Genomic DNA, 144,179 nt, shown 5'->3' on the forward strand with positions numbered 1-144,179 from the left:
TGGGTCAGTGTCTTTATTCATACATGCCTACTTGTCACTTTGTCGAGGACAACGTACGGTAGAAAGTAGAATGATCCAAGCCTCTGTGGCCCAATACATTGCACTGAGATTTTAGTTGTGAGACTCAGTATTGGGAGATTTAAGATCAAATATCTATGGGAGAGTGCAAACTGAAGCAGTAAAACTCAGCATTGCCCAGCCCAGGGTGTGCAAAACCAGGGCCTCCTGGATGGTGGTGGTTAGTGCTTTTTGGGGTTGGGTCCAGACCCAGCTGGCAGGCTAGTGCAGGTGTGGCAATTAAGGACTAATGACTTTGCTCTTTTAGGTGGCTACAACTCACAATGTGAGGTCACAATTAAAATAAGCAAACCTCTTTTATTCCCCACTGATGTCCTGGAAGGAGCCCAGAAAGAAGGTATGCTGGGCTGCTTGCTGCATTTCTAAGGTTTGTTGTCCCTAGGTCACTAAGCTTTGTAGGATACCTGTACAAAGATCGCTGGCAGTTCTACCTACTTCTTACTTTCTAATTTTTTGAAAACATGAATTTTCCAGAAGTGGGGGGAAAAAAGGAAATTCACATAAATTTTTGTTTCCATTAAATATTCGTGTCAGGACTACGGGTTTGAAACTGAGATTATTAAACAAGTGGCTTCAATGACTTCAGCAATGCTGAGTATCCCAGCATCTTGTCCAGGATTCGTTTGGGGTTCCCCAGGCACTTCTGCACTGACATCAGTGTGGTTTTGGGGAGAAGTTTTAGTGCCTATACAAAGCAAACACTGTCTTGGGTGATAGTCTATAAATATCTAACGTGAGCAAGCAACTCTGTATTCTCCTCTGTGCTTAATACATGCGTTCTGCACCCTCAGGCAGCCGAATTTACATGCTTTTGTTGTCATATGTGTAATGTGCAATATGTATTTCGTTTTTATTAATCAGACCTGCCATCAGAAAAGAGATAGAGGGAGTCTGAAAGCACAACCGGGATAGATACTGTCATTTTGTAATCTTTTGTGCACAGGTGGAGATGCCTGTTTCCACTAGAATAGGTGGCAACATTCTGCTGCTTGCAGAAATCTTACAAATGAAAATGAGGTAAAGGAGCTACTGGCTATCCACGGGGTAATTCTCCTCTGGAAGTGTGCAGTCAATTCCCATTTAGGCTAATTACACTTAAGGAGCCCTTTCCTATAACTAATGAACAATAGGCATAACCTGTTATTACATAACCATAGGCACGCACATTAATACATTGTCGAATCGCACTACCCTGTTAAAATGCTTCCTTTACAAAATTCACTGGAGATTTTTAGAGACATTTGCTGTAATTACCGCTAGCATGGTTTCTAATTCATTTAATTTTCTTTTCTACCTAAACTGAGCATATAAGTGTGTTTTAAGAGATTGAATAAATAAATTTTTAATTATAAAATGATGCTATATCATACATTATTAATAATAACCAATAATGTGTAATACATGTTTAGGTATGAATCCATTAGGAAGATGAACTAAGATATATCAGTCCTAAAATAATGTCCTAATTTGTCCTGTGTTTATGAATGGGGAAATCCATGTTTAAAGCAATTAGAGGTTTATAAAAGCCTTGCATTGACAGTGGGTAAAGCATCGAGCACACTTGGCACTTAGGAATTCTGTTGTTGTCTATGGCAAAGGAGAAGACCCTTTTTTGCCCTTTATTGGTTTCAGCAGTTTGTGAAATCATACAACCAGAATGGTACACATATACGGACCTCCAGGGTGGGAGCAGCATGATGCACATAGTCCTGGTTGGCAAACACTCTGGTTATTATTGTTGTTATCTTAAAAAAAAAAAAAAATCCTTTGTACTCTGTCAGCTCATTTTCAGGCAGTTTTGAGGAATTTTGTCACTTAGTTTCCTATTAGCGATAGCAGACTTCGGAAATCTCCATGGCAAGTTCCAGGCATTCACCAGTCTCGTGGCAGGACTCAAAAAGGCTGCAATCAATGTCACAGTCACAGTTGCAGTCGTTGTTGGCATGGTCTTCGTTGGACGTCTGGTAGTATCTATTGGATGGACAACAGGTATCTGTCAGCCAATGTTCACAGGTATCAGGCAGCATTATAAGAAAGTCCCAAAATTGGCAGAACAAGCAGGCCAGGATAAGTGTTGCGCATTCATCTAAGAAAAAGGAAAAGCAGCGAGATATAAGAAAAAGGGTATGCTTGATTACCCAGGTTCAGGCTAGCGTGACTACACAGAGATGAGATGCAAGACAGCACACAGGGTAGGCTAAAAATACATTGATGATAACTACTTCCATAAAGTCAAATGAAAGGATTTATTTTATATGTTGTTTGTTCTGGAAAAACAACAGCAGCATGAAAATAAGTTGAATGAATATTCTGTGCCAGTGAAGTTCAGAGGAACAAGTACTCTGAACCAACTTTACGCTTGGACTTGATCTTAAAGGTCTTTTCCAACCTAAATGATTCTATGATTCGCTAGTCTTCAAGTGTGTGGGCTATAAATTTCAGCACAGGAGTGAACCTCAAGCAGCAGGGATGCTCTGCTGGGGGGTTTGCAGCCTTGCAGGAGTTTGGAAGTGCTGCTGCTTTGTGATGCTACATGTGCTACCTGACCAACACACCTGACACAGTTTATTTTCTTTTTCACAAGGGTTTGCAATTAAAGATAAAAATCATTAGGCTGCTCCTGCTATTTCTAGGAAGGAAAAAAAAAATCAACAAAAAATACCCTAAAAAACTTTCAGGGGCATTTTTGCCTGCATATGAAGGGTTTGGAACTGAATCCTTCTTATTTAAACAGTTCCTTTCTGGGATGTAAGTCTGTTACGGTCTGAATCAATTCTTGCTGGAAGTCAGTGCACAAACACCCAAAGCTTTTGTGGAGAGTGGATCAGGCCCTCAGACTCTCCACGTCTAGTTCTTGCTTTTCAATGTGATCAGTCTGGATGCATGGGATAGGGCATCCCTGGTTCATGAATTCGATATGGCATCTGGATAAGGACTGAGATGATCTTACGAACAAGACCAAATCCACACATACGGGGGAAAAAAAGAGTACAGATTCATCGTCTGCTTATAGTTTTCATTCTAAAAGTATTCTGTTTCAGTAAAAATGTTTAAGGATAGCTAGATTGCCTAACCAAAGACAGGGAGAAAAAACAACTGTGGGGAACATCATCTACAGAGGGCAGCGTGCTGATCGATTCTCAGCCCAGGGTCCTTCCCCTTCCCCACCGAAATGGGTTTCTCACCTTTTCATTCACAGACTTGTTCATTTTTGAAAGGAGACAAAAGTTTGGAAAGTAGTATCAGCTAGGATGCGTGCCTGGAGCCAGTAAATATACCTGAAAACTTGGTCACCGTGACAAAAACTTTGTGTTATATTTGTTCCCCTCAAAAATCAACTAATTAACTCCCCACCTTTCAAACTACAGCATCTGGGGAGGCTGCCTCCGGGTGCAGCAGGGCTCGGAGCAGGTGTGAGATTCTGACTGTGTGAATCCAGTTGGAGTGCAAAGACCCAGACCTTTCAATATTTTTTTTCCCTCCTTGTTTTTGGAAAGGAAAAATGCCTTCAACAATATGAATGCCTTTTCATTGGTTCTTTCAGGAAAGCATATGGTTATAACCACATTTCTTGCCCTAGGATGACTAACTGTGAACTCATTCAACTGCGTTGGTTCTGTTGTGGCATTTTCTCTCTCACGTAACATAAAGTTCCCTGCCAGGAAGTTTCCAGAATTAAGCTTTTTTTTTTTTTTTTTTTAAGAAAGCTTTCTTGATGAAAAACAAAATTAAAAAATCACTCTAGCTTCTTTAGGAAAAAAAAAAAGCAGTTAAAGCAGGTAGCAAGAATAAATAGCATGTGATTGAACTTCTTTCTGAGTAGCATATCATCACCAATGTTATCAATTTTAATACTTATTTAAATATGTCAAGATCTATTTAAGTTCAGACAAGCACAACTAACTTCTAAGTCAGTTCTGTAGAATAAGAATGACTAGATTTTGGTGATACTTAGTAAATTCATACTTATATTTTTTTCTAACTAAATGAACTGAAATAATTATAAAATTGAAACATTGTATAAGGTGACACCACTGCATTTAATTGTATGAAATTTACACTGTAGAAAATATAATCGTTTTATCCAGTAGTCCTTGATGTAATTAAGACTATTCTTTTTAGATATCTTATGTTTATGAAATTTCCTTCCTATACATAGGTGAGAGAGATTAAATTCAAAATTATGTACCAATTAAGGATCTTTCAATTTTTTTTTTTCCCTCTCCAAAGATCTGTTTTCTAATAACAGTTTTTTTCCTGAATGTGTTAACCATAGTGTTGCTTATGTAATCTGGAGAGAATAGATATGGGCTCCATCCAGGAAAAAGAGCACACGAAAAGAACAAGATTTTAATAATAAAGTAATGTTTCAGCACAGAGTCTGTGATGTGCAGTAAAGATGCTTTTAAATTCCCATCAGAGCACACACCATGAACTGTGATAATGGATGTAACACATTTCGAAAAATCTGCATGTGTGAGGCTTTTTTGTCCTGTTTTAAGTGGGGTAATGTATATAAATAATGGATATTAGCAATTAAACATCCATTCCTATGCATTCATTTATATATTTGAAAATAAATTAGCCACAAACTGCATAAAAGAAGATGCAATCTCCTGTTTTCTCGTCTGTTTTCCCTGCTGTTTGCGAAATGGCATTACTGCATTTATCTCAGTGAGAACAACGACCTCAGCTCCCAGTTTCTACATTAGTAGATTAATTAGCACACGAGAAGAACTTCTAATAATTTTGCTAGCCTGCCTCATCTCTAAATTTTCCTGCTCTTGTTTGGTGGCTGTCAGCTCACCCTCTGCTCACGCAGATGGTGCCCTGAACAAACCTGGTCCGAAGCTCGCCGAAGCCACGATGGTCACCCTTGGTGAGACCTATGAGCTTTGGATCTGCTCCTCTCTGAGTGTGGGGAACAAAATAATCACTGATTTCTCAGCTATTGCTCTGCCTTCAGAAGTTCTCCATACACCAGCGAACAGGATTTGGCCTTGTGTGTGTGGAATAAGCAGCAACTTGTCAGAGTAGAGTGAGCAGAGTATGCAGTAACAGTCACAAATCTGGCTTCCTTTGGTTTTCTTGGCTTCCATCCAGCCCTTAACATTATTAATTGAGCACAGATTGGGATTTTTTTGCTAATTTCCTTCACTTTTAGCTTTTCTAAGGAGTATGAAATCTGTTATTTGCATCACATGGTACACACCTGTGTGCAGTAATGGTTGAGGGGCCTGATCAGATAGTTAGCAAACTCAGAAAATAATGAGTGTCTGGACTAGAGGAGAAGTCCCCTAAATGACATCAATACTTCAGATCCTTCACTGAAATGAAATGTATTCTAACAGATGTATCGGAGACAACCCTTTTATTACAGGATCAGTGATACAATAGAGATGGTAATGGTTCCTGGCGAGCATGGCGGTTTATTGTGTTGATCTGTATTTAGAAATTCTTAGTTTAGGAATTGTTAAATGATATACATGATAGATCCCAACTCCATTGGATATAACACGCTAGTCCATTATTGCAAAAGGCACTCATAATAAACTTCAAAAATGCTTCTCAGAAGCCCTTGTTTTCACATCCATGGGAATAACCAGGAATAGCCAGTTCTCAGCATAATTCCACAAAAATCAGGGGTGTTATAATATTTAGATTAGCAGGAGTCATGCCCTTGGTCTGTAATGAGTGTTTACAGCCAATTCTACTCCTTAACTCTTGGTTATACTATTGCCTCTGAAATTCTTACAAAAAATAATGCAGGTATTCGGCTCTTTAACCTGTGCTTTTACACAACAAAAAGGATCAGATCCTTTTTGGAAAAGGTAAGACAGCTCTGATTGTTAGCCCCAGAGCAAGCTACGTTTTAACAATGCTCATTTATGAAAATGCACTCGAACTGTCGGGCTTCTGCTGAAATTTTGGTCTGTAACAACCTTTCATAGCGCTTTGTTTTCAAATATGCTTTTTCAAAACACGGAGCATACTGAACTAACCAGAAGCCCTATCCGCCTGGAGTATCCACCTGGGCCAGTCATCAGAGACAGTTCTCTGCAGAAGCAGGGCAGAGTATGAAGAGAGCTCCTCATCCTGACCCACGTGAGTTTTGCAGTGTGGTCAGCAGAGGGAGGATTTATTTGGTGATGGGTCAGCAGAATGGCAGGGTTGGAGGTAATGGTCCATACAAGAACTGCATATACAAGTCCATAGAAGTAATATGCTGACCACCAAACACAGCGCCTGTTCAGCAACCACAGCAGCTGCTGTGGTTCCAATGGCAAAAGTAACAGCCTCTGGTATTGGAGAGAAATGTGTTCATGTGAGATACTCTGTTTATCTGATACCGACACTAGTACCTCTGTGCAAACACTCATGACAAAAGTACAAATGCTCTGTTGCACAATAGGCTCTAAGCTCCTCTTCTATGGCTTTAATATCACTGACAATTTAAGATCTTCTTCTACAGATTCTCATCTATCACAAAAATGTCTGCAGGGCAACTTAATACTGCTTTTGGCTATGTTCTTGAACCTCCTGTTCAGCATGTAAGCATTTATTTCAAGTTAGATACACATAGTGCTCTTGCAATGGGCATTATTTAGAAACCAGGCTAAATGTTTTATCTGTTTTATAAAACATACCGTCACTGTCTCTCTGATGTACTGATGCATCATCTTCAATGTAAGTGAATTCTCTGCATTTCTCCAGGGAAGCAATGGATGATGTGCTTGCATCTGACAATTTCTTCTCCTTTTTGGTACCCTTTGATGAAGTGTCTGTGATGCTGAATTCTGCGACAGAACTCATAACAATACCTTTCATAGGCTTTTCATCTGTATGTTTTTCATTTGTAAGCTGGTTATCTGGTGGGATTAGGAAAAAAAAAAAAAGACTTGTTTGCGATACTAAGACAGAGATCTGAAAGAATAACATATGCAGAATTTCCAAGCCTACAGCTGTTTACTTCCAAGGCCTAACACTACTTACCTAATGATTTCAGTCTCATTGTGCAAGTAAAGTTTACTCATAGTATAAGTATTTGTGAACTTGCATTCTAAGGTTTTCTCTTAAACCCAGAGGACTTAGAGGCTAAACAATAATTGAGTTCCACTGAGTGGGATCAGGTTAGGAGAGAGATCAGAACTATTGCCACAGTCGACATCTATTTCGAGTGTGATATCCATCCTAACTTCAATTTGCAATATAAAAGAAGGCAAAACAATTATCTTGTTATTTTTCAACAGCAGCTCAGTTTCCCTAAATATAGAGCCAACAATGTGTGCGTAGGTGGTACCTAGATGCAGATGTGCCAGCTCGCCACGGCTCATACTCTTGTAGCAAAGAAAGACAGATGGTCTCTGTTTAACATCCAGATTCATCATTTCGTAACTTCATCCACACTTGTGTTGTTGGCCTGGAAGTCAACTAGAAGATGGGATACTTCACAAGCTGTCAGCGTGCCAGAAATGCAGCTCAAAAACCAGACGGAGAGCTTAATTTTAAGGCACAACTAGGGGAAAGGTTAAGAAGAGTTCTGAGCTCAATTTATTCTTGAAGAACTTCGCAGGCACAGATAAACATGGGTTGATATATAGTTTCACTTACTCTCCGAAGTGATCAAGAGGCCAAGAAACGCAGTCATTCTCTCTATGGCTGGGATGATAAAACCTCATCAATTCTTATCTACAGCTGATTAGCTCCTACACCTCACATCAAGCACAGCCTCACTTTTTATCTTACTTAAATCTTGTGATATGCTGGCTCTTGAGCTATATACAGAAAATCAATCTTTACAAACACCTCAGTTTTGCAAACATTACTTTCTGAGAGGAACAATAAGTGCTTTAAAGCAGTTAGTCTGCACTCTGCTGCAAGGAGCCAGAAGCGAGACCCTGCATATCTCTTGTTTTTCAGGTACCTTTGGCCCCTGACATATATTAAAGAAAAGGCAAGAGGTTGATACAGAGTGAAATCTGGATGAGACTGCAGTTGTGTCCTGTAGTACCCTTGCAGCCAAAAGGAAGAAATGTGGCTGGGATGGGTAGGTGAAAAACCACTGGCACCATCAGGCTCGAAGCTGGGGAAGCAAGGATTTGAAGCCTAACTGGTATCTGGAGCAAGTCCAGTGAAGGCCACCAAGGTGATGAGGGGTCTGGAGCATCTGATGTATGAGGAGAGGCTGAGGGAGGTAGGCTTGGTTGGCCTGGAGAAGAGAAGGCAAAAAGCGGTGCTGGATGCTGTCTTCTACTTCATAAGCAGGGTAATGGAGAAGCCAGACCCCAGCTCCTCCCAGCAGTGCACGGAGCTAAAAGGACAAGAGACCACTGTCACGAGCTGCAGCAAGAGCAATTGGGATTACATATGGGAACAAATTCTTCATCATGGGAGGTGTAAAGCATCGGGGCAGCCCCCGGTGAGGCCGGGGAAGTGTGAAGATCTCAGCTGGCCATGGACCCCAGCAACCTGCTCTTACTGCAGTTAGCCCTGGTTTGAGGCAAAGGCCAGATGAGGTGACTTCTGGAAGTTTCTTCCAAGCTTATTTTTCTATGATTTCTATGATTCTGTTTACTTACAAAATGAGTGAGCAATTCATTTAAATTTTTACTCATAGTCAGATCTCATGCTGGTTTAGATCATCATCATGGAGTGAAATATGTAGAAGCAGAAAAGCTGGGTAGAGGTTAGCAGGGTAAGACCTTGGGAGAGGATAAGAAGAAATACTAAGCTATCATTTTCACTTTAACTTTAAATCACGGCTTTAAAAATGTGTGTTAGCAGATGTTTTGGCTTGATTTTGAACTTGTAGTAATGACAAAGTCTACTATGAAGGAAATGTGGATTTTCCCTGCCGTGGAGAGTTTACAGGTTGGCCTTAGGCAGGGAGCGACCGGTGGGATAGACAGAAATGGAGGGAAGGGGACACTAAGACAGCAGTGACACAGTGAGGAGTCTCAGAAACGTATGACTGTCAGGTTTTGTGAGTGTTATGACAAAGGAAAGCCACAGGCGAAACTCAGTAAGGGCAGGAGAGGCAGTGGCTTCTCCGGGTGTGAAGCAGCAGTGCAAAGCACAGCACTGCTCGCCTGCAGGTTGTATACTTGGTCGTAGGAAACCAGCATCCTGAGCAAAGCACATCTGATTTTGCACATCTGTGATAATTTGTTGATGGTTTTCCCCCCAGAGTAAGGAAATGTAGCTTTTTTTCCCCTCTCTGACTTCTTGGCCAGCTGTTGAGTCCAAAATGTGAAAATCATGCATTTTGGATGTACTTACATGTACAGTAACCACTGTTTTCCAGTGTTTATAAATCAATGACATACCACAATTTTTCCTGCACTTTCATTCAGTAACATACTGTCTCCAGGAAAAGTTGTGCTAATTGAAGTAGCAGAGCTCTGGAGGAAGCAATGTCCCGCATATGCATTGGATTTATTTGATAATAATTGATCTGTGAGTCCAAAAGACACATGTCCCACCTGTTATTCAGGTGCCAATCTTACAAATGGATCTTGTTTGTCCAGGCTGAGAGTACCCACAGGCTGAGCAGTTGAATACAAGTGGATCAGATTGAAAGGCCTGGGCAAGAATGACGCTTTCTATCATTTTCCACTTTCAAAATTGGCCCCAAAGTCTAAACCGGGTATATTTTAAATCACAATATATCTGTTGAGTTCCCCATTTCTATAACAATACAATGGCCCACAGATTGCATTTAAGCATTCAGCAAACGAGACTGAAAAAAAATCAGACCCAAGTAATCAGTAAATGCCAGACTAACATTTACTGTATCCACCGACTTCTACTATTCATGCTTCGAGTCAATTTTTATTCTTCAAGTGCTGTTGAAGAGAAATCAAAACCAGAAATAGAAAGGCATAGACATAACCTGAATTTTTCAATACAGCACCATCAAACAAATGGGTAACAAAAGCTGTCATTCAAGGACTCTTCTGTTTGTTAAAGCATACTACATCTTTGAAAATACAGTACATTTTAGTGTCAGACTCTTAGTTTGAAAAGCTCCCTTTAAGTAATGTTATACTTGTCTTGTACAGCTAGATCAAGTCTTCATGCAATCACCGTAACAAGCAACTTGCTATGACAAGCGAGATCCTTGCTTCCAGAAAACAGTGCGATAGAGGCTAAAGCAGTGTACAATTATAGGTCTCCATTTCATTTTTATGCAATTACCTTCAGTTCAGCTGTGGGTCCATCTACATTATGTCTTTTATCAATTTAATGTTTGCACAAAGTGTCTAAAGAAATAAAGATTATGCTAGACCAGCATAAAAAAAAAGTGGTTAGCACTTTTTTTTTTTTCTTTTAGTTTGTTGCTGCATGGAACAGTAGTAGTAGGTTGAGAGCTTGGAACAAATAAGTGGAGCCAAATAGGCTTTAAAAATATATTACGTACAACTGATATTATTTATGATTACTTTTAAATGAGAATATAAAAAAAATTTAAATTACAATTAGAGATGGGCAGACTGTCAAACTTTGCTACTGTCTTTTAAAAGCCTGTGTTCAGCTTCAGATATCCACAAATGTTTGTGTTTTTAAAGTGTAGAAATCATCCACTGAAGTGAATTAAAAGGGAAAAATAAGTGTATCATGATGAAGAAAGCTCAGATTATTCAGTGTTAGACTGTTAGGCAGAGGCAGCTAGAGGTAAACCCCCACAATGTGCCATTTTTAAACAGTATCATGAAGTAGCAGCTTTCTTCCTCATATGGGGTAACTGGGACTTGCCTTGGCTATTGCAGTAGAAGACTGGGATTGTTCACCCATGTTTGTATTAAAGATAGAGATAGTCTCAATACTTACATGAAATTTCTATTTTTTTTTTTAAGTTGGGCAATTCAGGCGGCTGACTACAGTGTCTAAATTCATGAAAGCACAAAGTAAATCACTTAATTTCTACCGACGCCAGCCCGAGATCCCTCTGGTTAATAGCGAGGAGCAGCAATACCAGGGCTGGCATTTACAGTAAGTCCCTTGACCTCTATTTCTCTTCACTGGCTTAGGCACAAAACAGGGTCTTGCAGCGCTGGAGAATAGGAGGCTGGGGTTCCCTAGCACGCTTTTGAAATTAGCTTTTATATAGTGGCATATAAGGGCTCTAAGTCTGTTTTTGGCAAGAGGCAGGGGAGATAAGAGGTGCTATATTTTGCTGGTTGGGGACTGCAGCAATATGGGTAATGCCAAAGAGCTGTTTGGAGCAACTGGTTAGGGGGAGTTGCCACTGAAAGAGAAGGAGGAGAACAGATCTATCACCCTACATAGGGCTCATACGCATCTTAGAAGCAAAGGACAAGGGAGCCTGTGGCTCTACTTGCCGGTGGCATTTGTTCCCAATCCATCCTGGCAGTGGCCCTTTGCCTCACACCCCTGTGGCAAGGAGTCCCAAGGGTTAATGGTGAGCTGTGTGGAAAACTGTAGCAGTTTAGGACGTGTAACTTTTTAATTTCACTGTGAGGCATCTTCGTGTATCAGTGCAGCGAAAGAACCAAAGGAACGCCTGGCTGATCTCCCTGCCATTCGTTATCCCATGCACTGTTGTCGCTACCTGTCTATTTAATACATCACGTGCTCGTCACTGAAAGAGCTGTGTGCCATGTCCATTCAGTTCTGAGACGAAGCAGGCAGACCTACATCAGACCTGATGGATGATAACTTGTAGGTATAAAGGCTTGAACTGGAACTCACTTGGTTTGAAAAGACTCATACTAAAATGAACCCCAAACCTCGGGTTTCAATGGCCATGTTACAAAAAAGGAAAAGTAAAAAGAAAACCAAAATACTTCTTGCCAGTCTAAAGGACATAATTTGTCTGCCAGCAGCAATGGGAGGGGATGCCAGGGGTATCTCTGCACAGTGTGACACATGCAAGGGGCCAGCAGCTTACCTGGATGGTCCTCGCTGCTCGGCGTCACCCCGGGGAGCGCCGGGAGAGGCAGGGAGCTGGTGCAGCTGTCTTGGTGGAAGAACAAAACAACATTGCAGAGGGACACCGTAAATAAATAGTTTGGCACGTGTATCATCCCCAGCCACTTAGTGACAGTCATTGACTTCAGGAGTTGTTGTTTTGGGGGCAAATAGAAGCAAGTGTGCTTCCTTGCAGGGGGAGGTTACGTGGGATGGTGCACTGTTTCTGTTACCCTCTGTCTCATTTCTGGAAAGGAAGCCAAAAAGTAAACAAATTGCTAAGAGAGAACGTTTCATCTGAGAAGGGGGGAAGAGGATCACTGGCAGACACAGAAGTTCCTGTTTCAGGTAGGTACAGAAAATTTGAGGGCTGGGAGGTCCGTGACAAAATGTGGAGCATCATCCATGCTCAAACACCCCAGAAACCTTAGATGAGGTTCCCAAACCATCAGCAAAGGAGGAGAGATGAAACTGCAGCCCAAGCTCCAACCTCCATGGCTTAGCTGTCTTGGTAGACAAGATGCCCAAGGTCCTCGTGGTGGCAAGCCCAGGTCCCCACGTGGGTGCTGAGCTCCTCCACCTCTGCTGTGCTTGCCAGGCCATCCACTCCATACGTAGGGCTTGGAGGCTTAAATCTTCCTTCCTTCTCTCTCCCAGGGCCAGGGAGCCAAAGTAGGAGGGGGAGCGGGACTATCCCTACAGTGAGTGCAGCAGATAGAGCAAACTCCATGGGAGCTGCTCTCATCCATGTAGGAGAGGCCAGAGGGAGAGCGGGCGTCACAGACAACCTGAAGCAAGCTGCTCTAGACTAATATATCATGGGTGCTTTCAGAGTTTCGTGCCTATTACATTTTGCTGAGCTCAGGCATAAGGATACAGGGGATTTAGAGACTGTTTATTTTTGTCGTAAGGAAACAGGAAATAGTACACAAGGTTATAAATATATAGTGGGCTTCATGTGACATCATGAACTTGTGCAAGTGCTTCTCTTCTGATTTATGATGATGGACTGGTAATTCACAGAAGCTTTGGTTGACTTTATTTTGCTGTTGCAGTAACAAAGCTAATGGTGCAATCCCGGGAGGGGGTATTTTATCAATAGTGAATTTTTGACCTCATTGCATACATTTTAACTTCATGAATTAGTGACCCAGCTGACTGTAAAGCCTTCTACAGGCTTGTTGTAAATCTATCACAGGACTGGCAAAAAATTTTGGCCCAGATCCTAAACTCTGACAGGCATGTGTTGATGGACTGCATAGCAAGCACTTCCACTAATATTTCTCACTAATTATACCATATATTAAGAAAAATGAATGAAGCCAATGTTTATAAGCAGCTTTAACTGCTTTTGATATAAGAAAGCAACACAATCCCTAATAAATTTTCACCTTCAACATTTCTATTCATTATAATTTTTACCATGATGAATGAAGTTAGAGCTGGAGAGGGAGGGGGTTCATCTTGAAATCTGTTCGGTGAATGACTGAATTTACTTCCCTTCCCCAACTTGTGTTGAGGAAGGAGGGAACAGATGGACACAGGAAGAAGAGGGAGGCGAGTGCGGAACGAAGGAGATGGGTGAGGAACAGATGGAGTCGGGGGAAAGCAAAGAGGAGAGTCAGCAAGGATGGTAGGAAAGTTTTCCACTTGACCTTAAGTTGAAATGAAGATCTGCATACACCATGGGACAGCTACATTTTGGGATGCATCCTTTTTTCTCTCTGTGGCACTATACACCTCAAAGTCTCGTGGGCCATCCCAGCAGTCCAATCCATCCCAGGGGATCTGCAGAACCAGAACCTAGATTTTCTCCAGAGGACGGCTGCTGCAGACGGGCATCTGCACTGTGTTCAAGTCCCATAATGGTAATGGCAGGGGAGAAATGTGTGCAAACGCAGTACCCAAAATGGGTTGGGATGTGGTAAGTCTCCCAAAGCATCCCAGCCAATGCAGAAATTGGAGCTTCTGATTTTGAAGAGGTATCCTACGCCCTGTTTGTTACGATCCAATGGCCAAAATACTCAAAGTGATTTACGATTTACTGCTTAAAGACAGACATTCGAGATGGCCTGATTTTCAGAATATGCTGAGCATCTGTTGTTTGAGGTGTATTGGATTATATAGCCCAAATCATTAGGAAGTCCTGGAAAATCTTGATTATATTCTTAATTCTGTTAAATTGCCTACATACAGTCCATTGGTTCTGGCTTTGCTAGCTGAAGAATGGAAGAGGTGAAAGTTAAATATTGGCCATGTGTGTCATTCCCTTTGAAGAAAATGGGAGCCATGTGCACTCACCTAACAGCAAAGTTTGGCCCCAGCTATGATTTCACAGCTGGGCTCTAACTTCAGGAATGCCAAAGCACTAAATGACTCAATTGGAGTAATCTGATCAATGCTGTATTTTCGCTGTGGATTTAAATTGCACACACAGCAAGAGCAGAGTTAGTTTTCTTCTCTCTCAAAATCACTTTTCTCTGCAGATTTGATAAATCTGAAGTTTTGCTCTCATCACACAAATAAGTGAAATGGCAGAAAACGTATGTCAAATAAAATGCACAACATTATGTCCTTTTTACTTTTTGGGGGCTGTTTAAGAAAATGGCTTCATTAATTTTGACTGAATAAAAGGTTCCTTTAAGGGATTTCAATAGGTGACATGAAAAATGTTAATACGAATGATCAAGACAATGGAGGTTAAAACTGTTTTGAAAATATGTTTCTTTTATAGATCTCAGCTGTTGGAAGAGTTACAGAATAAATATACGGTAGTGCTGACATTCAGTGCTGTTTCATCTTAGCAAAAGAGTTTTTAATAAAGAAAATTCTTTTCAAGGAATGCTTTCTGCAGCCAGTCATCAAAAAGAGGTTTTCCCCCCTCCTAGTTTAATAAAATTAAAGTAATTTATGTCATATTGATATGTCGATATGTTTTTCAATAAACTTTTTCACAGAGATTTTTTTAAATTTCTCTTCACTTTAAAAATTATAATTATATGTCTTCCTCCCACTTTGAAAATGGCACAAGGTGCTCATTTGCAGAGCTCTACTGTTCAAATCTTCACTGAGAATAGAAATGTCATGACTCAGTTAACAATGCTTTATTATTCACATTGATCTTTTTTTATAGTGTTCTTTATCTCAAAAACATTGTAAATCAGATATCTTCCTCCCACTCTTTTGTTCATTTGCAAATTTTTATTATTCTAGTTTAAAAAAGCAATGGAGTGTCAAGAGTCAGTGTATATTGTTTATGTTCTTTTTTGCTTTAAAATTACTTTTAACTATAAAAAGTAAGACGTACAGCAGGGAAAAAAAAGCTGGATTTAAGGATGCTTAAAAAAGAATTGAAGGGATCAGTGTTAATTTTATGTTGTTCACTTATGCTTTAGAGTTGTAACGGACTTTGTAAGAAGGGGGACCAAACACTTTATGAAAAGGTTTTTATGTGCTAATTCAAAAGTCCCTATTGCATCAGACATCATCACCCGCGTTAGACACTGGACGTGATTCATGCTCTCAACGAACACAAGAGCAAAATTCACCACTGCTTTCGTAGCAGGCTCACTGGATGGTTTACAGGTGCCTGCCCAGAGACCTGCACTCTCCATCGCTCTGTGTCAGAGCTTGGCGCCAGGTTCTCAGGAGCCTTCGGCTGATAAGCACCAAGATAGATCACCAGATTTTCACAAGAACTTCACAGCTTTGATATCAAGTGTTAACTGCAGCAGAAATGTAACCTCAGCTGGTCAACAGGCAAGGCAGTCACTGAAACCCATGGGCCGGGGTGCGGGATCTGGCCGAGCATCCTCTGGGAGAGTGTGCCAGAGCCCCCAGGGTTTGATCTAGATTGGATCTTCCAAATTCTCCTTCAGCCACTGTTTTCTTTCCTACCAAGTTTTTTCTTTAGGTCTGTATTTATGTCCTGGTTGTTGTGACTGTATGAAATGACCTCCATGAAATAAATCCATTATAGTAATTGGGATTAGTCCAGAGAGCAGCAGGATCTCGTGGCATTTCATGTACTGCTTGCTGATAGGGATTTTTTTTTTCTTTTGCCTGTTTTGAATTAATTTCCTCCAGTTTATGATCAGGGCATCCTGGCACCCTGTTGTTACTACTGCAGCTCTTGAAAGAGATCATCCTCTCTGGGAGTCTCTGAGAAGGAGTGGCTATTTCTGAAGTTGAATTTAAGCCCCAGATTGGATTTTTGGATCTTGTAGGTAGTGTGGCAGCTCTATCACATGAAACAGCCCTAAAAAGCTTTTGTAAAGAAAAATAAAGTCTTCTTTCTATATTCTTTTGTTTCTTTCTTTCTGTTTCAAGGCTGCACTCTCCTGACATTTTGCTAAAAGGGATAATTAAACAAACTCAGAGCAAGTAAGTCTCAAACTGAACCCGAACTGAAAATGCACAGCCCTGTCCTTCCCCCTCCAAGTGGAGGGCTAAGCACCTATTTGTTTTTATGAATGTCAGTAGGTCACCCCAGCCACCATAGGGCCATGCCAGTCCCTGTCCCCTCCCCGGGCTGCAGGGATTTGGGATGCACAGCCTCACGGATCACCCCAGAGGCCACCCCGCTGCTGGGGCTGCATGGACACCCCGCACCGGGTGCTGAGGCAGGTCCATCCCAGCGCTCACGGGCAGCTGCTTGTTGTATTGCAGGGATAACTCAACACTCACAAATTCTCTTTATTCCTCACTGTGGAATCTGGAGATTTTGATGCATTATCTTATCCGAATTGATCGTTTTGTTTTCAAATCAAAGAAAAAACAAACACTATTATTATTATAGTCTTTGCCTTGGCAGCACTGCTGCATTAATTCAGTTTTCCTTCCTTCGTCTCGCAGTTAATTACCCACCCCATCCATGAGGTTAAGACTGTCTGCTCATATGATCAAGTTTCAGAAACAAAATCCTGACCGGAACGGAGTAGCCAGAAGTGGACAGGGCTTTATTTAATACGCTGGCACAGTAACTAAAGGTGGGTCTCACTCCTGGACATGCTTGTGTCATTGCTCACTCTGTTTTGTTTGGGAAATTTATAGGTCACGTAAAACAGAAAATACTGAGTTTATTACAAAAGAATTTTTTTCCACATAAAACTCTGTGTCATTAAATTTGGAAAGCACTTAAAATTCTCAGTTTTATTTTTGGTAAGCACTATCTATTGAAAAGTGAAAGTATCAGAGGAATCTCTAGGCAGAATTTGTGAACTTTCCAATGAAAAGACAGCACAACGTCTTCCCTTCATGTCCCAAGGTCTTTGGCAACTGTGCCACTTTCTGAATGACACTGAAGTTATGTGCCAAAAGTTTATTCCCAAAGCAGGTATGACACACGGTTATGGTCACAAAGATATCCTTGCCCAGCATTAATGCCAGAGGAGCTCTGAGGCTGTCAGCATTTTGATTTGGTGGGGGGAAACACCATCAAAACCACATGTATTCTTAAAATATATACAAACAGTTTGAATGCTGTCAAATAGAGCTGCAAATCAAGGAAGATGCAGCATTTCTCATAGAAGGTCCTTAAAGCTCTACTCGTGGTAAATTGGCATGTAATAATAGATGATTACAAAACCCCATGTCTTCTAATAAGTTATAAAAGCTTTTCTTTGATTCAAATCCAACTATGAGTGGCAATCTGTGAGAGTCTTATGTCTTCTAGAGACTTTCGTAGCAAACACTTCCATTTTTTTCTCTCTCCTCTGCATACCATACTGGAACACAAGTGGGAGCTGGACTTGTCCACTATAGCAAACATGATCAATCTTATTACTATCTGAGCACTTCCCTGGGTGCCGATGAGCAGCCTTTGCTGGACTGTGCTGGAAAGCCATTTATTTAGCTCCTCAAGGGCCTGATCCAGTATTAGCAGATGTCAATGGAAAGAATTCCAGGGACCTCAACAGATCAGGCTCCAAAACAACCTCCAGTATGGTAGTCTTCTCTGGGTTTCTTTGCTCTTTTCCTCAGAAAGAGTCACAGACAAAGCAATTAGCAATATCTGAAGCAGAAGATGTATCGTGCTATACATCTTTTCACAAAATGTTTTTTTCCTGGGGGACACCAAGGATGCAGAACACCTATTCTGGGGGCACACAGATGACATCCACTGTTTCTTAATTATGTAATAAGTACTTTTGGGACAGTATAGTCTTGCCAGCTCTGGCAAAGGCAAACATGGTAACTGTTCTGCTCGCAGCATTAAACACACTTCTCTCACCGTGCAGTGGAAGGATGTGTTTAAACTCGCAGTCTATCACTATTCCTGGATAGTGTAGGAGAGTCCAGGAACACTCAAGATGTCTTTTCCTGTGTATATTAACTTGTTCAGAACAAAATAGTGTTCTTAGAAAACATGAATCTTATGGCAGAAGAAAGTTTCCCTCATGACTGCGCTACGAAGGTTTCCAAACAGCTGCTTGTTCATTTGGGTGCATGAAATATTAGGTTCAGCCTGCTCACAAGAGCAAACGTGTAATTTCTTCTCACCGTGGCACCTTCACCGTGGTCATTTCTGCCTGGCTTTGTAACGTTGGCAAGTGCAGCACCAGCACAATGTCTTCATTGTACGAGCTTTCAGAGGAGAGCTGCAGAGTTCCTGCAGCCTCAGTGAAACACCAGCCTCTCCCCAGTGCCGGCCGTTTGTCCTGCTTTGCCAGGAACCGCGCTCCTAAGGAGTTTTGCGAGTGTCTGATGTGAGCCGTGAACACCAGAGGTTTCAGGTGTTGTTAGATGGTGGATCCGCGTGCTCCCACCCGTCTGTGGACCACGCAAGAGGATCAAAGGGTTGGTCGGGCGACCTTCAGTGCGCTGAGCTTGCCAAAGCCGCAGGAGCGGCACCCCTTGTCCGTCCCCTGCGGGGCTGCCCGGGCACGGGGGTGGGTGAGAGCTCAACCCTCTCCTCAACACTTCCTTGCATCAAAACTTTCACTGAAGCTTTTGCTCAAGGCTCAGGTGCACAACCCCTTCTAAGCAAGGAGGTCACAGCCCAGGCCCTGAGAGGAAAAAGTGGTTGTCAGTGAAATGGAAGAGGTGTCACTGTTTTAACACAGATTAGGCAAAATCTAACCCTCATTAATCCTTCAGAGCGGGGCCTCTGGTTTGTTCTTTTTTCAATCTATTCTGTATTCAAAGCAAGTACATTTTTTCTGTCACTATACCGCTATTGTTAACAACTATAAATGTATTAGAAACACAGGGGCATTTTAGTATGTGTATTGTGCATAAGAAATATTGTTACATGACAAGCTCCAATTGGCAAGTGAAAAGAGGTTTTATTGAAGGAAATAGCAGTAGCAAACAGTGAACTATGCAGAATAATGGTAATTGTTCCTTTAACATTGGCAGCGCGCGTTCACTTAATATGACTGCTCCTCTGTCTCTGCCTCATCCAGACCCAGAGGACCTGTTAGACAAGCAGGCAGCCACCTCTCTCTGGGATCAAGCTGTCAATGCAAACTTGCTTTCTTTCTATTTCTCGGAGCTAAGCTATACCCCCAGAGCTCCTGAAGCTTTTCCTGAGTGAAAGCTTTAAAAAAACTCCATTCGAAATTACATCACACGAGCTGTTCTCTTCAGACTGACAGAACAAAAGCAGGGGGGGAAATGCCAAAAGTACCATCTCAATGACTTCTGAGTTGCACAGAATGATTTACCTCCTCATGCTTTATCAGAGCAGACTAACGTTGTCTTGACCTTGCCTACCAAAGCCCCAGCAGTGTCCTCTAACTAGCAGAGAAAGTTTGCATCGTGTGTGCTTGCAATACAAATAAATGCAGGGCCGTTGGGTGCAGGCTTTTTGCACGCAACAACAGGGTCTTGGGTACCCCATTAAGAAAGGTCCTAATGGGGGCATGGTGCTTTCTAAACTTTTTTAGATGAAGTGGTCTCTAACACAACCAGCTCATCGTCACTGGAAGAGCCCAACCTGTGGGTGCTGCACAGCCTGGTGTGCTCACCCTCTAATCAGCAACACCCCAATTAACGGTCATGGTGAGAACTGCTGAGGGCCACTGCCAAAATCTGAGAGGTCTTTCAGGTGGGCTCCAGTTGGGACCCTCCAATTAAAGGTCATCATCAGAAGTAAAGGGAGCAGATAAGCATTACCCACTTCTGCTGTGGCTGAGTAGGAAGCAGATAAATTGGCATATCTCTCCCTTTTAAAGGCTTTCAGGTGGTGCAGATTGGTTTGAGAACCCTCACTCAGGAAAACTTCCTCGACTGGGAAGGGAGGGTGCTAGGGGCCTTTCTCCTTCTTCGGCAGATAAATAAAGGTAAGAGGAAGAGAGCAATGTCATGGCTGTTCTCCAGGTAAGGTCCAGAATCAGCAGCCTGTGTAAGGTGGCTAGGTGTCAGTTTGGGGTTTGCCTGACCCCAAACCGATCCACTGAGATCCTGCAAATTGAAACAAGCAGGTTTTGTGTGGCTCATAAGCTGACCCTTTTGGGGTTCTTACTCAATTTTCCTAAGAAAACGGTTGTGAGGTGAAGAGCTTATTATCCTCATACTCAAAAGCTTGTAGGCTTGGCCCACTGCACAGCACTTTGTTTGTTCTGCAGTTTTGAATAAACCTTAGAATGTTTCTTTAAGTCACTAATACAAATAATAGTCTCACTTTAAAGATGGGCTGAAGGCTGAAACAGATGATGAGTCAGTATTAAGGCAAAAAATATTGTTCACATTCCCCCAAGGAGTTAGAATAATTAAGCTCACTTTCTTGCATGAAAGGGGCCACTTCAGTAGTTGCAAAGATGTGGTGCCATGCCCTAGGTACTGTGGGGAGAAGGAGGTGAGAAGGTGGGGGACTTTTACCTGAATCTCCAAGGGGCTGTGGGATGGGGCTGTCCAGTTCTGGAAAACAAGAATGGGAGAGGAAGGCTTCACTAAGCAGGAAAAACTCCTCAGCTGTTGAGGTGGCTTTGTTATCCCACACAGGCACCAGAGTTTTGTAAATGCCTCAAAACCGTATTGTTAACAGAGGAAAAAGAAAAGTCAGGCTACTGGGGCTGGAGGCTTAGTCCCCTGATTGACTTCACAAGTATGGAAAAAACAGCTCGTGAGAGAAGCTGGGGGGTACCTCCTCCCTTTAAGGATCCAGTGTTCTCTGGCCTCTCACTGAGATGTTGGTTTGGGTTTGGTTTTTTTTTTCCCCAAGGGACACAGCCAGTTTTCATATGGTCAACACAACTTGTCTTGCCCAGAGGAGCAGAGACTGCCCGAGGATCCTGACTCACTACTGCAGTGTTCATCACTGAGTTTCTGAGTGAGTAAAGTTTACAATTTTTAGTATGTCTATTTGGTTGCTCATGTCTGAGTTGTCTTCATGCACCTGATCAGGGAAATGGCTCTGCTTTGATCCATAAGCGACCATCCTAATGCCCATTAAAGCTGATGGTAATGTTTGGCCTCAGGGCTTACTATATCAGGTGTCGTATCTGCTTCCTACACCAAATCGTGAAAATCTTAATTAGGCAAAATCTTCATTAAAATAATTGCAACCGAGGAAAACACTGGTAATGAACCTGAATACAGACCTCATCACTGTGTGCTTTGTCACATCCCTGTTCCTACCAATGGTACATTTGAAGATGCTGGACTTTCAGTTTTTGAAGCTAGCAGAATAAGCTATTAAACATAATGACTGTAATACATGCAGCCTAGTTTTCTGAACCATGGTTTTAGGATATGGTAGGGGCTCAAGTTTAGCTCACCCATCTTTATTTTTCTGTTTCAGCATGGCAATGCTTCCTATGCTTTTAGGTATATTAGGGCTTTGCAGTGTCTTTCACCACCATAGTGTCTGAGTATCTCAAAATCAATAATGATGGCAAAGCAGAAAACTTCATGGTGTTTGTGGAACTATGCATTTCCCCTCTGCTTGGAGGGGAAGACCTAGGTCTTATCTAAATGACTGAATACTTGGGTGGCATTGTGATCCCACTGGATGTGGGGTCACTCCAAATGTTCTGCAGTTTTTTTGGTAAATCTGCATCTGAATGTGAATTGTGAAAAATACTAGCCCACCTTGTAAATCTGAAGTTGTGCTTGTAACAGTGGCAACCAGAAGCTTGCTTGCTTATCAAATGAGGAAAATATGATCTGGAAATAACTTTGAGACAACAGACGGGGTGCTGTGGTCCTATTTGCCGGCTCTCGATTCAAGCATAGCTGGCCTTTCAGCAGGACAGCAGAGAAGCTCCTCGTGGCATGGGGACAAACGTGCTTGTAGGCGAAGGCTTGTGAGTCTCTGACACCACACCACAAGCAAGACCTGGAGTCCCTGGGGCACTGTGTGGCTGAGAAGAGATTAATTTGCTTATGCCACCATGCAGACCACACTACCCTCTGCTCCTACCCTGCAGTGATTCGCATCCTGTATCGCTCTGTCTGCTAGCTACATGCTTTGGGGACATATGTAGTGAATTACTTGCTCTCACCTGGACTGAATTCCAGAAAGTTTACTTAGAAATCTGTAGATAACTTTTCTCCCTTTTCTTCTACCAGTATGTGTAAGCCAAGCTTTATGGTCTCTTTGAGTTTTACTAAAAAGAGAACAGAAACGTATGCCTTTTTCCATGCATTTATTTCAAGCCATGATTCTTCTGGGAAGTGCTATTTGTTTACATCTTTCCATAACAAATGACAATGGTTAAGGTTGCATCTCTGCCAACCTCTTTCTAAGTGGTTTCAAGCAGTTTACTTAGAGGGATTATTTCATCTGCCACAGCATATGAGGCAGCTCTGAGGTAGTGTCTAGCTTGCATGGAACAAGACCACTGAACATTAGCTTAAGGCAGGAAATTTAAAGTCCAATAGACAGTAGGATCACAAGAGCATAGAGTGATAGTTTGCAAGTGTGCTGCACCTGAAGAAAAACGAAATTGTTTGACTCTTCCTTTCCTGATGGTACCAGAAAGACTGGGAAAGGCTAGCAACATCAACTGCCCATTGGAGGTGGTGACTGCTTAAATCCTGATCCCCCAATAAGTGCTTGCACTAATCATTTAATTCTTGTGTGCCTCAAATAATCCCCTACAAAGCAGGGACATGTATAGTTCCTAATCATGTATGACTGTTTGGGTGCTGAAGTATTATCTGTAAGTTAATATACGCTCTGCAAATGCAATTGTCAATGTCTTGCAGTTGCCTTGTTCATCTTCAGAAATAGTCTTATATTTTTATGCAGCAAACTTCAGCAGCTATTGCAGTTTATGGTCACTAGTTAGCTACAGCAGGAGGGTCAAACTTTGGAGACTGTAGTTTCTTTCCAGCCTGTAGGTTTCCTCCCCCTTCAAGTCTGTTTTCTACTCTTGCCAGAACCCTGCCTTCTGTTTAAAGGCATTAGTAATACCAAATAAAGCTAAAGATGCTCGTTATAACAACTAAGTTGTTTCCTTTTTAATCAGAGCACATGTTCATGCCAGGTTTGGCATGTAGAATCTGTGTATGTGTCTGGTTTAGGGCACAGTAAGCTGATCATTTGTTAGAAGACTAGTGCATTACATATAATTTTCGTTTTAGTTGTACAATTTACCAGGAGGTTGGTATGAGCATTGGTAATCTACTTTTTGCTTGGTTGGAGGTGGTGGAAATATAAAGAATGGGAAATGAGGCTATTGCCATGTGTGGTGAATTGTGGTTTGGTAGCAGCAGTTGTCTTGTAGTTAGGTGGCCATAGAAACCTTTCTTGGAGTGGGAATAAATAAAAAAAAAAAAAAATCTTCAGAAAATATATCAGTTTTCAAAGAGTAAAGAAAGATGCAGCAATTATTGTGACAGGTTTGCAGTCTGTTTCTGATTATCCTTTTGGCTGGAGAGTTGGGGTTTCTAATTGTAAGGTTAAGGAATCCTTTTTAGCTATCTCTTGCCTCCTAATCCTATGCTAGACAGTATTGTTTTCTGTGCCTTTTGTCTTCTGGGGAAGCAGACGATCTCTGGCTCATGCGAACATCTTGTTAAAGTCTGCTGAGGATTAGGGGGTGTGACAGTTTTCTTGCTGAGCCTTTTTATTGGGGATTTTTATGCCTGCTTTTCTGGGAGGTCTTTGAAATGTCTTTTATGTAGCAATCATTTCACTCTTTCTTTGTTGTCTCAAATGTTGAGGCTGTATTCTTCTCATCTGTTCCTGTTTATATTCTGCACTAGCTGGTCATAACAGTTTAGCTTGAAACTATCATCACGCCGTGTGCTTCTGAATCGCAGGAGTGCTGCTAACTGCTCTAGGACAATTGCAAATTTGACCTTTATTTTAGGGCATCTGAAGCTTTAGCATGGATGTTTAGTACGAAATACTGTTAAAGAGGTTCCAGATGAAAACCAATAATCTAGGAGCTGGACATTTCCAGTGTCCACAGCTAGGTATAGCCCATTAAAAATGCTCCTGCTATAATGAGATAGGTCCCCCTTAGGATGGTGTTCACCGAACCCGCTGTAGCTGGTATGATAGGTGTTCAGTCTGGCCTAAACTCCTACAATAATCAGTGGAAAAGACAAGCCCAGCATGCTGGCAAGTCATCCCATCTTGACAGAAGAGTTTAACCCGGGAAAAAATTGCTCTTAGGAAGACTTGTTTTGTCCCTGTTCTCCCCCTACCCCCTTAGAGTTGGCTGCAGACAAAATGTAGGTAGTTACCCAGACCAGAAACCAAACTTCTAGGTGACTAAAGTTAGATAATACAAAGACCAATCCTGGCCAAAGAAATGAAGGAACTTAGCTTTTCACGAGAAATTTGGAAAACTTTGGTAATTTCCCATTTCAGTTTGAGGAAGCTATGGGGTTGGTCAATGTACTTAAGTACAGGTAAAACACAAGATTTTGTTTCTTAAAATTTTTATTAATTCAATGCTTCTATGTCTTGAGTGGCTATCTTAAGACACATGGACTTCTTGTATCTTTTCTTCTTCTTTTTTTTTTTTTTTTTTTTTTTAAATGAGATGGTAAGCACATTATTGCTGATTTCCCACAGTGCTTATTTCTGACACTTTGTAAGCTCAGGTACCAGCTGGGGAGATCCCAGATTCAATGTTAAGCAAGGAGCCAGGGTTATGTAGTCTTGCTGATAATGAAGGTATCGGAGGCAGGTTTCTGAGATATTTGTATGGGAAAACTGGTTGCATCACCTTCCCCTTTGAGAAGATTGAAGTGAAAATTGTGTTTTCATTAAGTCATTACCAAAACGAGTGACTGATGTGCACAGGATGCTGTTTCAATTTTTTAATCTAGCTAAACTCTTATTTATTTCACTAAACAGCGTTTCCTATCTTTACAGAGGAAGAACCTACCTGCTTAGATGTTTCTTTTGCTCCTATAAATACCTTCCTAAAAGCTGTTTTTTCTCTCCCTATCAAGAATTTGCCTCATGTAACACAGCATTTCCACTTGCCTTTGCTTGCAGCCTCTCTAGCCTAATTTTTAGTGTCTAAAGCCATATATAATATCGTTCCATTTCACACTTAACCACAAAACCCACTCTTCCAGATATGACCTCAGTTTATTTTATATCGCACGTCTTTTTCTTAAAGTATTTTATACATAGCATAATATGCAATGATACGGCACTGATGTTTATCAAAATTGTTTCACACTGTACTTATTTCTATTCCTGTCCTTTGGATCAAGTACAATACAGCTGCAGATTAATTCCACCTTTTAAAATAGGTTTAATATGTTTATTTTCTTACCACATTCACTCCACTAACTTGTTATATGGATTATATTTAATGGGAATCTTGTGGGACTATCAAAGAGCATTTATTTTCTATTGAAATAACAATTAAGATAACACGCAAACTAATATAGTAATCAAATAAAACTGACAAATAACAAAAACTTTTTTAAAGCTGCAGAGGCATGCTAACAAATCTATTTGATCAATATATGGGATGTGAAAAAAGAGGAGACAAGATTGACTGATGAATAAAATGGAACTGACACAAATAGGCTGACAGCCAGTCGCAAGTCTCTTTAGGGCAAATGCAATTAACTTAGAATAATAGACTCAAATTTGATGGTTAGAAATGCATTTTTATTAACAATCACAGCCTGAATCATTATGCACTCTTATGAATAAAATTGTAGTTATACTGAAAGTCTGTGTATACATGTATGCATGTACATACAAAAAAGCCTTGTTGAAGGAGAGCTTTATTTTTGTGACAGAATAGCTGTATGAGATTTAAAATATAAAGCGTACACAAGTATAAATCTAAATATTCAAACTGATGATATAAAAATCACATATGTGGTACGCTAGTATTAATGATAAAGGCAATAAGCATTGGTCCCAGGACTGCTTGTTCTTTTGGGATGTGAAATTGCAATCAGGGATTTACAGATTTCATTCTGAGGCAGAGAAGTCATTACTAGAAACATAAGCTCATTCTCTTTACTTTAATAGCTATTTTAAATCATTCATTTAGAAAATACATTAACTATTTATTGTATAGGCAGTACATTTCTATTGGCGTTCCATTTTCATGCTTTTTTATAATCCTTTTTAACAAATTATTTTATTAAAAGAAGATTAGAATTAGCAAAAGGATCCTACCAGTTTTTGAAAATGCTACTCTTGAAGAAGGATATTTCCCATTATTAACAGGTATGCAGTATTAAAACTTTAAAGGGAGGGAAGATATTCAATTGCTAATGTGTCCTTTTTCTTTTGACCTTCATTGCAGAGGCTGATTGCTATTTGTAAATTACTTTTAAAATTATTAATCTCATTTAATTTCTGAATAAATATATAATCCTCTTTTTCTCCCCCAAAATCCTTGGGATTTAGATATGAAAAGAGCTGCCTATAGGATATGTTATGGTGCAGTTGTCTCTTATTTGTGAGAAAAGATTAAATACACCACTTAATGCAGAGAAACTCTACATGGTATTAGTGAAGTATAACACGAGTATGAAACCGTGATACCTGCAATGTGTGGTGCTTAAATATCTTGAAAAAAAGGTATAATGGTAGGAAGTAAAACTGCACTGGAAATGATTTAAATCCAGTGTTCTCCAGCTCTGTGTCCTTGGTGGACTACTGGCTGGCCAGGGACAGGATAGCAGCAAAACATGATGCTCTGTAGTTGCCTGTAGCATGAAGAAATCGGTGTAAAACTTCATCGTGGTTCTTAGGCAGTTTCTGGGGTTGCTGAGCTGGATCTGAGAAGCAACCACACTTGGTTTTCTCCGCTTCAAAGGTGGTTTTAACCCTCCCCAATTCTCAGAAGTAAGAAGTGCGCAGATGTACTGGGAAGGCAGACCGCCTAGTGTCTGGTCGGGGAGAGACCCGTGGAAACCACTGAGAACAGGGACAGTGTGTGGCTGGGGAACAGATTTTTCTGGTAAACCTGCTGCCTGGGGTATTTGTAGGCTGCCATTTTGGTCTTCTGCCTCTAATTAGCCTTAAATTCATTGCCATGAGGGAAAAACTTCTTGGGAACTCCAATGGCTGCTGGAGATTTTCCAGCCATTTTTTTTTCCTCCTCTCATTATCTATTCTAGATACTCACAGCAACCCACCACAACATTTCCTGAGCTGGCTTCTTGAATAGCTGGTATTGCCTATTGTTAGCGATAAGATGGATGGATCACATGTTGTTCTAGCACCACCAAACCTGGTGTGTGCCTAAAGAGGGAATAATACTGTTGGGTCCGGCATAGTTGTTTTACCTTGACACAGCAATTGTTGGAAAATGCTCAGATACTTGGACTGCTAAAGATTTCTTACAGAACTGCGTTTGGTGTAAAGGGAGTTTGAGTAGTCAAATTTACGTTATCTATTCAATTTCTCCTTACCATCTCTGTAGATGTGTCACTGGAGACCAATAGAAGAGAAGTTACTTCTTGAATGTGATGCCAGAAAAAGAATATGTGCTCTTTTATGACCACAGTTACTTAATATTTTAAATGAGGAACAGGTCTTAAAGTAACTTGCATGAAAGTTTTAGTAGGTAAACAGACTAAGGAAGAAAGACCAGAAGAACTGCTGATTTAAATGGGGACAGCTTCTTTGCAGTCAATGCACAGCTAGTATAGTGGATTGGGGCTGTGGGCTCAGTTCTTCCACCTCATTGGTTTTAGGCTAGTGAAATACTGGTGAACTCCATGCACTATTTCCTGATGTATGGTGATGTAAGAGAAAGGAGGTTCAGGCCCTGCATGATGATAGACTAATTCTCCACTGATGTAATTATCCAACCAGAACAAGAATGACTCATTCCATCCATAAATATCTTGGTGCCTGCTTCTGATCACATTTGAATTCGTTCACGCCAACCTCATCTCATTTGCTTGAATGGGCTTACTCCTGAGTTAGAATGATACATGTAAGAGAAAATCCAGGTCCTTAAAAATCAAATCACAATTAGTTTCTCTTAATAGCTGTTCTATTAAAAAAAAAAAGTTAGGTCTTCCAAAAAAATATTAGAAAGCAAAAGAAGATGCTTTTAAGTGCATTGGGTTTTTTTTGTAATCCAGCAGTGGTAGACTTGTTCGTGATGTATCACACTTACAATATGTTTCTATTGGCATTCAGGTTCCATATTTTTATATTCCCTTTTCAGAAGTTATCTCATTAAGAGAAGATTAGAACGAACAAAATGTAACTACCAGGTTTTGAAAATACTTATCCTGAAAAGGATATTTCTCCCCAGCGCCTGCCACTTTTGTTCCACTCCATCTTAAACCTGTTCAACTTCAGAACTCTGATTTCACCATTTCCTGCTCCCAAAATATTAAAAGATTCCATTCCCCATCGGTTTACACTTTCCTCAGTTTTTATCTTCTACAAATATGGCTTGGCCAAGATGTTCTCGATGAAACAAAAATACTTTCGCTTTACTTTCTGTTCACCTCATCCTCAAGCAGGTGCCAGGCAATCTGCGGTAGCTGTTCCGCTACCTGAGAAGCGTTCATATATAGAAACACCGGGCCAGACTCTGTTGTCACGGCATAGAAAGCCAAAAATAGATGGCATGAGAACATATTTCTTCCCATGAAGATTTCTGCAGCTATGTGAAGTCTTCAGATGAGCAGGTTTTAGTGTTAGAAGAGAAAAGAGTAGCATTGGAATGAAGAATCTAGACTGTATATTTATAATACATATTATAGAAACTATTTTTATATATGTTTGATTAGGTAAGGATAGACAGACATGTGAATATTCCTCCTTCCCCCAGTGACGAAGAGTTGTGCCAACAACTAGTCCCCCATGTCAGGTGTATGCTGTTTCCACCTATTAGCATGGTTGGAAAGCCACAAAAAAGTAAACTGCTTACAAAAGCTGTATTTGTAACTTATTTAATTGCACAGCACTGGTTTGCTCTGTGGTTCAGGACTATCCTGAAGGCTGAGTTGCACTAGACATCGTGCTGTGTTAGTGCCACTGGCATGGGGGAAGATGGTTGTATTGGTTTTGTGTGGCAAGGTTTTGGTAGCGGGGGGGGTTACAGGGGTGGCTTCTGTAAGAAGCTGCTGGAAGCTTCCCCTGTGTTCGACAGAGCCCATACCAGCCGGCTCTAAGACAGACCCGCCGCCGGCCAAGGCCGAGCCAATCAGCGATAGTGGTAACGCCTCTGTGATAACATTTTTAAGAAGGAAAAAAAGTTGGGACGGCGGTATTCGGCAGCCGGAGAGAGGAGTGAGAACATGTAAGAGAAACAACCCTGCGGACACCAAGGTCAGTGAAGAAGGAGGGGGAGGAGATGCTCCAGGCGCCGGAGCAGAGATTCCCCTGCAGCCCGTGGTGAAGACCATGGTGAGGCAGGCTGTCCCCCTGCAGTCCATGGAGGTCCACGGTGGAGCAGATATCCACCTGCAGCCCGTGGAGGACCCCACGCCGGAGCAGGTGGGTTCCCGAAGGAGGCTGTGACCCCGTGGGAACCCCGCGCTGGAGCAGGTTCCTGGCAGGACCTGCGGATCTGTGGAGAGAGGAGCCCACGGAGCAGGTTTTCTGGCAGGACTTGTGACCCCTTGGGGGGCTCACGCTGGAGCAGTCTGTGCCTGAAGGACTGCACACCGTGGAAAGGACCCATGCTGGAGCAGTTCGTGAAGAACTGCAGCCCGTGGGAAGGACCCACGTTGGAGAAGTTCGTGGAGGACTGTCTCCCGTGGGTGGGACCCCACGCTGGAGCAGGGGAAGAGTGTGATGAGTCCTCCCCCTGAGGGGGATGAAGCGGCAGAAAATAACGTGTGATGAACTGACCGTAAACCCCATCCCCGTCCCCCTGTGCCGCTGGGGGGGGGTGGTAGAGAATCTGGGAGTGAAGTTGTGCCCGGGAAGAAGGGAGGGGTGGAGGGAAGGTGTTCTGAGATTTGGTTTTATTTCTCATTACCCTACTCCGGTTGATTTGTAATAAATCAAGTTAATTTTTCCCCAAACTGAGTCTGTTTTGCCCGTGACGGTAATTGGTGAGTGATCTCTCCTATCCTTATCTCGACCCACAAGCTCTTTGTTATATTTTTCTCTCCCCTGTCCAGTTGAGAAGGAGGGGGAGTGATAGAACAGCTCTGGTGGGCACCTGGCATCCAGCCAGGGTTAACCCATCACAATGGTGTATTCTAAAGCCAAGGAATGGTGCCAAAAAGAATTACAGATGATGCGCCTGGAAAGGACCTCCTAGTTCAGCTAGTCCCAGCCTGCATGATATGAAAATCTCTGTAGGCTAATCCCTTGGGTGTTTTCCCTCTCGTTTCTTCTTAGACACCATCAAGTGACAGTGCCTGTAATGCTTCCTGAGGCAGAGCATTGCCTAATCGTCCTTGCTTGGAGAGGGTATTTCCCTACCATCCAAGCTGTGGTTTTGGGGTTTTTTTTTTTTGGTTTTTTTTTTTTGTTTTTTTTCTTTTCCCAAATAAGCATAAGGGCAGGTGTCCTGCTGTGGAAGCAGAAAGACTTGTAGTGGGGTAAGTCATTCCAAGTGGAGTAAAGCAGTCAGCACTGCAGGTTCTTCAACACTTGATTTTTCTGGAATAATTTGTTCGGTGGTGCTGCTTGTTTATGCTTTTCTTCACAGTAAAGGGCCACATTTTGTTCTCTCATGTGGGCTTTTTTAAACCAAATTGCTCTTAAAGACACCAAGGCAATTGCCATTTATATTAGGATCTAAAATTGCTAAGGTTTGATAGGTATTTTATTTACAATAGAGAGTGTCAGTGATGACAGAACAAGGGATTGATTCTGCTTTAGCTTTTATGACAGTGCTAATAATGTTCTCTGGCTCGCAGATAACATCTAACAGGCCCTATACTTCAGTGCAAAATTATGGTTAAGACTCAGCTGGTGGTTATTGTCCACTAAATGTTCAACATATTGTAGTAGTGCATTAGTAGAAAGTTAACTGTAGTGACTGGTGATTTCTGCCCTGGCCAGAAATCTGTCAAACTAGGTGCTCAGTACAGATACAGCTGAAACGTTGCAGTCCCTGAAAACTTGAGGTCTAAGTAGGTAGCTGAATCGTGATGATTTTACAGATGATAAGCTGCGTTGTGGACATGGATTTTTTTTTTTTTTTTTTTTCCTGAAGAACACAAAGGCAGCATAGGAATAGCCCAGTACGAAACTTTGTTCTTTTGAGTGTTAAATGGATAGTAAAAAGCATATTTTTCTCCAGTTTTAGTCTTAGTTATAACCTTTATCCTCTATATTTCTTAAAAAATCCTTGCTTCATTTTCTTCTGTAATCAGGGAGAGGACTACATTGATTCACTTTCTAGGTGGCTTTCCAGCTGTGTATAGTGTATCTTTTTAATTCCTTTAGCTTCAGTTTGAATTGTTCATAGAAGAACACTTACGTAATTTCAGTGAAACTTCTAATGTTCTCCCAAGAGAAGGTGAATTTGTGAGGGTTGCCATTATGCTTCTCTTCAAACAATCTCTCCAAAATATTAAGGAAGGAAAAACCACAAAATTGCATTAAAATAGCAAAACCCACCTATATAAAATGTTGCTTTCTTGTGAAACTAAGCAGAAGAACTGTAACTACCTTGGAATTCAGAGTAGTCTATAGAGTTTTGTGATTTTTGGGAACAGGCTAGTGCAGTACAATTATCCAGTCTGACTGGAGCTCGTAGAACCGTCCTCAGTAATATTTCTGAGGGATTTATTCTTTGCTGCATTAGTGAATGCAGTCAAACCCCACTGCATATCACCAGAGGCTCCCCCTCTTTAAAGGTAGGTGCTGCTCCCTGAAAGGCAAAGGGAGTATTGCCATCGACTTTGATGAGAGTAGGAACAAGCCCTTTATTTGCAACTTAAAGCAAGTAGGTTAGAATTATGAAGAATGATTATTTAAAATAGCAATGATGTAATATCAGTGTCAATTCCATTATTTTAACAGATGTAAATTTGCTCTGCTCTTGAACTCTGGTGAATTTTAATGGCAATATTAAAGAGATACTATTAAGACTACTTAAAAGAACTATTTGTAAAAAGTGTCTCCAGTTAGGGGAGGAAAAAGTTTAAATTGCTTTTTTATTCAGTCTGCACAATTATTTATTTGAATGGGTTTGTATATTACAAATTAATATGTATTAGAAGCTGAAAAGATCACACAATGATTCCAATAGTCATTGGATATGGGAGAGCTTGCACTATTTAGACAAAGCAAATAGACTTCTTATCCAGCTATACCTTAGGTAGTCTTCACCGTAGGGCAAATAAGGATTTTATGTATGTTATGGACAATGTAGATGAAGAAAAGTAGTCAAAAATCAGCTGTCTAAATAACTTCAGGGTAAATTTACATACTTTCCAAGGCAAGTTCCATGTCAATAACTCCAGTGTTGTACCTGGTTGATGATAACTACTGTCACTTTCCTGGCAGTCAAAGGGAATCGAGGAGGTACTTACAGGATCCAGTTCTAATTTTACACGCAACCTGTAGTTGTGGCCAGCCCTGGAAAGAGACCTCTTAAAACTTATGTACAAGGCTGTTAGCATCTGCTGTCTCAAAAGTGTTGTATTTTCTGGAGGGAAAGTTTATTGTTTTAAAACCAATTCTAGGGCCACGGTCCAGAGCTCATAAAATTAAATTAACAGGCTGGCATTGCACAAACAAGGTTATCACAGGCCAAAAAAGAAGATGCTGCCACTTGGTTTTTTTGGAAGAGAATTGGAAGAGTAATAAAACAAATACTAGAAAATGAGACTGAAAATCAGGGAAGATGAGATCCTAATAATTCAGTACTGGCATTTTTATTAAGGGCTCAGCCTTTCTGTCATTAAAACCAATGGCAGTCCTTTGTGATCTTTACCTCATCTACAGCTACTAATTTTGGGTGCTACAATTATTTCTGTTTATTTCTTGGAAACATGCAGAGCTCATCTTCATTAACAAGTGCTGGGCACTGGCAAATGCAGTCAAGGGTCTCAGCTACCCAGGAAGCTGGATATTCAGAATATCTAAGTATTACGTTATCTCTAATCTATATCTAATTTAGCACTGGGTATAAAAGTTGACTTTGTTACTGTCTCAATCTGTAGGATTCCTCAGTTCCTCAAGATAAGTGGTGGCATAGGGGAAGATGAAACAAGCCTGCAAAGTTGGGATCTGAACTGTTCTGAAGTTTAAAAAGGCTCTGGGCTGAGCTTTCACTTGGTTCGCTGTAGAGTATGTTCCTGTCCTGATGTCCAAATCTAGGAAAGAATTAATTTCACACTTCTAAGTAATTGCGTTGCCTCCAGTCCTATTAATCACCTTCCTGGAGCAAATAGGCTGTTTTAGTGGTTAATGGCCGAAAAGGATTTGAGACTTTCAAAAGAAACGTAAAAATTTGTCATAGTTTTTGTGGTTTGGTTTTTTTTTTACCCAATTAGGAAAAATAAATATAAAGTGCCCAAGCAGAGCTGGACATGGTGAATCATTTGACCTAGCAGTTGTTTGTTTTAAGTATTTAAGTGTACAGTCTGAGATTGCATTCTTGGAAGTATTCAGTTTTGATCCAAGAAGAAATGTCTCTTTCCATTAGTTTTTATTTCCTCCTCTTGCTGAAGACAAACCAGAATATTACAAAGGGCAAATCCATGAAACTTTCTCCAACTTTCCCTCCGGGGGGAAAGCAGGCTTTTTCATCTTAAAATGACAGTCTTTCAGTTGTATAAAAAATGCCTTTCATTTCTGTAAAAGCCACCACATTGAAAAATGTAGGCTGAACTATTGTGGCAGGAAAAGGTGAGGGTGTATCTGGCTGTAGCATGCTTGTGTAAACTCGCATACAGATAGATTTAGACATCACAGTGTATAAACACAATCTCCATTGGGCAGAGAGAGCTTTTTCTGTCAATGGAAGTACATAATGACTAACATTTTTTGCTGTTATCTCTGGATATAGAAATGTTTTCTATATTGTGCAACAAACCATAGTGGTCATCTGCTCAAAACACATCTCCTTGGCCACCAGGTCACCCTAGTTTTGACACGACTGTCCCAGAGCAGACTGCTCAGTGCAGCCTGTTTGTAGCACAGTTGACCAAAGTGACTATAGCTCAGCATAAAGTTTTAACGCAAAGCCAAATGCAGCCTAACAGGCAAGCTTGGAAGAGATCTCCTGCCAGAATTCAAACCCTGTTCTGCCAGTCTGCTTGTAACTTACCGGTACCATCTACACAGTGCTCTTGAGATTAATAAATATATAATTCCATATCCCACAGTCCATTACCACACAGTGTTTGAAACATTGCCCATTAACAAAACACAGTACATGCAGGTAAAAATATCAATGCATCTCATTAGAGGAGGGGGAAAAAAAATGGAAAATATGTATTGTATTAAAGCCAAGTTTTGGGCTCTTGTGCAAAGTTTGAGGGGAAAAATGTATTTCTCCAGGTGGTCTCTCAAGTGGAGGGAAGGATACAGTTTCTTGGCTACACTAGCAATTAGAAGTAGGGCAACGCTATACCCAAGATGTGGCCTCTAATCTAGGCAAGACATTCTCTTCTTCCTCTTCTATCAGAAGCAGATTCAGCAACATGCCCAAGTACAAGCCAAACTTCAAGCATATGAGTAATTCTAGAGACTTTACTCTTGAAATCTTGGTCAAAAGAATCATATCCGATCTTTGCCTTTTTGTCAGCGTTGCGTAGGTTGTTTCAGGTTGCACAGCAACCCATAGAGTCCTGTGCTCTGATTTTCTTCAGCAATAATAAAGAACTTGTGTGTGACAAAGAGATGAAGGTGGGGCTAAAGTATGGGGGGATTGAACCCTTGGGAAAAATAATACAGGAAAACTGTATGTGATGAATACATACATTGCAGACCCATGACATGGAAAGCAAACAGGCCAAACCACTCAAACCTTTGTGTGATAAAATCTTTTCTTACCATTTTATAGGAATGCTTGAGACTGAAATCAGTATTGCAAAATACTGTTGGTGGAACTGGAAGAGGAACGCTGGCATCGCTAATTGCAATGAGCAGCTTATGTTCTCTAGGTCTCAGCTGTTGACCCTCTGTCGAACCAGCTTATGCCTGAGCACAGAAAAGCAGATGTTCAGTTTGTGTCCCGGGTCTGGAAGGGAGCTTAGTAGTTGCTAGACACTCTGCCTGAAAGAGGGGATTCAAATGAACCAAAGTCCTTTTATTCTTGTGAGTAGATAACCGGCTCTTATCTACTCTTTCGCTCCTTGGGCTGAAATAATCAAACCTATAATTCAGTGGGAGGTTTTTTTAGGCAAGCAGCTCTATTTGGTGTAGATTTATTGAATTGTATATGCCAATTCTTGTACAAATGCAAGTATGTAGAGGATCCTAATAGGTTTCCTACTATGCTTTAGGATAACTTAGGGAAAACCTGGTGTATCTGTTTCTACCTGGGATCTTTCTACCTCACTGTTAATGTAGTGTTTCTGGAAAGTTCTTTAATCTATGGGAAAAAATAGCCAAAGAAATGAGAAGCTTGGAAGGGGAGGTCTGTTGGGTTTCTGCTCACATAAATTCCCTGGAAAACACACGTGGCCCTTAAAGGGCCGTGTTGGGGGAATAATTCCCCTGGCAGTGCAACACCACATGTTTCTGCTAGCCCATGCACTCTGTGCAGCTGCACAACATATCACATAACGCTGTCAACTGCAAGCACGCTAGCTTGCCATTCCAGTGGGGCCCCCAAAACTGTAAATAGCAATAGGTAAGAAAACTCCCTGAGACACAGTACTCGCTGTGGGAGCATGAATGCTTGAGCCAACTGCCCAAAGCTTGTACTTAATGCATGAGACTTGACGGGCGACAGTGCCTCGCCCAAGGCACTTAGTTTGTCCCAGGCTCTTGCCAGGGTTACGTACCCTGGTCTTGAGACCAGAGCCTGGATGTCTGCCAGCATGGTTAAGAAGTTGCTACGGGCTGAGGAAGCACTGTGTCCCGAAGACCTAAGGCCCAGACTCCTTGTAGGGTGCTGAGAACAATTGGGGCTCCCAAATTCTCTTGCTGACATTGCACTGAAAAATCTTTCTGTGGGCAGAAAGGGCACACAGTGTGTGTGCAGCTAAGATTTTACTGCTAGTCCAGTTTGTTTTAACAACTCAAATTCTTTAATTGAGAAAAGCCTTGATTATATAGTCAGAACTGTTGTACAGTCCATGCCCAACCTTCCCAGTACCTACCCTCTCACATGGTGGTGTGCTCACCCTTCCCACGTGTCGCGATATCCCATCCCACGTGACGTCCTGAAGCTCCTCCTCTGTTTCCACCTTGTCCATCTTACCCTGTCTCCAGGTAGCCCAGGTAATGCCTGCCCCCAGGGATCCAAAACAGATGAGGGTAATTCTATAGAGCCAGCAGGGCTACCTGACTGTGGGAGGCGTGACCTTGAGTAATGCGTCCGGAAAGTTCATCATGTTTTGCAGCAGGAGAGCACGAAGAAGCAATGTTGGATGCTGTGATGTGACAGTACAAGGGCAGGAATAAGGGCGTTTTCTCCTGTCAGTCTCTTTGCTCTTTGGCTCCATCCTTTCTCAAACTCAACCATTTCAGGAATTTGCATGTGAATGACTGCAATGTTGCCAGTAATAGCTGTCTCAAGCAGCCAGTGGTCAGCCCAAATCTTCCTTCTGAACCGTTGCTGGTGACTGCGAGGTGGGCAGTGCCATTCGGGATATTCAAAGACGAGGAATGGCAAATGGTAGTGACTTGGGCTGTGCAGCTTTGAAGAGGACTTGCCCTAGCGTTGCTGGGCAGCAGCAAGAAATACTGGGAAGAGGAAATCCTGTATATCCAACATCTGCCCTGCATACAATAGAGAGTACAGTTCTCTCTCTGGACGCTCTGTTCACATCCAAGTGGGCAGGAGGTGGGTGGAGGGCAGCTGAGAGCTGCCAGAGCCTTGGCTCTTCTGCCCTGAGCTTCTTGCAAGAGTAACCGGCCAGGTACGAGACAAAAGATAAATTAAATTACACTTTTCTAGCTCTATAGGAACATACCTTCTCTTGTGAAGCAAGAAGAGAGGAAGCGGTGCTGTGCTTGTCAGGGCTTCTGGTAGGCAGGATGGGAGCCAGGGGAGGTTAGGTTAGATGCTGGCCCAAAAGGCGCTACCTAGACACGTGCATGATTTGTCTTCCCAAAGCTGATGAGAATATATCATTATAGTTCAATCATTCATTGCTCGGTTATCTGACAAGTTCTTGTTTTATGAAAAAGTATGTTCACTGATTAAAAAAACCCAACTAAACAACTTGGGAAAACTGTGGTATTTTATATATAAAACTGTTTTATTTTGTGTGAAACTTTACATAAATCATTAATATAATTTCATTTAAGTGAAATATTGAGTTTTACTTTTCCTTTCTTTTTTAGCCCTGGTCTCACACAGGCATATTAATGATTATTTGTCAAAGTCACACTGTTTGCTTACAAGGTACGAAGGCTTTTTAGACACTATAATGACAGCTTTTGATTCACTTGATAATATTTACAATAAGCCATAAAAGCCAATCTCTGAACGAACAGACCACTTTTATTGGCTTTTAGTGCTATTACTGCTATCATAAGTGGTAAATTGGCCTAATGCAAGTAATACTGCTGTGTCATACTGTAAAAACCACTGCTTAGTTTTATATTTTATTTATTTTTCATGAAAAAATTTTAAGGCATGGAGACTGTACTATCCTTCCACAATCGTTGGTGATTCCCTCCAAGTAAGAGCCGGGGCAGCTTCCACTGCTGTTTGGACTTTCTTTGTTTAGTGATTACCATCTCTCATGGAAGAGGGCTGATCATAAAGTCAGGGACCAAGACTGTGAGTCAAGTGAATATCTACCTGATGATCTTGGGCTATTTATTTAAATTATAAATCAGAAAAAAAAATATTGCTTAGCTGAAATGGATATATTCCAAATACTTTATGCTAGAATTTATGTCTTGTTTTATAATAGCAATAGTATTTTTTAAAATAGTAAACTTTTAAAATATCTGAAGACAATACAATTGGTCACAACTTCACCTAACCAGAACGACTACCAGGTGCCATAATTGCTTTGTCCTATGATTTTTTTTGTACTTTCTTCTCCTGTCTCTCACTGTCTCTTCTATTGTTTTGCCTGCCCTTGGAATATAAGCATGGATTTCAGAGATTTAGAATTCCAGTAACATACAACTTCTCTTTTTCTTTTAATCAGGAAAAAAAAAGTTTATCATAGAATTTGATTTGGGTTTGTAATATTTATATACGAGGGAAATTGTTGAGAAGCAGCAAAGTGAAAGCAAAGAGGCTTAAATTGACTTCTGAGTTTCCGTTCTTTTATCTTCCCCTGTCTTCCCCTTTGCCCATGTACTATCATAGTGGACTCAGTCAGGAATACTGGCTGATTTATCAGCCATGATGTAAGTTTAGGACTAGCAGTCAACATAGGCAACAAAGATGATAAATGATTCTTCTTTGGGGGGAAAAGTGTAGTGTGTTTTTTAAATATAGTTAAAATTGGAATATTCCAAAGCCAAATATAACTTCATCGTGGTATACTATGTGGCCATTAAAAAAATTGGTCTAATGACAGAGATAAGTCTGAGTAATAATCACTAATTTAACTGAACGCATGCTTGAAATAATTATTTACTTTCAATATGCTGTGGGAACAGGAAGAGTCATATTCCAACTTTAATTTTGGCATCCAAGTATTTGTGGATATGTGAGCATTTTGTCACATGTGTTAGTTGCCATGGGGGTCTAAAAAAACCAGGCAATTTGGTGTTAAAAGGGTTTAACCCCCTTTTAAGACATTTATCTTTATGAAGATTGCACAGCAGAAAACTCTTCTCTGTAAATCTGATGTCTGATGAGTTTACTTCAGTAGGAAGATATTGATTTGACCTGTATTTTACTCTGAAGAACTCAAGTGATTTTATTTACCAAAATTCACATCTCTGCTTTTAAATTACAGGTGCAGTGGTATAGCTGAATAGTGTTCCTATACGCATCTGCGCTGCAATAGCGTTTTCTTTTTTCAAAACTGCATGTAGGCATATTTCATCAAGAAGAATATAATTTGTCAGTAATCAGTTCTCAGATGTCTCAACACTATCATGGCAATGTTTGTGTTTTTCTGTAGAGCACAACAGTGAGCAGTACATCTACTTCTCTATCTCTGGAGCCTACTGACATATTCAGGCAGAAGTTTTTCTTCCTGCACATATATCTGTACTGTGTATATTCATTTATGTGTGAGAGAAGAAAACATTATCATGTTTAACTGCTGCAATCATAAGCACATTAAGTAGACAGATAATAAACAATCCATCTGAATTTATGATTAAGTTAATTTTGTCTGTGTTTTTCTAATGTGTTTATTCAGATTAAAGACTGAAATTAGAATGAGACTATATAATCAGGAGACCCTAAGAGACTGTGTGACTCCTAAGAAATAAAAATTAATTTAGTTTAGGGGGATAGCAAAGATCTCTGTAACACTTCAATATTGCTCAGGTGGTAAAGAGGCCTTGTGCAATTATCTTCAAAGAGATGAATCGCAGTTGTAGTAAGAGCTATTAAGAAACTTGGCTGACACTGAGGGCTTCAGCACCTAATTTTTGCATATGCCCTTCTGCCCAGCGGACACCAGAGTCCCAGATTCAACCTTCTGTACAGCACATGCAGAAGATTGGGTAACTGGGAGTAATAAGCTGATGGGAGAGGTGAGGAAATGAGGAATTAAAGTAGGAAAACTCCTGGAAGGAATGGGGAGAAGGACCACCTCAATGTCCCTATGGCTGCTCCACTTGCATTGGGCACCTCTGCCAGCCACTGCTCCTGAGGCAGAGCAGGAGGAGATGCTCTAGTCCCTTCCCACCTACAGGAGTGAAATGCCTTCTGGTGAGAGCAGCTGGGGGATTGGGCATGGCCCAGGCTCAAATCCCCCTCTGCCTGCTCTCAGCTGGGCTGAGACCACCTGTCAAAGGTTTTCCACTTTTTACTGGGTAGCTGAATACTCTCCCTAGCAGGGACTAGAGCCCATCTCCTGCCCTTCATGCAGGTGTGCTACCTGCTGGGCTGTAGTGTCCTTTCCTTTCTCTCTGGAGCAATGAGCTTTAATTAGTCCATCCAGACGTAGACACTTGGGAATCTCCAAACCACGATATTACACAGAGTATCTGATAACTGGGGACGAGAGTATTCTTCTGGAAGATGTGAATTCGAGTCCTCTCATACAATCATGTGCTCTCAGCCCAGATATGAAGTCACAGAACTACTCTCTAATCACTAAGCTGTTCTAATAAGGGGTTTATGTCCAGTACTTTATTATTGGACATTTAGAGCAGTCACTCTTAACGTCTAAGTATCTTTCCATTTGGATTTAGTTCTAAATACTTATTTAAAAAATAGATGGAAAAATAATTCCTTTGAACATCAGCTAACAATGAATATTTAAACTAGTTCCACTTTTGGTCTTTCTCTCAACTTTTCCTGTAATATCTTTTATAAGCAATAGACAACCAGCAGGCCCAGGACTTAGCCCATGCACTGCATTCTGAGTACTTAGAAGCAGTTGTATTTTGGAGGATGATTGCAAATCTCCAATGAGATGAGGGGAGGCCTATTTTTTTTTTATAATCTAATTATCTTTAATCTAAATATTTCATTGAACCCCTCCAACAGCAAGGATTTTGTTACACCTCTATGTGACTGTCAGTCTGGCTCTACATATCGGTGTATAATCTTGCAGGCCTGTAAAACACCTGAAAACTGGTACTGAACTGCTTACATCCACGATTATTCTGCCTTCAAGCTCAGGGTGAAAGTAAATCAGGCCTGCATAGTGGTTGTTTTGATGGGATTTCTATCGAGGAATTAAGTTTTATAAATGAACTAAATGCTTATTAAGAGGTTTGAAATGTCTGTTTTTCATAGCTTTTAAATGTCTAATACCCGATTAGATTCAAAGGTCTTACTGTTTCCCTCCAGCAACAACTGATAATAACCCCAAGGACATTTGCATTACTACTCCAGATTAGAAGGAATACAAATAATAATTAATTCTTTTGAGCTTTCAGAAACATAGGGTAAAGTTGACTAAAGAATTTGACATTGGGCTCCACTTCCACCTTGAAGAGAAGCAAGCTACTCTGTGAAAGTGATACATGTATTGGAATCTAAGGCCAACAGCATCCCTAATAGGGAGCAGTTATACAATCAAATAGTAAAAAATTATGAAGCTTCTGAAATACTTATCGCTCTTATTAGTACTGAATTTTCTTTATCATCCAGGTTACTTCTGTTTAGTACAGGCATCTTTCTAGCTTGTATCAGCTTAGATCTAGGAGACTGATTTGGCATTTGACCCTTCCCTCTATGAATTGAATTGGTAAAAATGAGACATATTGCTTCATTCCTCCTGCCTCATTGATGCCTTAAGATTACAGGTATCTGTCTTAAACATACTGGGACAAATGAAATCTTTTGCAGGCCAGTGCAGCTCTGTTGCTTTAATGGAATTACTCATCACTTTGACACTGACCCTTAGGCTAAGATTTTCCATGCACCACAGTTTGCCATCTTAGGTAGCAAGCGCTGTGAAGATCCTTGGATATGTGGATTCTGCTCTAACATGTATGTTGCTGAGAAGATCAACAAATACTGAGTGTCTATATTGTTATTCTATGTTTTGCTCTACTGACACAACTGAGGGCAAAATTCTGACTATCTTGCCCAAGTACAGCAAAGAATAGAATTGGTCTGGAAAACTTTTAGGGGTGAATGAAACAATATCTTTAGGTCTTCCCCAGCACTGGCAGTTGAATGAAATAGACTTTTCTCTTCCTTTGTGGAACAAATTTACTTAAGGCAATCAAACCTAAATAAACCTTCACTTATATTTTCACAGTCAATATCCAGCACTAGAGTGTGACTTTCACCCTTTCACCCAGAGAAGTACCACTGTCTTTACCGTACATCCATTCCACTTTTGTGGCAATATTCAAAGTCTTACATCTCCAAGGACCCTCCAGTTCAAAGATCAAGGACCACTCAGTTTATAAAACTGTAATTAGGAGTGGTGAGCTGGGACCATTGCAGATTTCATATACTCCCTCTCCATTGGAAGAGAGTCTTTAAATCTGCTGTTTTACAACTTAAAGGAAGGGTTGTCTTGATTAATTCATTTGGTCATAGTCCTGAAGCTGACAAGGCATCTTCCAGGAACTTGAGCCCCCTGGGATCCTTGTCATCAGTTTTTAAATGTGCTTTTTTTGTGTGTGGTGTTCTTATCTGGAAACAGTTTGCTTGGATTACAGCATTCATCTTATAAGCATTTGGCATTTTCTGTTACATGAAACTGAGGGGTACTTCTTTGCTATCAGTCTTCTATAAAGCTTTTCAATCCAATGACTTAATTCAGGCTGGGAGAAGAGAGTGAAAAAAGCTTCTGGATCCAAGTCAGCAAAATTCAGGAAACAAGTGTCCAAGCGTGTATGTAAAATTGCATCCACTGACTTCTGAGTTTTTAGAAAGAAATTCTAAAAAAGTCATTTAGCTCCCTAAATGTGGGGATTTAAGTCAGATCAGAATGCTCTGCTGAGAATAATCTCGGCAAAAGTACAAGGCTTGTACTTATACTCCAGCCCCTGCAAACCAGGTAAAAAGCTGGAAGATTGTGAAAGAACTGGGAAATTCCCTGAGTGTCTCCAGGACAACTCTCCTTCTGCAAAACCAGGCTCATGGCATTATGTCCTTCCCACTTTATTACGTCTTATAAAAGTCTCTTAAAGCCCCTGGGTAACCAGTGAGAGGGATGTGCCGGGGAAAAGGCATTTCTGAGTGCTGCAATATAGGAAGGTTTTGGTATTACCCCAAGGAACATAACCCCAGGACCAGGCTGCAGGATGTTCTGGTGTGGGACAGTTAAGAATAGTCCGCTCCTGTATTGGATTTCTGGGATGTACCTCTCAAATGTGGCACAATCGAACCCAATGGGATTACTTCTGAAATAAGGTATTATTTGAATAATGTGAATAATGTCACTACAGCCAGGTCTATGATATGAGTAAATCTCCCTTTTCATATGAACTGTAGTCCTTGGAGGGGTGAAATATAATCCTGAACAGAGGCTCTATTTACCACTTAAGCCCTATTTTATGGTTTAAGTGCTGACCTTGTATTGACCCTCAGTACAGGGCTGAATTTCACCCTACAGCAAAAATCTGCTGGCTAGAGCAGCTGATTAAAAAAATTGGGGCTAGACTTTTTACTATTTGCAAGACAATGAAAACAGGCTTATTTTAGACAAAAATGTTTCTGATTTATGAGAATTTTAGTGCAGAAAGGGACTATTTTGGAGAAAGTCTTGAGATTAGAATTTCAGTTATATTTTTGGCAGGAGAGCAAGGAAGCCATTTCATTAACTTTTCACTGGAAGTTATATATGGAGGGCATTTGTGTACACAGCTGGGCAGCATAAAACAGGAGGGCTTTGTGCGAAAATATCCTGAAATGAAATTTCATTTCTGTGCAACTTGGATCTGCGTTCCTGGGCTGTCGTGGCCAGTTTTGGATGAAACCGTAGGAGGGCAGTATTAGGCCCTCGCACATTTTCCCTTGCATTTGCAACGGATGCAGAAATAGCGAGCAGACCACTGCTGGTCCCTGTGCAAAATCAGTGTCACCTTTCACAGCTTTATGTCAGTCAGATAGCTCCTGCCTGCTCCCATGTATCCATACGGCTGTAATCATCAAGTGATACCGAGAGATATGTTTGTAAGGAACTCCAAAAGCCACATGCTGGGGCTGGTGTGAATTTAGCTCTGCTTTGACCTCCCTTCCCACCAGACGGCTGCTAATCTGGCACTAAATCACCACTATGGTGGAAAGAGCTCCAAGTCCATGCGGCAGAGGCAGCTCTGTGGTCGTGGCTGCGCTGTGCAAGGTGGGAACATCCCTGAGTCAGGTCCTGGGAGTGTTACTCATCCCTGGGCACTGCGCTTCTAAAGGCATGTCTTGAGTAGCTTCCAGATTTCACAGGACCCTCTAATAACTGTGCTTGATTAGGAGGCCACAGAGATGTTTCTTGCTTGGGGTGTGATGGTCTGCTTGTTGCACGTCTTGTGGGTGCATGAAACAGGTGGGGACACAGGCCCATGCAGAGGATGTTTCTTTAGTATTACCTTCAAGTTACATTGGTGGTTCTTTACTTATAAATGCATATTCCTATTTTATACGCTTTGTCATTTATGTCATTTTGTGCATGTAAGGGCAAAATGTGAGTAAGTGGGGATAATGCGTGTGCTGAGGATTCCTGCTTTAGGTTTTCAGGGCAGAAATGCAGATAACTTTGCAAGTGCTTCTTTGCAAATGAACCCATGTTTCACTCTGTCCTCCTGTTTTGTAGGCGTTGGCATGGGGAACTCTGTCCATCCAAAACTGCCTCCCATCTTCAATGATGAGCTCTTCCCCATGGGAAGAAGCAAGCAGAGATAACTGCCTCTGTTCCTAGACAAAACAGGAGTCGTTGTCTGGCTCTACTCCTACATCCCAGGCTTTCCTTGAGTTGGTTCTCATCAGTGCTATGGTCAGACAAACAGAACTGCCTTTTCTCAGTGCTCATTCATCCCAATTCTGGTTGAGTTGCACCTGATGGTCTGATGCATGTCCCCCCCCAAACAGAGGTTTTCTCATCTGTTGTGTGATCTTTAGAAACAATAGTCCTGAGGAACACGCCATACTACCAGAAAAGATTGCTGGTATATATTCTTCCACCCTGAGATATCTTGGGACAGGACTGTGATCATTTCACCATCCTTATTTGTGCACTCAAACCAGGGAGTCTCTCATGTTGTCCACATTCAGACTTAAGCACTAAGTGCCTTAGGAGGTACAGAGCTGGTTTAGGACTTTCTTAAAGTCTAGCAAACCTAGAGCATGCATTTACCAGTCTGCTTCCCTGTTTAAATGTGTATTATTTCATTATAGTTCTACTATCTGCTAGGTGCTGTGGAGGACCTCAGGTCCTTCACCAAAAAAAGGCTTGTAGGATAAGCAGGAAATAAAAGGAGAGGGCAAATGTGTCATTGGCCATTTAAAAAAATACAGTCTAGGGCCATGATTATGTAGATGTTTCTCTCCAAGACTGTGCTGACTTGTGCAGCATTATTTTTTCCCCTGTGTCATCTTTAACTCCCATCAGTCTTCTGGTGCACCCACGGCAGGGGTGCGGGAGCGCAGCAGTGGGTGCAAATGACTTGCTGAGAAGTAGAGACATGAGTAGGACCATTTATGCTCTTCCTGCTGATATGGTAAGATACAATCCTATATGCACAACCTAATATTTTTCTATAATACTTCTCACAACGCTGGCTTGGTTTCTGTTTTGCTTTGTGGAAGAAATTTTCCCTGAGAATGAGGCTTCGATTTCCGCTTTTAGAGGCTTCAAGACAGAAGCAAAATATCTCCTTCCAAAAAAAGTAGAAGATAAATAACTGGCAGCCAGATTAACCCCCACCCCACCGCCTTGCACTGATTCAACAGCTTCAAATATTGAAAGCCAACAAAAAAGTAATAGGTACCTTATTTTGATGTTGACCCACTGCACTACCAGTCTGTGAGCTATTACTTTGCAAAGCATTAGGAAAAAAATGAAGTCTAGGAAAGATACAAAAGCCACAGCCTAGTCTATATTTTTTGTTTATTTCTGATACTATGTGGTTCATGATTGTTTCTTTTAGAAGGAACAAATAATCAATACAAAACCATGAATAAAAATAACTTTTCTTTAAATCTGGATTCTAAAAGAACGTATAGTCTTCTTACTGTGCCTGACAATTCTGTTCTCCACAATTCATTGTTTATTGGAATGCCTGAAATCTATACATGAGGTATTTTTAAAACATTTAAACATAGAAGTTAAGCTTCTGCTCCAGACAATTTGGTTCATCATATTCTAAAAACCCACCATGTACCACAGAAGTGCTTAAAGCAAAGAAACAATAACAAAATTTTTAAAAAGCAGACTTCAGTGTAAGAGAAAATGTCCACATTCTTATCTCAAGGAAAATATTCTTTCCTTATGAGAGACATTTCAGCTATTTACTGACTCTGCTGCTCTACAAGACCTTCAAGGCCCAAATCTGCTCTGTGGCACTTTAGAGAGAAGAAGTGCCAATAGACAATGTTTGGCTGTTTCTGAAAGAGATTATAGCTCCTCCAAATACAAAACAATGAAAACGTTATTAGTGATCTAGAAACTCTGGATGGTGTCTCTCCTTAGGAAGTGGAGAGAAAACATTGTGGATTAGCATTACCAAGTGAAATGAATTCAGGAACGTACAGGTGTGAGAGATGTCACCTGGCTACTGGAGTAGGTCTGGACCAGAGGATAAATAACTGTACGGGACTCTGAGGGCCCATGCCATTGGTCTTATCCTGCTCCGAGACATGGACCAGCTAAAGTCCTCTGTAGCTTTATACCCCTTTTGTAAAGTTGCAAATCTCTTGTGCTCTACTCTCTTCTGATGGAATAAATAATCAGTTCAGTTACATGTTTGCTGTTTACAAGCGAAAGTGCAAAGCTATCTTGTAGGATCAGACCCAGATCTCACTCAGTTGTATCACTGCCTGTGATGCTCAAACTGCAAATCTTCTGCTTGCAGAGTTTTGACTGAAGTTAGCTGATGCCTTGCAAGCAGAGGATTTTGGGTGTCCAGCCAAAGTCTGCATGTTGGCCAGTCTGCTCTGCTCGAGCACGATTTTTTTCATTCTGCGGAATTGCTGCATAAACAATGAAGACTGCAAGGCAGACACGTTAATTTAGGCCTACTTTATTGCAAACTCTCTTGCGTCTAGAAGATCTAACATACAATTAACTACATGAGCTTAAAATAGTGGTGCACGTTTTACAGGTGACATAATAGTGGCTATAAATGAGCCTTTTCCTCAATACCCCCCTAGATAATGTTTTCAAAATGCGAGGTGACTTGTTGAGTCTTCCCAAAATACTTTTGTTAGGATTAGAATATAACTGTTCTCATTAAAAACCATAATATGCACCTAACCATGGATATTTCATTTGTATCATGTGCATCTTGAAAGCCTCTGCTTTGAGACTCTATTTAATTCAAGTTCTTCTTGTGTGTATGAATACAATAAAGCGACCCTGCTATCGCCAGCAAATGTACATAAAGACGTAATAAGCTATGTACTAAACTGGCAAATCAATTTTTTCAGCAAGAAATATATCTTAAGAACCTTCTCTCTTTATGTGTACAGGGATATGCAATAAGACAACCTTTACAATCGTATGTCTTTTTCTTCTAAAATAGTTTAACAAATAGAATGTAGTATTTGAAATACTGGTATTTGATGCAGATGAGTTACTTAATACCTGTCATTTTTCAGCCTTTAAAACTGGGAAGGTGCCCATACTTGTTTTTTATAACTTCTCTACTTCTTAGAGTCTGTATTTGATAAACCGCTGACAACAGATGCTACTTTGTTCTAAGATAACACACAGCCAGAGCCAAAGATTCAGGGTTGATCTTCACTTGTGTTTGAGAAAACCAAACAAATATTAATCCAATTCAGTAATTGTTTAAGTTAATTAAAACTTTTTGTCGGAATTAAGAAGATGATCCATACTTCTTAGTGGCTTACAGTTCAGGTCAAATAAATCTTCCCCAGGAATGCAAGGATAATATCAAAATGAGTTTTCGGTTACTTTAAAATTTGGTAATTTAGGCCTTTCTGCACCGTAAGGAAATGCACATGCATGTTTCGTAGAAGTCAAGCTACGGAATTCCTGTGGTAGAAATCCCTGGCCATATTTAAGCCTATAAGGTATTCTTATGCCTTTTTCTTCAAAAAAGAATTTTTAATAAATGAGAAATATCTCTGAACACAAACGAGTAACTAATAACTCAGCAATGTAACTTACCTTTCTTCAGCCAAGAAATATTTTGCTTCTCATGTTCAAAACTATCTGCTGGTTTAATTTTTACCTTGTCTGTCTCGGCTTCTGACATCTGTGGGGGAGAGAAGAATTTTGAGATGTCAAGTTCTTTTAAAGAAAGTTTCTGACAAAGAAATATGTTCTCTGTTTAGGTTCTTGCTAAAATAAATTGTGCTTGCTTACACAGACACATTTTTTCCTGCAGATTATTGATACTATGTAATATCTGAGTAGTTAAATTTATGTTCTGTTCCTAAATGCTTTATCAATATTACATAGTTGCTGTTTGTAGATGGATTCTTTTGAAATGTAACTATAAATTACATTATGAAATGAATGAGTGATATGCTCATAGCATGCTGGTAATAGATGTACATATAACACATAGAATAGATACAGTCTGGCTAAAAAGGAGGCACCCAGTCTGCCTGTTTATTGTGGTTCAAAGTTGCTGTAAAGCCTGCTGTCAGATAGAGGTATAATTATGTAAATAATGATAAATATTTATAAAGGCAACTTGAACAAAGTGTATCCAAAAAAAAAAAAAATCTTTACTGCCACTTGCAACAATTTATTTGCTGTAATGCGAAGAATCACATGCAAGTTACAGTACCTGAGGGTATTATGTATACAGTAGCTATCAGCCCGTACACTGTGGTTTACTTCCATTGCCTGCTAGGAATAAGATTAGGCTGTCCGGGCTTCTTCTAACTGCTTTATATTTTCACTGAACCCAGTTAGCGAAAGCATTTCTCTATTTTTACCTGTATCTTCCAACCGGGGGTGAAAGCAGCAGGGTTCAGACACCGAGGAGGAGTGCTTTCGGCCGAATCCCTCTCTGTGTGTTGATGTCCAGCATTCCCATACACTGACAAAACCGAAAGGATGAGCAGTGCACTCTCTGCCTGCCTGCTGTGTGGTGCTAGATTTGTCTTGCTGCCAGAATCAGCCAACTTATTGCTGAGGTTTTTTTTTTTTTTCTTCCCCTTTTTGTTTGCATGCACTTCTAGAGCTGGGTAGGGTAGGGAAGGAGGGGGGTAATCGGCCTCCCCAGCACTACCGGAGTGATAAAAAAATCGAAAGCTTTGCAAAAAGAAAAATTGGTTTGGAAAGGTTATTATTGCAGTTCATAACCCAGTGAATCTGCAAGAGGAGGAAGAAAATAAAAAGGGAACCAGGAAATTAATAGCGACAAATCAGATAAATGTGTCAATGTCTTGGCTAAATGTAAGTTAAAATACTGAAGGATGTAGAAATTAGACCCTAAATGTCTATTTATAGCTGCCACTTTGGCAAAGAAATGGTCTAATCCTGTGGGGAGCTGAGTGCTGTGACCCCCCCGAGCTCAGAGGGGTGGAATCCCTCACCAGCCAGGAGGGCAGCTCTGTGGAGACGAATGGTCGTTAACTCCATTGCAACGAGGCTGACTGGTCTCTAGTGGGGACGGCCCTTGTGCTGGGTGGGCTTGACAGGCAGCAGCACAGAGGGCAGGGAGACAGCCTGGACTACCCCATACCTTGAAGGCACTAAAAATTTAAGGGGATTAGTTGGCTTTAAAAATTCTCATGCCGTAGTTACCAGCAATATTGCTCTAATGTTAGTGGGAGTAGGGTGAAGCCTAAAGAGAACAAGATTTTAGGGTGCTCAGATGTTGCATCTTACTTTTTCTGTAGGACAAAAAGAAAATGTCACTCTGCTTCCCAGAACTGACTTTTGAAAATGTTGGTTGCTGAGCACATTCAGAATTACTCAGTTATCTTACCTTTTAAGCAATATTTACAAAATTTCAAGCAGCATTTGTCACCAGATACTATAATCCAAGATCCCAGTGCTTAAGTGTGGCCAATAAATAATAACATATTCCCTTTGTTATGACAATTATCTTCCTCTACTCTCCCATCACATGTCATTCTTGCAAGAAAAAAAAATGTTTTCTTTCTTTTTTTTTTTTTTTTTTCTAAATCTCCTGTGCTAGCATGACTGAGATTCTTCTACCATCTTTAGCTAATTGTGAACTGCATGGTAAGTGCCTACTTACATCTCCAAATTGCAATGATTAGTCTTGCATGGTTTGAAAATCTATTTTAAGGAGGGTACTTTGGGAATAGTTGCAGCCACAGGGGGGAAACATCTAGGGGTAATATTTTAAGATCTTTGTTCCATTCCCCTTGGATGCAGCTTTGAGAATAATGTATTTTCAATTGCAGTTCCCCTCTTTCTCCCAGAAACACTTACCTATTTTTTCCATGTTGTTGCACCTGCAATGCTTTAAATTTAATCAGTAGTGCTGGTTCTTCAGCTGGATTTGTCAGGGCAGGCTATGGAGCTCCTGGTGGGTCCTAATAAAATCAGTTGGGCTCCACACAGATCAGCCTAGACCTATCTGATTGCAACTTGGACCTGATGCTACTGTGCATTTCAGAAGCATTGTTTAAAATGAAGATATGGGTTGTTTCCAAAACAAACTAGAGAGAAAATTCTTTCTCTCTAGTTCATTTGGCACCCCCTCCCTGTTTTCCTAGAGACTTTGTAAAAATCCTAATGTCTCCCAAAGAAAGTAAAACAGACCAGAAAAGCCCTTCCAAAACCACAGCCCCTGAAAGCTGCTGTTGCTTGAAATAACAGCCCCTGAAAGTCTTGTCTTTAAGGGTTTTTCTCACTTAAGCTCTCCTTAAAACCAGCAGGAGCTAGGACTGAGTCAAGGCTCAGCCTGCAGAAGTGTGAGAACCCAGCATAGCTGGCAGCCCATTGCTAAAGGTGTCCCCCAAACTATGACAAGACCAATTTGACAAAACCAAGCAAACACACACCTGACTTTACATCTGTTCTTCAACAAAGATAACGCAGACTACTGTTCTGAGATGGTCTCCTCATCTGGTGTCCTGAGCTGAGATGCCCTGTAGGACCCCTCTGTGTGTTGCTAGCATGCAAATCTGCAGAGGTTACCTAACCTGAACCTCAAGAAATAGCCCACCAGTGAGTTAAGAAAACATTAAATGGCTTTGTATTTGGAGTATTCTCCATTGCTGATGTTCAGTTAACGGTCCTAATGTTTTCAATCCAGGAACATTAAATGTAACCTTTCTTAATCTCGATCAACTCCAGTTTTCTACTGAGACAAGTTTCTGTGTGCTATTTTTTGCCTCATTTAATTAAGTTATTTTGGATAAATGCATCAATATTTCTGTTTCCTAATCAATCTTAAAGTAGTTAGAGGAAAGGCAGGCTTGCCGTGCATCCTTGGTAATGCCAGCCTTTGCAAAGGAGGAAAAAAACATTATGAGAGAAGGTCATTAAAATATTGAGTAAACTTGTTTCTATTAAAGCTGTAATTGAATTTTTAAAGCCATGGCCCATTTTAAACACCGAACTTTAGTTTATGGTTTGATAATTCATTTCACTTTTATTTTATAGGTTTTATTTTATAGCTATTAAATAGCTATGGGCCATCACTTGTTCCTTTTCCTTCCAGATTGTGAAATAGGGCATTTATATGGAGGATTGGAAAAAAAAAAAAATCATAATGCCAAAATAGATGTGATATCAATCAGTTGCCAGATAAATGTACTGTATCAAGTGCTTGTTGAGATTTGAGAGTATATTTTTCTGGTCTGCTCAACTGGGAGTGCATTCAAGTCTTTGCAGAGTTGGAGAATAGGAAACTTTAATAGGTTGTAATAACCACCAAAGCAGAGGAAAAAAACCTCATTGTTGGTCCTAGCAAGCATCAAAACTCAAGGTTTCCTTGTGTGCTTAATGTTAGATCAGGAGTCCAGAATCAGATCCTGTCCTGAGTCAAAGAGAGGATGTGTAGCTGTAGCCAGGAGAGGTTTTGGTTACATCCATGGGTACAGCATTTACAGCATTATATTTCACTACTTAAAGTAACTTTTTACTTGAGGATATGAACTGTGTGCCTAGAGGTTGAATTTTTCCAGCATGAATTTTCTGCAGCAGAGTATTAGAATGAGCAGTTATTTCTTTCTTGCACAATCCAGGCAAAAGTTAGCCACTTGTCCACTGGCAAGTGGCGCTCTGTAGCTTTGGAATACCCCACACTGCAGTAAATGTGGTTTAAAAAAAAAAAAAAGTATGATGGAACTATGCCTTTGCTCCCTTTTGCACCCTGGGGTGATCATTTCCAATAATAAAGTGAGTATAATGTGATGTGCCCTGTCAAAGTTAAGGAATCTCTTCTTGATCATGCATCTGTAGGTAGAATATTAAGTTGTGGGAACACGATATACAGCCAAATTATCCTGGTGATTACATGTAAAATGCATGGTTTTTTAGCCGAACCATCGTGTCCTGCGAGTGCTTCAAATGCAAAACAGCCTGTTTATAGAGACTACCTCAAACTGGCACTGACAAATGATCTATACACTGCAGAGGCTCTGAGCAGTACAGAGACAGTAGGATTTTACTCCCCATCACTCTGCCTAGATAATTTTTCAATATCTCTGTGTCTTGCAAGGGGAGACATGTGGCTTGATTTCACTTTTTCACTATGTGCCACTGTAGGTTGGTGAATGTCTGGGAATGTGCTTAGACTGGAGGATGGAATAAAAGCTTAAAAAGGGTTGCAAAGGCGGGTTTGCATAGAGGGCACTAATAATGTAGAAGAAGCACAAACCGGTAAGATTAAGAATGCTCCATATTTCCACTGAACAGTAAAGAAAAGAGAGACTGCATGTCTTCCATCTTCCAAGAGATCAGGAGGGAGATTACTTGGTGTCTATGCTAAAAAGTGATGATGGGGACAATGTTAGAAGAGTATGAAGGGCAAGTGTGAAATAAAGTTGAGAGGATGATAGTGTGGTGCTGGGATGGGCAAGGCAGAAAGACCCAGCCTCTAACCCTGGAGCCACAAGTGCCCTGTCCAAGCTGGGAAAGGTCTCTGAATGCAGCAGTACACTTTGGCCATCTTCCCTCCTACCAGCAGCAAACTCTTAGAGGCCCCAGTCAAAACTAAAGCCCAGGTTTTATAATGGTTTTATGGTAACATATGAATTATGTGTGCCTTTGTATATCCTGGTTTCAAGCAGAAAATCCTCCCGTGCTGTTTCATGTTTTGTCCATCATGAGCCAAGTTCTCCATTACCTCTGTGTGCCCTGTCTTTATAGATGCTTTTGCATTTCCCTGCTGGTTAGGTGGGTGCCTTTGGGTGGAAAGTACCTTAAACGCAAGAGCTTTTTAAAAAATTGATATATAGTATGTTATGCTACAATTTGCCCTTTTAAAGGCTCGGTTTGGTGTGTTTGGAAAGGCAGGTGAAACAGGTTCCTTGGGTGGATCCCACCAGCCCAAGGGACATCTGTTACAGGAGACCTTTCTGGACAAATATTGGAAAGCCTCTTGAGCATTACAGCAAAAATTGGGAAAGACTCGATATGATGATATGGAAAATAAGCTGAATAATTGCTGTGATATCTGGTATAATGGAGACGGGAACATGACCATCTCATGGAGAGGATCTATCCTTTGGCAGATGGGTGTAACCAACAGTAGTTACAAGACTTTTATGGGAGGGTTACAGGAGTTTGTGTAACAGGTGCAAAAGATGAGGGTTGTATCTTCATTGCAACAGTTCATTACTGCTGTCTAGAAAATGGCTATCCCGGATTATTGCAAGGCCCCTAGTTGAATATTTCTACAGGAATTTTAAAGAATCTCGGGAAACCATTTACTCCCTGTTTAGCTCAATGCAGGATCAACTTGTGTCTCCTTGCCCATACTCAGACAACCTGTTCTTGAAGTCCCATGAAGACATCCAGGTACATGCCCTTTCCAGGCAGTCTACTCCTGTGTTTCTCTATCCTGATAACAAATACAAAACCTTTTCTTGATGTCTAACCTAATTTTTCCTTTGCTGTAGAGTCAACCCATTACTTCTTGTTCTTTCCATTCTGCTTGCACAAAGCTGAGTTTCCTATCCCTTTGCGACAATCCTTTCAGCAGATAAAGGAATGTTATCACATGTTCCATCAGCTTTTTTCAACACTTACATTTAGATCACATTCACTAGCGTATGGTCAGTCTTATGACCTTTGCTGGAGCTTCACCTTTCTGGTAATGTGGTCTCCAAAAGTGGTCATGTTCCTCCTAAGACTTCGCCCATGTGGGATAGAGCAGTCAGGTTACTGGCATGTTTTACAAGCCTTCTTCCTGTTTATGCATCCCAGTTATGATGTTTGCCTTTTTCATGACAGCATGAAATTGCTGATTTATGTTTAGTTTATAACCCGTCCTGTTCCCCAGATTCTGTTCTGCAGCGTAGCAACATAACCAGTTGTGGTTTGGGGGTTTTTTTATGCAACTGATTATTCCTACCTAAGCATAGGATTGTGCAGCTGTGCTTCCTGAACTTCATCCCAATCTTCTCCATAGTATTTCCCTGGTTTGTGAAGATCGTTTTGAGCTCTCGTCCTGTCCTCTAACGTACTTATTAGCCCTGACCTGTTGTGGTTAGGCTGGTGGATGTTTGCAGAATTGCTGTGGAAATCACTTACCTCTTCAATATAGGCATTTGGAGCAGGTCAGAAATGAAGCTTTATGTTTCCCAAACTGCACTTTCATGGATGGCATGTGTGCCCCCACCTTTTATTCCCATACAGGAATCCATGAATACCTTTAACCTCTGGCTCTTCATGGTTTGATAAACTACAGAGGAAGCTTCCTGAGTATCAGTATGACACATCTGGGTGCGTAAGTACATATGTGGGGCCATAGAGAAAAATCCCTCATGTTTTCAGCAAGTGCAGAGTGCATAATAGGATTGCTGACAGCCACATCACAGTGTCTTTAACATTATTTGCAAGCCAGGTAGGCGCAATGGTGATTTGCTACCTGTTCGATCATATGTAAAAAGCAAGTGGCAAGTACTTTTTAAATGTAATCCGAGAATCTGAGCACTTGCAGTCTCCTTCGCTGACCGGCAAAGCTTGACAGCACCTCCCTAAACAGCACTATCCCAGATAAGATGTCAGTGAAAACACTGCTCTTAAACAGAGAGAAAACTGACTTAAGTGTTTTCCCTTCATGCTTTTAAGTAAGCTGCTTCCCAACAGTGGTTGAAATGTGGTCACCTTCTCAGACATGCTGAGTAGAGCTGAGAAGGAGGGGTTTTGTCTAAATTACTCTTATGAGGAAAAGACAAAATTAGGTCTCTACCTTATTCCAGGAAGATGTCAAGGAAACTTGCAGCTGCCTTGAACTCAGCACTGCTATTTCTCAGCTAACCACTACTGAAATGAGTGTCTTGTTCTTTTGCTCAGTTTGTTTAAATCCTTATCGGGCCAGAGAGAAGGCAGCAGTAGACAGAAAACCCTTAGGTAGGGTCTTCCTGGGGTTGTTATGGTAATTCACACCATCCGGGCATCTGGTATTATCCTGCAGTTTGAACCCTAGGTCTCCCACAGCAGAGTTTCAGGCCCCAGATTATCTAAAAAAATAATTTGAGTGGTACAGCAGTAGGAACAGCTCGAGCTGGGTGCCTCCAAAGAGGGACCCTGAACAAAGAAATCTCTGGGCATTTATACCCTTACAATCTATGCACCCACCCCTCACGTGCTCTTCACATGCCTTTTGGTCCAATGGTGATTTCTGGTCTGGGATCTTCTAAAACCATATTGGATTCCTTCTTTGTCTCTGGGCAGGCTGTTAACTGTTCTTATCTTGTCGAGTTGCAGCTTCTGCTGATGGTTGTAACCTTCTTATCTTCTGGTTTGCGCTGGCTGTGGAGGCCCCTCTTTTGATTAATTAGGTAAAAGTTCAGCCTATGTAGGTGAAAGTTCAGTTTGTGGCCTAAGGCTTCAGCAAATCTAGCTACTCCTGCTAAGTAATGCTAAACAAACAATATACCAAATTGCACAACATTATGCTGTAACCCCTGAGTCCTAGTGCTAAATGACTGACTCTGAGCGATTCATTCTATTTAAAACTTACTTATTTAAGCTAAATGACTAGTATTTCTTAACAGGGTACAAGAAACCTCAGGTCAAGCCCCTTCTGAATGATTATATTACCTTTTAGCTGGAGTGAAAAACAGGACTAACAGGAGAGATTAAGAACTCATCCTAAAGGAACCAATAGGTTGGTGGTTATGGGGGTTACTTGGGATCTTTCTTGCTAATGCTTCTATGAGATGCTTTGTAAAGGTCTGTGATTTGGACTAGTGAAATGAGAAAAATTGTGAAGTCTCAAAGTTTCATGGAAGAGGAAGTATGTTTCCCGCCTGAGCATACATGACTGCAGTTGAAGTCAACGTGAGCTCTGGGAGTTCAGCACCCTGAAAATAAGGCCTGATGTCTAAATGAAACTGAACTTCAAAAAGAAGAGTAGTTTTCTGGCCCTTTTGGAGCCAAAACAAAAAAAGTATTTATTCTATTTGATCAGCTATTCACAAATGATGCCTTTGTATCTTTCAAATAACTGCAAACCAAATTTAAAACTAGAAGCTCTCATCTTTGATGTTATCTACAGATAAGATAGAGCTTTGAAGCACTAACAGAGACTAATTGGAACAGAATACCAATACAACCGAAAATTAATGGAAAACACAAGAACTGTTTGGAGCGCCATCACTCTAAACTGGGACCATTCTTTTCAAATGCTATAGAATTTCAGGGAAAAAGTGCAGTTCTCTGGACTGTAGATGAAAGACGACAATTGTCTGATTCAATGTAGCATGATACTTCAAAAACAATCATAGGGTTTAAAGTTACTTGTATGTATTCATTGTATTTTTAAGTATCAAGTTCTTTCAAATATGTAAAAGGCTGGAGGAGGGTGGGGAAGGTGTGTCACAGGTGAAACAGTATCAAATTCATATTTTTATTTGAAACAGGCTCTTTTTTCCTGTTTTGTTTTGAAGACAGCATTTCTTTCCATCCTGAGCCTGAAAAGAATTTGTCAAAGTTGCTGGAAGGGAAGAAAAAAAAAAAAAAGTAGTGCTATATATAGAAAGCATGCAGATGAGAATAGAGCAAAATTATATCTGCAATCAACCCTAGACCTGAACGTAGATAATAAATTGTCATCAGTCCTAGCAGTATCCAAGTGATACAAAGGAGACTAAAATTTGCCCTGGAATTTCAACCCATCTCTCATAGGTCAAGCCCGCTCTGACGCTCTACGAAGTTCAGTTGGCTGATGGTGAGACAAACCAGGGAAGAGAGAGAGCGGAGTGGAAATGTGCTTTGGAGCTATTCTGGGGTTCAACTTGCCCTAGTGCGAGCTCAGGCAGCACTTTGGATGTGCTGCTTTGCACTGTGGGCAACCTCAGACCCTAAGCTGGGATGACCCTTTCCAAGTTTGCCAAGGCAGTGGAATTGAGATACGCATGTTTGTATCCATGCTCCTAGTAGCGCATGGAGGCAGTGTGCTCTCTAGATCTGTCCAAGAAACCCACTTGGTATTAAAAGCAAATTATTCCGGTTGCTTAGCCAAGTACTCTGATATTAAGCAATACCAGAACTGAGGTTGCTCAGGCAACATTACTTCTACTCCCTCATTCATTAACATTCTAGGTGTGCTGGTTTTGGCTGGGGTAGAGTTAATTTTCTTCATAGCAGCTAATATGGGGCTGTTCTGGATTTGTGCTGAAAACAGTGTTGATAATGCAGGGGTGTTTTTGTTACTGCTGAGCAGTGCTTACCCAAAGCCAAGGCCTTTTCTGCTTCTCCCACCATCCCACCAGCAAGTAGGCTGGGGGGGCACAAGAAGTTGGGAGGGGACACAGCCGGGACAGCTGACCCCAACTGACCCAAGGGATATTCCAGACCATATGTCACCATTCTCAGCAATAAACTAGGGGGAAGATTGGCTGGGGAGCTGCTGCCTGGGGACTGGCTGGGCACTGCTCAGTTGGTGGTGAGCAATTGTTTTCATTTGCATCACTTGTCTTTCTTGGGGTTTATTTCTCTCTTTGTTATTTTCCTTTTAATTACAATTTATTATTATTATTTTATTTTATTTCAATTATTAAACTGTTCTTATCTCAACCCAGGAGTTTTCTCACTTTTACCCTTCCAATTCTCTCCCACCCCCCCATCCTGCTGGGGCCAGGGAGTGAGCAACCAGCTGTGTGGTGCTTAGTTGCTGGCTGGGGTTAAACCATGACACTAGATGATCATATACCTGAAGCTACTAATTTTTAGTTCAGACCATATCTTGGGCTTAGACAAGGATTTGTGCAAGACAGCTTGTCCTACCATGGAAAGCCTGGGGAGAGGGTTTCAGAGAGTTTTTCAAATACTGCGCATGTTTTGCTGAAAATGTGAGGAGCAGGAGGTATGTGGGCATTCTGAAAAAAATCTGTCAAATGTGAGTGAAATCTCCTTTGAAGAGAACTCCTCATCTGTGAGGTCCCAGCATGGAGATTTTTCTCCCTTCTTGGGACGTCACTTCACCCTCTGCTGTCTCATCCTCGCACGGGTTACCCAGTCAGCCCAGCCTCTGTACCCATGGCCCCACTTACCTGTTTCTTTAGCTGTGGTTCTCACCTTGAGCAGCATCTCTCTGACCAGACAGATAGCCACTGACTTCTGGGGAGTGGTCAGCTCTTTATGTTGGTTTAGTTGTAAAGCACCATCTATCCTTGTCAAAAGTGCAGCTGAAGTCATTGCCTAAAATGTTTCAAACCACTCACCATAGCTCACTCACATATTTTTTCAACTGGTTTTCTACTAAATAGTCATTAGTTCTTAGCTAATCCAGCAGTGACTGTGTTTTCAGATATTACCTAGGTGGTAAAACATAGGATTTGTGTGTTTTTGCAAAGGTGTCCTTCTGCTGTGCAGTTTGGATGAAAAGTGTTCTAGTGCTCTTATTCAACTGTGCTTAGTTTTCTTCTTGAAAGCAAAAGATGTCTCTTTTATCTGTAACACCAAAAAGTAGTACAGTATCAGCAGTTCTTGTTTTAATGCCTATTGCTTTTTCTTCTTGAGAACCTGAAATTTTGCAATCCTGTTAAGTGCTTGTTTTCTCTGATAAATATTCTGCACTGTTGCTATATTTCAGTTGTTAGGTTTCTCAGGGGACAAAGGCAGTAAAGAAAGAAAATGAATAAATAAACAGCTCAAAGTCTTCAGTGTCCAAAAATATTGCAGCATCTTGATTTGAATAATCGAAAATTGAGACACTTTATTTGGGTACATTTCATCACATTGAAAGCTTTGCATGCAAATCTAAAGTCTACCATTGCCTCCAATTCCTTTGAACACTTTCATTGCTGATCTTTTTCTGTTTTGTCTGTTCCAACAAAAGAACAAGTCTACATGTTATTTACAAATAAAGTTAACAACTCTTGTATTTAATGTAAAAAAATGACCCACAGAATAGAATGGGGGGGGATTATCTTCCCACATTTTTGTAACGACTAAATAAGATCTCTTTATTTTCTTCCTTTGTTTTACTGCAGGAATATGAGACATGTCTACCTTTGATGTATATCCATTTTAGAATATTTTAGGCTGCACTTTTCTTAGTCTTAGCAGGAAATACTGAAAATAATTAATCTAATTAAAAACAGCAACAAGACCCCTGCTCCCGGTACTTTATTGGGAGGTTGGACTTGGAGGGGGCTTAATGCAGTCATCCCAAAAGAGAGCACTTTAGTGGTCTTCTGTTTCTAATTAAACTCCAAAACAGAGCCAAGGGTCAGGGAAGTCTGACTTCTCTCAACATCTGAGAATGCCAGAAGGGTTTGTTCAAATTACATCTTCAGTCCAGATCTGTTTCTTTCTGTGTCTGATTGCAAAACCAAAGAAAACATCATAGGCAAACTTGACGAATGAGGGGAAGAGCCTCATTCCTCCCATCCAGCCAGGCCTTGGTTCTTCATGCAAGCTTCTCTCCACAGCTTCCCTGTGCCTAATCCTTTATTTCACACCCCCATTTCCTTTAGTTTGTGCCATGATCTAAAACCCTGCTGACACAAAGTACACTGAAGAACCCAGGAACAATTCTGAACATCCTCAGATAGACTTGTATCACCAGGTCTGTCCCAAATACATGGAAAAGAAACCCAAACCTGCTGGTTGGGTAGGGAGGTGACATGCATGGAGGGAGCTGGCCAGGTCTGGGGCTGCGCCGTGCATCAGCAGGGAGCCTGACGCAGCCCTTGGAGATGATGATGAGTGACATGAGTACATTGCGATGGGGGCCTCCAAAGGCTCTCATTGCCTGGCCCAGCTTATTCGACAGCACTTAATTTTTAACATGTGGAAATTTCTGAAATATGCATCTTAGAATATCTGCTTAGCTTGCCTAGAAAGCTTTAATAATTAATGAAATTTCAGAGTTGAGGTATAGTAATGATTTATATGGGGAGCTGTCTTTACACAATCTGCTCTCAAAGCTTTCTAGAGTATTACTCTTAGTGTCTAATTAACTTCCGAAGAGTGATACCTCTCCTTTCACTACACTGATTGATCAAGGGCTTAACTGCAAGTCATATTTTCCAAGTGATTCCCCAGTGTCCTCTCAGCTCTTATGAGTTCTTGCTGAGGAACAGAACTGTCTTGGATATCAAGAACTACTTTCAAGTTTTCAGATATTGTATCTTAGACGTCAGGGTGTTCCTGTTGCTGTTTAGCCCACATAGCCACAGCACAGAAATTTCTAGTCTTCAGATGTGACTTTGTATGATGTGATCGAAATATTTTTCTTTTCCACAGCAGCAGCTCTTCCTGGTACATCTTTTGGAGCATGTTCCTTTCACTCTTTGGGATTCACAGTGACAAAGATACACTAATATACTAAAATACACTAAAAATTCAAGTAACTTATAATGATTTAGAGGTAAGATGTGGTATTGCAAGTACAAACTACCAGCTAAGGACTTTGAATATATAGGGTCATTTCTTTGTTCTGCCATTCGCATGGTGAGTAATCTGGGTAAATCATTGTATTTTCCCTGTCTGTAAGAGACAGTGATCATATGTTGTGATCTGGCTGGGGGTGGGGGGGGGGTGTGTGGAGAATCTATAGAGACCCTAGTACTATTATAATTAGTATCATATCTGTTTTCAGGCTGTTGGGCATTTTATTTGTTTAAATTAAAGCTGTGTGAGAGTGAAAACAAAAGATGACTGGACAGCGAACAGGAGCAGGGAAGGTCTCATGCACCTCAGGGTTTGTTCTTACCTCTCCACTAAATTTTGACTGTTGCAAGTAATACAAAGTCCTAGAGAGCCATGGACACAGCAAACACGAAGCGCAGCACAGCTCCTTCAGACTTACTCTCTTTTGAAGAACTCGTTAGTCCCTTCCCAGAATCTCTTTTAGGGTCACCAGAGGATGCTGGGCAAAAATGCCCATTTTCTCAGTATTTAATTCTCCATTTAAGGCCTGTTTGTCCCACCACTTCCCCATTCCTTGCTCATGATGTCAATGGATCTCTTATTTTTTGGCACCAGTTGCCTTGTTATAAGTAACCAATGCATTTTATAAATATTTGCTCACCCATATCTATGCTTACATTTGATGTTGGCAGCTCATCGTCAGCTGGTGAAGTAGACCTCGAAGAGAGTTGGTTCTTCACAAGCAGCCCAGTTCCTCTTGGGCCGCAGACAGGCTACCCTGACCCCAGGAGATCATACTACCACTGATACCTTTCTTCAAATATATCGGGTTCTAAAATCTGCTATTTTCTTAAGCAGTTTCCTCCCCATTTATGGTGGTGAAAGTCTTCTCCAGAGTAGGCTGCTCTTAGACCAGTACTGGGTGTGCCATATATTCCCAGGATATTTTTTTATCCTTTCCACAAAGACCGTGCCTTCGCCTTGCACCTGAGGGCATTGCAGTGATGGCACTGGCTTTGGAGACCATGTGTTCAGGCTTATCTATAACTGAGAGCTACCAGCTTGAGCGTATCTACTTCCTTAGGATCCAAATATTCCTCTGACAGGATTAATGGCCCCACCTTTTAAGAAATTAATTATATCTCCATTTCCTCCTTCCATCCAAACAGCATTTCTGATACTAATAACATCAGCCAGAGCAAGAGGAGATAAAAGCACTGGTGGCAGAGTTCCACGTGTAAAGGAAGGTGTCATAAAGTCTTGGAGGGCTCATCCAAAGTTTGTACCAAAATTAATATCTGGCTTTGTCATTTAAATCAACCTGAAACCCTAATGTATGTATTCCGAAACTTCATCAGGAAAAATCTAGTCTGAGAGTCGTACGTTGGAACTTCTTTAAGTATTTGATTTCTGTGGAGCTAGAATGAAGATACTTAGTGTATCTCCACAAGTTACAAGCGGAGGCTGATAACTGAATTCAGGCACTTTGGGTTTTTTTCTTTCTTTCACGTATGGAGTTATGTTGTTGAATGTTCAGCTCATTCTATTCAGTTATGAGTGAGTTTGGGGGCTGCTTTGACAAATGCCTCATGCTGGAGTTCCCCAAGGAGAGCTACGTAGGGATGGATGCACATGTTGGTCTAGCATTTCTTCCAAACTGAAGCATTAAGACTTGATGCAAATTACATTAGAGCTATCCTGTGATAGTGCTTCAACTGAATTCTTACCTACTTTACCAACAGGAGAGAATACATGGAAAGCATCTAAACAAGAAATAAGGATCTTCCCAAAGAATTGTCTTTATTAAAAAAAAAAAAAAATTGACATCTGGGTATCAATTAATGCTTCACCCTCCTATTTGCACCATTACTTTCAGAAACAAGCAGTTTGTCATGGTAAAAAATGTGCTGGGTACCAGTGGAACGCAAATATAATTCATTCCAGATAATAATGCTTTGTCCAAATATGAAAATGTAATGCTGGGATTGTCTAATGTTCTGTGTTGGCCTAGTACTGCTCCTATGGAAGGATAAAACTAGGGTTAGCTTTTCTGCAGGTTTTGTAAAGCTAATTTCTTGTGAAAATCTTACCCCAAATCAGTTACACAAATATTGCCATGTACTTAAAGAATTATAGGTATGTTTCTTATACGTAATCTCTTAACAGTATTGGTAGAAACCCTTTAAATGTCTGGATCCTAAACCAAAAATTTCTAAAATATGGCATGCAGGCCATACCAAATAGGCACGCAGTGTGCTATGTCCCTGTCACTGCTTCTGGTGCTGCCTCCAATTTCTGAGCTACTACTGATAAAAAAATTGTGAATCCCTGTGCAAAAATAAGTGTTTTCTGTCTAATAGTAAATATTAACTCATGTAAGAAAGTGATGTCTTGATACAGATAACTGTATCTCCTGGTACAGATATCTTGTTTATCAGCCTGCCTCCCTCCTTGTGGTATAGCATAGAACTGCCTTGGCTTAAAAACAAAAAAGGTGGGAGGAAAACCCTTACAAATCAAGGCATAACATTGTCTTAGTGCCCATGAATCATTCTGAAATCCTCACATTCCTATTACAGTAATTTTAATAACAAAATACATTGCCCATGCAGCATGATGTTAAATGGGTGCAGCTCTTTAGAGGAGAAGGGCTGCAGACAGCAACATTTAAATTGTGGGGCTTCTCCAGGGTGAAGCTACAGAAGAGCTGATCAGTAAAGCAAGAAATCACTGCTCTAGTGTGTGTAAGGGAAAGAGGTAATAGGGATGCTGCTACCTGAGGAAAAGGGCAAGTCCTCTTCCAGATAAGGGAAGAGAGAGCTGTAAGGGGAGAAAACCATGTAAGGAAAGATTAGAGTTTTTAAAAAAGTGGAAAATTATTTAACATTGAAGTTGTATCTCAAGCCAGTCCTGTCTATCCCAAGACCGCAGCACGTTTGTAACCTCAACTTCGCAGACCACACTGTTTCCCTTAGATAACAAGGATATGCAGATAGTAAGAGGCACAAAAATAAATTAGAAAAGGATTTCTTTAATGCTTCTAATAATGTATTTGGACATGATTATCATAATGAATCTTGTAAAAGGAATTCGCTGTTTCCCCTTTTATATGATGTATTTCTGACCTTAACCCACTTGATATGCGATTCCTATTCAGCAAAGGTGCCCATAATAGAGGGACAGGAAGGATGATCAGAGTTCAAACAATAGGGTAAGAAATGCAGAGTAGTGGGAAAAAGCTTCCATTTTCCCATAAGCTGGGGCACAGAAGATACTGCAGCCTCAGCTCTACAGTATCTTATGAACAAACAAATTATGCATGAGTTTGCTCAGGGGACTACTCAGCTACTCAACAATAATGGGTAATTGCCCTCACAAACTTATCCTCATATCACTCATACACACCAACACTTATACTGAAAAGAAAAGACGCGAAGAACAAATTTCAATATAAAACACATTATTATTATGAAAATGACACATTTCCATTTAACCCTTTTCTAACAAAAAGAACTCACTGCATTTCAAAGAAAATGGGGCTAGGAAATTTTAAACGTTAGTCTCAGTATTTTCCCTTGGAAGGCACACTCAAGATTGTTTTACTTGGCACATTCTGTACTCTTCATTGTAGCAAAGGCTTGCGGGTATCTAATGACACAATCACAGAATGCCATAGAAATTTGGAACAAAATCCCCATCTTCGATACAATTCAGCAGATTCACGCCATATGGAAATCCTGCTGTTTAATGTAACACCATTAAAAGCCACATATTGCTAAATTCATCTCTCAAAGATTTTTGCAAAAGTTGCAGGAACAATATTATTTCTGAGTTTTTAACCTTTATTCAGCCTCCAGCATTCTTAAGAGTCAAATGCATGTTTCATAACTGGAAATCCAACTACTTCATATGCTGGTGATATTTTGATTTCTCAAACATACGTAGTAATATAATGGTCTTGTCTTCTTCATAAAGAGCTAGTAAGTTACAACTTGATCAATAACTGGGAAAGAGATGAACCCTAGCTACATCTCAGTGTCCTAAAATATGATAGATTAATTTTGGTTTATTCTATACATTTTCACCCTAAGCGTCTTATTCATTCCTCTTGTGTTCCACAGACTTTGTTCTAAGTGCTAAGTTCCCTGGGCCTAAGATTGTGCGTTAACATTTTGAATTGCAGAGCCCTTTGGTATTTCTGGATTGTAAATGAACTCATTGATAAAGCTATTTGCTGCACAGCCACTCGTATGCATCTTCAGTCCATCCCTGTAGGAAAATCTTCTACTGAAGGCAGTCGTTAAGGATGTGCAATACGAGTAGACAGAAGGAAGTTCTGGCTGCTGTGTAGATGCTTTGCCAAAGCTTTACCCAACATTTTCAACCACACCTGCATAGATCTCAGCTCTCCTTACTGGACTGTTGCAGCTGCAAGGCTTTTCCAGCTTCATCTGCTTGCAAGGATTGCATCAGAAAGGCTACAGGAAATGATAAAAATCCAGCCCTTTGTTGCAGTGTGTTTCCCCCAAGTCCTGCTAAAATCTGGAGCAATGTTTCTACCCAGTGTGAGAATGTGGCTAATACCACCACAGAGAAACACCATGAAAACGGAGTGTGCATGCTCTTTGGCATGCTAAAAGGCAGTACCTTGTGCAAGATGTATGTACCAGGGAGCTTAGAGGCACCTGAGAAGAGTCCTACAGGAGCTGTAAGCTGCCTTTTCAATCTGAACTTATTTCAGATTTAGCAATTCTCTTTTCCATGTCTAAAGCCGGGGTAGGGGTTAGCCTGAGAGTTGAGGCCAGCATCTCCAGGTGTGGCAGTTATAGCTAGACTCCCACAGAGCCTACCTTTCCAGATGCTGAGCCCTCCTGAACACATGGTGATCACAGGTGTCTAAAGAAGGGCCAACACCTTTCGGAAAATATCATTCAGGAAGGATTCAAAATCTCTTCCAAGTCAGCAAGAATAATGGCAGGGGACTTGGAGCCTGAGAGGTTTTGCAGAGACTTCTGTTCTTTATGTAACTGTGTTAGGGAAGAGCAAGATGATGTGGGGCCAACACCTCCAGGAGATGATGGAAGAGTTTAGAGAGGAGGAGTGAATGGACCTGAACTAGGAAGGGAGAGGAAACACAGATAGCTGTCTGTCTTTTGTTTGCAAATTCATGGTTTATGAGACTATTGCCCCCAATCTAGGTGGCCAAACTTGTTCTGATAAATTTTTAGAAGCTGCTTTACACAGTTGTTGGCCGCCTTGTAAGTCCAGGGTTTCAACTCCAGAGTTCCAACAACATAATTACTCTCTCTCACTTTGCCAATAGGAGTAAAGTGGGCTTTACCTCTCTTAAGGGAAAACTAGCATAGCAGCAAACAGTCATAAAGGAAAGAATAGCTCTTTTAATAAGATCAACACACTCTGAGTAACAAATTACCTGGATGACAGAGGAGCACCAGTCCGAAAAACCTTCCCAGATTCTGGCTGGTGCACTTCTAGCAAGTCACAATGTGTCTCTGTAGCAGGAGCCAGTGAAGCTGCATTTGAGGGTTATGATGACATTTGTATGTCCCTAGTATATTTATAACTTAAGACAGAGTACCTGTGTGTACGTCTCGCATTTTTTTCCTAGTGGATATGCAGAGATTTAAGCAGGTGAAAATGTGTCCACAAAGGACCATAAAGAAGAAAAGGAGTTATAAGGTAATGCAGCAAGAGCACTGATGCATGGTTACTGAAAGTAAAAATGGTTAACATGTGGAAAGAGGTATATAAATGACTGCAAGCCAGCTTTTCAAATGTCTTTCCCTGTTGCTCTTAGCAATATCACTGAATATGATCAAATCGTTTTTCCGCTCCTTTGCCACAGTAACTTTTGCAAGTTAACAGCCATCTTAAGAAGAGGGCACGGGGTCCACAACAGATAATGCATGTTCTGTTGTGTGATTCTCAAACACTGTTAGGGCTCTTCATGTGGGAGTTTAAAACCACTCACAACTGGCTTGCCTTTGCTCCCGCTGGTGTCAGTGGTTAAGCGTCCTGGGGGCTGTGACCAGGCTCCCAGGTCTGCTTATGTGGAGGCTGCAGGATGAGGCCATTGGCTGCAGGTTTAGTAGCACCCAGTGTGTGTCAGTTCCCCATGTGTAAGCATTGGTATAGTTTTAATTTATTTTTAAGAACACAAAGATACATGATTTAAATATTGTGAAATCCTGTATATATTTTGGCTCAGTCAGTCATATGCCTGTTTACTCACAGATTCCCCAAAATCTGCATTTCCTCAGGCATTCATGTCTTTCAGATTCTTTACCATGCTGCCTGCTTTTCCTTAGACCCAGTGGAACATGACCTTTTTTGTTAGCTTTGGTTTTAGCATGCATGTTCAAGCAATCACTGCTTGACCCCCTGACCACAGGGCCAACAGCACTTACTGTCAAGGTGGGAAACACCTTTCTGCCCTCCACCTGCCTCCATCCCTCTCTGTGCAAAAAAAAAAAAAAAAAAAAAAAAAAAAAAAAAAGAAACCTAATTGTGAGCAACATCATAACCACAAGAAGAAGGGTAAATGAGCCCTGCTTGGTAGCTGGCTACAGCTGAGTGATGTAGGCTTGTGACCTCCCAAGCCAGGAGCAGGGTCAGAGCTTTGTAATTCCTGGACAAAAACTGTTTAGCTAAAAATGTGTTTAAATTTAAAAGGGGACTGTGAAACATTTCCCGCCTCGGTTCTTTGTGTAGGGCGTGTTTAGGCTGCTGGATACTGAAAGAGCTGTATTTTGGATTGCGTTTTGCTTGGAAATACCAGACCAGGGGCACAGGTAGGTTGATGAAGGGCTGGATTTCCCTTCTGGGGCACAGGTACCCACCTCTGTGCCTGGGTGTCAGCCTCTCTGTACCATGTTTTCCTCACTGCAAAATGGGCAAGCCACTTTCTTTCCTTTCTCTTCAAATGTGCCATTCTGGGGACAGGACCGTGTCCTGGGCTGCACCCCGAGTAATGGGATTCTGCTTTGGGTTGGAACACCTTGATGTTAATAAATATAAATAAATGAAAAAGTTGGACACTTTTGGTTCCTTGGGAAAGGTGGACTGCATGGAAAGAAAACAAACTTGCAGACTTCATAAATGTGGTCTTTCCTGTCATTGAGCAATGTCTGTCATTGAATTCCCCTTTCCCTCTCTTACCAGAAAGATTTTTTTTTTTTTTTTTTTTAATAAATAGCACAAGTTTAGGGTACTTGCATTATCAAAGAGTTTGCAATCCTGATTAGGAAATCTATTTAACCTGGTGTCAATTGGCCTCCTTGATGTGAAAATCCACCCAAATCCTGGGAGAGAGGGCAGGCAGTGCCCCAGTCAAGCTTTCTGCAGGAATAACTTGGTTTAGGAAGAAGCAGAGGAAAGCAAACAGTCAAAAAGTGAGGGGAATGTCTCAGCGGAGCATTGAAGGGAATAGATGCTCATGCCGGTGATGAGATTTTGTTTTAATCATAGAGATAAACCTTTTAATTTTGGTGCACAGCAACAGCAGCTTTAAAAATGAAATAAAGGGTTTGTGACTAGTGAGAGTCCTTGGTGTTGCTTCCAGAGCATTGCTTGGGCTGTTATTAAGGCCCTGCCAATGGTTTCAAGTGGAACAGCTAATGTTTCAAGTGTTCATAAATAATTGTTTAATGTTCCAAGCACTTTAGGAGCAGGTTTTAAAAACTAGCCTTGCACTGATTATTTCCACTGCTGTAAAAACATTCTTTCGACAGGAGCTTTGTCTGCTACTTAAAGGTTTCTGTGACAAGGGAAAAAGAACAACCATCATCCCCTGTGAGTTGATACAGCGGGATGCATCTAGCGTTGGACCTCTAAAAAAACCTTAAAACTGGCAGATTTCTCCTTGAAAATTGCCCAAAATTTGGAACGACTTTGTGGTATTGTGAGAGCAGGGCCATATCCATGGCTGGTATCTGCGAGGTGATGATGGCCCATCTCTGCTTCTGCGGGTGCTGGAGGGGGTGCGGTGGGATGGCACCAGGTCCTGGGGAGGTTATGGATTGCCTCGATTTACCCATCCCCACAGAAAACGCTTTAAAGCAGGGTTAGAGGTGAGGTCTTTTTGTTGTACCCAGGAAGCCCTTAGTGCCTTTAAGCAGAGCCAAGAACTGGGTTTGGTAGTCGAAAGAAAAAATGGTGTGGTAAATCCGAAGGGCCAGAAGCCTGGGCAGCGGAATGCTTGGGAAGAGATGGAGGTCGCTTGCCGAGGCTGTGCACAAACCAGGGCTGCTGGACGTGGAACGCATCCTGACCCTGCTCTGCTTCCCAGCTGGGGGGGGGTGACAGCCCCTTGCGGGGGGTGGGAAGGGGAGCAGGATCCGGCCTCGGAGAACACGCAGGTCCGGCAGCACCCCTGTTGTTGCTCCCGTGCTCTTCAGCAGGTGGAAATTGTGGTGGGGAGATAGTAGAGTGTGCAGCTTAAAGCAATTGTTTTGCTGAAAGTTTGCACTCTTAATTAGTGATTTTCGTTGCTCAAACCAAGCTGCTTTTTTTTTTTTTCTTTTTTTTAAGCTGCATGTGGGGGAGTAAGAAACTTTTATAAGCAATCATCCCATTAAAGTAAAATAGGTCGGAAGGTGTGCTGACTATTCCTAACTATGCTGAACATTCACAGTAGTTCAGAGAGAGCCTTGCAATTTGATGCCTGTAACTTTCTAGGTTTTGTCTGAATGCTTTTCCCCTAAGATGATGCTTTAGTGTTATCTTGCTGTTGTGCATATCACATTCATTTCTGATGGCTGAAATCCTATTTTAAAAAGTAATTTTTTTCCTTAAAAAGATCTATGCGAATATATATAAGCACACATAAATTTTAAGGAATTAGAAATTTCTATCAGTAAGTAGGATTAAGAAATTTTGTATGTATATATATATTTTTATGTTTGTGTTTATAAATATCTATAGAAACATGTGTAACCTTATGAAGGATAGTCATAGACAGTCAATCTTCATGTGGATGAGTGTTCAAGATTGAGCCCTAGCTCTTAGCCCTCCTGTGAGGATTTAACTAGCAGTTCTTCCACTGCAAAAATACATTCCCCTTTGTTTGCTGTTATAATTTGGAGATAAAAAGCACGACTTTATTTCTGCCGTTTGTTGGAACTAGATCATGCAGTAAGACTGGAAGCTTGTGCAAACACCAGTTACCACTCCGTTTGTCGCCTTTTCTAGGTTTTTTTTTTTCTTTCTTTTTTCTTTTTTCCCTCCTGTAGACATGTCTCTTGACTATCTCATCTGTTATCTGGGCAATGCAGTGCCTCCTATTCAGGTGTAGAGAGCTGGTTAAGTAAGCAATGAGCTGGCTTACCAAGGATACGTTTGTCAGGAAGGAGGGAGGGGGGGGGCAAAAGAAAAAAAAAAAGAAAAAAAAGAAAAAAAAGCTTTTTGAGGCCAATTGTTTGATCTGACAAATATCTGCAGCCAGCATCTCTGCTCGGCCGGGATTATTCTTGCTTGGCTGCCCTCTGCCGGCATCCCCGAACGGTGCAGGACCGGCTGGGCACCCGAGCCGGATCCGGCCCCGGCCGCGCGCAGGGCTCCGCGCCCCTCCGCGCAGGGTGGGGGGGATGGCTGATTTAATTAAGCATGAAAAATAGCCGGCATTTGTATGGATCAAAGAAAACAATTATGCATAATGGTTGAACAGAAAACAATTGACTATTATTGAATGAGAGGATTGCTCTAATTAATCCAAAAGATATACCCACTGCTAAATGAGGTGAAGAAAAAGCTCAAGAATAGATTTAACTCTGGAGCATAATATAGCTGAGGCAAGGGGGCAGTTTATGACTCAACACAGTAGAATTTCTGCTTGTAAATGTGATTGCTAACATTTTTTTTTCAGTCACAATTTTCCTAACTTGCAAATGAATCTGAAATATGTAGAAATAATAGTGTCTGTCGTGTAAAATGAATGCGTGTTTTTCTTCTTTAAGGTTTTATTTTTAACTGTCTCTAGTAAAAGTACGTTAGTCATATTTACCTCACTCATGAAAGAGCCTCTTTCTGTAACTCGCTTCGGATTTAACCCCTTTAAGGTTATCTACAGTGTCAGCACGATGTCTGCTTTAGGATGTCAGTGTCTGTCCCTAACTATGGATGTTTTATTGACATTTGGAAGGCCATACTATGTTAAGGAATAAATGTAAATTCAACAAGAAACAGCAGAACGGCACCACTGTCCTGTTTGTGGTCAAGCAATTTTACCAACGCATAGGGAAAATTAAGGCTGAGGAAAGCAGTGGTGAGGAGGGGGTGCTGCCTCCTTCCTTCTTCCTCCAGCGTTTCCTTTCCCCTCCTCACCATTTCCATTTCTTCTTATATTTCCCCGTTTAAAAGATAGGTGATCAGTACATGTGACCCTTAAATATCTTATTCTCTGTTACATTTACACAGAGAAGATTATTAAATCTGCAGATAGAATTAGAGGCCAAACTAAATTCTTTTGTATTGATATAATCATGGGAGTTATTTTAAACATGATGGATGTAACCTGAGAGCAGAGTATGTCCAGGATGCCTAAAAGGCAGACACTGTATGAGTATTTATGAAAAAATCTGTGTGCTCTTAAGATGTCACGCATAATCTGCACTGTGTGTCTCTTCAGTGTCACAAGAACATTTACATAGATGGTCATGAATTTCAAATTGCACCTCAAATCAATGCCAGAGTAAAATTACCTTCGAGCACAAATCAGCCTTCCTTTAAGAGTTAATCATACAGGTCTCGCTCTGTTTGGAGGTAGAGCTAGCCCTCCCGTGACACTCGCGGCTCGCTGCTCACTGAGTGCCAACGTCAGGTGCCCCGACAAGTCTGTAGCACCTGTGTGGGACCGAATGCCACCAACGTCTGGTGCCACCTCACACCCTTTGCAGAACACGAAGCGTGAAAACAATGCGTTACGAATGCACTATCTCCTTAACTGGTGCGAGTGGTGTCTCCGAAGGGTACCGTGTACATGCTTAGGGCTCTGTTTTGACAAACCATTTGTAAACATCCCTTGGGGACTTTGCTCCAACAGGTACAAGAGCTCTGAAGCAAGCATTTTCCCGATGCTGTAATATTGTTGCCGTCATCTAATTGCATGTGCCTCAGTTGTGGGGAAAGATGCCTTAAGAGTGCTATTCTCTGGTTCAGTCTAACCATAAAAGGCTAAACACGGCCTTGCTCCAACTTTATTGGTCGCACGCATCCAAACTGGATTAAGGCTCAGTCAGCAAGACCTTTTGGTTGTAGGGAGACAAAAGGAGCCGGAGATTTTACAAGAACCTGCTTGGGGTGACACCACGGCACCTGGTAGGAGCAGCTGGGTCGTCTGATCCCAGGCTTCTTGCCATGTCCCGGAGCACACTGCATCTCTCCAGAGGGTAAATGCTTCCACTATGCCCAGAAACAGCATTTAGCTAGTGTAATGCATTTATTTCTGGAGAAAGACCATACGGCTGAAGCAGTTTCTTGAGGCAGATTACCAGTTACAAGTGCTGTAAATCATGGTGTGTCTGATATTTTTGCCATGGGTCTCCCGTGGTCTCTCCACCAATTCTTCTCTGCAAATCTCTGTCTCCAGAAACAGGCTTCCAACAAACATGGTCGTTCAAGCCCGAGGCTTGAATTACCACATGAACTGGGGGCACGACAATCCTCGGGTGCTGCCGCTGCTTCGGTAACCGATGGGAAGGAAAGGAGTGTTTGGGCCGATGGCATTGCAGTGATGAGAGACATGTAAATGCCAGCAATGCTATTTAGCATTTCTCGAGCAAGAGAATGGGCCAGCAGATACGTCATGGATCCTCGCCAAGCATGTAGGGGGACATGTTGTTAACTTGCTGGTGGCTGCTGTAGCCAAGAAACCGAGTAGCCATGTAGGGACTGTGGCGGGCGGGAGAGAGAGAGAGCGCATGTAGAAATAAGGCTTCTCACTCAACAAATTCTGCTCTTTGCATGCAGAAAAAGAGGTATTTTTGCAAGCGGGGACTTAAGAACAAGATGAAATCTTTCCACTTTTATCAGCAAGGCAGTTAGTGACAAGCACATGGTGAAAGGCTCAAATTCTGGTGCAAATTATCATGAAAATAACTGAACACACAGAGAAAATTTGGAATTGCAAATATCAGGAAGCCATGGCTTTGTGGACTGACAAGATGGAAAAGACATTCATTCTAAGTGTTCTGTGGTGTAATTTAGCCCTCTGGGCATTATCCTCACTTCACGGATTTGCTGCAGGTTGAGGCATCTCCACTAAGAGAGACAACTGGTATTTTATGTACATAGAAAACATCATAATCCCAGGCACTTGGGACATCTAGCTGAGTATGGAAGCTCTGACCAGGACTGGGGCGTGCTGTCCTGTGAGTGTTCTCCTGGAGATCAGCCCTCTGTGTACTTAGCTGCTCACCTGAAACTATGGAGAATTTCTTTTTCCTTTCCAAACACATTTTAAAAGATGCAGAGAGCTGAAAGCGAGTGTTTTGTTCCACCCCTAAGGTAGCCGCAGTTTGGTGGTAGGTGAAGTAATGACTATATATAGTCACTAAAGTGCCTTCGGATAGTTCTGGAGAACAACTGCTGTATAAATTTAAGGTATTATTATTATTAAGGTATTATTATCGTAAGTTTGCCACAAGTTGCAACGAGACTGTAAGAATTACCTTGGAGCACCTAATACTGGCACAGTTGCAGAGTTGAAAGTTCTGTTTCTGTCAATATTGTGTTAATTTTATCTGGTTCTTTTGATTAAACAAACTAATCTGGAACAATTTCAGCAGCTGATTTACTAAATAGAAAAGGCACTAGTAAGTGAACATCAGGTTGCACCCCTCCGGCATCCACAGAAAGGAAAATCCTTTACGAACAAATCAGATGTGGTCACACTGAGTCCTAAACACTGCTCAGCTACCATCATGCTGATTTAATCAATCCTCACGAGGTAAAAAAGGTAGAAAGTGAAGAATAATATGCCTGATGATGAGATATTTTAATGAAATGCGTTGGGATAATTTAGTGGGGAATAAAAATACTATGCATAAAAGTGAGTCAGAAAGCATGAAAAACACCAAACGTATCGGAACATGTGTGTAATATCAGACAAGGGTTGAACATCCTTCATCTGTGCTTCACAGGTAAAGGGATGAATTAGAGGTGATTCGGCTGTGAATCAGTAGGGTCAGGGAGGAAGTGGTGCGAGAGTTAAATGATGGCCGTAGTTTGGGAATCGATGGGAATGGGTCTTTTGGGGTTCTGTGGTTGCTGTGTCTCACTGGTTCGTTAGAAAGCTTGCAGGGAGAGCTCCCGGAGTGGGGAGGCACGCGGAGCTGGTGTCTTCTAAGTGCGAGCCCGTACACTGATTGTGCTGCTGGCTGTGGAGGCTGAAATAGGGTCCTTGGTATCCTAATAAGAACCATTAACTGAGCTAAAATAAATGGCTTTGCACATTGAGGGTAAAGCAGGTATATTGGCCTCTGTGGACCTGCAGTGCCCTGGATAAATCATGTTTCTTCACGTATGATATTATTAGTGTGAGGAAGGCAGAAGGGTGTTGCAAGCTCCTGCAGAAGGGCAGAGGGAGTTAGGTGGTCGTGTTTTACGGCTTGGACCACAATCTGAAGGTAAAGAGAAGCTGACTGCAATTTGTACTTTAACCTTTTGTCAATAAGACTGATCTGAGATAGGCATTTGGGACATGAAGGCACAGCCGAGATGCCTGTTCAAGTAATAAGATCTCAAGCAGAATGTAGGTAAAATCCCTGTAGCTATGTGAGTCTGAGTGCTTTGGGCGCTGGAAGGCACCAAGAGATACTCCTTACACTGGCATGTAATGCTGAATGTGTATGAACAAGGTGTGGACCTCTGCTGTAATCGTCCCATCCTGCCGTGTACTACCAGATGTGTCGTTGACAGTTGCACAACAGGAACTTGTAAAAAGAAAAAAAAATAACCACCAACAACAACAAAAGACAAAACGACAGGTTAGAGAAAGTTTAAAACAAGTGCATCTATATGTGCATTATTTATGTGGGCCTAAAAAATTATGAAGCAAGAAAACCTCAGGACAGGTCTTGAACTGATGTTGAATTCCCATACCTTGATTAACCAGCTGGAGATTAGGTCCATAGTTTTTCTGAAGCAGCTTTTTTTTTTTCCTCAGAATGCACACAGGGAGCAGATCTTTTGAGTAGGAAGGTGCCATTTTTACACAGTCACTGTTCAGACCATAGCCACACTTGAAGCCAAAAATAGAAAATATATTTTAGAACTTGTTAATTTAAAAAAAAAAAAAAAAGAAAAAAAAGACAGAGAGAGGAAAGAAAAACCTCCAGCAGAACTTTGCATTCTCTGACTTTTCAGACTTTCAGGTCTGCTCTCCTGATTACACATTTTCTAGCTGATGACATGCCATCAGCTAAAGATGGATTTTAAACACAAGTCATGTCAAAAGTTTCATTTAACCTCTTCAATATAACAAGCTGCTGATGGTTTACATTTCTGACAGTAGAGGTAAATTAATCCGTGATGGATGTTTGGAAGGGAAGGAGAAGATTTGCAAAGAGAGGAAGAAGTAAAATGGTAACTGGTGAAGGCACTGGACATCTTCTGGAGTGTAGTGAGTGGTGGGTGGGATGTGGGTGTGGTGATATTTCTAGATCTGCATCTCTAAGTATAGATGTATCACACTTGCTATGTGTATGTATGTGTGGTTTTTAAATAAAAGTAGTTTTCCATTATACTGTGCAAGTCTGACATTTGATGAGGTAGAATATTTCCAGATGGGTTGGATTTTGGAGAATAGGGAGTAGGTTATGATTTGTCTAATGAAATGTTAATTTTTTTGGCAGTCAGAGGGGTTTAGGGTAAATCAGTTAAACCCAAAGATGATTAAAAAGGGATTTGTGAAACTTTGGAGTAGTAATTAGTATTAATTGAGGCCATCATTATTTTATATGATAAAGGTAGTATGCCTGTGTAGTTGGACAACAAAAAAATGCTAGGCTCATCTTTCTTCTTTCTGGGGGTTGTAAAAGTTTGGGAGGGAGCTCTTGTTAGTAAGTAATCCCAAGAGACATAACACAGTAAAACCTTGACACAAGAAAATTCAGCCAGGAGACAGTTGATTTCTCAGCTGGGAGATACTTTGGGAAGAGATGGCATCTTGCCGTCTCCACCAGGACTTGGTAATAATTCTCACTATTCATGAACAGATGTCTTTGGTTAGATTCCCTAGGTGCATTTGAATTCATTAAAGGATCTAGGGAATCAAGATATTAATTCTAAATTATTACATATTATAGACTTTATTTTCTGGAAGAATGGGAACATGGCAAAAAAGAGGTTGTAGTAAAAGTGGTAAATGATGTCAAGATAGCATAATCGCAGAATACTATTATGCCACTCCAGGCTATATTGTACCTTTTTTTTCCTTTAACACTGGGTACCTAACATAGTTTGGTGAAAGAGAGAGTTTTAAATTGTGTGTGCTGTGAGACCCAAATTCTGTAGTTGGAGATATTCATAAGTGATATTTGTCCTGATATTCAACTGGAATAAAGTATTAGTGCTCTGCCGAAATCAGTACGATACCAATTTACAGCAGATGAGGATCTGACCAGCTAACCTAAAGCACTCTGTAATTGCAGGCTGAGCTATTTCATATCTGACTAGTAAGGACTGCATTAAGGGACCACTAGGCTTAGGCTATCATATGCGAGTTATTCTCAGTGATCACTACTTTGATATTTTACTGGGACACCGGAGGATTGATACAAAATCCCTGCAGATGGAACTTGTACTTTTTAAGAGCAGCCTGCAAGCCTTCCTTTCCCAGGTCAGCTACTTTAGGGAACTTTGGAGACAATATTTTGAAACTGAACATCCAAAAGTTTTTCAAATCTTTGTGACTAAACTTTATTCCAGTACTTGGTTGCATTAACAGATGTGATTTTTGTCAATGGGAACTTGGCAGAAGAACAAATTTCATCAGCTAATATTTGTAAACTGCTTTGAGATCCACTGATGGAAGGAAACCTGGACTGAGAATAAAAAATGCCAACTATTGAAGTTTGTTTGCTGAATTTTCCATCTTTGAATCTATATTTATAGGATTTTTTTCACATCTCTCTAATTATCGCCTTCCAATTTTATTCCTCTATCTTTCTTCCCCATTTTCTGTGTACAGATGGTGCTTTAGTCATTTTTCTGTTCACCCAAGGTTTTGCTAACACAAAGAAGGGCCAGGTCATTTCAATCGGTCTTACGTGTATGCTCAGTTTGAGTTTACTACCTCCTCTACCTCTTACTAAAGACAATTTAACCCATTATAGCAAATACCCAGGATCTTTATCCTGCTTGATATTAAAATATTGATATTAAAATACCAAGCAGGGTCTCATTTCAGTCTGCCTCAAAGGGTGGGTTTTTTCCAGCTGGTTTATAATTTCTCTGCTTTGACTGGTTGGGGTTTTTTTTCTTGTTCTCCTCTCTCCCCATTTTGCAATGGAATTGAATGAAGAGAATCCTCTGCAAATGGCATTGCCAGTGAGATAGCCTGAGAACGATGCAGGCGATGGGCAGGCCAAGACAGCTCATCTGCAGCAGTAATGCTTGTTCAAGTTGCAGCACATCTTGCAAGGACCATTTGATCATCCTCTTTTGATGCATTCATCAGCATGGTCATGGCTATCATAATCAGAAAAAACATGCAAGCGTGCATTTCTTCTACTTGCACTTGAAAAATTCCTAACCAGGCACTTTCTTACAGTTGTAAAAATAGTTAATGCAGTATAAGTTTTAGTTGGGCTTGGTTTGTTTGTTTGTTTGGGGGGGGGGGGGGGGGGCGGATAATTTCTTTGCACAGGCTCCAGAATTGCAGAATTTTTTAACATATAAAAATTTGCCTCGACAGACATCTCTTCTGAAGTTGGTGTACACTTTATTTTCCCCCAGCACTAATGCAACATATGTTTCAAGCCAGTCCTGATAATGTTTTTCAGTGGTATTCATCTGTGATATTTGTAGTGAGTTTCTTGGTGTAATTGTAATTCAGAAGTTGTCTGTAGCCCTGTGATATGTGCATAATTGTCCTTGTCCACTGTAACCACCAGCACCTCTTGTCAACAGGATTGATGGTAATGTTTTGGTTCCTTTTTTAATAATTAATTGCTGTTCCTTCCAACAACAGGGGATTCAAGTGGAGCTTTTGTTGCTCTAAATTCGAAATCTTAAGTCTGTGGAGATGTTTCCAGGAGGTATTTTCTCCAGTTCAACATACACTCTAACCACAGGTGTTGTATCATCAAAGAAAGAACCCATATGCTAATATAAAAATAACAGGCCTGTTTATTGTTGCAGTGCATCATCATCAAAGAAAACAACAACAACCACCTGTCTTTAGCTGTATAATTAAACTGATGGGTCTTTATTCTGTGCTAAATGATATGGTAATATATGGATATGGTGAATAAGAGAAATCATCCTCTTAAACTTTTGAGATATTTGCAGCACTGTTGAAAACTGCTTTTTAAAATGAGGGTTGCTTTAAAAAAAAAATCTGTTACTAATAAGATGCTTTTCCTGTCTAGTTATGCTTCCTTTAGCACTTTTTACCATGCTGGAAATTCATCTTCCCATAGCTTTGCATGGCCACCTGTTCTGGTATCTTTTTCTGTGTGGTCTTCAGTGATTCATTCCGTTTCATTTTTTATCACCTTTTTCTTTATTGCTCTCAAAGGCCCATTTTTGTTGTCTTTCCCCAAGCTCCTCCAAGCAAAGACAAGCTCAACACCAAAGCTGGTCTGTATTGTGACCAGATACAAGGCATATACTTCTTGTCTTCCTTTCTGTCCCACCACAGAGATCCGACCAGCCCAGCTCCTCTTGCAGGCAGTGGTGGTCCCGTTCTGCACGCAACAAAAATCTGCTGCTGCTTTTAAAACTGGCATGACACGGATGTTTCTCCCTGCTAAGCGCTAGCAAATACCTCAGGCTTTGAATGTTGACTCCTTGGTAAAGGAATCAGTCATTGAATATGTACGTATGTAAGTTTGGCTTGGACTATTTGCACACACATACTAGCTCTGGAATGGCTCGGTCAGACCTCCACAGCCGAATCTTCTGCTAGTTGACCATGTTTCCTACCAAAACCCAACTCTTAGAGAACATGCCGACTCCTACAGTTACTTTAATTGGAGAACAAATTATAATGTTGTTTTCACAGATCACTCTTTCTCCAGAATCTCTTTTGACACAGAAACTTGCATAACTAGTACTCTTAGATGAGTAATCTGAATCGTGTTTTCTTTTAAAAGGCCAATCCTAAATCCCTTTTGCTATCCACTAGACCTGTTAGCGCAGGCAGAAGATTGTGCTGGCTTGCAGGGATGTGTCATATTGAACTTGTCATACAGGCCATGGCTCACAGAGAATTTGGGGCATTAGGCATTTAAAGTCTTTGACAAACCGGTAATTTTCATTATGAATTATATATTTTTCTCAAGAATTAGTGTGTCCTACTTTTTTTTTATGATGCCTTTTTGCTATGGCCTTATTTAAATATTTCACTCTGATTAAAAAGGAAATGCATGCCAGGTCAGCTGGGGGGCTCTGCACCTTTCCCTGCTCTTGCAGGGATGGACGAGAGGAACGCCCACCTCTCTGAAATCCTTTCTTCCAGAATTCAGCCTTATCTTTTTAGGATTGTTACCACTTAACGCACCTTCCTCTTGTCTCAGACTCTTAAGACAAGAAAAACGTGCCTGTCCACAGAGTGCGCCTTCTCAGTAGAAATACTGCCATGAGGTAGTGGGTTGGTATCTTCACCTTGGCCGTTGTGGGTTTATTATTCCAAGGGCAGTGGTTTGTTCTTGAGCTGAGTTGCTGAAGCAGATGTTCTTTGCTGCAAGCTAGTAGAAAGGTGCATTTTCTTGAATGGGCTGATGTGAATGAGTTCGTGCCAGGCAGGAGTGTTTCTTTTGTGTATGTTTTGTGGCAGAGGTTTAAAGATTTGTTTATGAAGTTGGCAGTGTGAATTTTGGGTCTGTTGTATCTTATTAGTTCAGGTGCTATAACTGGACAATAAAAGTGTGTTGTTTTGTGGAAAGGAACCAATATATGTTCAATCCCTTCTACACAGGCAGGAGAGGTGGTCTGCAGAAGCCACAGTAGTCACTACTCTTGTTTAATGAGCATTACAGTAAACCTGACAGTCTTTTCCACTTGAATGTCCAAGCCGCAAATTAGCTCCACTAGCCTGCTTAGGTTTCCTTGATCATTGGTCTGAAACTGGTTTGCACTGTTATCTCAAATGCTGCCCTGCAAAGTGCTTAATTTTGCAGTGCAGGTCCCCCTCCAGATTACGGTCTACACCTGATTGCACTGGCAAATCTCTCTTGTACTTTTCTGTAGGACTCTGTTCTGTAGACTTATTTCTAATCATCCATAAATAGACTCATCTGTGTTAGGTCTATATGTCTGAGTAAGGGAAGCCACATGACAGCACGCCTCACTTGTTGGAGCAACAGCAGATCTGGGGAGGAAACTTGGCTTCATGGGAGTGGATGGAAAACTCTCATTGAATTAAACACATCCAAAATCTCTGACAGCTTCTTCTCCAGACTCAGATTCCTTGTGTGGGATGGGGTGAGCTGCACAGGCTTGGTTTATCCTTCAAAAATATGGCTAGTAATACTCAGTTCTGTAACAGGTCTGGATCCTGGGAGAATAAGAAGCTGAAAAAAAGTATTTCATTTATTTTTTTCTGTTAACATGTGCGGTGCAGTTTGTTTTGCCTTTTCTGCATAGTGGCTTTAGCCATTTTATTTTATCAAATATGCATGTTATAGGAAGTATAGGAATAAGGCATTATGACCAGTTAATTGAGGTTATTATGGACTTAGGCATGTGTTGAAGGGTTTACAGGATGAGTACATACATTTCACTGTAGAGCTGGGCTAAAAAGTAATTTGACAGTTTCAGCTTGTTTTTCTATTTTATGACTTTAGTGAATGAAGTATGTAACTGGCATTTATTGAAGATGATTGAGGGAAATATAAAATTAAAAAAAAAGTATTTTCCCAATTATATTTGGTCATTGAAATAATCTCTTTTCCTGATGCTTTTCCTTTTAGGAAAAATAATAATGAAAATATTCCCACTAGCAACTGGAATCTTTCACAATTGATTCTTTATAGCTTTGAGAAATCCCAAGGATTTCATCAGAGCACAACTGATGATACAAAAACCTAAACCAGTGAAAACTAAAATCATGGCTGTGAAACAATTAATAGACCATTACAAGTAAAAGTGTACGTAATTTTTTTCCAAGAGGGCTACAATTTTGACTACCTTTTTTAGTAGTTTTAAAATGTTATTTAAAATATCTTTGCAGATTGTGAGCATGCATAGATATGATTCATATTGTGTTGCCTATTTCCCCAGGCTGCAGGACAGGTATCGGTCCCAATGGGCCATCTTCCCCATCTCTCCACCTTAAGGCAAGACCACCTGTACCTGTCATATCTGACGGACACTTGTCTAATCTATTCTTTAAGACTTCCAATGACAGAGACTCTCCATCCTCCCCAAGCAATCTATTCTAGTGCTTCGCTAGCCTCATTTTTCAGTAATTTTCCCTAATGTTTAACCTTAATCTTTCTTGCTGCAATTTAATCCCATTACTGCTTCTCCTATCTGCCATGGGCATGGAAAATAGATTCCTCCCTCCTTCTTTGCAGCAGCTTTTTATGTGTTTGAAGGCTGCTCTCCCATGCCCTGTCTGACTTCTTAAAGCTAAGCCACCCCAGTTTGTTCATTTCCTCAGAGGTCTTTGTGGTCTCTAGCCCTGCAATGAATCTTCAGATTGCATACGGGTGGTTGCATCTTTCTCCAAATACATTTCTCAAGTTTCCGTGCTGTATTTTACATAGCTGAGGAAGCCTTGATGCCATGAAGTCTTGCAGAGTGGGAGAGTATTAAAGTCAGTGGGATGAGTAGGTAAAAAGCTACACCCTTGCGCATGCCTGTGGACAGGTTCCCCCATCACCGGAGATGTCACACACTGTTCACTCAGGCCAGTTGCTCCTTGCGTTGAGCAGAAAGGGTATGTTTTGCATTTTGCTCCTTTGCAAAATAGGTTTTAGCTCACGCGGTCTTCTGCAGCAGCTGTCACAGGGCAGCCAGAGATGGTCTGCACCTCCCTGCTCTCACCGCTCCGCACACGTACCTGCCTCATGCCATGCTGCAGCACTATTTTCTGCCCTCTTTTACAGCCTGGGCATATGGACCTGAAGTAGAAACTTACGGCTATATGCAAATGTTTTAATGATGTCATTTGCATATCTGGAAGTGATTTACAAAACGCTGCACATGGAGCTGCTTAAAACTTGGCACCAATAGTTCGTAGAGGATCATGGCTCAACACAACAGAAACTGAATATTCAGCTGTTTTTTGCCAGCTCTTACAGAGAAGCAGTGCAGTTTTGGCGACTGCTGAAGCAAGTCTCTCAATGAAGGAAGACGCTTGAGTCCTTACAGGAGTTTCAGCCCTGCCCAAGGGGAAAACACCCCATGATGTGCTGCCTTTCTCTGCTTTCTTGCCACTTTAGGAAGAGCAGCCAACTGCAGTTGGTCCTGGCAGTGGGAAATGCTCTCCTGCAAACCCTCAGGAGTGCAGGCAGGCAGGGGGGGTCTTGGGGGTCGGAGCAGCCCAGGGAGTGTTTTATGCTGAAATCGCCACTGTTATTACAGATTTTATTTATTTATTTTCCCCTCCTGGGATATGCATTTATAAGACTTGGAGATGCACTAAATTTAAATATCTGAGTTTGGATTCTTTTCAGAAACAGGCAGCATTTTACATTGATCTGTATAACTTGGGTTTAGGTGGACCCTCTTTTCAGAGCCCCTGTGTTAGGAACCAAATTCACCTTTCCCATACCTAATTGTAAGAGCAGATAGTGTCAAAACTGTGACACATGCACTCCCTATGGAAACGAGTGAGGTGGGGAGCTGTGCTGGCACAAATGAGCAGAGGCACCTAAATCCTGCAGCATTGCTTACTTATTTCTTTTAAAAATTCATTAGCATAAAACAATCTCAAAAGGAAAGGCGAGGAGGCCAGATTGCACTTATTCGTGTTTACCTTTAGATTTGCCAGCTCTGTTTCCTCTATTTTATTTTGGCTTGAAGTTAGCACTAATAAGAGTGAGGGCATTGGTACTTCTGGAGAGTCCATAGAAAATATATTGCTGTAGTCAAAAGAAAATCTGCTCTCAAACCCCTGAATGCAAGTACATGATAAACGAATATCAAATTAATTTAGCAGGAGCTGAGTTCAAGCACATAAAAAATTGTAGGTTTTGTATATGAGAAGTTCCTTGCAGAACACCACCTTTAATGCTAAGGGTTTCCATGAGTCCAGGCAGAGACTGGACAAGTTCTTGGGAGAGGAATCCACAGGGTGCTATTAAACAGAAAGAAATCACACATGACTCGGAAAAAAAGAGACCTAAGAAGTATTTAAGGGAGGAAGTTTTATATAAGCTTGACCTGTCATTACACTCCTGCCCAGGCATCTGCTTGTGTCTGGTGGTGGAGGCAAAGCCTAGGGTGAGAAGGACCTTTGCCCAGTACAGCCATGCTTACGATTATTGGATTTTCTTGCCGTCAGACGGAAAGTTTTGTGCCATCTTACAGGGAAAGGAAGCAGAAATACAACATCCTTCTGAATAGCATGTTTAGGCACTCAGAGGGTAAAGTGAGCCCTGTATGCCCATGATGAAAATATCCCTTTCCCAAATGCCCTTTGTTGTGTGAGTGCAAGGGCGTAGCTGAAGGGCCCTGCATACTAAATCACAGGTTTCTCGCCTACTTATGTCAAGAAACAAGTGGTTACAGCAGATGAGGGAAGTGCAAGGAAACAGCAAGACAGGGTATCTTGCAGTGCACCAGCTTCTGAGCCACTGCCAAGCATTTTCTCAGCTTTGTAAGGAAAAAAAAAAAAAAATTAAAAGGGATTTTAAAGAGAGAGAACCCAATTCAGGGCTGGATTCTTCCAGCTGCTCAAGGCTGCTCTTCACAGAGATATTTACCTTTGTCACCCTATTTACAGGGTTCAATGTACTGCTTGCAATTCTGTGTCTGTGAGATGTGGTGATATGGTGGGATACTGAAGGCAGAATATTTTCTCTAAAAGGAAACAAGAATGTCCTGTTGCAAAAGACAAAATCATTCCCTAGATTGTCCCCACTCCAGACAATGCATAGCTAACATACCACTTGCAGCACGTTTTGTTGCCGTTCTGCTGACATTGCACGCACTTGATATTTTCTTTGCAATCGTATAAATAGCATATAGGAAGAGGGAGACTATTTAGGGAAAATACTAATTAAAATGAACAATAGAAAATAGGAGATCTTATGTTTCTAAAATTAGAGGCTGGTTATTCAGTAATAAATAGCCCTGTCATTATTAGTTTGCAGTCCCTCCTTTCTCTTGCCTGACACACACAATATCACTGTTATCCATGGTTTGCCTGTCTAAACATGGTTTCTTTCCAACACTCTATATTGTTTGCTAGCCCTTGTTACAAAAGCTCCCCAGTTCTGGGCTTATCTGGCAAAAGAAAATAAGGAGAAATATTCTTTCTAAACAAAATGAATTTGATGAAGGAATAAAAAGACTGTTAACAAAGGTACTTTCATGTGCTTCCTGCTAGATATTGCTTATTGGCCTCTGGTAATTTCAGAAACCTGGGAGCGTGGACCATGATTTTATTTCCTAATAATTAGTAAGTGTTTTGATGGGTTTGATGGCTTTGTTATGAGTGTGCTTGCTTAACTTAAAGGGAAAGTTGGATTTGCATCTTGTAGTACAGTGAGTAATTGCTACGTGCGGGCATGGCTGTGGTTGGGGCTGCGCTTGTGAGAAAGGCAACAAGATTTGTGCCTGCATGAGTAAGGACCTCGATTTTGTGTGGTTCTAGCAAGTCCCCATGCCAGGCTAATGAGCAGCTTCAAGACTTTTACATCCCCAGCAAAGGCGTGGAGATGGGTTAAATTTATGGTCCCTTAGTGTACGTAATGGATAATAATTTTTGGCTGATAGTGGGACCATGTTGTATCCCTATCAACAAGGGCTGACAGCAGAAATGTCTGACTGTGGGTGCAGTTAGTGTGGTTATAAATTGCCTGAGATTCTCCCTTTGTGGAAGATGAACTCTTCCCGGAGGACCCACCATCACGTGGTCCCCAAACTTGCCCTCCTGCTGGGCTTTTAAATACTCAAGGATGAGTCCTACCCATACCAGACCATTCTTTTCTTGTTACCTAGTGCTGACATTGTGTTGCTCCTCACCAAATTGCGTTTTGGATCCGTTTGAAAGACACTGGACTAAATGAAGTCACCTTGTGCTGTCATTACTTCATTTCTATTGTTGTCTGGAACAAAAAACAACCTCTATGAAAGGTGAAAAGGCGATGTAGAAGGTGTAGGAATCTGTGTTGGCTCAAGGGACAGTAATAGGGGAAACAGAGAAAGGAAGAGAACAAAATTCCCAGGGAAAAAAATGAATACAAAGGAGGAGCAGGAAAGAAAAAGACATGAACAGCCATAAAAATCCAGTGCTGTCAGCTGAAAATTGGGGCGATCCTGTCATATTAATGACAGGAAACCATACCTCTATTGGCTTTCACTGACAGAGCTGCGAGCAGCTGCTGTGGAAGGAAGGTGACTCGAGCATGAGTGAAAATACCTAAGACATTGTGCAGTTATTTTGTAGAGAGAGAATTTAGTGAGGATTCGTCTGTCATTATCATATCCTCTGTTGAACGTGTTGCCCTTGGCAATGGGTACTCAGTAACTAATTTAGCTTTTTTGTTGTTCAGTAGCAAGATTTTCATGCTTAGTTCACCTAGTAGCTGTGATTTTCAAACGCAAAGTAAAGAACAAACAAATCCCTGAATTATAAAATAAAATTTATGGAACCTATATCTTGATTCCTGATGCATCCCATCTCCTGGCATTTAATATATCAGTTGCAAGTAGACTGCTTGCTAATTGCTTTACTGGATCTCCTGTTTTCAGTCATAACTACATATTAAGGGAAGGTGGTGATGGTAGTCAGAGCTTTTTTGTTTTACTAAATGAGTTGAAACTGAGTCAAACTTCTACAAACCCAAAGTATACAGGTAGGGAAATATCAGTAGATGCTGGTGCCCACTTGATTCTCAGCACGGGGCCAGGCTTTTGACTGCTGTATGTCAAGGTGCCAAGTGGAGGTGTGTAGTAGACCAGATAAAGGGAAACCCACAACTTTCTGCAAAATAACATATGGCTGTGACACTTGAAGCAAGAACAAGAAAATAATTTTTTTCCTTACAAAAAAGAAAAAAAGTGGTAGGAGATTTGACTGTCTGCAGAAGTTCTTTCTAAAGACGTTTGTGAAAGACCCCACGTAGTAGTTTGTGGGGTTTTATTTATTTAAGTTGAGGGAGAAGAGCTGGCTTGACCCTGCTGAGACTCAATCCTGTGGCTCCTGGCAGCCTAGGCAGTCCCAACCTAGTGCTTCGGTCATTCGGCCATTCCTTGCTTTGCATTTATCATTTCACCAGTGCAATATTGTATAACAAAATGGACAAGTTAAGATACTGTGCACAGCAGACATCAGCCTATACTGAAAGCCCTAAGTGAATGAGCAGTAAAATCTTCTGGGAGTGTAAAGCCCAGACAGCTTTCACTAAACCTGTCTGTGGTGACACAAAGGGTGAGCTTGAAACAAGCGGTGCGTGGTGTGATACTGAACCTTTCGTGATCATGTGCTAAGTTGTGTAGACTTTAAAAACTCCACAGCACTTTAGAAAAGAGGCACCGGTCTGAGATAAGAGTCTCTGGGAATGGACTCATCTCCCTTCACAGCACTGATTTCCAAATCTGTGCTGATCAGAAGCTGTTGCGTTAGGGGGAAAATTCTGACTTTGCATGAGTCTAGCTTAATTCTGTCTTGGTACAAGTGTAGATCTTTGACTTACTATAGTGCACTGACCCAGAAGACTTGACCTTTTGCCTTCACTGGGGCTCTAGGGTGACCCCTTTCATAGTTTGTCCATTCGGATTATAGAGTCCTCGGGACAATGGCTGTTTCACATCAATGTCTGGGGCCCCCTTCTGCTAGACGTTGTACAGATCTCAGGGGAAACCTTCTTTCGGGGCTTACGCTGGGGTGCTGAGCAATTCTGACCTCAACAGTATTAGCTGAATGAGTGGGCAGACGGAAATAGTTGCTCCGTCCCGTTTTGGCAGGAACGGTGGCATATCTCTGGTAGCAGACAGCCCTGTAGAGAGAGGCGGGGCAGAGGACAAGCTCTGATGTTTTGGAGGACTTTTTCTTCACCACCTCTGCAACTTGCCTTAGTCGCTGCATTAAGTCCTTCCAAGGCTTTTTCTGCCTTTCCCTCCTCTTCCCGCTCATTCTTCGTTCACTTTGGCTTCATTCCTCCTCGCTTACCAACTAATTTTAAAAAATAGAGGACATAAAAGTTATTTGGGAGGTGTGGTGGTTTTCAGAGTTAAACAACACTGAAAAAAAAGTACTTTACTTTCATTTAGTATTTTTAAAGAAGTAATAAGCAACACGGCAGGATACGATTGTAATAATATGAAAAACTCTTCGGTATCTGAAGCTTTATTCCTTTGCCTCCTGCCTCTCCTGATGACTGTAAGTCATGCATGAGCTATTACTTTTACTGTACATAATTTCTAGTATCCTTTGAGATCCAATCACTCCTCTGATAAAGTGATTTTCTGACTATTTCAGCCATGCTTACATAGCTGTTTGTGTATGTGTGGATGTAATTTATCTGTTTATTATAATTCTAATAATGAAAAGAAAGTGAAATGCTATTATAAAGCTCAGCATGGTAATCAGTTTGTTGTTATTGCTGGTCATGACAATCATTTTAAAGTCTCCATTTTGCTAATGGCACACCTTAAATTTTTCCAAGTTGGACAGGAATTTAGCCATGACTTTAATGAAGATATGTGGTGGTAGAACAGGAAAACTAGGCCACAGTTCAACAAAGCACTTGAGTGTGTGAATAACTTCACTCGTGTGAGTAGACCTACAAACTTTAAGTTGACAATTCCCACTTACCAATTTAAGCACGCTAGTTTTTATGCTGGGGATTGGCACCTTTATGCTGCCTTATAAAACCTAAGACTTGTGGGATCTATGTAAATAAGCTGATTGTAACTTGTGTCAATGAGAAATAATCTTACATGTAGAGTAGCTTTCAAAAGATAGAAAAGATGTTTTATTTTTAAATCATCCATCCATACCAAAGCAAATTAAACAGAGCAATATATAGTCAAAAGATAATGGATATGTAGCTGTTTGTAGCAAATAATTCCAAGAGGACCATCATAAAATTAGTTTTGTAACTTGCATGGTAAAAGCAGTGGGAACAATTCCTCGGTCAGTGGGCAAACAGGTTTTCTAATATTGATGGATACAAGCTAGGAAAAGTATTGAATTTTTTTCTAATTAGCCTTTTTTTCCTATGAAATTGCCTCTTAATAATTTCCCTTCATGTCCAGTGCATAAAGGTATCTGTGTATATGAATTTAATTTATATGCCAATGATGTTTTATACATTGTCTTGTCTGCATCTCATTACTGTCATTAATAAGCACTCCAATACATCTCGTTACAAGGTTAATTGGGACAAATCTAAAATACGTCCCCTTTTATATTGTAAATATGATATCTCCTGGCAGCACATTCCTGGTGGATGGACACAAAAGTTATGGTGTCTTATTAAAGGTTTCTATATGGTATCATAGCTGCATTCAGTGACCACATTATGCTGTAAATACAGCTGTATGGAAAATTGGCTGCCTACAACATAATCTAGATGAAACATGCATTTTCCTAGGACTGGACAAAATACAATTGTGTACAGCAACTCTGTTTTTTTTGTTTGGGTTTTTTTAGCCATACTTGTGGGCCAGAGTCATTTATAGTATATGTGCCGGTCTTTTTGCTAACAGCTAATTTCTGATTTTGAGTGCATATGTTTTAAAAAGTCTGTTCCTTCACAAGGCCCAGCTGTACCCTGTTATCGCCAATAAAAAGAAGCATTTTGCAAGTAAAAGGCATTTTCTCTAGGCAACAGGTAAGAGCCTTGTTGCTTTCATATCAAAATGAATCTCATGTCAACATCTGTCAGTCATCTAAGATAACACACTATAACAACTATGTGGGCCACATATAAGCCTTTACTCCGCAGGACCAAGGGTTAAAACTCAGGGAAAGTGGGACTTCCACTGAAATGTGCTCTCCTGTGTAGATGTGGCTTACACTGCCAGACCCTCCTGTCGCACAGAGCAAAAGTGCAGATAAAGTCTTTGCAGCATGGTTGGCGAACAGGGGCTGTAGATAAGAAGGATCTCCAGGCACTGCATTCCTAGCCACTTATTTTTTTTTCCTGGGGAGATTGCAGAGTCTCTGTGATGCCTCTCTGAACTTGGAAGGTGTGTGAAGCCTCCCAGGCCTTGGTGGCTTTACCTGAAGTCTCAGTTCTGTAACACACAGGCATGAAGAGGATGCACTGCTGCATAGACCAGTCTGATAAATGCAGAGTAGTTTGCGTTTGCTTGCTACCTGAGAGGTATGCTTTAGGGCAGGATGCACTGGAATTTTACCTGGAGAGACATAGGACTGGTAGTGTCCAGATCTGTTAGCTGTTATTTTCCAAATCCTGTATTCACCTATCTGGGCTGGGAATTCTACCACGGAGATCCGACTTCCCCCGTGCCATGGGCTTTCTGGACACTTCAAATGAGAAGCACAATTTGCCTTACAAGTTTTGGGACTTGAGTTTGCCCATTAACAATGTTGAGTGTGAAGGGTTAAGAGCTTCCATAGCATCTCTGAGTTGTGTTTGTGATGATTCTTACAGAGAGATTTATGTCCTGTACTAGGGATGGAAATAATTCCTCTCCAAAGATCTGTGCCAAGACTAATACACCGACTAAGTCCTTCCAAAAGAGGGCTGTACTGGCCTTTGTTTTCTCTTTGCAGTGTTGCATTTCAGTCTTTCTGTATCCCTTAGTCAGGAGATGACCCTGCAACAAATTCTTGATTATAAGCAGCACCAAACTGGAGACAGGATCAGGAATCCTAATGCAAGGGCTTTAGGCAATGGCCTGCAACTCTGCAGCTCCAGCCTTTCCTGTGAGTTTGATGCCTGGATGTTGGAAAACTGTGACTTAAGCTTATCTCAAGTTCAGTCAAAATTTTATATACTCCACAAGCTACTTGGGGGGGGAAAAAAAAAAAGAAAGAAAGAGAAGAAATAGACTCCCATAATGCTGTTGCTATGGGAGGCACAGAAATACTATTCATGTTCCCAGTTGAAGAAGGATTCAACAGTACAAAACAGCGGACAAGAGAGTGAGTGTGTTTTACAGAAAATAGTAAATTCCAGCTACTCATTAGCACAGTAAGTCCAACCATTTTCCCTTGGCATAGACTGTGAAGTCTCACATCCCCAAGCATCAGCTAAGTAGCTTAGGAAGGCTGTGTAACTTAGCCCCAGTTTAATTGATAGAGTATTGTTACTTCAAACGAGCCATATTAGTGGCATGTTATCTCTACTGTTGTGTTTGTTCCAGACCCTAGGCAACAATTAAATTCGTCTTGCTGACAAATATCTCATTTGATTTCTAATGTACCATTGCCATAACAACTTGGATAAATATATCCTAATAAAATCCGTAGATTAGGGGTTTTTTTAAAGGCAGCTAGTTAATGGGAATTTGGAAAAACAAACAAACAAAAAACCCACAACACCCCCCCTAAACTCCCCCAAAACAAAAAAAACAACCCCAAACCCACAACCCCACCACCCTGTATTCTGAGTCTGCTCCATGGATCCATATATGTCATGACTGGAAAGACAGTAACACAGAAACCAGTAGGTCAATGTCAGTGAATGCTGCACTGTTTGTGGATGGTTTCAGCAACCAGTTTTTCCAATGCAAAGCTGCACGGTGCAACCAAGACCCAAGCACATGAAGTGTTGAAGGGGCCTTCATGTGTCAGAACCTGCTCCGGTACTGGTGTAGGCTGAACCTAAACACAGTGTTCTGCATTAGTGATACTGGCTGATGTGTAGAGGACCAGCTGAATAACTTTCTTAATTATATTTGTTTGTCTAAAGAGCCAAATGAAACTTACATAATTCTTATAGGAAACAGCATAGGCTTTCATGTTAGAAATAGCCTGCAAGTAGCAGTCTGTATTGCTAAAGTTAAGTAAATGTTTTAACAGAGTAAACTCTAACAATTGTTATCATGCTTGAAACCTCTCTAGCTTGGCAAGAGCAAAACAAATAATGGCTATCAGAGATCTCATCCTGTGGAAAGTATGCCTCAAACCAAACCCCCAAACATGTGCTTTTATCTCTTGAAATCATCCAATGTACACATGCATCTGTCAGCTCTGTCCGGTGGTTAGACACTCCATAACGTATTGAGAATAGCTTACTTATTGTTTAAATTTACACTTGCTCTGCAAGTGTCTGGAAAAATAAAGTTTGACTTTACTAATGTCCTGTATGAGTACTGATGAAACAACATCCATATCAGCCACTTCACAAACACATTTCAACTAATAGTTTTATGTACTACAAAGTCATTTGTTCCTATTACTCGAAGAAAAAACATTTTCTATGCATTAAAAATCCACCATCATACGCATATGTTCAAAGTCTTATAACTGGTTTTTGGCATACTAAATTCTTCAGGATCTGTTATAGATACTAACATACTTGTAGTTCTGTCTCCCAAAACCTTACATCTTTTTTTTTTTTTTTTTTCTAAATGGCCAGAATTTCCAAGAGAGTCAATACAAGCATCAAATAGCCACTGTGACACACAAACATTTAAAAAGGGCTTGGAAAAATCACCTGTAGTCCATGTGTCTGTGTACTGATGCTTTCATTGAATTTTCAGGAAGAAAAGACTGGGGGGGGAAGTGAATGCCAAACTACCTTCCCTGTATTTTGAAATCCCTTAAGATCAGACCAGGCTGTTGGGTTCACGGTTGGGTGCACTGTGATTCTGACCCAGGAGATACACGTGTTCCTGTGCCCTGTAGAGGTTATGTGTGCCACTGGCAGCAGTGATGGAAATGCCACTTTCGCTCCCACCCCACTGTGTGTGACACGTTGGTGGTCCCCGAGGAGGGAGGTCCCTTATTTCTACCTCTTCCCTCCCTCCGTACAGCCGAGCTAGTGCCAATGCAACAAGTGAAGCACTGAAACAGTTTTCCTAAGAATCTCTGTAGTGGCCCAAGGTGTACGCGTGCATTTCCATCCTCTGTTGCTGGCTCAAGAGCACTGCAGATACTCCTTAAATCTCAAGAAAAGTTGCAAGATGCCAGTTCAGTCCTTAATAATAGAGCTTTTAAATGTCTCCTGAGCCAGAAGGGCAAGGATGCATCCATTTGCTCTTTCTGTCCTTCCATACCCCAAACAGGTTGGGTAAGAGACAGAGCACAAACATCTCCAGAAGGTATCTTAACATGTTAAAGGATTTATTTTCTGGGTCTTCTGTACAGTTTCATTCACCGTCTTTGGACAGTAGTTCTCTTCTGGTTTGATGTACGTGCAGCAAGTCCAAGGTTGCTCCCTGGACAAGTTTTGAAAAACAAAGAGAAATTTTGTTGTTGTCTTTCATGTCTGCAATGGTTGGTTTGGGGAAAATACAGGAATATTCATCTTCCTGAGGAGCAGAGATATTGTTAGTACTTACCCAGTGAAAGCAGCAATCAAAGTGTCATCTAACTTTAGGGCTTTTCAGACATTAAAACGAGGAATCATCTCCATAAGAATAATTCATAAAGCTTCTACCATGTGCGAAGATAACAAAGCGTATTTTAATAACCCTAACACACTTGCTGCAAAGCCCATAAGTCTGTCTTTCATATAGTTATGAATTCCTTCCTAAAATTCCTGTTACCCTAAAATATATCAGAAGACACGGAGATAACTTAGCAAGCATGGCTCTGTCCTAGCACTCCTCTTTGCTATAAATTGAACCATTCAAATGTGCTTCAAAAGCTGAAACAAAATGAAAAGGAAGCTAGATTTGTCTCAGAGGCACCCACTTCTAATAGCTGAAGTGTTTGAAGTCCAAAGGGTTTCCAATGAATATGAACCAAGGAGCTCAGCTGCGTTCTCCGAGCACCTGTTCCCCAGGCGGATGCAACATCCTTCATATGAACGAAGGATTCTTCTCTCATCAAAGTGAAACTTTGAGATGAATTGTTGGATGTTTCTAAATTCTCCTTGTTTGCTCACCTATAGCCAATGACATGGCCACTTCTGTGTTTTATAAAGTAGCTTTAGGGCATTTCAGTCTCTCTTCAGACAAGTGAAGGTTACTTCACCACAAAGAGCTGCGTAACAGGCGGCCGCGACGCAGTTGGCTCTATTTCATTCTTTATTGCACTAAGGGCACCAGTCTTCATTAGCACAGGGGAAATCTGTGGGCTAGAGCACATGGGACCTTTCTAGTAAAATGATAAAATTTATTAAACTCAACCTGTTGCTTTTATAAGTCTTGCTGTTGGAAAGGAGCAGCATACTTTTTACCTGGGGCGAGGTAGGGTGTACTTTCCCTTTGTCACCAGATAGCATCTCATTCCACCTCTAGATTGCTACCCAAACAAAAACAAGCCTTGAATGCCTAATCAGTGATGGTGTTTTGATTTTTCTCCTAGCCGTAAGTACCACCAGGCAATCAGCAAGGGAAAAAAAAAAAAGGAGAAAAGCATGTTCTCTCAGTCTATTTTTAAATATAAGTAGTTGGCATTTTCCCTTCTGCTAACATAAGTTCCAGGTAAGCACAGCTCAAACTGACCTCATCACAGAACACTCCAGGGAGGAGAGGAGGAAAAAAAAAAGGGCCAAGCAGCTGTGATTTGTACCTGTGAACTAGGATAAAGTAGAGCTTGGCATCCTACCTGCCCTGGCGCGTATTGGCAATGCCTCAGCCCTGCTGCCACCTCAAATCCTTCGTCCGATCTGGCCTGCCCGGTGAGAGCGGCCGGGCCACGCTTCAGCAGAGGGACCAGGTACACCTCCTGGCTGTGAGCCACCGGGCAAAACATCCCTCAGCAGCTCATTACCTGTAAAGAAACCCCCTTTACTGCTATTCTGCAGGCTGCCAAAGCTCCAGGCTGCCTTGTTTACTTTGGTGGCAGATGTTTGATGCTCCACCTGAGTCCCCAAGACACTGCCCGTGGTAGGAGAGGTGAAAATACCCCTGGAGATGTGGGGTCTAGGAAGTGAGACAGTAGTTTGCTAGCAACTCTTTAGAAAACAAGTTCTTGAAAAAGCTGGAGGGTGGGAGAGAAGAAAACAGAAGCGGTGCAGGCTCTTTCCACTGAAGGTTTGATTTCCATCTTGGTCCCATTGCCTCACGCTCGCTCAAAGTGGAGGGATTTGTTATATGTATTTAAAATCAGCAGAGCAGCATTTTGCTGTTAGGATGTGCATGTTGCTTTTGAAGCCAAAGGCAATCACATGCACTGCAGAGCAGGTGAGAAGAGATTTTATCCAATCAAATAAATTCTACATTTTTCTTTAGGAAATAACTCAAGTGGGTTCATTTTGCTCTAGTAAAAAGAAAACTTTATTATTGATGTTTCTGCCAAATTCTTCAAACTGATGACCTTATTTAGATACTGGGAGGCTGACCCTAATCCTCCCAGTTTCCAATGCAAACTGGAAGCAGCTCCTAAACTGCTGTAGCACTGCTGGAAGTGGGAATGCAGTCAGACTGCTGCGAAAGTAGGAGGTTTTTCTTGTCATTCTCAGATGTACATTTCTGTTACTGAGGTTTCTTATCAGAAAAAGCACAATAGAACTAGACTGTATGAAAACGAGAGCTCACACCAAATGTCAAAGTCACTGCTGATAACATGAGTTCAGCAGTAAAAACAAGATATTATGGCTTGTTTATCTTCTCGTTGCATTGTAACTGTCCCTTCTGAAACACAGAGATCGAAGAGCTTGAATAAGATGGGCTCTGCTAGCAGCCACCCTGTAAAACACACGAGTAGGTGGGTATGTGTTTAAGGGAAATGTGCGTATCAAGAAGAGCAGGAGAGGCGGCAGTGGCCCAGCCGGGAGAAATCCGAGATAACGTATCATCTGTTGGTCTTTCCAAACACAAGCGTCTTTATCTGGGGCAATCTGTTCTCTGCCTCTTTGATGGGGCCAAATGAATATTTTGTACCTAGTTGCATCATAAGGCAGTTTCTACTTTGGGTATTTTGAAACCAATTTTTTTAAACCTGTTTGCAAAAGCAACCTTCATCCAAAGGCTGGGTTGGAGGGAGCTGTGCTGTTTGCCTTTGATGCATGGCCAGAGGTGGGAAAAGTACCATATTTGGGGTAATCTGCAAGTTGTATCCAGTAACGGAGTCGAGTACTTACATGCAAAGGAAACAGGAGTTTAAAGCATTATAACCCTGAAAATCCTACTCACCTTCTGCCTAATGCAGGAGGCATAGAAAGCTGGTGGCTCTGAAGAGCGAGTTTTGCTTCTGCAGATGCCAAGAGCTGACCTAGCCTTGACGGTGCTAACCATTTCCATGTGTGCTTCCAGGGTGAATGCCACAAGGACAGTGGTCAGGGACTGTTGATGACAGAGTTAGAAAAGTCTCTCCTTGCTAGCTATAGTTTGGAATTGCATTTGATTTATTATCATACCTGTAAGCATTTGTTTGCAAATCATTTTATGGAGTCACTGCTTCAGTCTGCAGGAGAGCGGAGCAGTGAGTCATGCCACAAGCTGGCACTGGCAAAACCCCTCTCTGCTAATGAGCTACACCCAGGAAACATCTCCTTCGCCTGGGGGAACTGCACCCCAGTCATGATCCCCTGAAAGCTTGTCAGATCCTTGGTGTGGTGGCTGGTGAGTGTTGAGGGAAGCGGGACACATGGGACAGGTCACACTTGGGCAGAGCAGGGACGTACTTCCCGGCCATCATCTCCAGCGCAGGGAGGCAACACCAGCATCTCTTCACCTCGTCTCGCGTTTTTAGGGAAAAAAACACATGCTGCTCCCTCCTCAGGAGGAACTGGTGTACCTCCGAGTGAAGGTCCAGAGGTTCCCTACGTGAGGTGCTTGGTCTCTGTTCCCGGAGCAGTTTTGGGGGGTTGGCAGTGATAAGCAGCAGCTCTGGTGGTTGCCCCCTCCCTGGAGGCTCATCCCATTGTCATGTGCATATGAACAACAGAAAGTGTTACTGGTTCTTTGCTCCCTTCTTGTGCTCATTTTGCAGGTTGGCTTATAATGCTCTTAAAACACGGTAAGGCTCGTAATGCTCTTTAAAAATCACTTTTCCAGGAAACAAACGTGCTTTCCTGTGAACTGACTGAACGTGGGTATGTAGCAGATACGTTAATTTGAGGGGCATCTTTTCACCACCCAGTGAATTACAATACTAAGATAAGTGACATTATCTTTTAAGGCAAATGTTTTTGTGTACTAATATCTTATCAGACATTATACAAGCAAGAAAAAAATGTTCCTTTTTTGAGGCTGGTAATATAAAGCCTTATACACGTGTCTGTCTAGAGTGTTGCTTAAGAACAGTGAAACAATGAAGGCATTTGAAGACTATTAGCACAAAATGAGCTCAGCCGTTGATTTTATTTCACTTAGTGTTTTAAAATAGGTTCTATGTTTTCTCCCCCCCCCTCAATGTTCATGAAACAAGTTTGCAAGTGGTTTGGTTTGAATCCTAAGAAAACAAATACACTCAGGATGCCATTCTGTGACAGTTGTGCTATTTCCCTAACTGATCAAGCTGGGTTTGATGAGGGCGGGTTCCTAATGTTAACTGAAACAGCACTTCAGCTACATCAGTGAGCAAAATCCCGCACTTGTCACTCAGAGAAGCAGCCTGGAAAATGCAGGATATTTTCTCTTACACCAGTTTTAGCAACACCCACTCGCAAGTGGAAGTTGTATATAGGCAAAGTGTTTGGGGACTCATGGGCTGAGTGGGTACTACGGTATGAAAATGTAGATCTACTGTGTTTTAATTGGAAAAACAATAATTAGCCTTAGACTTATACAAGTATCTGCCAGCTTAGGTTATGCTTACGTTGACATTTTTATAAAACGCTTTAGAGGCATGTTTCTATGAGTACTGATAATGTTTTTTCTACGTGTGCATTAGGCATATGGGTTAATACCATTATCACAAAGTACTTGTGAAAATCTATAGTAAGGAAACTGAACTGAATATGGGCAAGCAATATTGCTAATAGCATTTAAATTTATGTGGTAAATTTACTAACATGATGTTAAAAAAAAATACATTGTCTAATTAGAGAAGAAAATCCTTCACTTCACATGCATTTTATTTTATACAGCAAGGACAGTCATTCCTCCTGTGAAGTTTATGTTGGTTGAAAGCATAAATTTTACTGATATATATACAGGTTTCTGTTCCCAGTGGTGAACACTGTTACATTTAGAAAATTGACAAAATCAATGGCAATAAACCAAAGCTCAATTTAAATTTCACATTTAGCTACTTGTTTTAGAGTCTCTCTGAAATTTACAGTCAGTAACATGTTTTATGTTTAGAAGGAATAGATGAATACAGCTGCTGTCCATTTCTAGCAATTGTTTCCTAAATTTGTGAACTGAAGGTATGTGTGTATATAAATACATATATAAAATTACACATATGATATATGTAACACTGCTGTTCTGCCATACCATTCTCTGCTCTCTGCAGCTTGCTTTCTTATCTGTTGAATGTATTAGAGAATGGTCACTAATAAGTGTTATAAAAGTAATGAAGAGTAATAGTTTTAGATACACAAGCTTTCTAAGTTGCTAATTTACTATCCCATTCCACAATAGCTGTCACTATAAAATCAGGTCACTATAGAGGTAAGAATCTATAAATATAGTGCCTATGTCATATCCCATCATCTCCAAAAGGATCATGCTCTCTGTCTGTTTAAAGAGGTTTACATATTCCTTATAATACATGTATGATAAATTAAGCACGCTTTTCTAGGCCCCTTTAAATGGAAGGAATTGAAAACACAATAATGATATAATTAATTACAGTCTTATTCTTGTAGAAAAATTACACCTTTTTCGATTAGTGTGAAATATAAGTGTCAAATCAGTAATAAAATCCTGATCAATAAAACAATAATAACTATGTTGTTAAAAGCGGACCTAGAAAGGTGTTCATGGCAACGTATTTTAGGGGTTAGAAACCCTTTTAAAATAAACGGATTTCATCTTTACACTATGTCATCTAAATCATTACAATGTTTGTGTATACAATTATCATCAGACGATAAATTGCAGCTATTGAATGGATTAAGTTTGAACTTTTTGACCTCATAAATCTGAGTTTGTCATAGCTTTAGCAAATGCTTGTGTAACAATCAGTTGATTACATGGCAGAGCAGATGTATGTATGTTAACTGGAAAATATGAAAGGACCAGGGTAATTCAAAGTTCATTGGAAGAAGTTTATAAATGTCTGACAATATCATGGTAACACATTCTCAATATACCTTCCTAGTTAGAAGGTGGTATCAGTTTCTATTCTATTTTTCCTCCTATTTTAGTGTGAGATTTAAATTTAATAGGTAAAAAGATAAAATTAAAAAGTAAAATCTTGAATTGATTGTCAGAGAATTTAATGGAATGAGGGGAGTGAAATATTTTGGTAGGATCTAGTGAGCCATGCTCTCAAGAAATCATTAAAAATGAACAAAATAGGAACCACAAGCAAATAGCATCTTGGAAAAAGCAGAAACACATACTTGAAGTAGAAAGATGGCAGGAAAAAGCATGGGCCATCTGAGAAAAGAGGAGTTATAGATTTCTGCAGGATTTTTTTAATCTAAGGGTCAGATCCCACAGACGGGGTTTACTGATCTGTGTGACATTATTCATCTGAAATAGGTGTGGGCAGAAAATGAGCAAAGACCAGGACTGTATCTCCAAAATTTTCCCTTCGTGTTGGGAAGGCCAGTCTTTTTTTTTTCAGTAGGTACAGATAACCAAGAGAAGGCAATAGATAAAGATAATAAATATTACACACTAGCACTTGTAGTTATGGGTAACAATTTTGTTATTGGACCAATTTTTCCAAAAATTTTGAATGCTTGTACGCAGTTTCCCCATGCACACACTATCTGTGTCTCTGCCTCTCTCTTCTCATAAGAAAAGAAACGAAACAACCACATCTTTGAATACTTGTTATGTATAAAATCAAGCTCACATTATTTAGTTTGATCAAACATTTTGTAGACTTTCAATCATTTGTGAAATTGGTTCAAAGATTATGGTAACATCCGGTTGATCGTCAGAATCCCACCAGTGCTAAAGTCAGGTTGGACTGATTTTGGCCAAAATATTCAGCTGTATCACAACAATTAAATCTCTGTACACATGTGGGTCAAAATTGATGAGTGATTTTTGACCATTTTAATAATAGCTTAGGTTTAGATATACAAAAAATATTTATTTAGTATTTTTTAAAAAATCTTACATAGTTTTTCAAGGCCAAATTTAGCTTACTTTCATTTTAATTTTTTTTAAGAAACTCCTGTCAAAATCGAAACTTCCTATGGTAGAATATTTAATTAAATCCAAAATAAATTTCTTTTCATGTTTTCATTTAAGCATTAAATTATTTAGTTTTCGCTCCCACATGAAAATGATTTTTTTTTCCTTTATTTCTTAGCTGACTAATGTAATGTAAAAAAAAAAACCAGCTCTTTGAATAAGAAGAGACATGTTCACAGAGTGCACACCCACCAAAAGGTATGTGTAGTGTAAGTGCATTCTGTGCTATCCATGTCTCTTCCTATTTTTGTTCAGAATGCCTTTGGAAAAAGATTTTCCTCTTTGTGAGAAATACCGTGCTTAACAAGTGTCACTTGAAATTACTATTTTTGTATGCTCCTGTGAGAAATATTTGCAAGTAGTGCAATCGTGCAGCTCTTTTTGAAGAGGTCTGCTATGCCCAGACTTCAGAACAGGGACTTGAAGGTTGGTGAGGGTACAGCCTTTATGGCATAACGTGCCTTTTATTGTGAAAACCTTCAAAATCTAGCCAGGTTATACACTGACAGAAATTGCAGTTTGCACTTGAACGACAAAGACTTTGATATTTAGCAGCGAAAATTTCCATATGTTCTGTCACTGTGGAGTAAAGTCAAGCCTCTCTGCAGAGCAGCTGCCCCCTCGCCGAGCAGCCAAACGCATCCTTCCCTCCAGCAGCTCCCACCGCCAATGGCACTGGGGCAACTGCACCCCCAGATTAAATCCCAATATATTCCCATAGTTGTTCTGAAACTGATTTAATTTATTATTGAAATCTCAATAATAATTAAGAAAATAATAATAGTGTAATGTTAATAATCACAATGTTAATATTGCAGTAGGAATTTTCCTTTGTTGTTTCGGTTCAAGGTAGGCACCTTGGATTACAGTGTTCCTACGTAGCTGTCTTTCTTCTTAGTTCAAAATTTATCTGCCTTTAAATAGTGAAGGCAGATTCTCAGTTTGAGGCAGATCCTCAGCATGTAAATTGTCATTACTCCAAGGAAGTCAGTTAAGTGGCAATTTTCACCATGGAGGATACTGCTCTTAAAGAACACTGTGCTAAGTGTAATATGGAACCACTCTATATGGGAAATCTCCCTGTCATTGGTGTAGGTGTCTGTCTGAAGTCCCTTGCAAAAGTACCTGGGATTAGATAGTTTGTTTGCTTAATTTTTCTTTTCACCTCCAAACATGTGGCTGTGGAAGGGTTAATTTGGAAGGCATTACAAAGTCATTTGTCTAGCTGTTGAAGTGGAAGTCTGCCTGAATTTGTGCCATTCCTTCACATTTAAAAATAAATAAAAAAAAATAAACTGTCATAGAGATAATGTTGTGGTATCACTTGATTTGCAAGTGAACAATAGTCTATATCATAAGAAAAAAATATACATATTTTGCCACAAGCCTCTGATCAGTAGACACTCTGCACAGAATGAGCATAGCAACTACATTATCTTTCACCCTGAGGTTAAGGTCATTGTCAAGGATTTGAGGACAAGCTTGTATTGCAGCTGCCTGCATTTAGAGCTGTCAAAGCTTAGAAAAACCTGCCTGATGGACATGTTCTTGTTTCGTATCTTTTTTTAAAAAAAAAAAAAAAAAAAAGCTCTGCAATCCTATGGGAGATTTAATTAAGACCAGTGCAGAAATCTCTAAGAAAAGAATAGCACCTTTAAGTACCTGTAGCTGTTTTTCATTCTGATCCTGTGAACTCCTACAAGGGAATTTAGTGTAAGAGAAAACAAATGACTAATGAACAGTACCTACTCTCCAGACTAGCTCCCCACCCTTTGCTGATGCCGTGGCTGAAAGGCAAGACTCGCTAAACTTCCAGCTTTGGAGGGGCTTGTTTCACGGATATTCAGATCTCAACAAAACAGCTTGCTGAAGCCCTTAACTGTATTACAATTGGCCTCTTAATGAACAGATGAACTTTTCTTTTCACCGTTTCAAGTCTGTTATCCAAGACTAAAGGGTAGCATGGCTATTTCATTTCTGACCTGCCTAACATATAATTAGAAGGTTCCTGGAGGTACTTATAATTGAATTATGGGGTGTTTCATGAGCATTCTTGCTAGTAGGTAGAGATGTAAAAAGCAAAGCTCATCTGGAATGCATGCAGGGAAAGCGGATGATTTAGTAGGTCTGTATATTGCCTGAAATATTAGATTACAAGTATGAGTCAAAAATCTACTGGTTAAAATTTATTTTTATTAGGAAAATTATCCTAAGTCTATAGCACCAATTTCTGTGACAGCATAACTGGATACTGCTCGATTGATTTTAGTGAAGCTCTACTCATTTATACCTAACTCAGGTTAGAGAAGGGTCCAGTGAATTAGTCCCAGTCACATATTTATCAGACATGAAACATTCAGCTAATCTCTTGGAGCCCTGTAATTGGCTAACATAAAACATTACCAGATGATTAAAATTACAGCTGACTTTCAGATTTGTTGTCAAATAGATTTGAAATGTGGGGAAATAACTTAAAGGGTCCAATTTTGCGTGCTCTCACCAATGTTTATGGATTGATTGTCAGATGCACAGTCCTTGTAGGCTAGCAACTCACAATTGCTCTCAGCGATACACGTCCTTCACCTCCTGTTGAAACTCCTGCTCTCGGTGCGTGGACAGGATTATTTAACTAAATGTCAGTTTGGAAAATACAGGAGTATTACTAGAGGGGAAGGACAGCACCTTTCAGATATGACCAGTGTTGTCCTCTGCATCATTGTGGTTTTGGTTTTGATGGAGGTCCCAGCTCCTCTCTTTCAAAATGCTGCAAAGCGAAAAAAAATCTTACTAATCTGTACTTTGACTATAGATAGCTAAATAACAGGCTATTTCATCCTGTCAAGGATGCTTTTGGAACAGGAACAGTTACTGTTCAGACATCAAGAATACCTGCCAGATAGCCTTGGTTTGTTTAAAACACCACCACCCCCAAAAAACTGCGTTTTTATCAAAATATGAATTTGCCTTATCTAATCCAACTCCCTTTTAATATATATGCTAGTTTGCCCAAAAGATAAATTGGGGAAAAGACTCAACAAAACACGGAAATCAGACTGTTCCCCCTTCTGTGCCAATCTCTGCAGAAATGTGGAGAAGAAATGAGAGGAGAGTTGAGAAGTAAAAACATTGACCTTTCCAGCTGCAGAAGAGGCAAAATTAAGGTCTCAGGCCACAATGTGCCACGTGATGGAATAAGGGTCAGGGAGCCATCTACCCCATATAGCATTACCTATGGGCTGGGTGTCATCGTGATGGATATTTGCAGTCTTTCATTTAGAAACAGACTAGTCTTAGTCTTCAATTTAGAATGTCATATTTCATGAATTTGTAAATGATAGCAAGAAAGCCTTTTTATAATCTGTGTTAAACCACCTGATAAGGGGGGAAAAAAAAAATATCTGTTTTTATGAAGCTGATAACCCTTTCAGCTACCTTCAAGTAGAATTGCAGAGGAAGAACTGGAGAGTATTGTTTTTACTATATCTATGGCACATTCTTCACAGAAAGCTTTGTCCCACCTTACCTTTTAAACTAAGGGCATATTGATAAACTTGGCACTCCTAGTTTACTATACCTTAGATAAAGAGTATTTAAAAAATATCTATCATCTTCAAGTGTAATGACCTGTGAACATTTGCTAAGGATCTTCAAATAGTTTCTGATCTGCTTCCTAACAAAGCACTGAATAACATCAATACCTGCGCTGTGCTGTACTCCAGCAGAATTAGATTAATAAGTTATATTGATTGGTTAGCAATGCAAATAGAATCTGATACCCCTTTTCTGGCATCAAAAACCATAAATCTGTTTGTATTGTTCCCTTCTGGAGTTCTCATTTGCTGAACGATCTTCTTGTTGACATTGACAGTTCCTCTTTCTTTGGTATAATCAATACTTTAAATGTGAAACCAAATGTAAACTGGGAGTTTTAGACTTTTATAACTTTGTCACCATTTTTTTGTAATGATTGGGTGTTATTCATTTCAGTTTGAAGGCTCTTTGACTGGTAAAAGTATAATCTTAGGTAACCAATACCCGAGTATCAGTATAGTTGTCAAGTGTGGTAACGGCAGATATGCTTAATTTAAGGTTAAAAATCATTGTATTTCTGAAAGATGTTTAGTAACAAATTGCGTCTGCCTTGTGCCTGTACAGTCTCTGACTGCAAAAAATAGGTAGCAGGCTCTGGGGATGACAAGCTTTCCTTTACCAAGTGGCTACCTGTCAACATGACTGGAAGCTGCTGTTGAAGCTCTTGCCATTCAAACGAACCACCACAGTGCTGCCTAAAGCATGAGTGGATTTTTAATTTGTAGCATAGTGTCTCTATGCATTTTTATAACTATGAGTGATTTCAATCTTGTTCTTTGTAACTTTTCCTTCATGCAGAGCAGGTCACTATGCAAACGATTTCTTCCTCCCTCTCCTCTTCCTCCCCCGCTGGCCCGTAATCCAGTTTGCCTCATCCATATTATGTAAGACTAGAAATCATGTTCACCCCTCTCTATTTTAATGTATATATTACACTAGCAACCCAGGAGCAAGTCTTCAGCAATATTTTCCATAAAGTATGCAAAAGATGTGGAGGAAAAAGCACCAGTGCAGAGTAGAAAATGAGGAATATGAAATATTAGAAGAGAAGTGGTCTTGCCCCATTTGCAGTGTCAAGACCACTAACAGGGCAATACATCCTGTTCTGGGATCCATACTTCAAAGTGGATAGGGAATATCTGTGAGATTCCAAGCAGAGACACAAGAAGTGATGCAACCTTTTTTAGCCCATGTTTTTGGCCACATTTGTATGTCTACAGGGCTTTCAAACTAGAAGTGGTCTTCATCAGCACAGCAAAAAGCAGATACGCAAGCATAATTCTCCTTGACACATAAATGTGTCTGATCTCTCTCCTATTTATTGGCATATTTGTGGTAACTCCAATGGAGAGAGACTGGTTTTTAGTCATTCATCTTCAGTACTTGTGTCTGTGTTACCAATATTTAGGACACATTTGGAGGGCCATGCCGTCAAGAGTACACTGCTGCTTTGCTCATGTTCTCTCCCTCAAATTCTACCGATACTGAAAAGTCTTCCTTTGGCATCTGAGCAAATCCACAAAATGACAATTTTAGGTTCTTACAAAAATTAGTTGTCTTCTCACTATTTTTCTTTCCTTTAAATCACTGTTAAGGAATGGATTGTTGTTTTGCCACTTCCTGTTCTCAGTAGAGCCTTTGTCATAAGAATAAAATATCAGAACCTTAGTGGCTGAGGAATACTCAGTAAGAGGTCTGTGTCCAAACCTCTTTGCAAAAGCGGACTGAGGAGGCTTTGGTTTTGTTTTTAAAAATGTTTTGTTCTTTTTTGAAAGGCAAAACACTAATTCATTCGTACAGCAATCACATTAAAAAGATGAAATATTGCCAAGAAACTATTTTCTTATAAACATTGCAATTCGTGTCTCCTCATTCCCTCTTCAGTTCCCCTTCTTGCTGCAAACATCTAGACATTTCCAGTCAGAACATGCAAGTCTTTGCTTATGCCTTATTTCTTCAAATGATTCAAAATGTGCACTCATTAAAATATTGAGGTCCTCTATTGGGTATTTTCTGTTTTTTTATAGCTGCCTAGTATCTTGGCAGTTTTCAAAATATATACTTCTGTTAGTTCTTGTGAAACATCACCTTTTCCCACATGAATAACCACTAGAACACCTGATTCCCCTGGCTCCAGCATTGCTGTAGAGAGCCACTGACCACCCAAAATCTCCTTGTTGGGTGAGCGCGTCCCATGCAACAAAGAGGAAACCACAAGTTCCCATACAAGGCTTTCATCATCAATATTGTACCTTGGTTTCATCTGAGTGAAGATGTAAAATACACAGAGAGAGTTTTGGAAATCAAGGTTGTGTTGTGGTATGCTGCTTCTGATATTTTTAGGTATTAGTGATATTTCCACTCTACCAATCTATGAAATACTTAATTGTTACCTGTTTCTAAGACAAGGCATAAAAAAGTAATAACTTTTCCAAAAGCAGACATTCCTGAAAATTTCCCCACTGTCAATTTTTTTTCTAAATTAAGGGTAACATTTGTGGAGTTCGGTCTATTGCATTTGCCGTATTTAATAGAGAGTAGGTTTTAGAATTATTATTTCATCACATTTCTGAAAGCATTATCATGGGATGCTCATCTAAGACTCTGAAGTCCTTATTAGGTAATTGTTATCCTTGAGTAGTACCAATAAACTTTGTGTGACCAAATATTTAAAGATGCTTGTAATGCAGAAGGCCCTAATGACTGCTTGAAGGTTTAATTCAATGCACTGTTATTTGAGTGTTCGGTATATGAGTGACTGTGAACACATGTGCAAAAGGCGATGTTTTTATAAGGTGCAGGGGGACACCTCATTGCTCAAAAGTGTGCTTCTCAAAAGAGTTTTGAAGATGGTGTTGAGGAATTGCTCATCAAAGGGTAGTTTATCGCAGCTGCACACACTGAGAAAAGTGACATCTTTTTACTTGGCAAAGAAATTGGTCACCCATAATTGCAAGTTTTTAATATCTTGGCTTTGATATTTGCAGTGACCTAAGCTGATGCCAGTATCATTTCACTGACTGTAGCAGCCATACAAAGCAATGAAGTTGCTTCATTTGTTTTACTACTACTTTTAATTTCTGTGTAAGCTCTTTTTGGCCTTGTAGACTTCGGACATGCCATTCAGTCATGCTGTATGGTTTCACTGGTTCTTAATTAAGCTGATAGTCTTTTAGTATAGTCTTTTCAGTCTTTGTGATATTCGTTTATTGTTACAGTTAGTCCAGTAAGCAAACTGCATTTCCCTCTTTCTAACTGGGAATGTTTGCTATTCTGTGTTTTTTCAGTGTTCCCATCCCTAGCTTACATTTCTCTCTACTTCTTGTTTCTTTATTTAAGAAATTACTATCCTTTCCGTTTTCCACTCACTGCCTTTCTCCTTATTATTTCTTTCTGGCTCAGTGCATTTACCTGCCAGCTGCTTCCCTTTGAATTTTTTCAGCTTCCTTTGTATTCTTTCTCCACCCATCTACCAGTATAATAATATATCCTGTTGCAGCAAATGTGTCTGATCCCATGCACAGTAGTTAATCCATGAATTTCCTTAAGGTTTTTTCATGTACGATTTGCTCTGCACATGCCACTGTAAAATTATATTTTAATTTGCTAAAACCTCTGATAGTTATTAATATTTATATCAAATCAAGTTAAATGAATATGTTTTTCAAATCAAAGCCTGTGTATAGAAGGAGATTGTAAAGACTATCCTTGCGTCTTATTGAAGGCTCACAGAAAGTTTTTCAGCCATCTCAATGAAAGCATCGGTATTCATTTTCAACGCTGAGCCTTATGAATCCTTATGTTTATAACACTCCTCAACTGGAATAAATCTTCCAGCTGATTATCACAGCATTTGGCACAGTGCCACAAGCAGTTCTGGGAACAGTATTCAATCAATGTGTAAACTAGTGAAATGCCAGGAACTTTTGAAAGACCATGAAGGATGATTAGTTAGTAAAGAATAAACAACGTTCAAATGTTGAGTATAGCTACTAGCTAACGCAGGGCTGAAAAGAATTTTTCCGTTATTTAAAATGAATATATAACTTATAATTTAGGCAGGTATTTATATTTTGTTATCTCACACTCCAACATTTATTTAATTGAAGCCAGGTATACAGGGTAAGACTTTAAAAGAAATAAACACTTTGATTATACTGTAACGTGTTTGTATTATCAACCATTAGCTCACCCTTTATTTATAGTTAAATAGGAAACTAATGGAGTATAAAAAATGAAAGATGAACAAAAATATTTAAAAAAAAAATCTTTAAGCATTAACATTATAAAAAATCCCTTTTAATTTTACTGGAATAGTCATGCCTTAGATTGTTGCCATTTATACTACATTTTGGTGCTTGATTTTATTCTTATAGTGAGAATGCATCCTTTCTAAGTTAATATCACTTGTATTGTTGGGGAAAAGGATTTTTTCTGTCTATGTATGTTGGAGAGAATCTAGTTTTCAAGCAGTAATAGACTTCTGCATTTCCCTTAGAATTTAGTGCTCTTCTGAAGTGCTCACCTAAATCCTAAACACCAAAATAATCCTTGCTTCTCAGCGAACAGAGTTAGTCCTACATACTTATATGCTAAAGTTCTGATTTCCACAGCTTCCAGCTTATATACAGTGATGCCTTTCATTTAGGCATGCCCATTCCAGTGTTGATGGGATCCATGGGGGTTAATTAAGGGTAGTTTATAATCTTTAGGAGATCTTAAATTTTCCCTTAAATATAATAACCGGTCTTGTATGCAGAGCTCAACAGCTGCGATATGTAACCGCTATCTCCTGGAGCAGCATTTCTATAAATAAGCTATTTTTCAAATGATGCACCAAACTTTGGTTCCCTGTTTACTAGCCAGGCATATCAAGAGCTAGGTGAAAAAATCAAAGCCCAATGTGGGTTTATATTATTTGAAAGAGCTATGTTAAGTAGGCAAAGTATGTGCTGACAGCCTCTCAGACACACTGTGGTAGCACAGAGTCAGTCTGTTGCTGCATCCTGCCTACTGTTTGGTGCATAAAAATAATATCTTGCGTGTGACAAGAAGGTGTCAGGATATTCTCTTCGTGAGGCTGGAGACCGAAGATGTCTATATGCTTCATGCTATAGTGTTACATTTATAGACAACTGTAAATATAATACATCTGAACTCTGCCACGCTACAGGAAAAAATATGTAGGCTTGCATTCCTCTCACAATAGCATTTAGTTCTTTAAGTCCAAAAACTGCACGGGGTCATGCACTGGGTTTATTAGATCTCATAGTTTTATACTTCTACACCCCAAAAGTTCAGGTCAGCTGTGTGGCTTTTCCCATGATCTCATTATGTGTGTCAGCAATTGCCATGCATACAAAAGCGAAATCTTTGAAAAATATTTGGATAATAGAAGAGTTCAAGTTTTCTATTCTCAGACAGAATTTGTAGTCATCTTTTGAGCAGTGCTTTACAGTAGTTACACTATATTCCAAGTGGGAATAAATACATGTTTTCTAAGGACAAGAGTAATATTATGACAGAAAACATAATAAAACACTGAATTGGCAAGATGCAGCAAAACAGGGGTAAAAAGAGGACTGTTCAGTCTGGTTTGAAATCTCTAATTTAATATACGGCTGTGTAGATATGTTACAAAAATAAGAAACTAATGTAAATTACAAGCGTACAATGTACACAAAACCGATGCCCTCCAACAAATAAGATGTTTTGCCATGTATATCCCTCTTTGAAACATCTGCGTTTATTATTTATACACAGAAGTGCTGTATCTCACTTTTTTCTTTAAACTAAGTCTTCGTGCATCAAGGATTTGTGCTGTAATACATTATTGAGATGTTACAATGAGATGAGAGAGTGGGGAACAGAAAAGCGATGGGATGTGTGTACAGGGGCAAGGGAGATTTGGCAGTAGGCAAAACAGACTTAGAAACAACAACAACAACAAATGTATTTTAAGATACTTTAGTGTATACCTTTAACGCTAGATTTTCTTTCTAATGGATTCGAATTTTTTAATCTACGAAGAAGGTTAAAAGTGGTATCTTTGTTGAATAGCTACTGTATATCTAATTCTTGGAGGTTTTTTCCCTCATGAAGTGGAAATGGTTTCAATCCCTTTTAATATTCATTTAATGTCAGTGCAATATATATTGCCACCTTACTTACTGCATTAGTAAAAAATGTGCTTATGTGTTATGATTCTCTTATGATAGAAACATAAAATCTCAGAAGGATCAAAGTCCACCAACATTCACCCTCCTGCAACAGCAGGAAATTGATCATGCGAGAGATGCTCACCTAATGCTAACATATTATTATTATTTATTATAGCACTAACAGTGTGCTAGGTGCATTAGACGCCAGTATGAAGATGAGGTCCTTGTCCTGGAGTGGCTTCAATCTCCGGGGTGATCTTGCAAACACTTAACTATGTGACTAACTATATACGCATGAAATCTTTCCAGCTTACATATTTAAGTGATTTTTTTTTTTCTTACATACAAGACATTCCTGCAGGGTCCGCAGCACTAATTAAACTTAACATTTCTCCTCTGCATCAGAGAGTGTATGCATACACAAAGGGGAACGGATCAAACTCTTCCAGTCCCTTATGATTATATAGAAGTTTTATTAAAAAAACGCCGCCCCTTTTCAATATGTGCCTCTTATTTCCCTACCCTGTATTTCCCACTTAATACTTTACAGCCAGTAAAAGCTATATTTTGTTATGCAGTTTTATTAAAACAAAGATCTTACTGACCACAGTGAAATTCCCGAAAGGCACTGCTGTTGGACCATAGTCTGCAGAGGCAGTTATGTAAACCGGCTCAGAAAAAGGACATATATTATACTCTGTCATGTATATGTTAGGGTTATTCAAATGGCAAATTCTGGTCTAAATCCAAACTAAAATAAGTTTTGCCCAGACCTCCCTAAGACCTCACTCTTTTAACCCTTCTGTGTTCGTGTGCTTGCCTCCAATGTAGCAAGGAGGTCTTGCAGAGCATCACCAGCATTTCTGGCTGTGATGCTGAGGTCTAGCTGGGCAGGAGCTGGCATCTTGTTATCTGCAGTAAAATTATCAAAAGATATCAGCAGATAACTTCACTGCTCAGTAAAATTATTCAGCAGATTTCAATACAAGTGTGACAGTTCTGTTAATTTGCATTGCCTAAAAACGTATGGGTTTGTTGCATGTTGTTGGATGTCATAATAGCTTTCATTTGTGAAACATCTTTTTTCAGAAGTCCCAAAGATGCTAGCAAATGTGAATATCTTAAATCTCTCAGTTTTGGACATATGAAGCTTAGAGATTGCCAATCCCTTTTCAGATGCTAACGAGAGAGGGATGTAAATCACTCTTTTTCATTAATTTTTGGTTTAGCTTTGGACACAACTCTTGCTGGGTTTTTGCTCTGCTAGATATAATGCAGTCCAGATAGATAGATGCAGTGGGACTAATGGACCCACGCTGTCTTTCTTGACTCCCCCAGTTAACGTCCCAGCCACCAGCCACTGATCTGTTTCTCACTTATCTGATTGAGACTTTTTGTCCTGATGACAGTCATGGACTACTGAGTTCTGGCTGAGGACATCAGGGCTCTGAAATGGACTTCTACTTCCCACGTGATCCGCAATCAAAACCTCTTGTCACCCAAGTTACGTTTCCTGTATTTAAAACAAAAAAATAGGAAAACAAAACAAACTAACAACATTCAAAATATATTGATAATGAGAACTAGTTTATAATTACTAAATGCAGAGGGAGATATCAAATCTGTGTTCTTCAAACAGGATATTATTTTGTAATTAAAAAGAACTTCAAAAGAAAAAAGCTAAAGACGTGATCATTACAATGTGCATTAAGTGCAGTTGAAACACCATTTTTTGTAAAATAACGCTTGGTAGCAGGGAGGAGAATTTAGAGGGAAGGAAAAATTAGAACAATTCAGTGCTAAGAAGCAGGTCCCATTATATTTGGAGAGTTATATTTTCTTAATATCAGTGCTATAAAATTATTCTCTGCATTATTTATTCTACAAATCTTAATTGATAAATATTAGATGACTGATTCTTGCATAAGAACAAGCACATGGCGGAACATATTCTGAGCTGGTTTGGTTTGTACTTATCATAAAAATGAAAACTACTGGAGCATAAAGAACTTACAAAAAGGAAGCATTACTGTGGATTTAGTACAGTTGGTGTTTGATACACTGAGTTGTATTCATCGCATATACTGTGTCAAGACATTGCTTAAAATGCATCGGATCATATTACAGGCCATAAGCAAGCATGATATTTAAATTGAATGATGCATTTGGTATCATTCTGAGTTAATTCTTAAATAATAAAGTATAAAAAAAGGAAGTAGCATCCATTTCCACATAATCTCTCTTTAAACTTATCTATGTTTAACTGTATTTTTCTCGTCAGCTTACAAAAAGCAAGTATAACTGAGAAGCCACCAAATTTAAAAAGGGTATTACAAAGACATCTAGTGTGGACGTGCTATTTATTGGCTTTTTGATGGCTATAATGTTTAAGCACATCACAAACACAAATGGGCTTATTTCACATCTTCCTGAGACCAGGAAGCTTTAGTAATATTCCCATTTACAGTAACCAAAGAAATACAGTGCGATTCAGTGACATGCCTGTACTGTGCCGGGAATCTGTGGTGGGGCTGAAAACAGAACCAGATTTCTTTTACTGTTTGAACTGCAACTCTTAAAATTTTTAACTGGTTTTGGTCCCCTGCTAAGGGGCGCCTCTTTCCCTGTTAAACCTATCTATCCATCTAGACACTGCAGTTGTGAGTGCCGATATACAAATCCAGCCTCCTCTTCAGTATTTAAAAACGCCAAGGGAAACGTAACTGCCGGCGGAGCCCTGGGATTAGCAGAGTTGTGGTGTGCCTGTTGGAGGGTTCCCCAGTCCCGTTACACACCACAGGAGCTTTGTTGCTCTTCATGAGGACCATCGCTTTACCCTTCTTGTGCGTGACGTAGCTCACCTTCATGGGGTCACCCAACCAGCGCGCAGGCGGAGGTTACTTGAAACACGTTCCGTACTTGCCCTGAACAGGGAAAGAAAGTACATTTTGATTTATTCTGCAGGATGAGTAGTTCCCAGAAAAACCTTTTTATTAAAAGTTCCATAAGTAAAATAAGAATCCATGTATAGTTTAAGCTGTTGGTCACCAGCCCCCTACAGGTATATACTACTTCTTCTTGAAAGAATGACCTAAAACATATATCTTTTTTTTTCAAAGTTTTGTCAGTATGTATTCTCATTAAAGGGTTCTTTTGTCAAGAATTCTGATTTTTTTTCCATGCCTTTATGTAGATGATATTCTCCTAAATCACCAATGTGGACTTCAGTAACTTGCTAGGGGTCGAGGTATGGAAAGAATGATTGAAGGAGATTGAATTAAATACGTTAGAAATTTTGGCCGAAGTTAACTTTTTTTTCCCCCTGCTTCAAAACACTGACAGGCTGTCCTTGGTTTTGGAGCTTCTAGTTTTCAAGGCTCTCACCTTGAAAATCTCTATGTATGTGCTTTACTTCTCAAGTGTATACACACCACAGTCGAAGCATGGGCATATGTGTGCGTAGGACTAGGATGTCGTCTGGCAGATGGTGTCATGGTACCTAGATTTCTTCAGAAGTCAGCTGAAGCCTTCCATAATTTCATGGAGATAAATAGGAAAGCAATTTCTGAATGCATTATAAAGTCTTATTCACTCAGAATTGCTTAGAGGGAATAACCAACATAGCATATAGAAAACTGTGGCTAACCTACACGCTCCGTTGCTATGTATGTGAAAGTTGAATGCCAGAGTTTGTCTCTTTATTTAACATTTTGCATGCAAAAGAACAAGGTATTATACCATCAAAACAAATATTTTCCATAAAAGGAAAACACATACATCAAAATCAAGGAGAATAGCCCTGAGTCTTGAATCTTAATATAACTGTTAGCTCATTAACATGAAACTTGGCGGGTTTTGTATGTCCCAAAATGTCCTTATCTCTGCAGAGCTCTGTGCTGATTGCTGAAGGTGATTTTGAGACAAAACACTTGCATAACGGTATGCTACAATTTGTCTTTGTGTCAGAGGGAACTGTTTAAATGACTTGAGGTAAGTCAGCAGAATAGTATAAGCACATGTTTGCCCATAGTCTTACCTGAAGATATAGTTGAGCTTGTATTACAAAGAATTCAGCTGTATAAATACCTCGTGCCATCTGTGTATGGCAGGGGAATTGAGCCAGTAGAAGCTCAAGACCTGTGTCAGTGTTCTCACAGAAGGACTGTTTATGAACAGATGTTATGTGGTGTTTTTCACAGAAAATGGGCTCTGGAGAGAGAAAATGTCTATCAATTACTGAGGTATTATGTATAACAGCAATTTTTAACCTTGAGAATGATACTTAAAAGTTCTCTGTGAAATATTCAGTGCCACAACCACTTCCTTTGTGCAAAGTAACATACGCCCTTGCATATTGCACAAATACTTTTTAATATTGCGTTTTAAGTTCTTTTGGAAAAAATATATTAGATGTTGTAGAACTCATTATTCCCCCGAAAAAAAAAAAAAAAGCGTCCTGACTGGAAAACTTTTTCTATTTGATGTACTCAAAATCAAGCTGGGTTTTCAAGATTGGGTGCTTGTATATTACGTTTTGTGTTTCCCAGACCTATCTAATAAATACATGGATTCAAAAACTGTAATTTACTAAGCAAATTATAAACATTAAATGAATGGAAAAAATATGTATTTGGGGCTAGCCTCTGTCCAAACCTTGGTAATTAACACTGATTTCAGTTGGGTGTTTGGAAGAATGAGGTCTTAATCTTAGTGAATAAAGATGAATTTGCTTGAAATTTACAGAATATTGCCTGATTTTACAAAAGTAGTCATTATTATAAAAATATATTTATTTAATAGATTGGCAATGTTAGTTCTGTTAGACTAGGCATATCTTACTCTCCATTTTTATCCCTTCTGTAAAACTCTTGACTTCAGAGGACCTTTGAACTCAAGCTTTCTACTGTACAATGTTAAAAATGGAGCTCCCAGTTACTGCGAACAATTACAGCTATCAGTGTTGTACTGCATTTTACCAATCTGCTCTTGCTTCAGGAGACTAACTATATCTTGCAAAAATGCACTGTTATTAAATATTCTCACATGGGATGTCTATGTATCAGAAGACCCTTATGTGACCTGTGGACAGACACCGTGTTTTGTATAATATATATACTTTCATTTTCCTCTAGCTTTCTTATTATTTATTCAATAAATCCTTTTTTCTTGCTGACAGCAGTTGTATTTATAAAGCTAAATCCAACACAGCAAAATGTTCATCACTTTATAAACTAAATGCTAATGTTTTATTTATGTGCAATGAACAGAGAAAAAAGAACTGAATTGATGTTTACCTAACAAGCTGCAAAAAAGTGCAGTAACATAATAGTGAAGTTCATAAGCATTCTGGCTTGTAATTTTTGGTGTCAACATTTGAATTGCAGAAAGAGCTTATGCAGACATAGCACGTATACAAGTGCAGTTTAGATCTACATCTATAAAAATAACATCTGTTTAAGCATACATTACATTTAAAAATAACTGTACAGTGATCAGCTGGTTAAGTACAGTTAACCAGATGCCGTTTTAAAGTGCCAGATGGAACAATGAAACTAAGATTGAAAATTAAAAAATACTGTGAAAGGTCAAATCAATTAAGCAACCTGTTTTGTTGGCATGTAACAGTTAAAAGTAAGTTTAAACTACTTAAGGAGTGAGCAATGTGAAGATGAAGCAGTTAATTTTTAACTTGCTATTTAGAAGAGGGAAAGATAAAATGCCTGCTGTAGTTCCAGGGTCCCTCGGTAAGTCTAGGGGGATACCGGGAAAATAGACACGGTTAAGTAATGTTTGCTTTGTTTTGCTTTCAGTTTAAAATAAATAATATCTTTCAGGCTTTTAAGTAACATTTTTTATGGCAGTCTAAGATCATGCAACACATACGCAAACATCCCGTTCTCCTCCCCTATGACCAGTGGGGGATTCCTCGGCCGAATGAGCTCCCTGAGCTTGCCCTTTAGCCGTGGGGATGGTGCCCAGAGGGGACAGGGATGGGCTTGGGCACCCACCGAGGCCAGGGGATGCCGTGGGAAGCAGCCATCCCTTGCGCCTGGGCTCTCTAAGCCCTGATTATTTCTGGGAACTAAACCCACCTGCATTAGGAATGACATCTGATAAGACGTGTAACGTGCAGTTTTGGAAACAGGCGTGCCGCTGTGGTTCTGTGAATAAATGACAAACATTTGTTAAAATTGCACCCAATAATCAGCCATTGAAAGACAGATATGGCGAAAAGAGATCTCGTCATCCTAACCTGTTTTAAGCACAAGGGGAAGAATAACATCTTTGAAATACCAGTGAGCCAATGCATTTTTTTGTCAGTCCTAACCAGCGTAAAATTCACAATCTAAATTTAAATTTTGGGCGGTGGGACAGTGGTATACTTGCTTTAATCAGAAAGGTGTAATGATACCTGCAGGTTTGCTGGCAGGCAAGGCAGCACTTATGGCCAATGAGAGAGAAGGTGTTGATTTTCCCATGGAGATGACTGCTGCTACTTTTTGTTAATTTTTTTTTTTTCCCCCCGGCAGTAACTGCTTCTCAAATTGCCACAACTCAGAATCCCTCTAACACAACTATATTGCTGGATAATCCTCCAGCAACAGTGCAGAAACCACTGACATCAGGAATTGTTTTGGAAAGAGGGTTTAGGGACCAAATCTGGGAGAGCTGCGGGGTCGGAGGGAGATGCTCAGCCTCCCGGGGGAAGAAAAGCCCCCGCAGCAACAGCACTGCCATCCATCAACAATTCGAGCTCGGCCACTGACTGGAAAGGGAATTTTTCCTGAATGAGTGTAGAGCTATTTTCAACCTAGGAACTTGATGTTGTTCCTTTGTTTTAGTAACTTTGTTTATATCTGTTTGGCGGAGGCGAGGGGAGGAGGGCAGAGCGCCGGGGTGCATTGCTCCTTCCTGACACCTCCTCTCTTGCTCCCACAGTTCCCAGTAAAAGAGCAGCTGTACCTCTCTCGCATGCGCAGCCAACTGTTTAGACCAAGAACACAATGAAAAGATTCTGCGGCTGTTAAAATAAATAGCTTCCCGGTAGGGGGTGGAATAGTATGGCCGTGCCTAGGAACTTTGTGTACCCTGCTTTCAGAAAGTACCGGGATAGGACACGCTATGGGGAGAGAGGAAACAAGCCTGGCTTCTGCACTTGGCTCACTTTTCCTCCTCACACTGAGAATAGTTACCCTACAGATCGCTGGTCCTGTTGGATTCCCTTTCATGGAAATATTTTGCGTTCCTGCTGGTTCAGTGGCTGATGTTCAATTATTTTTATTATTTTTTTTTTTCCAAACAGTTTCTCTTCGTTGACAGCATAAAGCAAACATTTAGGCTTGCCGTAAATAGAGAACATACCAGACCAGCGGCAGGTAGCTTGAAATTTTTAAGTGGGTTGCCAACCGAAGTTTGTAAATCTGGGAAATCGAATCATTATATTTAACAGACAAATGTGTATAATATAAAATCAGTGAAAAGATAACATAATAAGTACTTTGACTATTATCTGGGGGCCTAATTAGACTGGTGGAATCACTGTAGTCAGTGAAATTAGAGTTACACAACTGGGGGGAGGGGAAATGCAGCCCTTTAGCTGAATGAACGTTAATGGAGCCCCGTTGACATTTGCTGTCCCAGGTATTCAGCAGCTGTTCCTTTCCTTTGCAGAAAACAGAGCTTCGCTCTTGCCAGACCATATTTTCCTTAATTTAACCCCCTGGCAGAGGAAGTCGTGGAGAGACAAGAGGGGCTAAGCCCTGCTTGAAGCCCAGACTATTTCCCCAAGCATCCTCCCATCCTCATGGCTGCTTCCCTCTGGTCTCTCGAGGTGGTACCTTGGAGCAGGATGGAGCCTTATGTTAAAAAAGGAAACACACAGCTCTGCTAAACCCTGGGATCTGCTCACAAAAGTGGGTGCTGGGAGACCACTAGCCTTCATGAAAGCCAAGGCTGTGTTCCCCGCTTTGCTCATGCCACCACCCTGGGCACTGGCAAGTAGAGGCTCTGGGGCGAAGCTGCTGCCCTGGAATTGCAGATACCAACAGCCAAAGCGTGTGCAAGAGGCAGGGAAATGTGTGGACTAGGAGTGGTGGTCTGAAGGACGGTGATGGAAAGGCCGGAGGGTATAGGAGTGAGCAGAGAACAGTGTGAATTTTATTGGGATGTGTTGAGCTGGTGGCTCTTTTTGGGACATGAGTCATTTAGCCTGAGCAAACGGTTTCCGTGATGAAGGAAATAATTTTCAAGGAAAATCTTTTGATTGAATTTTGCCGTCACGCTTAGGTGCAGATGAGATGTCTGTGCTTGCAAGGCACAGTGCATCGTTAGCTGGGTGAACTCACATTGGTAGGAGAACAGTTTGGCAGCTGAAAGTGGGACTGGGGCTCTTCTTCCTCTGGGAACAGGAATGCCAGAAAGCTGGAGCCTCTGGAGGGTGAAACAGGAGATCTACCTACTTGCAGGCTGCTTGCTTGTGTTTCTGTTTCCCCCAAAACACCCAGTGCCTGGTCAGCCTTCCTCATTACTCCTGTCTCCAGTGCTCTCCTAACCTGTAGCTAAATCACCCTTGGCAAGTTTTCCTCCCCTTGCCAAGCCAGTAACTCCCCTGTCAAGTTCCTGAGCGTTTGTTTGTGCAATGAAATCTGTGATGCTCTAAATCTCAATGTGCATCAGCTGGCACGCTCTGACATTTGGAGAGCCTCACATTTATTGTGTGCCAGACACACAACGAGAGGCCTCAGCACAGATGTAGCTGGACCCCAGGTTCATCTTCGAAGGTAGGGAGGGATGTGCTGTGGGTCAGCAAGTGACCTGGAGGCTTTTGGTGGGGGAGGGAGGACTGGAAGGGAGCAGCGGATAGCCAGCTGGCTGATTGCGCCGAAACCAGGACAAACAGTTGAATATAATTTTCTTCTGAATTCCTAAAGTACTGGGACATCTGGCTACCTGAAATATATCAACAAATAGGTCAGCTAAGATTGCAGAAGCATGCCTCCCACCGCAGCGCCGTTACGAGAACGAGAGGGGACGCTGCCAAGAAAAGTCTTCCTTTTTGCAGTAACATTTTCTTCTCTCTAAAATCCTCTGTAGGCTTTTTAACTAAGATCACTGGAAAATGTGTTAGTCTGGGAATCTTTAATTAAGGAAAAAAACCCCACAAGCTATTCAGGGGAAGTGTATTTCTGGGGTGGAAGCGGGAGATCTGCAACAACGGGGGGCACGGGCAGGTCTCCACGGACTCCCACCCTGAGGTTTTCTGGGCGCCTGCACCTCGGTGTTCCACACTCGCACATTGCCTGGTCTAGCCATCATATGGGGAGGGATGTCCTCCCCCATTTTCCCATGCTTTCCCTTAGACCAGTGCAAATGAGTAGAAAATGTTGCTGTCCTTATTTGGGAGCTCTTTGTGGCATTTGCGTAGTCTCAGTGCTGACAAGGGATGGAAGGCAGGAGGGAACTGGCCCCAGAGACCATTTGGTTGTTTCTTATTTCTATGGTGTGGACAGTCCCTTATAGAAGACCCCAAAACTGCCAAAAGTAACGCATGTTCTTCTCTCCTTAAGTGCTCGCAGGGTAAGATTGTTCCTTGTGGCAAGGAACACCCAAAATGACCCTCCAAATATCTCTCTCTCAAAATGCAATGGTCTGTTCTTTCTTTTACACCACTGGTAAACCTTCTAAGCCTGTTTTCCCCCAAATTATATTTACAGATGTATTGCAGCTCCTATCCCTGATTAGGATAACGTATAGGAGCTGAGGTAAATGATGCCACTGTTTGTCCACTGTTTTAGAGACTTTTAAAAAAATTATTTTTAAAGCCAGAGAGGTCTTCATAACTTTCTTCCCCCCCTCAAGCCACAGAGGAACCAGTTGATCCCAATAAATGAAATTCTTACGATAGAAGTCAAACATGGAATATCAAACTAAATCAAGTACAAAGTCATACTGTTGTTGTTTGCACCATATGAATTCTGGGGCACTGGGTAATGCCTTTTTTTCAGTCTTTCCTTTGCTAAATCAACATTAGCTAGCAACACACCTAATCTTGACTGAACTGTGTTATTTCCTGCCTCCCTGCCTTTCCTGTCGAAATCTCACTCTCTGCTGAAGCAGCTAAATTTGCTGCAAATGAGGAATATTTTGGGACACGAATTTTCTTACAAAACATGGGGAGAAATCTAATGCTGTAAGCAAACAGCACTCTAATTAATGCAGATCCAGGCTATTGAAAGCATTTGCAGGTTACTGTTATCAAAAAAAGAGATCAAGAAATTGATGACGAACCCAGTACTGGCACATATAATAAATACTGACCACAAACATTTTTGGGAACGGTACCGGAGCAGACGCGAGCTCAGAAATTCTGGACCTGGAACATATGGGTTTTAATAAACAGACTTCTGTTCCAGCTCCTCAGCTGCTTGCTTTTTTTTTTTTTCTCCCTTTTTTTACTGTACTTGCTTAATTTTATGTGGCTGTGTGTGATTCCATTATTAATTAATCTACAAGTATTTGGCATTGCTTCATCTTCGAGGTTTTCTTTTATTTGCAAATGTGCCGGTTTAGTTTGAGCAGGACTTGTGTAGCTAATGTTAGAATGGAAACATACTTAACCCTCTGCTTTGTTTGATTCCTATCGTCTTCTTTTCTCCTTCGAAGAGAAGTAGCTGACTTTATGTGCGTGTGCACGTGCACACGTGCGTGTGTGTATTATTAGCTGTGCTGTCATTTTTAATCCTTTTCTTTCAATCATCATTTTTCCTCAGACATGAAATATTTCAGTCTAACATGCTGTACAGACTGTTCACGGTGAAACACTAGTAGCATTTTCAAAATCTAAAACAGAGGAGTACCATGAGGATAGAACAAAAGAAATTAAAACACTAGATATGCCACAGTTGTCTTATGCAGCTGTTAGAAATTTAATTATTTTATCTCATAGAATAATGTGCCCTTCAGAAATCATTTTGGACTAGATGTTTCAAACCAATGATCTGTAGTTAATTATCTTTAATAACTGTTGCACATTATGGTTAGATCTATGTTTTTGCTAAACCAATTAATAATATCTTCATTAGTATAAAGACAAGGTAGCTGGATCCTTTCATTTTTCACATTGAAAGAGTAGATATTTTAAACACTGTAATTTACTTTAGCCATACATTCCCGATGATATGACTAATTAATGAAACTTCAAAGACATATAACTTCCAAAAGCTACTTATTTAAAGTCATTGTTGAGCACTTAATGACATTATGTTGGGGCATTGCAGAAACCATCACTGCCTGAGTGTTGAATTTGCTAAGCCTTTTTATGCTACTGAGCTGAAGGAAGCTTGAGTTATATTGAAAAGCAAATTGAGCCAATATTTCTTCATGTTCAGAAAACCCCCCAAACCTGTTGATTACAAGAGGATCTATCAAAAGTTGATGACCTCCTTTCTGCTTACACGTTGCGGCTGTCAGTTTGACTTATTCATGCAAGTCTGTATGGAAAACGCTGGAAAAAGAGCAAAGCAAATATTCTATATTTTGTGGGTTGGCTGGTATTAATTTTGTTCAGAATCATTAGTTTTCTAAATTTTCTTTCTATATCTCCTTTTTTTCTTTTTTTTTTTTTTCATGTCCATAACTCACTTTTTAGGCTGGCTAATAACTACCATGTCATTTTAGTCCGCTACCTGACAAAGAATTAACCCTGAGGACAATATTAAATACACAAGTGATTGCCTTGGTATTGACAGCACTACTGATTGCACAGAGAATAAAGTTGGAAGTTACAGGGCCAAATATTTTAGGTCCCCTGTTTAGGCATGCGAGCTGATGAAAGGATTCTCCAGAAGAGAATCTTCTGCAAAATTTCCCTGACCTTGAGGTAAACTGAATGTAAAAAAAGATGCATGCTGTTTCTCATCTTATATGTATTTTCATACAATCTTCAAATGTCATGCGGCCATCAGAGAAGGCTTTCTGAATCTTAAAAGAGCATTGTATATACAGCCCTCCAAGAACTGGTATTTCCCACCATGGAGAACCATACACCAGGAATCAACTGAAAAAAAAAAAGAAAAAAAAAAGGGGAGGGGGGAAATTACATCTAAGAGAATAAAACAGTGCAGTCAACTGTACACAGGGCTGGAAGGCCAGGAGAGAAGTGTTAACAGCCAGTTGTGACAGCTACAAAATAATTATCCGAGCAGTGAGCACCTGGTCCTTCAGCTGCTGAGTTTCCCACAGGAGTCATCTTCAGTCCTGGTGCAGCTAGGGAAGAGGGTGAATACATTTAGTCGGGATTATACTTAACCGGTAGCAGAGATGGGGTTCATGGTCCATGTCTGTGCTGGGCTTCTGCTGGTGGAGCTTGGGGCTGCTGATCCCATTTCTCACGTAAATGCTGTTTCTATTGAGAAGGTGAAAGGTGTAGATTCTCTTAATATACATCTGGTAGCCTTGGTGGGGTTTGGAGTTTGTAGAAATGCATCACTTAAGAGCAAAGAAAGGAGGGAGCTTTGTAATGAGTTATCAGTAACGTTTCGGTGGCGTTAGCCCTGCAATTTGTTGACTGACATTTCAAATACAGGTTAACCTCCTGCAATGTACAGGTTAACCTGAGTGATTGATATTTAATGATAATATTAATACATAATAAAAGGAAAAAGAGCAAGAGGGCTAAAAAAAAAAAAAGCTTTTCACACTATATTTCTTTTTTCTCTGTATGCCTACTGAATTAAAAAAACTGTGTTTGAGACTCTGCAGGGGCAAATTCTGTAGTGGCTTTCTTGAAAGGACCAGTTCAAACCAACTTGCAGGAACTTGGCAGGCAAACCATCAAAAAGACAATTTTCTAATAGGAACTGTATTTTGACAACTTGTAAACTCAGATATCACTGGAAAATGATGGCATTTGTGTCAGATGCCAGCACTTCTGCAAAGTTGTTTTCCCCCCTTAAACTGTGCCATCTTAAAAATACTGTGTATTTTTGCCAGGCTGTTTGAAGCTGCTGTTACTAATGCTCCGGTGAGCTGTAGGAGCCCATATGATCCAGAACTCAGTAGTCTGTTGGACTGAACCTTCTTTTTCTAAGGGAGAGAAAAATGAATTTCCTCTAAATTATTGTTATCATTTTTTAATTCTGCATGGATATTTTTCTTCAGTTAGTCTGAAAATACTGAAGTAGGGAAACATTAGGCTGTTTGTACATTATATGTGTATTTGAGGAAAAACTTAAGAGAAAAATTACATTTCTAGAACTGAGCGTAATGCAATATTTTAGACTTAAAATTTTGCCTACCTTTACATCTTGCCTTTGTTATAGACTCCATCATTTTTTTAAGTAGGCAATGGACACAGAGCATTGTGTTTGGATGCCCTTCTAAAAGTCTAGCAGATTTAGTTTCCTATGCTTTTATTAAAGCACGTAATCATTCTGATAATCTTTAATATTGGTCCATTAATATTTGTGGGATATTTTGAGGCATAAGCAAAATAGGTGGCTATATATGAGTCATAAATATTCTCTAAATACAACTTATTCTTAAACCCACTGTAAGAAAATAATGCCATTGTTCATTTTCATTCCCTGAGGTTTACCCTTTGATGTCCTACATACCTAATCAATCTTTAAACCAATGCCAGGTTTGATTAAAGATTGTCAGATGAGGCTGGTACTTGTTACTTAATATTTTTCCTTCAAGGAAGGAGTGTCCAGATGAATAAGTTTGGTGTTTGGATGGTTTGAAACCATCTTACTACCTAACATTTTGAGCTGAATAACTCAGTGTACAAGAAATCTTGCTGCAGAAATGGGTGGTGGTTCTGGAAAAAGGATCATACCATTTTCCTTTGTCACCTGTGCAGTTCATACATGTTGGAGTATGACTGGAGGCATTTTGAGATTACCTCTGCTGTGACTGCAGCTTGATTTGTCGTGTGAGTTTTTACTCAACAAATATACGTATATTTTTCTAGCATATAGTTGTATTCTATTTCACTTCAGTGATTTGCTATGTGTCTTCTGAGAGCTATAACCTCTCCTATTTTGGGCTGACACGGTAACTCAAGCTCTTTTCTCTTCCTTTTAAAGTTTGGACAGGCAAAAAATCCAAACATTTACAGTATTCTGTGTCTTGAAAGCAAGTTACCAGGAACTGGGAGAGGCACTATACGAATTAGGTTACAGATGGAAATCATTATTCTGTTTGATGAAAGTTTCAGTAATATTCTCCAATCTTGAGGTGAAGAAGGCTTACTTGTATGGCTCTGTGTCACAGCATCTCGTTTCCAGTGTGAAAGTAAATGAAACTCTACAGTTTCCATTGACTTCGGCTTTGCAATGGGGGTTAGTTTGCACGTGAAATCGGTATCGTATGTAAGCCAGTAATGAATTCGAGCAAATCTCAGTTGTATAAGCTGATGTTAGTGAAATCATTGAAAATTTACCACTTGAAAACTTCTGGTAATTAAAGACCGCTTCTCGAGGTTCCCCCACTCTTCAGGAATAACCTTGTGAAGTGTTCATCTAAGGGCTATTCATAACCTGCCTTTCTTGGAGTCACTCTTTACTGCTATGAAGCTGCAGACTGAATATGAAGAACAAGCATTTTTAGCACATCTCCATCTTTGCTGAGTCTGTGTTTGGTTGGTAAGCCCTCAAGGAAGAAACATATAATATAGGGAATTTGATCTCTAATTTGGATATCATATTTGTAACACCTTAAAATTATGATAATGTGATACTGTTACTGGAGGACTAATTGGGAAACCACAAAAACTTGGAATGCATAAGCCAGTCCTGCATTAATGTTACTTAATGCAAATGTATTGGGTTTGGGGTTGGGAATATTTTATAATTTAAATAAGCAGTTTAAATTATGTGGTTATAACTTAAACAAAATGTATTGTGCATGGGGGTGATAATTCAGAAGCCTTGTGGCCACTTATCCAGCTACTTATCCCATGAGAATAATACATGTTGTGAAAAATCTTGAATGAAGCAGCAGTTGTTAAGAATATATATCTACATATATATATATACACTTCCCTAGCTCCCAAGAAAATAAGTGATTGAAAATGTTAAATGTTGCTGCTGCCATATTTATGAACAGGAATCAAAGTTCTCAGGGGCTATAAAACCTTCATTTTGCGGTTGTAGCCCAACTCATCTAGCCAAAAGATACTCCTTAGAAATAAGCCAGATGAGAAAGGCTTGAGTCCCATCTAAGGCAAAAGTCTCACAAGGTATTTTCTTGTTAGTCATCAGTATAAAACAGTCATATAACTTGTGTCTGTTGAACTGAGAAAAGGGATTTCAAGTAAACTAAAGATCGAATGGGATATTGGTGAAAAAGCTCATCTGAAACCAAAACTTGTCAGAGACTAAAAAAACCCCACATATTTTCTTTTTTTCATTAGGATGGAGACTATTTCTTAAAAGCAAGTTCACATTCATCTGCCCATTCTGATTATAGCTGGGTCAAGAAAATAAGGATACTGAGACAGACAATTGCTAAGCTAACCCAAACTAGAGAAGATTGGAGAGCTGACGTGAAAACCTGCTCAGGTTAAGCATGCACAGTGCCCTAGGACAAAGGAGGAGCACGGAGCACTGATGGGGAATGAAGTTGCTGAATATTTCCTACTGTTTTTCTTGTTGATGTTTTGAATTTTTTTGGTGATAGCAACTGGAAACACGATTTCCTGAGAAAATAAAAAAGACCTCTGAAACTGCGTGGCTGGAAAAAAATCCGGCTCTCGTAGCTGTGAGAATTAGTGTGCCACCCTACCCTAAGTCAGGATTACATCCAGAATTAAACCCAGCTTTCCTTTGCCTTTGTTTTATTTATTATCTGCAGAATTGCTTTGTACAAATGTTACGAAAGAGCCCCTGCATTGGGGAGGGTTTTTTGTGGATGAGCCATTAGCGTGAGTAAACAGGATTTGGGTTGGAGTTTGAAGCTTCCACAAGGCGGCACTAACGCATCTCGCATCCCCTAGTTCTCTTTGCCTGGTGGCTGCTCAGGCTCCAAACACTTAGAAATTATATTTGCATGCATTTTATCAAAAAACTGTTCTGCCTCCAAATTTGCGTGTTACCCTGCAAAGTGCCGGGTTAACAAAATAGGAGTTAACCTTGATAAGAGCCGTCAGTAATTTCCTATACAATAGGTATTATGCGTTCTGGGAGCTTTAAAGCAATGATAATGTAAATTGTCTATTTGCAGTGACAAACAATATTCTTTTAGTACTTTTCCAGTATTTCAGTGACTTGTGAATTTTGTGATAGATACCCAGTTGCTACTTACACTTTCTTTCCTGGTAGTTGTTATGTGTTTAAAAAGTTACAGAAACTGGTTTTGTTTGATTTCTTTGGGTTAACAAATAGATGCAACACTTGTGTGCACCGTTCTTTTTCTCCCCACTGATCACAGCTGGTGTGTGAGATGAAGCTACTTCTCGTCTTTGCAAACTTGACCCCAGCCAGCTGAGATCTAGGCCCTACTGCCTTTTGTCTACTTAAATACATACCGAACTCCGTCAATAAACAGCAACATGGGAGAGGAGAGCAGTGGGCACAGAAAAACAAAGTGATTTTCCTGATCACAAATAGTCCCATTAGCATGAGCAGAGTTGCTGCTATAAGTAAGGAGGGCAAGCTTCCCCATTTCATCTACTCAAGTAGTGAAATGCAACTGGAGAAACAAAGTTTAACAGCAGCAAATGTGCGCTCTGCCCCTCTGTCACCAAAGGCCAGCTGAGCAGGGTTCACTCTGCAAGCCATGCAAGTCTTGTTGCCATATGTCCTTATTCCCAATAAAGCAGGGCTATTTTAGTGAGAGATTTTAGTTTAGCAGGGTTTGAAAGAGCTCTTGTTAAACTTAAGAACGGGATCTACACAAGGTCTTTTTCTGTTGCTGACACTACTTGTCATGATTGTTTTGAAACCCAGAAATGTAGACCGTGCCTACCATTCTTTGGACAACTGAATAGCTTCAAATGTTGTAATCGCTGTATTTTAACCAAAATTTCCTTTATATTACTTAGCAGTGTGAAAACAGATCACAAGAAAGAAACATATAATAGCTCTCCCTCCTAAAACCTTGCTGGCTCTTCTCCCTTGCTCTGTGGTCAAAAGTTAAATAGGATGTTCTGATTATCACCACTCCCAAAACAGATCAGTGGGGTTTTTGTTGAAAATAATTCCTCCTCCTCTTGCAGCTTGTCTGTGCCAGCAAGTTCAAAATACGGGAAGCTTGACCTTAGCTACAGTCCTTGCCCGTGTGCCCAAGGAGCACAGATAGCTGAGAGAATTTGGTGGCAACTTCCAAGTTCTGCCCTTTCCACCAAAGCACTGACATACAAGGGGAAGAAAAACCCATGGGGAATCTGAAGCAAAGTTACTTGAAGATAACAGGATCCACAGGTTTCGTTGCAGTTTTGGAGTAGGACCCAAGTGTGTAATAAATTGGCAAGGAAAAAGTTCCCGCTGTATATGTGGCGAAAAGGAGTCTTCGCCTCCCGAGTGCTAAAGGGGAAAGTCAAAACCTCTTTCGAACTCTGCCACATCCACCAGCATATAGTGAAAGAAAACATTCCTCCCTGATCCCGATGCTGGCGATCATCCAGAGCCCAGAGCACCCTGGGAAATACCACTTTCCGAACCCCGCTGTGCTACCTAATCACACAATGGGCTACATATGCCATCCAAGAAAATAAACACAGGTCTGGGAAGCTGTTTGTCCTGCAGGGCTAGGAATGCTCTTCCTAACTTGGCAGGGCAGCGTAATCCACTCTGAAAGGGGAGAGAGCTGCTTGAACTCAAACTGACTAATGAGATTGAAGAAAAGCCCATCAGAAACTGGCACGGCCCTCCCCTTGCCCTGCCAATGCACGCTGCCAGGTGACACGGTGCTGGGTGCTCTCGCTGTGGCTTGTATTTGTGTCATGATGGAAGGTAGACCATGGACCCAGACCCCAACGAGGGCCCAAAATTTTGCTGAGTGGCAGGTTGTACCCCAGAAGTTGTGGTTTATAGGGGAGGTTGCTAGCTTTTCTTGGCCTCTGGGCAAAAATCTCACCGAGTTGCACATTTCAGCGTAGACCATGGGCTCCTCTCCCTGGCAGCTTCAGTAGTGGCTGAAATTTCCTACGACTGCAGAGACCTTGAGAGGGTCTTCTGGTCCATAGGCTCTGGGCCGAGGTCCTGAGATGTCAGTGAAGAGAGGTGGGGAGACGTGGTGGAGGGTAGAAGTAGTGGCAGCTTGTTGAGGGTTGCCAGTTGGTCAGCAGCAATTGCAAATTGCATTGGCTTTCCTGAGACCCAGTCTAGTGCTCTTCTCCGCTTGGGTCTTGAGACCAAAACCAAATTCCTTGGAGAACGAGACTTGCATTGATTAGAGTAGAAATTGGATCTGGATTTTAAATCACGTTATTAGCTCTTCTAGCAAGATGAACTGAGCGATACAATTTGATTAAAAATTGCAAAGACCTCCCCTTCCACCTCCCTCCCTTAGTTTTGGAGCAAATGTGTGCTTCACAGCAACAGGGTCTGAAAGTGTTCCACAAGGGCTTTTTTAATTACAGCATTAATAAAATGCACTATATGTTACTCTTGAAATTTACAGATTTGTTGCTTTAAACACATCGTATTGCTATCTGAAACACTTGAAACTCTCAGAAGTTCTTAAAAGTGTGTGTTTAGGTTAAGGTTAAGTTGCCCTTGACAGCATTTTTTTAAAAGATTTGAATTGTTGAATAACCACCTTTCACCCATCCCTAATTGTAATTTAAATGACAATATGCTCCCAATCAATAGCTCTTTGTCACACTTTGAAGATCAAGGATGAGATTTCACCCCATGAGTTTACATGGCAAAAGCTTCTTTTTCATAATGCTAAAAATGTTGCATCCTGCTGTTAAAGCAGTATAAGAATACCTGCTCTCAAATAATTAGTTTTGAATAAAAGCATTTAAGTCATACTTTATAGCCATTAATTTGAAACAATTCAAACCCCTTCATTTCTGTACTTTGCTCACAGCTAAATATTACAATAGTTACTTTAGCCAACTGGAAAAAAAAAATCAGTTACAGCAAGGTAATTTGAACAACTTAAGTTAGGTGATATTGTGAGATGTGGGTTTTGAATAACTGTACCTTTATTTTTGCATCACTCATTTCTATATAGAACCACCTTTGCAAGTAGAAAATTGAAAAGCTTTTAATGGTGATCACTGTGTGTATGCGACTTTTCATTACTGTGTGCTTGTCTAATAGGTACGTATGGGGGCAAGTTGCTATTTCTCCAGTTGTACATGTAAAGACAGAGATTTATTACACAGGCTCCACGCAAACAGCTGATATTTCATTTTATTTATTTTGTAAGTTTTTGGTTTTGTTTTTTTATTTATTTTATTTCTATTGCTAGGAGTCCTAGGCAAGGGCCAGGACTCTCCTGTGCTTGGTGTTATGAAATGCCAAACAGAATGATGGTCTTTGTCCCAAAGTGCTTACAATTCTTGTTTTTAGTTAGAGCAGTGAAATGTTTTAAGAAGGATAAAGTCTGGTCTGTTTCTATGTTGTCCTTGGTAAACCCAATCTAGTCTGGTCTCAAAAACGGAGCAATTCTGCTCGTTGCCTGGGAGAATACATAGGTATCCAATGAGTCATGGTCAAACATACGGCCATTATTAGACCACAAACACAGGAGGAGAAAAAAGATTTCATTTGGACCTGTTGTCACTGCCGAGCTGGTGAAGAGGAATAACAAATAACTGAGTGGAGGAGGTTGCTCTTTAGGTATTTATGAGGAGCTTCTCTCCCTGTGGGGATAGACTGGGGAAAAGTAGAAATATGCATGTTGGAAAATTTAACTAGAGCAAAGGAGGCTGCTTCATGGTCTAACTAAGAGCATTTAGTACATTTTAAAGGCAAAGTAGAGACAATGGGAACGAGAAGCTAAAGCTGTAAAGGGCTTTAGTGAATACAAACAACTCCTTTTTAGTTTGGAAGAGAAGGGGCAATCAGAAGAAAGACACAAAGAGAAAAGTGATTAAGTTTTGTGTTAGAGCAATGATCTCTGCGGCAGTATCGAAAATGAGTAAGAGCATGTTCATCCAGGCCAAGAAAAAGGATGCTGAAGAAACAGGACACGGGGTGCTGAGCATCACAATGCACGGTTGTGTTTTTGTGGCTTAGCAGAAAAGGTCATGTCTGAGAATTGTTATGCAGAGATGTTTTGCAAGACTGGGCCCATATGTAAAGATTTAGAGAAAAATCTCAGTTAAAGATGGAGCGCAAGTTCTTTACTTTTAAATGTGGGCTTGCACAAATATGGAGTAAAAAAGCAACCCATGGAGAAAAGGAAAAAATATATTTTTTTGAAGCCTTCTTTAAACTGAAAATCCATAAAATAAAGACTTTGCAAATGGGCAAGTCCTCTCCTCCTGAGTTATCATTTAGTGTAAAATTAGGGAACTGCCTGTTTTTACTCTGGCCCTGAGTTTTGCTTGGACCAGCCTGGGAGAAACTCACTTTATGGTGTTAAGCTGTTTCTGTCTGGGCTGCTAGCAGAAGATTTGTAGACCATCAGGTTGTGCTCAGGGTCCCACTGAATTGAGCCATGCACAAATACATAGCAACAGATATTGCCCTGGCATTACACTTTATACGCAGTGAACTGAACATAAGGATATGGCATGGCTGTGTATGACTCTGAGTAATCACAAAGCCTTTCTGTGCTCCAAGTTTTTCTACGTATAAAATGGAGGTAATAATATTTCCAGCTCTGACACTAGTGGTTAGGGATTGATACTTTTGAACATTCATTTGTGAAAAACTATATTGGTACAAAGTATTGTTTCTGTCCACGTTGTTTCACGTTATTAACACTATTGGTCATTGTATCAGTATACTCAAAACACAGGGTTTACTGATGGCTTTTATTTCCTATATGTGTCATATAAATGCCTTAACAGATGAACAGCATAGTGAAAATGATAGGGTACTTCAGAACGGCTCAAAGTCACTGCTTCTTTAATAAAGATTTGGTTTTGTATGCTGGGAGAGATGGAATTCACACCCCAACCTATGCACAGCTGCAAGCCCTATTAAGTGAAACCCCTCCTAAATATAGATCCAATGGCCTCATCCCTGGCCAGCTTCCAAAGACTATAGAGGCCTGTTTCACTCCTTCCACATCCCCCTTCCAACACACAATGAGCATCGAGGCATTGAACTTTCTTCTCAGTAGCTGGTAAGCGCGGGTGCAGAGTTTGGAGGATCTGAAAGGCGTAGTGAAGGCTTCCTGCAAGGAGGGTAATTTTCATGTGTGCGATCAGTAAGTAAAAGAACACTACAATCACTGTAGCTATTCATAAGCTATATATTCATTTTCCTGTGTATTGTCACTTTAAATAAAAAGGGCCTTTTTTTTTTTTCAAGTAGCCCTCAAGACAGCATTCATGAGATGAGCAAGTCTGAGCCATGCTCAGACAAAACATTTTAATGATCAGGAGAGCCCTAATGCTTGGCAGTCGCTAAAGATTGCGTGTTAAGAGTAAGCCAAATCATCAAAATGCAGCTTGAGTAGGTCCAGTGATGGTGTATTATATTGCTACAATTGTGACTGCTAGAGTTAAGGTTGAGTGGGCATTTCTATTATAAACCCCAACTGGCAGGGTTGAGTATTTTGACCACATCAGATAATGTCAAGTGAAACTTCTCATATGAATTGACACCCAAATACGTGTAACCTCCCTTACAGAACAGGATCAAGCTCTTCCCCTTCCACCTACCCCTCTTCCCAGCCTACACCCGATTTTGTACCTGGGTCATCCTCTTTAAACACCTGATTTTGTACTTGGGTCATCCTCTTTAAACACTAATGAATAAAAAGATTGTAGCTATTTAGTTTAAAGAAATCAAGACAAATGGTGCCCCATTGTTGGTGTGGGTTTTTCTCCTGGTGGCTGTCGCAGTGCTTGGTGTCACTTCCACGCAGTGGTCATGCTGGCTTTGCAGACCAAACCACGCCGTTGCATCACCTGGGAGTACGATACAATCTGTAGGGCGCTCGGTGCCAGCGTAAGTGTGGTTGTAGCGTGGCACTAACACTGTGTTTCACCAGAGTGCTCTTTTTCCCTGGGAGGGGCTATAGTAAACTCCACTGGTAAAAGCTCAGTGTTGGCAGCACATTTCGCATCCACGGGCAGAAAGTTTTGCCAGTACGTTTTGCCAAAGTGCTCTGAGTGCGCGCACGTGGCCAATGTGCCGCAGATCTGCAGAGCTCATTGCAACCAGCAGGGATTAGCGGGGCCAAGAACATAACAGGATTAAAGAAAAAATTGAACTCGGATAAAATTTAATGAAAACATCCTATGTTACATTGCTAAAGTTTACAACGCAGTTTTCTGGAAGGGACAGAAGCCTGCGTTGCTTCGGGCCAACATTAACTAGAAAGGATTAGAAATAGATTTTCTTGATCGCAGAGTGACTCTTAACTTGATTCAGGAGAGAAAGGGTGCTCCAGTGGTGAGAGTGCAGCTCTCACGCAGAGTGCCATGCCATTTCTTTGTGGTCATGAGGAGGTTGAGCAGGCTTAGATCTTCACAGGTATTTAGGACTTTACCCCTCAGCAGTCTCTGGGGACCTTAAGTGGGTGAACACAGACAAGGCCCTAGACTGTGCTGCCCACCTCTCCACCTGGAAAATGAAGAGCCTAACATTTACCTGTCCTCTGCAGCACTGGGGTGGATGAGCCTGTTGAAAGACAGTACAGAGGTGAACGAGTCAGGGGTTGAGTAGGAACAGAGGAAGGGGAAAATACTCCCACTGATAGATTACAAACACCGTTCTGCAGAAAATTTAAGATACTTGATGGTATCATGATAATTTTTTGTGTGTCAGAATTGCTAAATAATCAAACCACTGTTTTTTGCCAAACCCAATGTGTAAAAGCAGATGAGAGAATGTTTTGCAAACTTTTAAAATCACCTACAGTGCTTAAGATGATGAAGGTAGATTAGATAAGACTAGCAAAGTTATTTGAACATAAACATTTATTTAAAAAATATCCTCTGCTTTGCTGAGCCCACAAACATTGTATAAATAATACACAGTTCATGAATAGGAATGAACAGACTTCTGCCCCTCACTGGTATAGATTTGTATTCTGCACCTGCCAGGACTTTAATAACTCTCCTGAAAACAGTAGTATCTTTGCAGAGAGATCTAAAGGAAGTTGTTCTTGAGAATATGCCCCTGAAGCTTAAACTTCAGTTATTAATGGGTAGATTTACAAATGTATTTAGGCAATTAAAAATGAGAATACATGACTAGCCATATTTATAAAAGCTAAACAAGTTAGCTGCCTAGCTGCTGCTCTGGTCTCTGTTAATGCCCTTTGGTACGTTCATGTGTTTTTAGGGTCATAAGCACTTTGTCAATCATATTCTTATTCTGCAAACAATGCTAAGTGTGCTTAGCTTTATGCATGCAAATAGTACCTAGTGGTGGGACTGCTCACACAAGTAATGTATTTGGATATCTGTAGGAGCTGGCCTGAAATGGTAAACATCACAGAATAGGTCTAAACTGCCATCTTTGGGTCTATGGTTTTAAATATGGCCAAACTTCAGAGGTGGCTGGTTTCAAGCTGGTGGTGTAAAAAGTCTACAGAAAAATCCTGCTTAGGATTTGATCTGAGCTTGCTTGTCATGTTGGTTTGAATCTCTCTTTCAAAAAAGTGCTTCCTTTTTTTCTTTTCTTTTTCTTTGCAACCTTACCTGTGTACTCCTGAGGGTCTGTATCAACACCAGTGGCTACAAAACCTTCTGCTAAAATTAAAGACCCAAAACAGTGCACTGAATTGCCTGTGCAGTTGGGGAATTAAAAGAAAAGAAACCTGGGTAGGAACAATTGTTCTGGAATTTGTTCAGAGTGCTTTCCTGTATCTGTGTCATCTAGTCTGGTTAAAAAACAAACAACAAAAACCCCCAAACCCAACCCCTTGGCTAATAAGTCAGCAGGCACATCAAGAATTTGAGTCTCAGACAGGAGGAAGGGAGGAAAGTTTTGGAATCATTTATGTGCTAAAATGCAGCCTGCATTCCCTGAAACAGTGAATATTTAAAGCTTGTTGTTAATGACCCTGTGTCTTTTGTTTGGGCAAATACCTAATGAGTCAATTATGAGCACATACATCATCATTTGTAAGGCATTTACTGTATTATATGTTCTAAAATGGAAAGAAGTTATTAGCTTTCAAGTACCTTTTAAACTTGATATTATTAATAATGAGAGATATATTTGTCTCTATACATTTATAATCTGAGGGTTAATACTCTATTTGATCAAAAGGAACATTAAAATGATCTAGTAACATCTCAAAATACAACCTTTGTGTGCAGCAAGTGTGATGGGGTAGAGCACTGTGGCTGACCAGTTCCCCATCAGCTTGGTTCCAGGATCAGGGTAGAAATCATAGTAACACAGCTATAGTTATTGGATGACTTGGGAACTCCTGCAGATGAGAGAACACTATTAAACGTGTCAAAAAAATAACACCGATGCATTTATGTTTCTATTGGTGCATTTTTAGTATGCTTCTCATATACTAAGTGATAAATGGCTAACAAGTGCTCCCAAAAAGCTTCCAGTCTAGAAAGACAAAACATTTGGACAGAGACATGCGACTGATATGGTGGATGTGGATATGGAAAAGGAAAACAATTAGCTGATGGGTTTGGTTGTAGTTTTGTTATGGCCAACATGCATATATGTGGATCATGGCAAATTGTGTTGGAAACGAGCATGCATGGGACCAGCACTAAATCAGGTATCTCCTGGAATTTCAGTTGTAGCTGTCAAATTTCTGCAATGGGCACTTTAGGAGACGTCCAAGTCCCACCAGGATTTTGCAAATGTATCTGAGAACTTCACTTTCAGTTGACTTAAACTACAGAAGGTTGTGACTGCTCTTGGTAATGCATTCCTCAGAGGAAGGGAGTGTTTACACCTGCTGCCCAAAGCAGGCACAGTAAATGAGCCCATGCAGAGCTCTGTGCTGTCGTTACTCAAACCGGCTTGTTCCACATTAGCTCACTGAACACTAATTTTTCAGGGAAAACATCCCCACGGTTGCAGGCTGAGTTATGCATTCAGTCTTGTAAATGCCTGGTACAGTGAAGAGACAGCACCTCCCCTCCATCGCTGTTTCTGTGGCATAGATACTTGTTGCTCCCTTTTTCAACTATTATGCAATGTCTCTGCATGTTACAACGGATTTGTTTTTTACCACGGAAATAGCTGCATTTCAGTGATGGTAAGACTGCTACCTCAACAGATCTAGTGTTTGCAGAAAGCACCACCCTGGAAAGCAGGGAATAACCCAATCCTGCTCACGTTCAGAGATCACACCAAAATGGGCATCTGGTGTGTCCACAAGCATCGCGAGGGACTGCTCTACCTCTCTCTCTTCTATACCCTTTGTTTTTTTACCTCAGTTGCTCTTGCTGCACTTCCATTAGCTCTACGCCCACTCACGAACAGCTAAACCAAGAGGATCTAGTGGAAATCCTCCGTTAGACCCTGGGGAGCTTTGGGAGATGCAGCAGGAGTAACGGACAACAAGGAAAGGATTACTAATACATTAACCACTAAACTTGTGTTAAAGAAAGTGTTTCTGCTTTATTTTTTTTAATATGGGTTAGCAAAGATGCCAGAAAAGAGTGGTAGACACATTTGGAGTAGAAGTCACCTGACAGGTGATGTTAAGAGAAGAGTTCTTAGAGACTCTTTCTACCGAAATGGTCAATAATACCATTCTAAAACCATCTCCCCTGTAAAATAACAAGTATGGCATACTTCGAAATATTTTATCCTGTTACCAGAAGAGCACCAGAATCACTGTTCATTGCTGTGTGAAATGTTCATGTAACCTGGCCAGTGTCTTGGATGTAGTCAGGCTCTAGGGGTCAGAAAAATCCCCGTAAACAAGCCCAAACCAAGGATTGTTTGTGCTGTTAACAAAATGCATGAAGCCAACAGAGCCCGCTAACTGGGGACAGAATGAGGAGGACTCTGGGAAGCCCTCCCAGATGTCAAAGTAAAGTACAGAGGTGATGGAGGCTGAGGGCACCGAGGCTGCCCCATGTCCCTCCTGGTGGGCAGGTTGGGTTTCCTTTGGCCCCCCGGGAAAGGCACTTCAGACCACGTGGAAACTCAGTATGAATGAAATCCTCTCGCTTTTTGCATAGCTCTCCAAATTATCCTTGTATGAAAATCAGATGCACAGCTCAGCCTTGGTATATTTAATGCTGCATCTCTTTTTCTGCCTTACTCTCCCCGTGCCTTATTTCTCATGCCAGACTTATTCTCCCTTTGTTTTTATGGGTTTTGCAGCAGTAAAACTGGCTGCTGTTTAGCAAAGAGAGCTGTAGCTTGATTCAAACCTTAGTTACAGACTGTTTCTTTTTGTTGTTAGACACTACCCGCCTCATACTCTACCTGGCCAAAGCTGCCAAGTTTTGGGTTTCCTAGAGGAGGCTTTTTATTCTGTCTTCTTGTCTGCACATGTACACACAACCTCCAATTATATAATAGGTGAACTCACTGTTGTGCTATTGTGCATTTTCCTCTTTTTACAAGCTAACTGCACTGACGCTTTTTTGTGTTTTGAGTCAATTGTTACCTCGTGCTGGGGCTGCAGCCCTGAGATTTCCTCGAATCTTCACTTTTCCCACACCTAATCAAGAGCTTATTTTTAGCTTTTTTTTTTTTTCCACCTCTACTTTTTAAGTTTCAAACCTCTGAAATACTAAAAATGGCCTGGCCAGTGTAACCTCTCTAAACATTGAAGCGTTGTGTAATCTTTAGGCACATTATCAGCCTACCTAGGATGGCAGAAGAGCCTGATCGGTGGTAAAAGAGCTCAATGTGTTTTAAAAAAAAAAGAGCAAGAGGTGGTTCCCTTGGTGCTGCTTTCAGGCTTGGCTTTCTGAGCGGCTTCAGAGGAAGCTCCTGAAGGGAGCACCATGTTGTCATCAAAGCCGCCAGCGGGCAATTTATATCTGACAGCGAGGAGGAGGACGGGGTTCCCCTTCCAGCCACACATGTTGCGTGGGCACGAGGCTTCCCAGAGATGGGCTCTCAGCTGGTACACATCTGCCCCAGCGCAGCTCTCCTCCTTTTCGGCAGATAAGGAGCGATGAGCGTGCGGGGCTTGTTGCAAACTGGCTCTTTGTCGAGAGCGGTTTCTTGGAAAAGTGACCGCATACTTCTGATCGAAAGAGCGGAAAGATGCGATCTTTGCCTCCGACTAGCTTCTAGATCATCCTTCTCTGCAGACCACATATGAGGAGGAAGGGGAAAAACAACTGCAAACAAACAAAAATGGTGTGAGGTGGCTGAGCCCAAATTAGATTAATTAGCCTCAGGCTGTTTTGTATGTTTATATTTAATTTAGGTTTAGCTACTTCAAAGTTCACATAGTTCTAGTTAATAACTTTACTATAACTTATTATTTTCAGATGTTGGCAGGTAGACAAGTTGTGAGTCACCTGGAATATGAGGCTAAATAAGTAATACTCACTGGCAGGGTTTTGACCATGACTGATTGCACTTCTCTGTCTTCTGTGTTAGAAAAATATAGCTTCAGAAGGAAAAAAGTCTACTTTTCTCACTTCTAGTGCCATTTTATGTTGAAATGTCCATGGGGTGGGTTAGATTTCATACATGGCTGTCTAGCTTTCAAAAACTTTCAATCTTTAATCTGCTGCTTAATGGTTAGTACATCCTGTAGCATACCAGATCTTTATTATTTCATTTGACCTCTTTTGTGAACCTAATAAGGTCCACAAAACCTGTTTGTTTATGAGCAGTACAGTCTAGAGGTTAGTAGTCTTAAATCACAGAGGAGAAAATGAATGGGTAGCTCTTTACTTGGGATAATAAAATTGTTGTCACTCCAACTATAGATTTTTGTAGGTTGCTACATAAGCTAAATAAAATACTGCCTCATCAATGCAAATTCCAGTTCCGGCTAGTCCTGTTGTTGGCTACAGAAGCAGGAATTCATTCATATTTCTGGCAGTAAAAAGAAAGAAAATTGTGTTTGACAAGAGTGGAGAGTTAAGATCATAACTTTTCAGAACCAATAAGGGTTCATGGAAAAATATATACTTGGGAAGAACAAAACCCTAATCACAGGCATTGCTTACTGGAGGTCTGCAGCTGTGACAAATGGTGTGATACTCATGAATATGCAAAGTTCTTTTCAGCTTGTAATTATAAGAATCATTGAGCCTATATATACATTTCATAGGAAGCCTCAATTGCATAAAGCAGCAGATGTATTTTGGTGACAACAGTCAATAGTAAAGAGAAGCTCATCATAATCCCAGGAGCTCAGTGTGGACCTGACAGGCTGTTTTTCCTCTAGATTTCCAAGCCCTTCTGTGGTTTTCCACTGCTGGATTAGTGCGTGTTTCTCCCTACTCTCAGAATAAGTCTGCTCTCCTTGACACCCAGTCAGATGCACCAGCTCTCCTCCTTTACCTTCTCTCCCTTTATCTCGTACCATAGAATCATAGAATGGTTTGGGTTGGAAAGGACCTTAAAGATCATCTAGTTCCAACGCCTCTGCCGTGGGGGTATCCACCTTGGAGAGAGAGAGAAGAAAAGCACTGCTTTCTCCAAGCCCTTCCTCCTACAAGCACAGATGTGTTTCACCCCGAAGCAGCACCAGCTATTTGCAGGGTGACAGACCATTGGGTTGTTTTGCTTGATTTTTCCGCTGGCATTTTGTTTGAAGTGCCACGTCCATCTGGAGATGAAATAGCCTCAGAATCTATCATCTAACACCTCTTTCTTACTGATGTGTTTTGCAGGTGAAGCCCTGGCTGGACCGAAGTCAGCAGCAGTGGCTGAAGACACAGCCTCACATGTGAAGGTCGAAGCTGAGTGCAGGTAGGGTTAAACTCAAGCTGCAGCTGGCAGAGCTGGGACTTGGGCTCTGCCTCCAGGCACTGCTTCTGCAATATGTCAGGGGATCACTGACGGATGAAGGAGATGGTGAGAGATGTGGCTGTTAAAGATTTCCCTTTCACTGTTGAAAAAACTTAGAGTTATGCAACAGATCCTAGAACTTAGCCGTCTTAGCCCCAATGAAATAATCGCCAAAACCAAAAAGATTAAAAAGAAAAAAAGCAATCCTGATAAATTCAGAATCAAGTGAGACATAGGAGAGAGGTAGCTAAGACACCTATAGCAGCTTATCATGGAGGAAGATTATTATTACCGTGTTATGTGTATCTGGGGACAGAGACAGCTGTTTGCGTTTTCTTAGTGTCACCCTGGGACTAACATCTCCCCATACCAATGTAAACATATATTTTACAAATTGAAATACCTGTTTATCAGCAATATTAAAGTATCTGTGTTTATGTCAGGCTTATTTCAATGGTAAATTATGTTGCATGCGTTAGTCTTGATGAAAAGCATTGAGATGCATTCTGTGTCAGGAAGAATCATCTCAGTATTTTGCACCTTGTTTTCACTGCTCCCATATCTACTTTCACAAGATCTCTCAAGATTTCTCCATACCATGTGCAAAGCTCTTTGGAAAATACTGGGCCCATATCTATATGGTCAGCTACAGGCACTATTAAGCCTAAATGCTTATTCAGGTGTTAGGAAGGTTACCCATGAAAATTTCTACAAGTGGTTTGGAGTTAACTGCAAATATTTAGAAGAAACATATGTGTTCTGCCCTTCAAAAAATCTCGTGGAAGGCATAAACAGGTTGTCATGACAATTATTATTGTATGGTGTAAGACTGCTTAGGAAATATTTTTTTTAGGGAAAAGGCCATAAAATTGATGCGTTTAAGAACAATAGGATATTTAATATATTGAAACAAAACCCTACTGTATGAAGAGAAATCACTGTGTTTCAAGAAGCTACATTGTATATGTTCAGGTGTCTTGGCTCCTTGTTCTTTGTTCTCTAAATGAGACAAAATACTTGTTCTTAGACAGCAGTATACTTGCTTTCTAATGAAATACCTGTGGGTTTTGGCATAGCCAGCCTGTGTCAGAGGGCAGGATCACTGTAGCAAGCGAGATGTAGGGAGCCACAGGTTCACTGACGATAAGCCATCAGCTTTTTTTCTTCTCAAAAGGTTGGGATCTAACCCTCAGTACACACCTACCCAGGGAAGGAAAGGGCATCTTACACCACCTCCATGTGGGCAAAGGGACCAGACTCCCTGCCAGAACTGCTATTAGTTTTTCCGAGGCTCGGGAAAATATTGGTCCCGACCATCTGCACAAACCGAGCCAGGACAGAAGACACAGTAATGAGAAGGGACTTTGCGATGCTTTGACTATGGGGAGAAACTAGGTGACAAACTCATTTAGAGCCAGTAACAAATTAGTTTAGGCTTATGGCATTACAGCTGTGTGTTACTCCTTGCTCGGGACCCATGGCATTTCAGTGCCTTTAAACTGTTTACTTTTTGCATGCCAAAGTCAGATGGAGAGGTGTACATCTTCATGGCTAGATGGATGTGCTAAGCATGAAAAAATGGCCCTAAAATACAAATGAGTGACCTGTGGTGTAGCAGAAGGGGATCTTGTCATGCTGAGTGCTGTGCAATCTGTTGAAAGCAAGCCTTCATATTGATTAACTACCTTCTTTCTACTGCCATAACATAACTGAAATCCAATATGTTACATAAATAAAAATCTTTCTGGTTATTAAGGGGTCATTTATTTGGGGAAAATATCCACATGAGTGTTTAGTCCTTATTCATCCTGAATGGAAATGATAAATAATTGGGGTTTGTTTGGGAAACCCACAGGGGAAAAAAGACCGCAGGGTTGGAAGGCTCCTTCCACAAGCGGGGTCAGGGTGCAGTACTTGGTGTCACCAATTTTCACCCTGGCAGCATCTTCTACCTCCAGCATTTCTGCTCCCCGCTGGGACCCCCAGGCCCGGAGGAGAGCCGGGTGCCTCCAGCGATGGGCGTTGGGCACAAATTGGGTAGGTAGAGGCAAAACTCTTGAGACCGACACCCGCAGTTGATTTTATAGGTATGAACCATACCAGTGGAAAAAATTTTTTGGCCACAGGCTTCAAAAAACAACAAAAAAAAGGCAGAATATAGCCTCGACTACAGAACTGTTGCCTGGCATGTTTGTACATTTCAATTTCCAATAAGCTGCGTTCTCTAATCACAAGACTTCTAATCTTCTACCACCGAGTCACAGATTTTGAATTCAAATTTCCTTCTTTTTGTCTGTATTTAAAAAATAATAATAATCATTTTCCATCTATTACAAATAACAATACAGATCCACAGACTGAATGCTGAAGTTGTAATTCAATCGCAGGCTTTGGCTGCCATTCATTGATACCTCGAGCTGTGCTCTTATTATTTATGACATCAGCAGAAACTCTCGATTGAATTGCAGCCTTATATTTAATTAGGGACTATGTATTATTTTGTATGCAATATCCAGAATTAAAAATAGCCCCTTTCCAGAGTATAATGGGGAAAAGGCAGCAAAGTTTGAATATATAGTCTAATTGATATTTCTTGTACTTATTCTAAAAGTAATCAAAACGTATGTTAAATATTAATTATAATATTTTTACTGCATTGTGCACCCTGATTTATTGCTGCCTCTTTTGGTTCACTTTTTAATTACTGTACATTATAAGAAAACTAAGGGTTTTTTAAATAGAAGAGTTATTTAGCATTGAAATTAATGTATAATTCAATATCAATCCTCATAGCGAATGTTATATTAAATGTAATGAACAAAAGGTGTATTTAACACAGTTTGCAAGTTTTTTTTTTTAAACTTTTTTATTTTCTCTCCTCTCACAACATGCCTCTCAACTCTCTCCACATTTAAAAGTCGGGGACAAAGCTCATAAAGGAACAAAAGACTAAAATCAGGGATGGTCTTTTTTTAAAAGAGGTACAGTTTCAAAGCCTGGAGGAAAAAAAAAGATAGAAATCAAAGTGCTCTTGAATACAGAGAACATTTTAAAGGAAATATTGAACTGTTTGCTTAAAAATCTTACATTATTGCCTTCTTTTTTAACTCAATTCCTTTTTGAAGGAGAACACCAGATAGGGACAAAGAGAATATTTTCATGCAAAAATCAGGCACAGGTACAGAGGCACAGCCAGACATCATTTCAAGTGGGCACAGGAATTTAATTCAAGTTATTCTCTCCTTTATTCCACATTTAACAAAGTTGAAGGATTTATCCACCTCTCTGACACTAGTGCAGACTTCACTAGGTAACATTTGTATCCAGTGGCAAGTAAATAGTGGGCTGGATTTTTATGTCCACCTGAAACGGATTCTGGTTATAAACCTCAGCAGTTGTAGAAAATAAGGTTTGCATCACTGTGGAGCTCTGTGCAAAGATTTGTTAAGCTGTTATCAGGAGGAACAAGGAGATTACCCTTGTTTACGCACCCCGGTCTAATTCAAAGGCAGTGCAACCCATTTTTTGCAGGGGTAAATTCACCTGAGATTTGGAGGCAGCAAGCTCTGTGAGCATTGGGAAAACAGTACGCTGGCCGAAAGGGTTCCCGTGCTATAGCAGTGGGTGCTTCAGAAATCCCCAGGCAGAGGAGGTGATGTAGTGGGCCCTTACTAAGTCGTCAGTGGATCCTCGTGGGGGAGTGGAGAAAGAACGAGGTGATACCTCCTGCCCCGGGGCAGGTCCAAGCCCCAGGCTCGTGGCGGTTCGACCCACTCAGCCTGCAGATGCAGGGTGTTTGGAGGGATGGATAAGCTGTTTGAAGCGATATTTACAGATGCGTTATCATTAGCCTGAGAACCTCCTTGTCTAAGCTACATGACCTGGTTTCCTGAAAGGAGAAATGAAAAAACATGTTTGTTTTTAAATAAATAACAGATCCCTCACTAAATCATCTAACATACTGTCTATTTATATTTCATAAGGACAAATGTTTCTGACAACTCTCATAATAGGTCTGTACAAGTATGCCATGTTCTTCCCAAGGAGGCTTCTTTGAGTGACATAAATTGCCATTAATGAAAATTTTAACAATTCGGGCTAAATAATTTTTTAACTTTTAATGTGCAGAGATGCAACATAGCATGGCAGGCCTTGCGAGAGAAGACATTTGTTTTGGATAGAAGTTGCAGAGTATATTTATTCATAGACCAAAATAAAAGCAGCATGAACATTATTTTTTAATAGCTCTGCTTGTTGGGTGGCTGTACAGAAACACTGATGTATTCCTTCAGTAAATACTGGAATGTACAGCGCTCTAGTGCCTTGAGGAAATCTCAAGTACCCAAATGTTAAAAGTACAGATCTTACAGCATTAAACAATGCTGTTGACCAAGAGGTCACCTGAGACGGTGGGACTCGCTGTGAAATCATGCCACAGCCCTGTTCTCTGGTCTTCAATGACACAAACAGCCACTGAACAGCCAGCATCAAGAAAAAACCTTATTATTATTCCTCCAGAAATCCCCCACCAGCTAAATCATAATATTGCAACCCTAAACCACAGGTAATGGAGACATCACCCAACCTTCTTGTCACTCTTATCACTCCTTTCCTCATCAAGCTATGTCTGGGTCCACTAATCCATTTGAAATTCCCGTATCACTGTCATTTACCCTCCTCCCTGCCCAGCGACCACTGATGTTGGCATTGACAGGTGCCTGTCACTTCCAATGAATTCTGGATCTGGTCCACTGGACTTCTGCAAGGCAGGCGAGGATCATTAGGATTTTGCAGTATTAGTTCCAGCTTTCCTCTTATATAATAGCAGTACCATTTGAAAGTCACAAAATACAGTTTCAATAAATGGCTTTCAGATCAGATAAATGTTTAACCTTTGCCTTGGAGTTTACAAGACCTGACAGCCATCTATTTTAAGTGTACAACGGACTTTCAAATACCATTGTTTAAATATCTAATAACTCTTACATAAGAACTTGGCACTAACAATGCCACCAGGCATTCATTTGAAAAAGCAGTAAACTTATCCCATAGAAAAGAAAATGTGGATATTGCCACTTAACAGTGTATTGGGCAGGCATCCTTATCGATTCAATCACAGTAGATTTATTTTTTAATATTTGCCAGTCGAAACAAAAAAGTTTGCATGCAAATTAAGCATGCGTTTTCTGAAGCCAAGTTGGTGGGGAGCGAAAATGCGGACTATTGCTATAATGTAAGATCCTTTCTGCGTTACAAGCATGGAAGTGAGTCTAATAACTATACATCAAAATCATGCTGAATTTGTAAAATAAAAGTATGCAGCTCTGTTGTCTGTATAACCTTCTGAAAGACTTTAGTTCAGCAAAGCGTTTTTATTAGTATTTACTACTCCCACGGAAGTTAATATACCTAATTGCAGACAATAAAACAACTGCGATTCTTCAAATTAAACACATCTTTAATTGCTTTGCTAAAATTGAACAGTAATGTCATTATGTTAACAAACACTCACATTTATTTAGAAGAGGATGATGTAATCAAACAT

The 144,179-nt window shown here is 40.5% G+C and overlaps 1 protein-coding gene across 1 annotated transcript; it reads right to left on the minus strand.

Moving 5' to 3' along the window:
- Nucleotides 1-1,496: 1,496 nt before the first annotated feature.
- MDFIC2 (MyoD family inhibitor domain containing 2) lies at nt 1,497-49,263 on the minus strand. Its single transcript, XM_052777799.1, has 6 exons — nt 49,131-49,263; nt 48,352-48,439; nt 20,833-20,871; nt 11,990-12,058; nt 6,726-6,947; nt 1,497-2,164 (listed from the first exon to the last, which is right to left on the minus strand). Exons 2-6 carry the CDS (start codon nt 48,437-48,439, stop codon nt 1,905-1,907), a joined length of 678 nt encoding a protein of 225 aa, XP_052633759.1. The 5' UTR covers nt 49,131-49,263; the 3' UTR covers nt 1,497-1,904.
- Nucleotides 49,264-144,179: the final 94,916 nt, after the last annotated feature.

This window comes from Harpia harpyja, chromosome Z (assembly GCF_026419915.1).
Source record: "Harpia harpyja isolate bHarHar1 chromosome Z, bHarHar1 primary haplotype, whole genome shotgun sequence".
NCBI lineage: Eukaryota > Metazoa > Chordata > Aves > Accipitriformes > Accipitridae > Harpia > Harpia harpyja.

What these genes read in the sequence shown, in the direction of transcription:
- MDFIC2 (XM_052777799.1), bottom strand. Translation starts at nt 48,439, where the DNA reads ATGTCAGAAGCCGAGACAGACAAGGTAAAAATTAAACCAGCAGATAGT. An exon ending in TATTTCTTGGCTGAAGAAAG is followed by an intron (nt 20,872 to 48,351) that starts GTAAGTTACATT and finishes CTTGTTTTCCAG; the next exon opens with AACTGGACAGCCCCATCCCA. An exon ending in ACATCAGAGAGACAGTGACG is followed by an intron (nt 2,165 to 6,725) that starts GTATGTTTTATA and finishes CCTTTTTCTTAG; the next exon opens with ATGAATGCGCAACACTTATC.